This window comes from Bactrocera oleae, chromosome 4, assembly GCF_042242935.1.
Source record: "Bactrocera oleae isolate idBacOlea1 chromosome 4, idBacOlea1, whole genome shotgun sequence".
Taxonomy (NCBI): domain Eukaryota; kingdom Metazoa; phylum Arthropoda; class Insecta; order Diptera; family Tephritidae; genus Bactrocera; species Bactrocera oleae.
This window is the reverse complement of record NC_091538.1, coordinates 38,607,401-38,751,579: the sequence shown is the minus strand read 5'-3', so window position 1 is coordinate 38,751,579 and position 144,179 is coordinate 38,607,401. Positions and strand designations below refer to the sequence as shown.

The following is a 144,179-nucleotide window of genomic DNA, read 5'->3' as shown; positions in this document are numbered from 1 at the left end:
CTTTCTTGACCTCCAAGCCCGCGAAGTTCTTTTGGGATGGGATCCACAAACTGCCAGAAAGATTGGCAAACATAGTATCTTTCGTTGAGCAATACTTTGAACATTAAATGTATTACAGTTTTTTCACAATAAAGTCTTAATTTTCGAAAAAAAAACCGCACGAAATAATGCATACACCCAATACTAAGATTACTATAATTGTTTTTCAAATTGAAATGCGCGATTTTTCATATCAGTCTTCGTTCAGATCTTTACATACATTTACTTTTAAAGATTAACGTACTACCACTTGCGTTATATTCTTTTTGTATGTAACCAACACACAACGAATAGAAAATATAATATCAGCACAAAAACCATAGTTATAGAAATATTAAGACATGAAGAAATTGGCTTGCAAAGATTTTCGAATAATTCTATATTTAAATGGATTTAATCTTCTTCACCTTCTTTGGTAAATTACAGTTGATCCGAAGTTTCCGCTCCTCATTACAAAACCGACATTTCTCAAAGAGTCTATTACCATGTTATATCCCCGCAGCATGGTTTGCCAAGCGTATGACAGAACTTTGCTTCAGGTTCCAGCCTCTCCGCTCCATCGTCCTCTCGGAAAAGCTCTTTTATGGTATGGGGTTCCCTTGATTCTGGCCCCAATAGCTTGGTAGCTGCTGCAGAGCAAGCTTTTCCATCTATGCCCTTGTGCCGCGGTACTCAAATTAGGTTGTTGTTTGCTGTAGCGGTTATCTAATCCCCGCTTGGGTGGTAAGGTTCGGGTTGGTTGTCATTGAAGTCATCTAACGGTAGGCCCAGGAAACGTGCCATAGGGAGAAGGGTGTTAGATGAGTAGAATTCGTTGGTCATGCAAAGAGGTAGTTAGTGTCATGCAAGGACTCATTGCTTGCTGGACATATATTTGGTATGTCGAGGTCGATTCTGGATAAGTTGAGTTTAACCTGCTGCAGTATCCAGAACGAATTTGCGCAAGGTCACTCTAGATTCTCATGGGAAACCAAGCTCTTCGCTTGCAATGGGTGGTGGTATGACTCCTAGTACGCTATTCACTGAGAGGGAGTCGGTGAAGGTGTTAATGACTCCACTGTAAATGGCGGTCAGTGCGTGTTTGAAGTTATTTGCGTCCGAAATTTGGTAGACGTTCTTTTCGATGTCGTCGACGTAATTAAGGAAGGACTTCTTGATGTTGCTAGGAGGCGGCTCCGCTTTAAGCAGACGACCGCAAGGATGGTTTCTGTAAAAAAAATCCCAGCGGAAACTGCTTGGAGATAAGCTCGTTATGTTCCTTATCGGTGCGGCGTAGTTTATGACCGGCCGGCCGATTGAATTGTATATTACCAACAACGTTTATTTGCTTTACTCCATTAGCTGCCGCATAGCGACATGAGGATTTTGTTGCAGATCTGTACTTTGGCAGTGATCGCGGTCGTATGAGGAGTAAAGGGACACAGGCTGTCGAATGTTATAAAATTTTAGGATTATTGACAGCCGGAATTTCGACACCATCAACTGTATTGTTAAGATCAAATCTGTACTCCAGTTCGTGAATACGGCCGCTATGGATTTAATGGGGAAGAGTGTCAACCTCCTAGCCGAGAAGCGAGAAAAGTAGGAAAAATAGCAGTTTACTTTTCAGCACATGCCATCAATTCCATTACCCGCCGTCAATATCGTGAAATCATCAGCGTACGAAGTGATGGAAATTCCCTGTGGTGATTGAGGGAGTTTCGAAATGCAGAAGGCAACAGTAACGGGGAGAGGACACCACCCTGCCGGACCCTCTCTTTAATTCTTCTTAATTTGGAAGTTTTGAACGCGATACAGTACGGATGATTGCCGATCGCTCAGGTAGTACATAGTCCACCGCTTCAGCCCTGGAGGGAGCGTTGATTTTACTATGCCCTCAAGTAGCGTTGTGTGATTGACTGTGTCAAAAGCTTTGGACAAGTCCAGCGCTACGAGGATAGTCCTCTCACAGGGTGGCTTTTTATTTAAGCCACGCACTATCTGGGATTTTATAACGCTAAGTGCGGTGGTGGTGCTGTGACCTTTCGGAAGCCATGCTGACGGTCTGCTAAAGTCATGTGGTGAGTGAACGTCGGAAGTATCAAGACCTCAAGTGTCTTCACTATTGGAGAAAGGAGAGTTATCGGACGATAAGACTCCCCTTTGTTGGCGGGTTTCCCTGGTTTCAGTAGTGGGACCACTCTTCCGACTTTTCACCTGCCTGGTATTTGAAGAGCGGTCAACAACAGGACGAGGACCTTGGTTAGGAACCTTACTCCCGTCTAGCCTAGGTGCTTTAGCATCAGCATGTTTATTCCATTTTGTCTTTGTCAGACTGGTCATGCTGCCTGTTTGAGGTCCTTTGAACAGTAGAGGTCCTTTGTTGGTCACTCAACTGGACAGACACAACTTGTGGCCCACTTTCTATATGTCTTAAGGCCTGAGCAGGTGTTAAGATGGCTCCATCCAACAATTCCCACAACAGCCGGTTCTGCGATACCGGAATTGACCCGGATTTTATCCGGCCAAGGGCTGTTATTTCGACGATCTTACCATGTTTGGATCGGTAAGTTTTAGATTAAGTTTGTCGTCACTGGAGCAACGCCTAGCAGCAGGGTTGCTCCGTATCCTCTTGACCCGTGCTGGCATCGAGTCCAACCCGGGCCCCGAGGTATTCTACTGCTGCGTATGCGCAAAAAGGCTCCATCCAAATTCCACCTCGTTTAGGTGCAATACATGCAATGGATGGAGCCATCTTAAGACCTGCTCGGGCCTTAAGACACACAGGGAGTGGACCACGAGTTACGTGGCCCCATGCTGTCAACGCAATAATGCGACATCTGCCTCAACGGCCGTGCAACCTGCACCATGTTCGCGCACTGCGCTGCCACTCCAGTCGAGTGGCCAAGATAGGACCTCCACGGTCCCAAGGAGCTCACATAGACAGCATAACTCCCAATCTGACCAACCAATTTAACGCGCATCACGATCTTTGGCATTCCTGCCTGTCAAACGATCGTAGGGGGATGGAGCTGGCGGAACAGATAGACGATTCGACATTCTGCACAATGAACGACGAAGCCCCCACCAGAATTATGGGCACCTGTAATAGCTCGCCAGATATTACCATCGCTAGCGGTGGTATGATAAATAGTATAACCTGGCGACCTATGCTAACTCTTGCATCAGACCATCTGCCCATAATTATCTCGATCGAGAAACCTCCTGACTTTATTTCTGTGGATAACCGCACCTATGTTAACTTTAACAAAGCTAACTGGGTCGGCTTCACAGAATTTACTGAGAGCACCTTCAACGCACTATCCATTCCTACGGACGTCATCGTTGGCGAGCGTCAATTCCGCAAGGTGCTCGCTGCTGCTACAGCTCGCTTCATACCGGCTGGAAGAATAGCGGAACTCCGCCCTAATTTCCCAGCCGAAGCAGCTGTATTAGCAAATGAGCGCGACATCTTACGCCATGCCGATCCCTGTGATCCCCGAATAAGGGATCTCAATTTGGAGATTCGGCAAATGGTAAACCATCATAAGCGGACAAAATGGATAGAGCACCTGAAGTCCTGCAACCTCTCCACCGGTGTGAGTAAGCTTTGGACTACTGTCAAGGCCCTGTCAAATCCGAGGAAACATGACGATCGGGTTGAAATCCAATTCGATGGCCATGCCTCCTCGGACCCGAAGAAGTGCGCGAGCTACTTTAGCCGGCAGTTTATACTGCACCCTTCGACCGACAAGGCCAAACGATATGTTACCCGACGGCTGCAAAATGCCAAAAGACTGCGCACCACTTACTTTCACCGATGGGGAGGTTCAGAGTGTCATCAAAAAGGCGAAATCGTCAAAATCCATCGGCCCTGACGGAATAAACATGCTGATGTTAAAACATCTAGGCCCAACGGGAGTAAACTACCTCACCAAGGTCCTCAACCTGTCGATATCCACTCTTCAAATACCCGATGTGTGGAAAGTCGGAAGAGTGGTCCCACTGCTGAAACCTGGGAAACCCGCCAACAAAGGGGAGTCTTATCGCCCGATAACTCTCCTTTCCCCAGTAGTGAAGACACTTGAGGCCTTGTTACTCCCGTCATTCACCCACCACCTGAGCCTAGCAGACCATCAGCATGGCTTCCGTAAAGTGCACAGTACCACCACAGCACTTAGCGTCATAAACGCCCAGATAGTTCATGGCCTGAACCAGAAGCCACCCTGCGAGAGGACGATCCTCGTAGCGTTGGACTTGTCAAAAGCTTTTGACACAGTCAATCACGCAACGCCACTTGAGGACCTGGAACAATCAACGCTCCCTCCAGGGCTGAAGCGGTGGACCATGAACTACCTGAGCGGTCGACACTCATCCGTACTATTTCGAGGTCAAAACTCCAAACTCAGGAAAATTAAACAGGGGGTTCCGCAGGGCGGTGTCCTCTCCCCGCTACGGTTTAATTTCTACATTTCGAAACTCCCCCAGCCACCAGCGGGAATTTCAATGACCTCGTACGCAGATGACTGTACGATATTGACGTCGGGCAATGGAATCGATGGCATGTGCTCAAAAGTAAACGGCTACCTCTCCGATCTTTCTCGCTTCTTTTCTGCAAGGAACCTAACACTCTCTCCCACTAAATCCACAGCGACCATCTTCACCAATTAGACGAAGGAGTACAGACTGGACCTGAACATTTCAGTCGATGGCACAAAAATTCCGACAGTAAATAACCCTAAAATTTTAGGCGTCACTTTGGACAGTCTGTGCTCTTTCACTCCTCATACGACCGCGATAACTGCCAAAGTACAGAGCCGCAACAAAATCCTCAAATCGCTTGCCGGCAGCTCATGGGGAAAGGACAAAGAAACGTTGTTGGCAACATACAAGGCAATCGGCCGGCCGGTCCTCAATTATGCAGCCGCAATATGGACTATCAAGGGGTGCCTCTTGATGTCCCCAATCGAACACCTACATAGCGAGGCCCGTATGCTTCCGGTTAAGGAACATAACGAGCTCCTCTCCAAGCAGTTTCTGCTGGGATGTTTTTGCAGAAACCACCCCTGCAGACGCCTGCTTGCAGCGGAGCAGCCTCCTAGGAACATCAAGAGGTCCTTCCTTGACTACGTCGACGACATCAGACAGCACGCCGACCAGACTTCGGACGCAACTAACTTCAGACAAGCACTGACCGCCATTCACAGTGGAGCCATTAACACCTTCACCGACTCCCTTTCAGTGAATGGCGTAGTACGAGTCAAACCACCACCCATTGCAGACACAGAGCTCGAGTTGCCTCGCGAATCTAGAGTGACCCTCGCGCAACTTCGTTCTGGATACTGTAGCAGGTTAAACTCCTACCTATCCAGAATAGACCCTGACATACCAAACACATGTCCTGCATGCAATGAGTCTCCGCATGACACTAACCACCTCTTTGCATGCCCAACAAACCCCACTCATCTAACACCCCTTTCCCTATGGTCCGACCCCGTCGAAACAGCTCGTTTCCTGGGCCTTCCGTTAGATGACCTCGACGACAACGAATCTAGAATTTATCACCCAAACGGGGATTAGATAATCGTTATAACAACAACAACATGGCTCCATCCATTGCATGTGTTACACCTTACCAAGATGGAGTTTGGATGGAGCCTTTTAGCGCAAACGCAACAGAAAAATTCCTCCGGGCCCGGGTTACACTCAATGTCAGCACGTGTCAGGAGGATACGGAGCAACCCTGCTGCTACGAGTGCACAAAAATGGAAAAATAAGCACGAATTATGGAGAAAAGTCCAGGAAGCATGGTATTCAATAACGGTCACGACTTGGACTAACATTGTCAGCTCCATGTCGCGAAGAAGGCAAGAGGTGGTTCAAATAAAAGGAGTAACAACAAAATATTTGATTTCAATGGAAGAAAAGTAATAATTAAATAAAATAACACACAAAAAAGTAATATTTGTATTTCCATGCTGAAATACAAAATGGATCCGTTTTCACTTTGTAAACTCAAATAAACTTAAAATAACTTTTGAAATGTTAAATAATTGTCTAAAAATAATATTTAAATTATTTTATTGTATATCCTTTAATTTTAAATATTTTTTTGAAAATTTAAAATTTATCCCTTTGTCCCTATTATTTTTTCAAACACCATATATTCAAAAGCATATTTGAGTTTCCGTTGCGCCTGGTAGATGACGCAGATATCAGATTCTAAGATAGCATAAGTATAGTTTAAACCATGAAGACTATAAACATATGCATGGTGTATAGTGTCTAAACAATCATACTGTTATGCTACTATAGATAGTTAGTGTTATGCTAGTATAGCAGTATCCGGCTAGTCGTAAGTCGTCGACTATTCGATTAACCTAATTTTCGACTATACGGTTAACCGTTCGTTGTCGACTATTCGAATAATAACTGTTTTTTCAAAAAAAAAACCAAGAGGCAAAAATCAAAGGCTGCTTGGATTTCAAACAACTTTAATTTATTCAAATACTCGCAGCACAACAACTAATCGAATAGTCGAAGTAGAACGACTATACATATATGGTATATTCAAGATACGGACTTATAGTGCGTTTTTTAAGAAAAACAGTATATTTTAAAAATTACTTTGCGCACCCATACTGCACTAGCGGCCTTTGGTTGCGCTTCAAAAAAATAACCCTGTTCGCTCCAACACCGGGGTCTCCATAGTTCTTTTGCGTGCATTAGGGAGTTGGAAGCGAAAGAACCATGAACACGACCAGGGTTATTTATTTAAAGCGCAGCCAGTGCAGAAAGGAGATCGACGCGAAATAACATGTACAAAGTGTGTTAAGTTTTTGAATTGAACGCAATTCAACTTCAGATCAACCGAACCCTTATTTGGTATCACGATTTTCAACTATTTTCAGTCGAAGTTTAATTGGTGTTGTCAACTTATAAAATGAATATTTGACAGATAATTAAACAACTGAAAATTTTTAAACGAAAAATTAAAACAACTGAATTTAGTTATTGCTCACAAAAAGATGAATAATTATTAAAATGGGCATTAGTTGTAATTTATATTACGATGATAAAAATGTTGGGGACAAACCTGATGTGCCTCCCATGAGAAAAAGCATTTGTGATCACCTCGAGCTTAACACATTTTTCTCGGGTCGGCTTTAGAACGCGGGGATAAAATGGGTATGGGCGGATAGAGGAGGTCCTCCAGATCAAGAATAAATATAGATATTTACGTTTAATGTTAAAAATTTTAACTATTTAAAGGACGTATTTTTTCGATTTAAAATGAATTGTATACATATATTTTTCACTTTTATGTCCACAAACACTTCACTAAATCGTTTTTGGACAATTATTTTATATTATATGATTCAAAAATTGCTTTATTTCAATATTTAAATTATTCTTAAATTCTATAATTTTGACAGTAACAAAAGGGTTGTAAATATCAAATAAACCGTGTTGTCATACTAATATATTTCGCAAATGAAGAAAAACAAAATAAAAAGGGAGATTATACCCCAAATACAGGAAGCATAATCGTTGATGGACACTAACAAATCTTTTAGTTTCCCCGGTGTTGGATTGACAAAGGTTATTTTCAACACAAATAGAAATTCTGCGCGAAAAAACCTTGATACACCCCGGTATTGGACCGACCAGGGTTATTTTTTTGAGGCCGAAGTCCGACAACGCAAAAAGGAGTTTTACAAAAAAAAGTAACATTGTCATAGAGGGTATAACATAATAATATGTTATATTTCATTTTTCTAGGTTTTGGATTCCTGTATTTGGGTTATTATCTGTTTTAATTTCTTTCAGTTCGTTTACAAAAGATGTCGATAAGGTAACAATGGTTATTTGACATTTTGCAACCCTTTTGTTATTGTCATAATTAAATGAATTTAACAATAATTAAATTTCAAGTTAAACTATTTTTGCACTGTATAATGTAGAATAAATGTGTACAAACGAATTATTGAATTGTTAGTGGATATAAAAGTGAAAAATATAAGTGTATAATTCATTTTAAAGTAATTGAAATTTTCAACTTTGAACGTAAATATCTCGAAAACTGTAAAATGACTATATACTTTAATATATATATTCTTTATCTGAAGAATCTACTATATCCAACTATACCCCTCTTAACCCTGAAATTGTAGGATGGTATACTAAAGTTTCCCCTTTTTTTGGCAAACATTCAAATTTCTAACAAAAGGGGCAAATCTAGAAACACCACCTCGCCGGCAAAACGTCAGCCTAAAAGATGTAGCCCGCCCAGGCATCAGGCTGTTCTCAATAGTATTTTTGGCTATTTACTTTTTTGTAAAAAAGATGTTTAACCAGCAACGAAGAACGAAGATTTCTAAAAAAAAATTTATATATGAAGTTCACTCAATATGCACTTACAAATCTTCTTATCGTATAATGATGAATAATCGCTGCATACAAATTTATTTGCACTTTTATATTTATGTATTAAGGCATTCCATGATTTACTCGTACAAATAAAGGAAATTAAATAGCACAAATGCTGTGCTATGTATAATTTTCACACTTGCTAAAGATGCGGAGGTGGTTGTTATTTTTAGGTCCTCCTGCTGCCGAAATTTACACAATAATCAACTCGCACAAATTTAAATTCTTTATTCCACTACATCCTTAAAATTTACATTTCTTTATACTTCAGTAAATTCATTTGAGAATTAATAATCACACCCAGGCTAGATTGCATAAATATTTTCTTTTGACGCAGCAGCAGCTATACAAAGGAATGCAGCTCCGCATTTACATTTTTTTTTTATTTGTACAAACTACAAATAATGTGATTAAAAGAAATCTAAACGTTTTTAAATTCACTCGAAAACTATAAATATTTAATTAAGACTTTGAAATATTTTCTTTATAAACACTTTTGTTGTTTCGCGACCAATGCATAAATGTACAAGTAACAAATCCTAAGATTTTCACTAACACATACCCAAAAAATTGACATTTGGCATGGGTTGCCCCTAAATATTTTAGTACTAAAAGGGAACCCATTACAGTTCTACTACGAAAAGAGCAATTGGTACGGGTTGCCTAGAGCCAGTTCATACACTGATTCTTTTGTAACCCAAAACGGTTTATTGTGAGCTAGGGGACGACGAAGAAAAACGAAGGGACCGTGCAACTCGTGCTCGGATGGCACGCTTTTTGTTCTTGTTCGTAACAGCTCGCTGCTACCATTTATAACATTCCTTTTCACTTTCAAATTTTTTGAATGGTTGCAGGAGCGCTCGGTTTCAAATGAATATAAACCATTCGTTCAGAAATTTGAATTCTGTTATCTATTTTATGTATGTAATATGCAAGTATGTAAGCATAAAATAATAGAAATATTTAACGATGACACATGTAGAAAGTGCAAGGAAGTAGGCCTGAGAGAGCCGCTGGAACACCTCCTATATTTACAAGTATGTCCGACCTTATCTAGAATTCGGCTTAGATATTTACGAGCTTCGCACTTCAAGCGACTGGAGTAAATATTAGAAATAGATATCAAGCCCCTATTAAACGAGTTGACGTCCTGCGCGACGTAAATTTAAGCTCGTATTAATAAACTCCATCTGGCATTACAAAGGTCCTGAAGGTCTATGGCGTGACAGTCAGCCAGTATAACCTAACTTAAGCCATTAATTGAGAATTTTAGGCAACGTGCTAGGCTACTACGACGCTACCTGCATTCGGTGCACATATGGACATTCATAATTATATCGTCCTATATACTTAAATACATATACATTAACATCTTTTAATCAACTACAAAAATATAATTTTTACTTAATTCTTTCATCTTAATTTTAGTTTTCAATATTTCGGTTAGATAATTAAACGTCTTATATAAAGTATGTATTGAATGGAATAAATAATAGGTTGACTTTTCATTCGGTTACTGTACGAATAATTATTATTTATTTATCCGTTACCGTACGAATAATTTGTAATTATATAACCGATTACAATAATTCATAATTCAATCGCGTCAAACTCCTTTCTGCACTGGTGGCCTTCGGCCGAGCTTCAAAAAAATAACCCTGTATTTTTGTAAGTAGTGTAATCATAACCTTAAAAAAAAATTACCGGACTAGTAAACACAGAAAAATACCAGCTAATTATCCGGTTCATTCTGTGTTAAAAAAAAAAAACGAATTTGACCGGATGACTTATTATAAATTATTCGTACATTACCCGGACAAATAGTCACTGCGTAAATAATAACATTTACAAATGAATAATTACGAATTAATATCATACTTGTTATGTATGCAGCGGGTCTTTTAAATTCGTTTATTCCTGAATGCATATCTGTATTTTTGTTTTTATGTTGTCAAAATTTTACCTAGCTCGGGAGCTGGCTTAATTCTGACACTCTGATTCGGTATGAAAAACATCAAAATTACACTTTTATCTGTCAGAAATTGAAATGTGTACGTTCATATTGTAACGGATTTCTCGATAAATCGTCTACCTGTAACTCACTCTTGAGTTCGATCACTGGATTGTTAAATAAAAGTCCCAATTTAATGGCTTTTATCTCTATTTCTAATTCCAACAACTTAACACTTATTGCTCGTTATTCGAGCTTACAACTTCTTGCTTATAGCTTAATTGCTCTTATCACGACAACACTCTAACTAGAACTGTGTTTGCTGCACAATCTGACAGCCCTTATATAGTAAATCTGTAACAAAACATTGCTTCTAGAACATTCTGGCAACTACGAATTCGCTAACTAGTTGCTTCTGGCAGTTTATCGTTGATTCGATTTTGTTCTATCATCCGTGTTCGTCACAATATCTTTCTTAAGCGGCCTTTACACGGTCATTCATGTTTGCAAGCATATGCGGCGTGAAGAGAAGAATGAGCGTGTAAACATCATAAATTCGTGTTCGTCATACATGTGCGATGGTTTTTAAAAACATGATGTCATGAACATGTTTTATGGTGTAAACGCTTGCATCATGCACGCAGTATATTTTTTCAGTCGTAAGTGCCGTTTCACATTGGGACGCAAAAGAGTCTCATACCAGTTTATTGTGGGTGAGGGGACGACGAGGAAAGACGAAGGGACCGTGCCACTCGTGTTCGGGTGGCACGCTTTGTGTTCTTGTTCGTAACAGCTCGCTGCTACCCTTTTCAGCATTCCTTTTCACTTTCAAATCCTTTGAATGGTTGCAAGAGCGCTCGGTTTCAAATGAATTCGATCGCAAATTTGAGTTCTGTTATCTATTTTTGTATGTAATATGCAAATACGTATGCATAGAATAATAGAAATATTATGACAAATTGTAAATAAGGAGAAAATTAAGATATAGATTATGGAGTAAAGAAATTATGAATTTTTAATACGGAGTAAAGAAATTATGAGTTTTTAATACTTAAAGATTAGGAAATTCCTATTATAAATTTGGCCTTGAAAATATTAGTAGCGGATATTCAATACATTCTTGTGGATTAGGGAATTCCCGTCTTTAGTATTTTTTTGAAACTATTTAGCGGGTAGGTACTTGTATTATGCATATTGTTCTACCATATTCATGGTAATTCATTGCAAGCAAAATGTGTGACCATCATCTCAACATACAAATGAAAGTGTTGCGCGGTGTTGCGCAGTCGAACCGCACAAATATTTACGAACATTTTGTGAAAAGGAATGCAGAAAAACTATACTCGAGTTGCTGGACTCTTTTGCATCCCAATGTGAAACGGCACTAAGCAAACATTGATGCGTAATGACGTCACGGATAAACGAAGAACTGTGGAAGGACTTCTTTGAAATTTATCTAAGCGTTCTGGATGGCTGGATTATAAATTTAAAAAAAAATCATATAATATATAAAAAACATATAAATAAAAAAAAATTATAACAAAGAAACAATACAAGTCATAATAAAATATCATGGTTTTATGATGAACGTTTTAAATTAAATTAGCAAATAAAATTTAGTTGCACGTTGGTCAAAAATATTTGTGTCGTTCCCTGAAATTTCGTTTCGCACTGCTTTTATTAGCTATTTTTAGCGGGTTTATTTCTGGCATCCCACCTTTTTTGACATCAGCTGTTAGAAATTCCCTGATTTTAATAATCAGGGAAAGAGATTAACAGAAAAATCAGCGAAAATGAGAGAGTTTGCTTGTGCACTTTTACACAGGGATTCAAAAGAGTCTGATGTTTTTCAAATTTTCTTTTGGTGTCGCAACTCGAGTCTAGTTTTTCTGCATTCCTTTTCACAAAATTTTCGTAAATATTTGTGCGGTTCGATGCGCAACACTGCGTGCTGCGTATTTCATTTGTATGTTGAGATGATGGTTACACATTTTGCTTGCAATGAATTACCATGAATATGGTAGAACAATATGCATAATACAAGTACCTACCCGCTAAATAGTTTCAAAGAAATACTAAAGACGGGAATTCCCTAATCCACAAGAGTGTATTGAATATCCGCTACTAATATTTTCAAGGCCAAATTTATAATAGGAATTTCCTAATTTAAAAGTATTAAAAACTCATAATTTCTTTACTCCGTATTAAAAATTCATAATTTCTTTACTCCATAATCTATATCTTAATTTTCTCCTTATTTACAATTTGTCATAATATTTCTATTATTCTATGCATACGTATTTGCATATTACATACAAAAATAGATAACAGAACTCAAATTTGCGATCGAATTCATTTGAAACCGAGCGCTTTAACAGACAAAGAATTTTCACTCACAAAAACTTAGACATGTAAGTTAAAAAATAAAATTGGGAACATTTAATAATATTTCAATACAATAAATAATAATTTAAATAATACTATGTAAATTTAATCTTTAGGAATTAAAACAATCGAAAAATATTTGAATATTGAATAAAAACATTCTTAAAGTTATTAATTTTAAAACATAACACGGCAACACATTATAGCAGATTTCTGTCATTTGAACGTTTTAGTAGTAGAATATTGGTTGGCAACCCGTACAAAGTGTGATTTTAGTAGCAGAATACTGGTTGGCAACCCGTACCAAGTGTGATTTTAGTTGTAGAATTTTCGAGGCAACCCGTCCCAAGTGGGATATTTTTGCTTGTGTATTAGTGAAAATCTTAGGATTGGCTACTTGTAGATTTATACAATGGTAGCTTACTCATGTTCATTGTAGGCTTATACAATGCTCATGTTTTAGTAGTAGTATTAGAATATTTTGTATTTTGAGCCTAATATTTTCTATCACTACTGATTAAAAAAGTTCAATTGCACTTTTTATTAAAAATATCTGGTTGGCAGTGCTGCATCGTCAATAAAACAGATAATTGATGTGACGATATCATCCTTGGTTTTGAACCACATTGGTTTTTATTCGAATTTGGTGTTATTTAACAGTTAGATTAATTTAAAAAGGGTTGACATATATAAATTGTATTGGATATGAATGATATAGACTTGGGTTTTGCGGAGCAGCGCGAGAGCGCATGGTTGACGAACCGCTACTTTCCTAGCAAAGTAGGTGGGAAACCAGCGTGGTTGGAGCTGGAAAAATTGCCAAGTAACAAAGAGCTATTGTGCGAAAAATGTCAACAATCTAAAGCATTTCTATGCCAGGTAAAAACATCACGCTTGGATATATGTAGATATGTTCAATTAAAATTAATTGATTACTATAGATTTATGCACCATTTGAAGATGAGTATAATTTTCATCGAACTATTTACGTCTTTGTGTGCCGAACGCCCGATTGTCAGGAGATAAATTCAGCAAAGTAGGCATTGATTTTCGCATTGATTTTCTTCTCTTTAATAAACACCCTAAATGTTCTTTATTATTTTAACAAAATAGGTATTTGAGTGTTTATAGAAGTCAACTGCCAAGGAAAACTTCTTTTTACTCGGAAGAACCACCAATAGAAGAAGGAAAGCCATTGGTAATTAATTGTTTTACTTTGATATATGTGTAGTATAATGTAATATTTGTTCATGAACAGCCAGAAATTAACACAGCAAAGAAATTCTGTTTTGCTTGTGGTTGCTTGGGGTCTTTAACATGTGGGCGTTGCCGGAAAATAAATTACTGTTCTGCAACCCATCAACGTGCTCACTGGCAAGAGCACAAAAAAGTTTGTACGACTGAAAGCAATAGTGAGTGTGAAAATGTCAATGTGCTGTTGCCTAATATAAGATTTCCGGAATGGGAAATTGTTGTTGAAGCGAATAATCCAGATGAGGAATATAATACAAAGGACGATGAAAGCGTAGAAATGTCACGCTGGAAGGAATATCAGGATTTATTGGCAACTGGAAACACAGGTACACTGAAGGACGTACCAGATACTGAACTGGATAAATATATTACCGAATCTGAAGCAGCTGATGACAAATTTTTTAGGAAGTTCAAAAAAGAAGTGAGCAGAGACCCAGATCAAATTTTGAGATATAAACGGGGAGGACACCCTCTTTGGATAGCAAATGTTAAACAAACTTTTGGCCAAAATCCTCAAATTCCCGATTGTGAGCTATGTGGTAGTGTGCGTCAGTTCGAGTTTCAGATAATGCCACAGATGCTTAATTTGCTGAAGGATCACCATCTTGATTGGGGAGTATTGGCTGTATATACATGTGCAAAAAGTTGCAACATACCAGCTGACATAGGATATGTTGCCGAATATATTATAAAGCAGGATATAATTGAAAATAAAACATAAAGTTATAATGTTCTGATATATAGTTTTTCGTATTGAATAATGCGCCAGATCAGCAGGCATTTTAAGCGACTTATAAATTTTGTTAATTCAACTTAATAATAGGAAAATGGCGGTGTTTTGAAAAGTCAAACTCAGGTTGCGTTTTAGAGTCTTTCTGATGGCCTTTTGCTAAAACATTCATGACAACAGAATTTACCTTTGCGATGTGAAGCATATCCAAAATCTATTAAATAAAGAAAGAAAGATAATTTATTTGCCACTTATATATATTTTTGATATGTGTACTGTAACTAGCCTACCTCTTGGTCTGGATTTTGTATGGATTCCAAAACGATTCGTGTTTGATCAAAATGTTTCGCGGCGATTGCATAAATTTCCGACGATGACCGTCGCATCATATGCTCTCTTATACTCTTAAATTCGGCGTAAGAAACAGGTGGCGGGCTTGTTAAAGTAGCAAAAGGTGCGAATCTTCTGTTGAAACGAATTTCTTCATTATCGAACTTAGGCATAGGTTGCCGAATTCGACCGTCTTTTGTTAATGCCCCCAGAGCTTTATAATACCCACCACACATGCTTGACATGGCGTGATAATAAACGATTTCTTGTCTATAGGGTTTTTGCTGTTTCTTGTTCTTTTTAGGCTTAGGCTTACGATTCTTTGAATTGCTGCTCCCTTGTAATCTACTTTGATGTTCGGCATATTCCTCCTGTACAAGGAGATTATTTTCTGTGCGTGTTAAGGCAGACACAATGAACCCTATTAACAATTCATATGGATACCTACAATTTACCAAGCAAAATAAATAAAAAAAATAACATACATTAAATATTAACTTTACCAGTAAATATACAGGAACTCATGTACCGAATACAGCTCTAATTCAAAACCAGACATCAAATAAAGCATCATTGCACGAAAACAGTTGTACAAAACCCATGTCGCAAACTGACAGCTATGTTTTAGAGCAGTAGCGTGCGCTTCATTTCCTTCCGACGCTTTTTCGTTAGCTAAAATTGTTAAATGAGAGTCCAATCTGGCTGCCTCCACTTGAATAGTATCAAAACCGTCAATAAACCGAGCCAACTTGTCACGCTGGCGAGCTCGATTGAAGCCGCAAATGCGAATAAATTGTGTGAATGTATTTAAGCTAATACAGTAACGGAAGAAAGTATCTAAATACATTTGAATCTTTAGATCCGTTGCCAGGGGATGCTTTGGATTTAGTACAGGCGGAGAATTAAAAGCACGAACTGAGTCCCATAGAAAATCCTTGATTGGAATTGTACCAAAAATAAGTCGACGGTTAGATATAAACAAACCCTGAAGTACACTACGCGAGAGTACACATTGTCCAGACTTCTTGCTAAACTCAATAAAGAAATTCTATTGAAGACCAAGATTATTTTTGGGTGAATCAGTTAATCATAAACTAGTTACCAAAGCTGAGTAGTAGTCACGCATTCGTATTATTTTACAAGCATACTTCAATCGATGTACTAAATCTTCTAAAAACAGTAAACTGGATTGGCGATCACGAATCTTAACGTTCCGGGGGAAAGTAGGTGGTTGACTACGGTCATGAATTCGAGGAGAGAATCCAATTGGATTTGGAGAATCAGCTGGGATTAAGATTACATTGTAACAATTTAAAAATAATTATTAATATTTTGACTTTATACTTACAGTTAGGGATAGGTTGAATACCCTTTTCAATGGTGCGTTTTATTTGTGGTATTAATTCGAGTGATGCGTTTAGGTTTTTGTAAATTTCGTTCATATTCGACTCTTGAGGTGCAGTTCCCATCACAAAATCGAATAAGAAAATCGATTGATAAAAGTGACGCATAAAACGAAGACGATGAACAACGGCCATAGTGTACTCCGGTTGTTGCTCTGTCTTGCTAAGACGCACTAAATCATCTTCTGCTTCTTTTAATTGTGATGCTACTGCCGTCGGCTGGCAATCTTCAACAGCCAATAAAGACGAATTTCCATAGAGTTGAAAGTCTTCTTCTTCATTTACACTACTGATAATAATTATATTCTTTATAATGACGATTAAAATTCTTATAGCATGACAAAAGTATCGAAGTGCTTTATCTTTGATACCACTTGGCTGGTGTAAATAAAGACAGGTAAACAAAACCTGATCCATAGAATTTCCTTCCAACCATGATACAAGACATGCGAATAGTGCGTCAAATGTTCCGATAAGTTCCTCGTTACTGAAATTGTCAAGTTTCAAAGCACCCGACTAGATACACATACATATATGTATTTTAAGTTGGTTAAAGCGACGGGAAATTATATTCAAATAGCACAAGTACCTCAACGGCAGATTCAAAAGTATGAGGAGGTGCGTCATGTTTATTGTATCCCATTCCTACGTCCATTTTAGGATCCATCATTTCAATTGCAGACATTGCTTCGAATAAGCCAAAAAGCATATCTTGGGCTAATTCTCCTAAATTTAACTCTGAGCACGAACCAAAAAACTCTTTTGTGATATCAACCCAACCGAAACGCGGGTATTCGCCAGTGTCTTCATTGGACCGAACAGTACGTTGAATATCACCATCTATAAAGCCGCCTTCTTCCATTGCCCATTGGTTGGCATCATATAATTCTGGCATTACAAAATCATCTGATTTATTTTGTAAAGCTGCCGCAGCTGCTGCAGCTGCTGTAGCTGCTTGGAATACAGCATTACCACTACAAAAAATATATATTTATTGATTTACATATGTGTGCAATCTTATATTTTCTTACAGATGGTCCATAATGTTTGGTTAGTCTACGTATCCCCTTGTATATTTGTCATTCGCTTATAACAAAAGAAATTCCGAAAACTTTGGTCTCAATATCTATAAAAACAAATTTTATATTGTACACATCGTTTTATAAAAATAAATTAATGCATGAAATATTTCAAATGATGCCGTCTAATATTTAATTGTGATAGCAAATTTTGTTCCGATAATAATGATAACGAAAGCGATATTTGATTAATTAATATCGGTATAACCCAGCAGCCACGGCTACCGAAACTCCAATACATTGAAAGAATTACCGCGGAAACTAATGCATATTCACCATGCGTCTCATAAGGAATTGCGTAATTTAGTCGAGCAGACTAAATATTAAAAACATATCATTAAAACTTCACTATATACCATATGTACATAAATGTATGTATAAACCTCCCATATTCGGTTCCTTGTACGTTGTGATAATTCTTGTTCAGAATCTCACTTTGCTACATTACAATTTAATTAACAAAACAGTAAACAATCAAAAACCATCATCAGCTGATCAAAATGTAGCTAAAAAACTATTATATTGACGGGTTATTGCTTAAAATTTGTTTTATTTATTTGTGGTTTATTAATGGTAACTGTATCTTTCCAATTACGATATTTTAAAAGGTGATTATGATACATTTGCTTTGGCTTTTTTTCAAGGGAAATTTACGCTTATGCATAGATAGTATACATATGGGGCTTTGCCCTCTAGTACAAAGTAAACCATTAGCAGTTTTATATTTTCAACTCAAATAGTGATAATAAATAAAATTCGGAAAATAATAATAAGTTAAACTTTACAGGACTCAGTATAATACGTGATGAAGGTCAAACACCAAACCAATCATTGGCCCATTCAAATTGTATCCTTAAGATTGAAAAATTATAAAAATAATGAAATATTTGTCATTGTTAGGCGAGCTCCCATATCAAAACCAAAGTAAATTAAGTAAGGAAGGGCTAAGGATGTAACCGAACATTTTATACCCTCGCAAAGTCAAATGGTATACTCGTTTGAGATTTCTTTGTGGATGGACTGATATTTTCGGTAGAAGGTCAACTATAGGCATTGGGGTCCACATATTTAGTACTTAGGGGCTTGAACAGTTTTGGTTCGATTTAGACAATTTTTGGTCACAAGGTGGCATACTTTAAACGTATTATTCACGTAAGGTTTTACCCCGATATAATCATTGTTGCTTGATATGCATAGTGGAAAGTGAAAGAATCCGATTTCGCCTATTTTTGCACTATAACATAGAAATATGAAAAGAACGTTATGCACCGAATTTGGTTGAAATCGGTTAAGCAGATCCCAAGATATGGATCTTCACCTAAAAGTGGGCGGTGCCACGCCCACTGCCTAATTTTGAACGCGGTTCCTATAAAGTCATTTCATACCATCCCATAGATAAAATTTAATGTCTCTGGCTTGTTTAGTGCTTGATTTGTCGCGCTTTTAGTAGTTTTTAACAGTACCGTTATATGGGGAGTAGGCGGCGTTGCCACCCGATTTCAATTATTTTCACACTGTGGGTAGAGGTTCTAAAAACATTTGCTTCCAGTGAATTTTGTTATTTTAGCATTAGCGGCTTAGGAGATATGCACATTAAACCTATTAGGGACGGGACCACGCCCACTTAAAAAAAAATGTTAACTGCAGATGCCCCTCCCTAATGTGATCCTGTGTACCAAATAACAGTCTTGTATCTTATTGCGGAGCTTAGTTATGGAAATTTATTTGTTTTTGATTAATGGCGTTTTGTGGGTGTGGCAGTGGTCTGATTACGCCCATCTGCAATACCAACCGTCTCACGGTATCAAGAAACATGTCTACCAAGTTTCATAAAGAAATCTCAATTTTTACTCAAGTTAGAGCTTGCACGGACGGACGGACGGATTCCCGGATTTCAACTCGTCTCTTCATCCTGATCATTTATATATGTATAACCCTATATCTAACTCGATTAGTTTTAGGTGATACAAACAACCGTTAGGTGAACAAAACTATTATACTCTGTAGCAACAGGTTGCGAGAGTATAAAAACACAGAATGTAACTGTAAATTTCGAAAGTTGTCCATAATTTCCGAGCGTTCGCCAACTCTGTGTCTTGTTTAGCACGAATATGTGTTGTCTAGTCGATTTATGTGCTTTTGTATTTAAATATGCAGTATAATAGAAATATTTTGGAAAATAGTGAATAAGAATGCAATAAATGGAAAAAATAGATACATAGATTGGGAAACTCCTGTCATAAACTTGACCTTGAAAATAATAATAGCGGATATTTAATATGTACATTCTAATGGAGTAGGAAATTTGTCCATGTGAACGCCGTTTTGTCAACTGACCGTCATTGTTTTTGCTAAAAGAGAACTTATACGACTTATAATTCATACTACTGTTTATCTATGTAAGAAAGAAATAGCTGAATTCTTTATTACTGTTTCCACTGACGATCAAATGAACAATAAACTGACTGTCAATCTTTACGTTTTTTTCAAAAACATATTTTCTACACGTCAAAAAGAGACAGCACACATAGCAGTGTCGAGACGTTATGATCCTACAAGACAGGTAAAAGTTAGCTAACTGGTTACCATCATTTTATCAGTAATTAATGCATAGGTTACTTTTGTTCTAGCCTCAGGAAAGAGTAACTATTTCTCCTTTTTCCCTACACGTCGGTGTGATTATCTTACTCGCTTTCTCTCATTGCCTTTGCGCAAATGCTATATATATTTTACTGCTCTAACTTGCAACTATTTTGGAAAACCATCAGTTACTCTTTGGTTGACAGCGTCCTTCTCATTGGCTATTTGTTTGGTTAGTCATCTGTTACTGAAAGTTGTTTGTTTGTTAGTGCTATGGTTACCTCTAAGATACGAAAATTGGTTCATAGGTTATTTGTTTGGTTGTTCATTGGTTACCACAGCTTAACGTATTGGTTACCTTTCTCCTTATAAATAAAACAATTGAAATTCTAATTTTATTAATGTTGCTACTCTTACAACAGAATTTCGAATTTAACAACAAAAAACTAGCTTTGTATATGTAGTGATGCAAGAGGTGAAACTTTACAAGTGTAATAGTGTATTGGTTATCTCCATCTTGTAGGGGAAATACCGAGAATGGCCTTCCTTGCGAAAAATCAAACAAGTTGCAGGTTTTCAAGTTGGAATAAATTTTTGCCGCTTTACATTAAAAAAGATGAATTAAAATGAAAAGAAAGTATATATAAGTTATATAAATTGTAAAAAGTAATAAAAACCCATTTCAAATTAAATTTCCTTTTAATTTAGACGTTAAGATAAATTTGTGAAAATAAGAGATTTAGCTGAGACACCACAGAATAAAAAATGCTTTTATTTGAATTATTAATAAATTTTTCGATGATAATTTTTTTAAATTTTATGTGCATTGTTTTTAGTTGTTTATATAATATATGTATGAATATATGAATTTAAAATTTAGAGAGAATTTAGTCATTAAAGAAATCACAATTGTATTTTTAACTGCGCAAAGGAATTTTGTCATTTGTGATCGATTTTCAGAGTGCAGACAATTTTCAGCTTTGATAGATTTAGAGCCAAAACTGAGAATTTTCATTGTTGATGGATTTATGGTCAGGAATGTTCAGAAAAAGGCATGGGAGTGATCCGTCTAGGTATATAGTGAATCAGTTCCGAATACTCATGTGCTAAAGAGAGATGCAAAATCACACTCATAGGTGTGTTTACATCAGTTTTTACACAAGACCCTTGTTAAATAATTAATTTACCAGAGGGTAGAGTTCTCAATGCTTTATTGGGATTTGTACGATTGTGAACGGTTTGCTTGACACCAAACCAGAGATGAGTACAATCAGCACCGAGTTACAATCAGAGAAGTGTTCGTACACACATATCCTTCGACATTTATAGGAGTTCAGGGAAATTTAAAATACCGTAACTTTAAATATGCATAAACAAAGATAATTGTAAAGGGAATGAATGATAAACGAGAGATGACAAGTATAAAACTTAGATAAGACAGTATTGCTAGATCAAAACTTGACATTTTTAGAAAATAAACTCTAACTAATGTAAATAATCCTAAACATCCTGCCCGGTCGAGTCGGTTGACTCGAAATCCATCTTCTCTATCTGGATGGCTCGTTTCATGTATCCTCTAGCGGTTCTCAACGTGACATTGCGGACCACTCCATCAGTTCCGGGGTGAAGTTTTATCACTCGACCCAGGCACCAGTGAGTGGGAGGCAGGTTCTCTTGTTTGACTAGAACGATATCCTTCACCTTTATATTCCTCGTGCGTTGAAACCATTTTTTCCGTCTTTGCAGACTGGTTGGATACTCCTCACTCCATCGCTCCCATAATCCTTGCTGAATTTGGCGTATCCATTGCCATTGTTTCAGCTGGTTGCTAGAAATATGTTTGATATCTGGTTCAGGGACCGCTAGAAGTGGTGATCCAATCAGGAAATCACCTGGCGTTAATGCAAGTTTCTCTTCAGGATCGTTATAGAGTGGTGTAATAGGACGGGAATTGAGACAGGCCTCTATTCTTACGGCCAGTGCATATGACCTGCGCACCCACACAGCGTGTCAAATGATGCTTAGCGGACTTCACAGCAGCGTCCCAGAGGCCTCCTTGATGTGGCTGCGAGATTTTCCTTCAAGAGTCGGTTGGCACCAACAATGGCTGTACCATTGTCACTATATAAATCTCGACAGGGACCACGTCGGCTGATGAAACCACCTCAATGTGTACAGCCTTGGTGACCATGCATATGAATATTGCGAGATACGTCTTGATGAGCGTTCGAGAGCGTTTCGTTCCGATACGTAGGGTAAAAGGTCCACAGTAATCGACACCAGATGATATGAACGGCCTTGCTGCTCTGATCTTCTGCCCGGGTAACGAAGCCATTTGTTGCTTCAGGACTTCCCCTCTATGACGGCGGCATACAGCGCAGTTATGGATGAACTCTTTACTGCTTGCCTGGCACTCAGATTCCAGAAGCGTTGACGAAGAGTATGCAGCATGAGTTGCGTGCCTCCATGCAGTGTATCCTCATGCGTCTGAGTTAGTAAAAGCTTGACCAATGACGTTGATTGAGGCAGAGTAATCGGGAATCGTTTATCATGCCCTAGTTCAGCCTGGTGGATGCGTCTCCCGACACGCAGGATTTGGTTCTTGTCTGTAAATGGACTTAAAGGTATTATCAGACTGGAAGATGACAAACCTCAACTAGACTTCAATTATCGAATTTCATCTGCAAAATGCTCCTCTTGCTCTAAACGGTCACCTGTTGACGAAAGTGTCGACGCCTTCTTAACTAGCGCAGGATAATGGCCAATGTACACAACAATCGATACTACTGAACCGTTCAGTCTCTGCTTCCTTAGGTCCATGCCACCAAAGGGGATGGATTAATAGATCAGCAGGTGTGATGCCTCTACTGGCAAAATCAGCTGGGTTCAGCTCAGAACGAATGTGATGCCATTAGCTCCTGTATTCTACGAACCCGATTTGATATGAATGGTTTAAGTGTTGCTGGGTCCTTCCTAAGCCAACACAATACGATCGCTGAGTGCGACCATAGATAGTAGGGAACGTCAACTAATCGCAAAGAATCTCACACGTTCTGGAATATCTCGAGAAGAAGGAGCGCTGCCGCAAGCTCTAGGCGTGGAATGGTAGCATATTTGAGTGGTGCCACCTTGGTGCGTGCCTTCAGAAGTGTGAAACGCACCGAACAGTTTGTGTTCGACGTCTACGCATAAATAACTGCGGCATAAGCATGTGAGCTAGCATCGCAAAACCCGTAAAATGATGTCTGAACGCGTGGAATCATTCCCATCCACCGTTCGATGCGAATTAGATTGAGCTCCGAAAGCTGTGACCGATAGTTTAGCCAATCGCGACAAAGATCTTTAGGCAATGGGGAGTCCCAGTATAGACCCGCAGACCACAGTCGCTGAATGAATATTTTCCCAGTTACGATAACAGGCGATAATAATCCTGTAGGATCGAAGAGTCGTGCCACCTCGCTGAGTATAAGGCGCTTCGTTGGAATTTCTACTCTTTAACATAGATCGACGCGAAAAAGTAACTGATCTTTTAGTGTGTCCCATCTTAAGCCCAAGACGGAAGCTTCACCAGAATGTAAAATATAACTAGAAAGTCTTCAGGCGATACACCCGGATCTCATCTTCAAGAGACTCTCGCCATATAATTCGATGATAGTCGCGATGTTCAGATGCAACCAACACTTGCCTGAACATCTTCTCTATGTCCGCAGTTATCGCCACTCGATAGCGACGAAAACGTAAAAGTATACTACTCAGTGAATCCTGAAGTATTGGGCCTACCAGTTGAACATCGTTCAGTGATATTCCAGTGCTTTTAGGGGCCGAAGCGTTGAACACCACGTGGAACTTCGTTGTGACCGCATGATGAGGAATGTATTAGCAATTAGTATGATCGTAAGGAATTTGTACTAGTTCCATATGTCCGAGTGCTGCATACTTCCTCATAAATGAAATGTAGTTTTTCTTAAGGACTGGATCCGCAACCATGCGACGCTCTAGTCTATGAAATTGCCGTAATGCCAGTGCATAAGAGTTACCTAATTCCGTTGCCTTTCGTCGCAAGGGTAAGTGTACGATATAACGGCCGCCTTAGGTACGGCTATGAGTGGTCTCGAAGATCTGCCCACATTCATTCTCTGGCAGATCGTCAACAACTGCAATTGCCTCTATTTGTTGGACACCAGTTCCTCCAACCGGTGCTCCTCCCTGTCTAGCGAATTGGTGGGTGAGAGCAATGAGGGTACGCTGGGCAAAAGGTTCGTCTGTTGCTCCACCGATGACTTCACATTCTATGAGTCGCCCCCACACGCCCGCGCCGATAAGAACGTCGATAGCTCCAGGCGTACCGAACTGGTTGTCCGCCAAATCTATGTCTCTTAAATATGGCCATTGGTTCATGTCAATCTTCACTGCTGGAGTCGGAAAAGTAATGGACGATAAAACCAAGGCATCAATTCGCATTTCAAAGTTAGTTTTTGTTGATCTAAGAGTGGACGCTGCCTTTCACTCGAGTATTGAAGGTAGCACCTACACCTTCTACCCTCACATCACATTTTCGTTGATACAGCTGCAAACAGTTTGCTAGACGATCCATCACAAAGCTAACCTGTGATCCGGGATCGCATAGAACTCGTGCCACTCGCTGCACTGACGCTTCTTCAAAGGCATACGCACGCGCGGTTGCTAAAAGGGTTATCGGCTTTGGGTTGGCAGCGAGGAGCCTTGCAGGTGCGGCTAGTCATGCTGTTGTGGTTGTTGGGACCTTTGCAGGTACCCATTGCATACGGTCGGCGTCGTTGTAGATGCAAGCGTTGACGTGTTGTTGAACTTGCCTCGGCATAGGATTGTGTTGTGATTACTACCACAACTTCGACAGCTACCAGATGAACACTGTCGATAAGAATGACCCGTACGTAAGCAGTTGTAACACATCTTCAGTCTCTTTAGGGCTTCAAACCGTTGCTCGATACTAAGAGTTAATAATGTAGGTCACCTGGCGATAACCCGCAATGACCACACAGAGCTGCATCCGTGGTAGCCACATGCGTTCTCACTGGTCGTTGCTGACGGCAAACCATTAATGAGATCGATGGTTCAAGAGCAAGGCTATGAGCACGTCTCTCCAGAAATTTCAAAAGGTCTTCTAACTGTGGTATTTCTGTACTGGAGCACCTCATACACCAATCTCGCTTAGTTATCGCTGGAAGCTTTGCCACCAATATTGGTACGGCTAACGCATCCCACGACATTTATATGAGTTCAGCGAAATTTAAAATACCGTAACTTTAAATATGTACTATACGTAAAAATAAATTATAAACGAAGAAACTTGTAAAGGGAATTGAATGATAAACGAGAGATGACAAATATAAAACTTAGATAAGACAGTATTGCCATATCAAAACTTGACATTATTAGAAAATAAAATTTCGATTAGTAGTTTGTTTTTGGCAACAGAAAAGGTTAGTCACGTTATTATGTGCTGTTCGATTTTTGACTTATGAAAGAAATGGTTCAAAGAATATGAATTAAATTTTGCGTTAAAAATGGAATAAAGTGCTCCAAGGCACTTGAAATGGCATTCGGTGAGTCCACTTTGTTATGGTACAATCGCTTTACACAAGGCCGAGAAGCTGTTGATGACGATGAGCATCCTGAAGGTGCGACCACGTCAACAATCGAAAAAAACATCGAAACAGTGAAAAAAATTGTGCTTGAAAATCGTTGAATCACTATTAGGAAAGTTGCAGAGGATGTTGGCATATCAATCGGCTCACGCCATTAAATTTTCTCGAATGTTTTGGACATAAAACGTGTGTCAGCGTAGTTTGTTCCGAAATTGCTAATGCATCAGCTCACACATAAATGCTTATTCGTGATTTTTTGGACAAAAATAAAACCGTATTCACCAGATTTGGCTCTCTGCGACTTTTTCGTATTCCCAAAACTGAAGAAACCCAGGAAGGGAAAGCGTTTTGTGACAGTTGATGAAATCAAATCAGAATCGAAGAAAGAGCTGATGACCGTACCGAAAAGCGCATTTCAGAAGTGCTTCGAGGATTGGAAAAAGCGTTGGCACAAGTGTATTATATCCGAGGGGCATTACTTTGAAGGAGACAAAATAGATATTGATGAATAAATAAGTACTTTCAAAAAAATTCAAAATTCGTCTTTTCCTTTATACACACTTCGTATGCTGTAAAGTAAAATAATCAGATGGAATCTAAAATTGTGTTACATGGGAAGTAGGCGTAGATGTATGCCGATTTTCACAAAATATCATAAGAATCCAAAAGCGGCGGAACCATGCCAACTTTAAAATATTTTCAAACCAAAAATGCTCAACCTTAGTACAATTCGTTTCCCCAATAACAGTGTTGTATTCTAATGTGGAGCTTAATAAAATCCCAATTTTTACTCAAATTATCGCTTTCACAGACGTACGGATAGACAGACAAACATCCGGATTTTAACTCACCTCGCCATCCTGATCATTTATATAGGGTCCAACAAAAACGATGTGATGTGAAAATCAAATCAACATTCAAATTTGGTCAAAATGGGTTCTGAATTTTTTTATGTAGACCCACCCATTTTCGCCAATTATCGCTGACACGGTGCAGCATTATAGCGGCTATAGTGCGCTGAATGTTGTCTTCGAGCTCCTCGATCGTTGCTGGTTGATGGGCGTAAGCTTTTGATTTAACATCCCCCTGAGAAAATATCGCATGATCTTAACCTCCATTTGATGGGATTTCTCGATTTTAACGAGTCATTAAACTTTGCACGCATTGTGTCCATGTATAGACGTGAAATATGAGGAGGCACACCCTCTTGTTGGAAATTGAGATCATTCATGTCCGATGATGCCGCCATACCACAATTCGCACCAAACGGTCAAGTTTTGCTTCTTAACATCAGCACCATCCAAAATATCTTCACCAATAAACATACATGTGTACTCGTATGTATGTTTTCAATTGCTTTGCAGAGCTACCAACTGCTGCTTATCACAAATGCTGTGAACTATGTATTTTTATACTCTCGCAACCTGTTGCTACAGAGTATAATAGTTTTGTTCACCTAACGGTTGTTTGTATCACCTAAAACTAATCGAGTTAGATATAGGGTTATGTATATATAAATGATTAGGATGAAGAGACGAGTTGAAATCCGGGTGGCTGTCTCTCCGTCCGTCCGTGCAAGCTGTAACTTGAGTAAAAATTGAGATATCTTTATGAAACTTGGGAGACATGTTTCTTGGTACCATGAGACGGTTGGTATTGCATATCAAGCAACAATGATTATATCGGGGTAAAACTTTGCGTGAATAATACGTTTAAAGTATGCCACCTTGTGACCAAAAATTGTCTAAATCGAACCAAAACTGTTCAAGCCCCTAAGTACTAAATATGTGGACCCCAATGCCTATAGTTGACCTTCTACCGAAAATATCAGCCAATCCACAAAGAAATCTCAAACGAGTATACCATTTGACTTTGCGAGAGTATAAAATCTTCGGTTACATCCGAACTTAGTCCTTCCTTACTTGTTTTAACGAAAGTTTGTTGTGCAATTAACCGAAGGATTAAATGTACATTTTTTCAATAACCCATATTTTTAACCAATTAAGCGGTAAAATTTACACGTATTTTGTATGCACTGTTTTCTTTATATGTTTTTTTTGTCATTATTATGGCATAGTCCATTTGCCGGTCCATCCGCATGTACGCGAACTAGTCTTTGAGTTTTTGAGATATCAGTTTTAAGTTTTCACACATCATTTTCTCCCCAAAATACTACCTGTTGTCGGAACCGCTGATATTAGACCACTATAACATATAGCTGCCAACAAGTTGGTCAGATCGAACCACTATAGCATATAACTGCCATTCAAACTGACCAGTCAAAATCAAGATAAAAATCTTCATAAAAAATCTAACCTTAATTCGACTTAAAGGTTGTTTATACCAAACAACTTAGCTAAAAAGAGCTAGCAAAACGTTTTCTGTTAGTTTTAAACCGTTGGCAGCCGGAGTTGTTTTCTTCTTTAAATGGCTTGACGCAGATAGAACGAACCAGTCAATGAAAGCTGCAAAGGGAATATGAGGTATGTGAATTAAAATGAAAACTGAAATCAGTTGAAAAAGTTTTCAAAGATACACTTCTTTATTCGAAAAATTTCATATGAATACTTACTAATTTTAGTTAAAGACAGCTATATTTTCTTGTGCTGTTTACAAGTTTTGATTATCTTCGTGAAGTATACATATGTACTACATACTTGTACATATACTAAGGAGTGTATCTTAGCTATTAATATTTCTGCATTTTGCAAATCTAATATATTTTCCCGAATTTAATTGATATATGTAAATATATAGTTTTTTAATTGCGCGGAATTTGTAATAACACAAACAAAGGGAAATGATAAAAACCTTCTTCGTTAAAAATGTTTCAGTAAAAATTTAATTTGCGTTACTTTATACTTTTACTTTGTAATGTACTGGATATTGTAAGATGGATACTCTTTGCACCAGATTTAATGAAACCAATATTATTCTAATCAGAAATAAAATTCGTGAAATCTCAGACGTTGCAAATGGAGATCATACTTTTTGTAGTATCATGCAAGTAGCGAATACGGAAACAGTTAACGAGGGTGGAATTGAAGATAGAAGTCCATAAAGTTAGTACCAGTTCTTAGAACGAATTGCAACACAATAGTACTGGACAATAGTACTGTCCACCAGACGTAAAAAAATCGTCCCTTAAAAGAGGGACTTTTCGTAGATCAAAATGCTCAAAATATGAATATTTTTTTTTTTAATTGACAGTTATTTCTCCCAAACACCAAATTGCACGAACCTTTTTTTCCTATCACAAAGCACCTATGTTAACAGAATGTGCGTTGAAGTTAAACTGAATAGACACATACATACACACATATGTATGTAGAAAAAATAATTGCCTTAGCCATTTTTCTTTCATATCCATGTGTAGTTATTACTAGAATGAATAAATTTATTGATATCCAGAAAACCAAAAGTAAAAAAAAGTTGTTCAATAATTCAAACACTTAATTTCAAACATATTTGTTAGCCGTTAAATTAACTTTACAATAAATGTCAAAAGTATAACTTACAGCTTAACTTATTGGCAAAAGGTATGTAAATGAAAAATAAATATGTTTAATAGAATGTTTAAGAGGACCACAACAGAAGGGTGGGAAAAGAATATTTCTGTTATGTCTTTATTTCTTTTCGGACAACAATGGTCAAAACTAATAGTGCCCTATTTCTCCTTCCCCATAGCTGTATGTATGTACATCAGTTATTTCTAAATATACTCGCATACCTCTTTTACTAAATTTTTTAATTAGATTATTTCCTGCGAACCCAATTCCCTTCTGACGATTTCCGTTTCCTCTTAGCAAATGCGCATGTCCGTTTTGCACATCCAATCGCACAAGTAATTTGAGTGAATACAACTGAGTGAAATTTTTAACTGTCGGCATTTAGAAGGCAATAGTAGTTTAAAGAATATATATAATGGTACACACATATTCATGTAATTTATATATATTATTATAATTTATAAAATAATATATTCTGAACTAAATAAAAAATTTGATTTCAAAGTTGTAACCGACTATTTTATATTCTCGCAATTTGCAGGAGTTAAAGACGGTGATGACATAACTTTATTTAAACAAATTTTGCAAATGAATTCAGTAATCGTTATTCGACGAATAAGTGATTGGTGGCATCATATAAATTTAAGCAATAGGTGATATACTCACTTTTTAAGTACATTTTTTTTGCTCAAAAAAGAAATTAATTTTTACAAACGAATGATATTGCTAACTGAAATATTTTCGCTTAAATTAATTGAAATATCAACCAAAGAGCTGGATACAATGTGTATATAAGGGAAATGTTGGCAGATTGTCTAAATCAGGGCATATAGTTTATATTTCATTAAAATATCACAGATATTGCCCAATAAAAAATGTAAAAGAATAAAGTCAATCGCTTTGCTTTGTTTAGCAAGTTAACACTCTTTAATTAGTTTCGAACATAGAACAAAAAAATATAACTACAAAATAAATTAGGAAAATAAATTTTCACTTAATTCCATGCTTGTTCCTCTCAAAAGCTGCTGTACGTATTTCGTAATTTAAAAATGCCTGAATAAAAGTGAAAACTAACCAAAAATATACTTTTATTTTAAACTTAATAATAATTTAAGTATATTCTATTTTAAAACTAATTCGTTATTTATTTATTTTTAATAAAACAAAAAGTGATATTGCACAGAAGCATGCACATTTGTGGTTTGTCGCACGAAATAACAGCTACATAAGTATTTCACAACTTCTCGAAACTTCTATGGAAATCTATGCTGACGTATGCAGAATTTGCTTTTGGAAAAATCGTAAACATTGACAGTCATTTGACTGTCAGTACTGACATAATAAATGTGAGTGGCTTGGTGAACCCATCAGCAGTTTCTTGTAGGGTTACTATTTGTAAGAGTTTTTAAATTGTCATAATTTAACAGCTGTATTAATTGGAGGTGTGTGATTTTCAAATTTTTAGAAAAATTTTGAAACAAAGAAAAGTATAATTTAAGTAAAAATTAAAAGATTTTCTAAACATATCAAGTTTACTCCAATTTACTAGTTAAACATCAGGACAAAAAATGGGCTTCACATGTGTTATGTAACTCTTGCATATATATTCTGGATGGTGAGTTTATTTCCTTTTTTTTATAATAATATTTAACTATTTTGATAACATTAATTAGGTAATAATATGTATGTATCATTGGAGGCTGGTACAATGGTGAAAAAAGAGCAAAGAAGTTTGCAGTGCCGAGAATTTCGAGGGAATCAGGGTATCATCTCTTAAAAACTTGATGAGTGAAGAGAGTAGTCCATGGTAACCATAAAGCTTACAATTTCACGAGCTGATTACTGATATGATTACGAATCATCGGATGTAAAATATCTTTCAAGATGCACATGTTTGATACTCATTTAGATAAATTTAAAGATAATATGCGAGTTTATTCGGAAGAACAAGGAGAACGCTTCCATTAAGATATAATGGAATTTGAGAGACGTTACCAAGGTCAGTATACTAAAAGCATGATTGGGGACTATATTTGGCGGTTAATAAGATTAATCTACGGAACATAACAGGAAAAGCAAAAACATTTCAATTTTAACAAATGAAGAACTTTTTTTTATTCTTATTATTAGTTTGAAGTATAAAAACAACAAAAATAAAGTACATATGTATAACGCGCGCAAAAATGCTGTTGACCGGTGTTATCAAACTAGTCACGAAAGCATTATGGCTGATTAATATAGAACTATAGCTTAGCTTTGGTTTAGAAATTTGCTTTGAGAGAAAAGTTAGTTGAATGCTTTTGTATGAGTACTATGTGCACGTGAAGTGAAACGTTGCAAAGCGAAGCAAAATGTTGAGCAACTCTCATCTTTTTAGGCTTAGAAAAGCAATAGTCGCCATTTTTATAAACGACTGGCATGGAAAGCAAAGCGTTCATTTTTACATACCCTTTGCTTTCTTCGCTTTCTTGTTGAAGAAATATATATCCGCAATATATCCGTTATGCCCGAGGGCATAAATATATACCAAAAAATATCAAATTTTTTTCAATGGAAAATGACACTAGTCCGATTAGTTGGCAGAGCTACTTTATAACTAGTTGAGCGTAAGCTTCTTTGATTAATGACACGTACAACTATATTTAGGTTATCTAAGCAGTACAATTATTTTAAAGGTGTTACAACCTTGTACTTCAATAAGTTGAATATACCTATGTTTGAACATACATATCAAAGTTGGTTTACGATTCTCTTATTCGATAACGTACAGCGCTGAGCTAATTTTAAATTCTTATCAGAAGAAATATATATATATATATATATATATGTATATATATATAAAGCTATGGACAGAGATTTAGCGCACTTTCTTATTGTGAAATACAATACCTAATAAAGTTACATTTAAAGAAAGTAAAAGCGTTATATTATGCAAAAACCATTTATTACTGCACTAACAACTACAAGAATTCAAAATACTTAGTTTCTTATAATAAAAATCCAACGTTTGTTTCACTTTACATTATTAAGTCAAAATTGATTTGGACATGTATTTAGCGCATTTTCAAAGATCTGTAAAGCTAAATAAATATTTTTAACAAGTGGCGTGAAATTCTTTGATATTATTTTTAACCTGGTTAATACTTTGTGGAAAACCGTTATTGTTAATCACCGCTTTACGTCTGCGTGGCAAGCTCTCTATTAAGCTTTGGCATCTGTGCAAAGGAATAGAGTTTTATGCTTCTTGTACTCCTGCCCAAAACTCGGCCAATTTTTAAAATTTCTTTACCTAACTTTTCCTTTGACATCATTCCACAAGTTCTCGATCGGGTTTAGATCTGGACTTTGCGCTGGCGAATCGAGAAGTGAAATTTTTTCTTGTGTAAGCCAATTTTTTACCACTTTTGCTTGTTTTTTTTTTGCATAAAGATCCAATTTACTGACATAACATCATAGGTGTATGGCTCCATTGTATTCCTTAGTTTATCAAAATATGCAAATTTATCCATATTCCCTTCGATCATTACTAGTGGTTCAACTCTATGCCATGAAAACGACACCCAAAACTTTAAATTTCCTCCAAGGTGCTTTACGGTCTTTTTGGTATATCTTGGGTTGATTTCTTGGTTTTTCTCTCGATACCAAAATGTTTTTCCATCAGGACCAATGCGGTTTATTTTAGTTTCGTCAGTAAAAAGTATCCTTTCCAAAAATTAAAATCGTTTGATCTGTTACTGTGAGCGAATGGCAAATGCGCTTTAATATTCTTTTTCGACAATAGCGGGGTTTTTCTGCTCACACGCCCAAACAAATTATTTTCATTTAAACGTCTCCGCATTAATCTACTTGACACGTTTAAGCCCAATTCTGCATTGACTTCGACCATTTTTGCGCGTGAGGATTTCAAAGGATCAGCTTTACTTTTCTGATAATTATTTTATCTTCGCGGGGGGTTGTAAATACAACTTCACAACCGAGAGTAGTTGTTTGTTAGACCAAACACAACTAATGGCCGAAAACTATAACTGCGCTAAATCATTGTCCAATGAATTTATGACAAAATTCTGACAACATCTGAATGAATATGATAACAGTTATTTGCCTATGCATTTAAAGATGAAGATAAAGATAATAAATTCATGAAAATATCGCTCTCTTACAAGTAACAGTACAATAATATTTCTAATTATCAATGCAAGTGCGCTAAATCTCTGTCCATAGCTGTATATACATACATATAGATATATAAATATATACATACATTTTTATAAATATTTATTGAAAGCACACGAAATGTCCAGGCTCCAGATCCTGTGGCATACATACATATATACAAATACATGTATGTATATACCAATCTACATTACTTCTCGAATCACTTAACGTTAAATTACCTAACATTGTGAATTATCTTGATATATGTACACAACGCTTGAGCTTATCTACCATAATGTTTACATTCGCGATGCTGATAAAATCATTTCGGTACACATGTTAAGCATATACGAGTATGTATGTGTGCATTCTCATGCACAGTACTTGTATCAGTACAAATCGTCGATGGCTTTCTTATCACTTACTGGGGAATGCAAATTGAGTGAAGTCTGCGCCGGCTGAGGAGCGTTCGAGCATTTCGGGAGAGCACTTGAGTTCTGCTCAATGCAGCTTGGGTGGTGAAATGAAAACTATGCATTAAATGCGACCATTTCGTGCCTAACTTTGCTATCAACGCGATAATCAGACATCCCTTGTTCTAATGGAGAATGCCAACTGCTGTGCTAAAGCTTATCACCCAGCCCGGCACTGCTTTATTTTCGTGAGGTTGAATTGGTTTGTTTACTTCAACTAAATTTTAGTATCAAACTCGGCGCCTTCTTGGTGGAACATCGCATCGGTAGATTTTCCGAAATCAAATTGTGTGTTTTAAAGCTTTTTGACTTGATTCGAAATATTTCATTGCAATTTGACGAAAACCGCTACCACTTCATTTTCATTTAAAGGGTTATGTAAGTATTAGCAACTGCATACGGAATATTCTACGGGTGTTGACAATTTTGAAAGTTTTAAATGTTGACTTAAGCGCTACATATTGACATATTGTGTATGAGAAAAGTGACAATTCATCATTCGCCCATCCGCCAAACAGCGGTAATGTTTTCTAGTATATAAACAATACTGAATATTAACTGAAATCATTAAAATGCTTACGTATCAAACACAGTTTGCAGTTAAAAAATCTAAAATGCAGGTGCATAAACACACATTTTAAAGGAAAGTACGCAATTTAAAAGTGTTACTTTACTGATATATAACTCACTGATATTGCTGATAATATACATATATCTGTACGTAGCTATTGTTTATCTATTTCACATAACTATATATTATATATATAGTATAGCCAAATTTATATATTGTATATATATTTTTATAAAATGTTCAGAGAATTAAAAACAAGTAAAAAGTCGCAAATTTTCAAAGCAGCTGTTCGACCTGTATTGTCTAAGGTGCTCACTATTTGCATAATTAATTTGTTGATATTGGTTTCCCCAATTAAAGCGAATTTTTCGCTGCCAACTTTTCAATTAACCGGTGAACATTTATTGCTAGCAAGTCTTGAAGACAAATATTTGTTGTAGCAGAAGCTTTAACTTCTTATCAATGTTAAATCTCAAGTTGCGCTCTCAATTTCTTTTACTTTGCTGATTATTTTAAATATCATTTAGCCGATGGCACTAGGTCTCTACTGTCTGATCAGCCATTAATTGCGAATGGTTCTCAAAGTATATTCAAGACCAAACCGAATTTGTGACACTGCTCTAAAGCAATGTGTTTATCGGCTTTATTATGTCGAACTGATTTGTTTTCAAACTGTAAGCTATATCAGCGACATCTTTTTAATATTTTTTATTTTGTGAATTAAAGTAAAAATTAATAAATTGAAAAAATACTGCCGCTATTACGATTAACAACTGGACTCAGTTGAGTTGAAGTTGAGGCAATTGAAATTGAGTAAATTTTTTTTGAATTTACGAACTAGAACTAAGTTTAGTTGAATTTTCATTGATATTGCCAACATAAAAAAATTAAGATTTAACTGATAATTAAACAGCTGAAAACTTTTAAACGAAAAATTAAAACAATTCAATTATTGCTCACGAAAAGCTGAATAAATATTAAAATGGGAATGAGTTTTGATTTATATTGCAATGACGAAAATGTTAAGCCAAAACTGCGTATGCCGTGCATACGAAAAAGCAGGGATAATGGTATGCCCAACTCTTTCCAGTGCGCCTCAAAATTAGCGTTTTTTATAACAATTTCCTTTGTAGTCAGATCGGACGAAATATTAATTTTTGGGCATTTATTAAAATACCCAGCATTTATTAAGATCAAATATTATTATATATGTATCCGTTAAACATATGGAAAAACTATTTAATCCATTTTAGTGATTTTGTGATATAGTAAGACAACTAATTTTTGAATTTTCAATACTTAAAAAGTGAAAAATTAACTCTCAATTAGTAAATGTTTTTTTATCATTTTCAATTGAAAATTAACGCTACGAAGCAAGTCACCATAAAAGTTTCCTTTCGTTTTCATTGTTTTCCATTTTTTTTTTAGTGATCTTCAACAGCAGCAACAAATCTCTCTGTTCACATATTTTTCTGTAGGATTTCAATCCGGCCGTTGACGTTTAGCAATTGCGCTCTCATTTCCAGTGAGAGATGAATTGGGCATCTCTTTATCTCTGTCTTCGTGATCACCCAACTTCATTGGAGCTACCTAAAACGATGTAGCCAAAGCTTTATTGAGCTTCTTAAGTTATTTTATATAAGGAAGCATTTTGATTTTTGCCAAATGAGATGAAGGAATATCTCGCCAAATGTGTGGGATAAGCGGAAGTATCTCCTAGGTATTAGTTTATCAAAATTATACGCAACTTTCTTGTTGACGGTAGTTATCGATAATGCAGGGGAAATGATTTTATGGTGGACTGGCGCAACCCAAGATAACTATAATTAACTGAAGAGGGGCAACATTTTTGGTTGTAAAATTATTTTTATGTATTTTTACAAAATAACTTAAAAAAAAAAGTTGAAAATTGTTTGAAATGGTTTATTTGCACAATTTCAATTTTCTATTAACATTCTGCCGAAATAAAGTGCAAGATATTAGTCATCCTGGCATTGTGTTGTAAACGGTAATAGTATGTGCCACAAAAAAGTTGAAGATCGATAATACTTCGATTTATTATTTAAAGCAACAATGTATTTTCCGCAGAAATTGTTCAGATCAGACCACTATATCATATAGATGCCATACAAATTGAACGATTAGAATCAACTTCTTGTAAGGAGTCTTTGTATTTGTGAAGGGTATTATAGCTTCGGTGTAACCGAAGTTAACATTTTTTCTTGTTATTACGTACATGTATTTATGTATTATTGAAAGGATCTTTTTACTTGACTAAACTTGAACTGAATCAAGAGTAATGAGTTCGCAGGCAAAGTAGTGGTGGGCAATTCTAACTAATGAAACCACTAACAACCAACGCGGCCACAACAAATATAATACTTATACGACCCCATACACCCTATTGCTATGTCCAATTCTGGTGATATACTGTCCACTCTACACGTCAATTTAAGTATGATATAAAGCAAGAGTAGGTAGTGACGGTCAACCCTTTTAATATTTTTATTGAAAATAAAATTTACTGTATTATTGTAGTAAATTTTTAGAGAAATATGGAAAGCTTTTTCCTGATTTTGAATTGAGAGAACACTGGAATGTTTCGAACGGGGTGGTTGCTTATACCCCAAAGTATCGACTCTTGTGGATACAATACTTTAGCTGCCTTGTGTACTATATTTAAGGAATGGTGTGTCTGTGTATTTTAAAAGATTTCTCTGACTGTAATACCAACACGTGTATTCGATTTCACTAATATTTAACTATATGCACATATGTATTTCAACAAATCAATGAATAAAAAATATTCATGTTCTTAATTTTTTAAATTTCCCCTTTAATTCGTAAAAGGTGTAGTTGTCGTGTGTATTTGGACAAAATTATGTGCGAAAGTTAAGTATGAAGGTCAATTTATATTGGACACCATTCATGATGCATGGTTTTCTTTATAAAAATACATACATACACCCAATTAAAGCAAAAAAATCTGTAGTGATAGTTTATTAATAGTTTTTTATTAATTTACCGACTTATTGCAAGCACTTTAAATTCCATGTCCTTATACAGATTCAATCAATGTTTTTGTATTTATTCATTTCTTTTTCACTCCGTCTTCCTCATCAATCTGCTACATTTCGATCAGCTATGTACGTGATTGCTGACCACATCACACTCTCACATACTCACACCCATACACATGCAATGGTCATACGAGTGTTAACGCCCCTATAAGAATAGTGAACATCATTTTACCGGCCATTTGGCAGCCACAGCTGACAAAATTTTGTCACCACGCAGAACAAAGCTTTTATCATTTTCTTAAGGCAGGGTGCCAAAACTGATGTAAACTAAAATACATATGTATATATATGAACGTGTAAGTTTGCATCTCTTTTGAACAAATCGGTATTTGGAATGAAATTAACTATATGAAAAATTATTTTAGTAGATAATTTAATCTGGATTTCTTTAATATATGTATATAAAACGTTGATTAAAATAATTTAGAATAATATATAAAAATATAAGAAAAGGAAAGCAACAAAAAATATAATGAAATAATTAATTATGAAACAAGTTAGCGCTGTGTGCGTAATTCTCCAATTCATGTATATTTCATAATTGAAAAATGCCTAAATAAAAACGAAAATTGACGAAATATGTAGTTGTATTTGAAACTGTTTTAACTGCCGTATGTTTTGTTTAAAAACTATTATCTTTCAATTAAACAAGTCAATTGATCGTCACGACTCACATAACAAATACGAGTACAATGGTGAACCTATCAGCAGTTTCTAGGTGGGGCTCGACTGACCACGATATTTATATTTTCAAATCCATACATATGTACTGGCTTGTTTGTGTATAATCGTGTCCTAGTAAAGAAATGTATACATTAGGATTTTCTCCAACCCAAAAACACGATTTTCCTATATTAACCTTTATTTTGTATAAATAAAAGTATTTATCGTTAATGAGTATGGATCCTTAGCCTATATTTGTCATATAATCTGGTAGAAGGAGAAAGCTTAGATTATATTAGATTTTTCACATCACTTCATCCTTACTTTTAAATGTAATTTTTTCCACACTTACACTTTTCGAGGATCTTCTTTGACAATGAGTAGACCCTTTGCTCTGCTCGACCTCCAATGGCTAGACAATCCGACATCTAAATTTCTTTAAGTAAAATTGTACTGATATTTATAAAATTAGGATACCACTATAAAACTAGCCTGAAAAATATCTGACACGGAATACCAATTATAGAACTGTTTATAATGAGTTATATTGTTAGACCAATGCTTTTGCTGTAGAAATTTTATTTGCATGTACTTTGAAGCGGTATGGGACTTGTGAAGTGTATTCCTACTAATTGTAAAGTAATCTATAACTAGTTGATTTGACTGCGGGATATGTATAAATGTACATACTAATGTATGTAATGCCCGTCATTTGATGTGCCCATCCCAGGATTATAACGTTATTTCAATTATTTCACTTGGATTAATATTGTATCGATTAAACTGGATTGATCCTGTGGAATGTGAGCTGCCATATGTTGAAGCTTTGTATGGGAATGGATACATACGTGGGCGTGTATTTTTATGTACATACGGTACTTATGTATATATGTGTAAATAAATGGTTGTTTGTACACTTTCACCACGGTTGGTTGCTTCCGACATACTCGTTTTTGTGTGTTTGCAAGTTCACGGATGTTTACAGAAATAACCAGGGTCAACGGGAACCAGAAGCCTAATGCACATATTTTTTATTAGATTGACAACAAACGTTTAAACATTGTACCTATAGCACCAACATGATTTAAATCTCCATGGAGAACATTTGTTTGAAAAAATATTTAAAGATATGTAGATTTTAAAATTAAAATAATAGTAACTAAGACGAGTATTATCACGTAGAACAAAATATTGTTTATTACTATTACAGAGGAGCTTACATTCTAGCTTAAAATTCAAGGATATAATTGGGCTTTCCTAAATGAAAGATATTTCTACTTACTTACATTTATAAATTAAGGAATTAAGGACCTAAAACTAATAACAGAGCAAAAGGTGCCAAATATTGTAAAAAGTGGGCAGCTAGAACGTATGTATATTAAAAGGGATAATTTGATTATTTGGATAATTTAATCCATTTCTTTCTTTAAAATTTTCTGAATGCATTCATCTTAAATATAGATGTATCTCATATGATATACAAAAGCTTGTCATAAGGGCTAAGTTCAAGTGTAACCGAACATTTTATGCTCTTGCAACTTGCAAGGATTAAAGCTAGCGAAATACTATAGGTGTTTTTTATATTAAAAAATGTTGCAAAACAATTCAGCATTCATTTTTCGACGAAATCTATACGGATAACAATCAAATTTGGTATCTTATTATATTTAAGGTCATGTACCATACTCACTCAATTTTAATAATAATTTTTAATCGCGTCAACGAAAATTATATTAATATCATCTTTAAATGAGAAATATATGATATATGTGAAGTCAACCGAAGAGGTTAAAATTAATATATTCCATTCATATTCCGTGGTAAGCCCAAAATATTTCAAGGAAACTTGTCCATATAATTTTATAAAAATATCACACATTTTGACCAGCCTGTACGGTTTAAAGTCAGGTGGAAAGTCGGAAATCATTATTGTCATATGTGTTATATTCGGGGCAGAGAAAGGGAATATTTAAGAACATATTTCAAGCAATTTTATAAATATATAACTCACACACTGATCGACATATTTATCATTAGGCTTGTTAGAAAAACGAAAATCATTATATGCAGTACATGGGAGTTTAAGGCCAACCGGAAGTTTGAAAATTGATATGCCATCAATCTTGACGTATACAGGTGTTTTCATCAATTCCTTCTACAAGTTTACAAGTACTTTGACCGATGTTCTTTACCGATTTGTGTTGCCAAGTTTTAAGTCGGAGAAGATTAGAAGCGCCTGATGGAAATTGACCTAGTCAGAATATACTAATGGAAGGACTCACATAGTGAATTGACTGACCGGTTGGCTTACAATTCATGCCGTTCAAATAGTTACTTACGGCTACTGTGCCTATGTATCATATATTCTATTTTACAATTTATATTTGTGATTATATACATAGGTATATTATATGTAAGTCTATTTGTTTGTAACTCACCAAAATGAGAATACTCCTGAAGTGTATTTATTATATAAATGTATAGACATATATTAACTTAATTAATTTTTCCTTGAAGATCAGTTAAATAATTTTCAAACGTGACAAGTTTCACTTTCTAAAAGGAAGTACTATGTGCTAAGAAATTCTTCAACTGAATAATTCAATTAGTAATATGAAAATTTCAAATTAGTTAACAATATTTGTTATTTTATTTATTGTGTTTTATTATATTTCTTTACTTATTAACATGCGTAGAGGCTTAACTATTATTAGTAACGAAAGATTGTTTTTTTGACATACTCATGGACATACGAGTACATACATATGTATACCGAGGTGTGTACGTATAAAAAGACCTGTATGTATGGATGTATATTGCTGGAGCAAAGGAATAACATATTTGTATGTGCTATTTTCCTTTCATTGCAATTTGAATTCCAGAATATTAATTTGCAATTTGTTCTAAATAAATATTTATACCCTGAACAGGGTATATTAAATTTGCCACGATTTTGTAAAACCCAGAAGGAAACGTCGGAGACCCTATAAAATATATACGATGTATGTACATATAAACATAATCAGCATGATGAGCTAAGTCGATTTAGCCATATCCATTTGTCCGTATAATTGAACTAGTCCCTCAGTTTTTGAGATATCGTTCTGGAATTTTGCACACGTCCTTTTCTCGCCAAGAAACTGCTCATACCACCGACATCCGACCACTATAGTATATAGCTGTCATACAAACTGATCGATCAAAATCATGTTCTTGTATGAAAAACTTATTTGACGAGATATCTTCACGAAATTTGACACGAATTATGGTATCTGGTAGCGACACAGTCACCGAAGAAATTATTCAGATCGGACCACTATAGTATATATGTATCTGGAATACAAACTGATCGATCACAACTCAGACCTTGTTTGGAACATTTTTTCATTTGTGAAGGGTTAACTTCGGTGGCACCGAAGCTATAATATTTCTTATTTTTTACTAGCTTTTCAAGTACTGATAAGATTTCAAGAAAAAACTGATAGATTACGAAGAAATTTGGTTCCTTGCCCTAATATTGATTAGTTTCACTAATCTTATCTCTTTTTAGATTCTCGAACTTGAAGTCAACGGTTCTCGTTCGGGAAGAAAGATATACGTTTTATTTATTGAAATTGATAAAAAACAATAAAATGTGTAAAACAAGTAAGGAAGGGATAAGTATGGGTGTAACCGAACACTTCATACTCTTGCAACTTGTAAGGATCAAAGACCGTAAAATTACTTCAGGTGTTGGCAAAATTTTATATTTAAGGAAGTATTGATCCGATTCTACCCATTTTTGGCACAAAGACATACTATTATCGAGAGTTTCATTTATTATTTTTATTATATGAATTTCAATTATATATTTTACACATTGTACATTGAAATGGGTGGAGTTGGTTCGGAGATATGTGATTTCACCTAAATGTGAGCGGTGCGGTATTGATTTATCGCAGTTTTAGTAGTTTTTAACAAAACCGTTATATGAGGAGTAGGCGTGGCTATGAACCGATTTCATGTACCATATATGTATATACTCTTGGAATATGTTGCAACAGAGTATAACAGTTTTTTTACTTAACGGCTGTTTGTATCACCTGAAAATAATCGAGTTAGATATAGGGTAAATATATAATATACAAATAATCAGGATGATGAGACGAGTTGAAATCCAAGTGACTGTCTGTCTGTCGGTCCGTCTGTGCAATCGATAACTTGAGGAAAAATTTATATAATATATCGTAATGATGTAACTTTGTATGCGTGTTCCATGGCAAAAAATAAAAGACGAGTTCATGATGGGCGTAATCGAACCACTGCCACACCTAAAAACGTCATTTAAAAAAAACTTATAAAATGACATAACTAAACATAAAACCAGGGCGTGGCACCGGCCACACCTTGGTGACATTGCCATAACTAAGCTCCGCAATAAGATACAAGACTGTTATTTGGTACAAAGGATCACATTAGAGAGGGGCATTTGCAGGTAAAATTTTTTTTTAAAGTGGGCGGGGTCCCGCCCCTAATAAGTTTAATGTGCATATCTCCTAAATCGCTAAAGCTATAATAACCAAATTCACTGGGAGCAAATGTTTTTAGCACCTCTATTACTGTCAAAAAATACTAAAAGCGCGATAAACCAAGCACTAAACACGCCAGAGACATTAAATTTTATTTCTGGGATGGTATGAGATGACTTTATAGGAACCGCGTTCAAAATTAGACAGTGGGCGTGGCACCGCCCACTTTATGGTGAAAACCCATATCTTGGGATCTGCTTAACCGATTTCCAAATTCGGTGCATTACGTTCTTTTCATATTTCTATGTTATAGTGCGAAAATGGGCGAAATCGGACTACAACCACGCCTATTTCCAATATAAAACCACTTTCATTCCATCTGATTCTTTCACTTTCCACTATGCAAATCAAGCGGAAATGATTATATCGGCGTAAAACTTTGCGTGAATAATACGTTTAAAGTATGCCACCTTGTGACCAAAAATTGTCTAAATTGAACCAAAACTGTTCAAGCCCCTAAGTACTAAATATGTGGACCCCAGTGCCTATACTTGACCTTCTACCGAAAATATCAGACAATCCACAAAGAAATCTCAAACGAGTATACCATTTGACTTTGCGCGAGTATAAAATGTTCGGTTACATCCGAATTTAGCCCTTCCTTATTTGTTAAATGTAGTTTTGCCAACACCTGAAGGTATTTTCTCGGCTTTGATCCTGGTAAGTTCATTACTTGTTTTTCTTTGTCTTTTTAGTTTACTTTTATGTTTTTTGGTATTCGATAGAAAAATATTTTTTGTAAGCATGTTTAATTCTCGTTTTATATTAGGATAATGGGAAACTTTCGAGCAAAGTTTTCTACTAAACTTTGCGTTTTCGGCAATTCGATGGAAGAATAAATCCTTTCTTCTTGAGTCACTAAGGTTTGCTTGTGTTTATTTTGCCATTAAGCTAATGAATTTATATGTTCATATATATCAAATAGGTTTGAAAAACAAGTAAGGAAGGGCTTAGTCGGGGGGTACCCAAACAATTTATACTCTCGCATGGTAAAGTGATATATGAGATTTTCGTATATATTTTAATTGAAAGAAGGAAGTATTGCATTCATTATTTGCAATCACAGTCAAGAAGATACACTGTTGTTGGAAAGAAATTCTTTCTGAATTTCATTACGATTTTTTACATACAGAATTTAACCGGAATTTCTATTTTAGTAATTATCCGAGTTTACCAATTTTTGACAAAAGGGTGCTCAGGAATATATATAGCAAGTTTCATCAAGATATATCAAATTTTATTCAAGTTATCGCTTGCACATACGAACGGACAGACAGATTGACGGGCGGACAGACAGTCACCCGGATTTCAACTCGTTTCGGCAAGCTGATGATTTATATAGACATAACTCTATATCTATCTCGATTAGTTTTAGGTGATACAAACAACGTTAAGTGAACAAAACTATTATACTTTATAGCAACATATGTAAATGGTAGACACATCCATATGTATATAGTATATACATTAGGGTGTCCCCAAAAAAATTAAAGTTTGTTTTGTGACGCATACCCTTTTAATTTGTTTGAATTATGTTGAAATAATTGGAAACTAAGTTTGGTGTAGATAGGATTACGAAAGACCGTGCCGATTTCCATCGGAACTTATAAATACTAGCTTACTACAGCCGACACCGGGAACTATCGATATTTATGTTATAATTTGTGTTTCTTATACATTAAACACATATTTTTCATTCAATCAACATGTCAGTAAAACTACGTAGTTTTAAGAAAAATATACTTTAACGAAACACAAATGGATCTAAACGTCCTTCTAATAAACAAGTTTTAGCAGTGTAAATGTCAGTACTCGTGAGTGCATTATACTCGTATATGGGGAAAAGCTCGTTTACTTACAAAATCTTTTCCTAATTGTGTGAAGAAACCTTTTAATTTATATTGAATTTGGAGGGATATGCAAAAAAAAAAAGCAAAGAAAGCCCCAGTAGTATTTCAACCGCGTGGACAAGAGATTTTCAAGAACTAAGACAAATGGTTTGATATTGCCCACGCCGATACGTTTTAATTAGTGAAAACAAATTAAGGTCCCAGGTCGACCGGGTCACATAGGTGGACTGGACAAAATATGAATCCGTAAAGAGGCAGCCCTGAGAACTATTGAGGAAGAGAAATGGCGATCTAAATATATTAGGATTACAAGAATTAAAGCCCGGGAAATTATTCAGATGTTGGCAAATTTTTATATTTAAGGAAGTATTGATCCGATTCAACCCATTTTTGACACAAAAACATACTATTATCGTGAGTTTCATTTATTTATTTTATTTTATGAATTGCATATATATATATTACACATTGACCGATATTTTCGGTAAAAAGTCAACTATAGGCACTGGGGTCCACATATTTAGTACTTAGGGGCTTGAACAGTTTTGGTTCGATTTAGCCAATTTTTGATCACTAGGTGGCATACTTTGAAGGCATTATTCACGCAGTTTTACCTCGGTACAATCATTGTTGCTTGATTTGCATAGTGGAAGGTGAATGAATCAGATGGAATTTAAAATGGGGTTATATGGGAAATAGGCGTGGTTGTAATCCGATTTCGTCCATTTTCGCACCGTAAGATAGAAATGTATGAAGAAGGTCACATATAGAATTTGATAGAAATCGATTGAGCGATTGACCCGAGATATAAGTTTTCCCCTATATGTGTGCGGTGCCACGCCCATTGTCCAACTTTTATTTTGGCTCCTATAAAGCTTAATTGTACCAATCTATGTGTAAAATTCAACGTCTCTAACTGGTTTATTTAATGAGTTATCGCACTTTTCGTGGTTTTTAGCAAAACCGTTATATAGGTTTTTGATTGATGGTGATTTGTGGGCGTGACAATGGTCCGATTTCGCCTATCTACAGTACCAACCATCTTACGGCGCCCAGAAACATGTGTACCAAGTTTCATCAACTTATCTAAATTTTTACTAAAGTTATTGCTTGCACAGACAGACCGACGGACAGACAGTCACCCGTCGCAGTCACAGTCACGACTCGTCTTTTCATCCTGATTATTTATATACTTTATATAACGCCACATCTCTCTCGGTTAGTTTGAGGTAATAAAACCAACCGTTAAGTGAACAAAACAAAAGTTAGGTGAACTCCTGATGAATCCATTAAAATTGATTATCAAAATTAGATGCAAGGGCTTGTGACTGTTAAATTTGATGCAAAATTAATGCCTGCCTTAGCTGTGCCATAATTAGAAAACTCATCTGAAATAGAACACACAAAGGCGGTTTGGAACGCGCTTGCAGACTAGAACCTAAAAATAAAGTATTTGCTTGTGTACTTCTTGAACAGAAACTTGATAGAGAATTGCTATTCGAACCAAAAATCAGTCAAATGACAAGTCCGGATATTCCGCTGGAAGAGTGTTGACCCAAATAACATACAGTGCTACATAGATACAATCGGTTTACAACTGACTGTTTCCGAAATAGAAAATATTTAAAAATTTTACCAGTCTGAATTTCTAAAAGATATAATATTTTTAGGTGGAAATAAAAGTCGAAAATTTAAAATTTGACCATGCAGGTAGATGGCGCGGGCGATTTATGAAGTTGAAAATAGCACTTCTTAGGGGTCAACTAAATATGATGAACAAGGTAAAGCGGCACTGTTTGATATTTGCTTGTTCATCGTGACATCCTACGTTAAGCCATGTTCTCAATGTATTTTGGCCCTAAAAGAAAGAAATTAAAACAAGAATGGTTAAAAATTTAACCAAAGAGAATCCGTCAACCCATGGTAAACAGAAGAACTCTGTGATTCATTGTTTAGCAAGTTTCATTAATAAATATAGTGGCTTTCATATTGCCTTGTTCTAATAAATTAAAAATTTTCATTCAAACAAAAATATAATATCTACTTCTTTGTATCAGTCAAGAAATAAGCGTTGTTCATTCGACTTTAAATTAATGATTGTTTTCAAATATGCTGCGTACAAGAATACCGGAAATTTTATCCTGAAGAATATTGTTTGTTATGTATAATATTAAATAATAATATGTTTTGGGTAAATAAGTGTTTTATTAACTAAATAAGCGCGAACTTTAAAAATCTTCTATATTTATCCAGTACAAAAATTTATATTTTATGTTCGTCATCAAGTCGGCACGGGTTGTCATGATTAAATCGCAATAATAATTTTTATTTATGTTATTAAGCTCATTTAGAAAAAAATAGAAAATAGAGGGGATGGCATTTAATTTTTGAGAAAAAAAATCTTGCCTTATACCTTGTGATACCCTAATATACATATGTGTGTACTAGTTGGTTTTTAGAAGTTTCCCTTTAAAGAACATATTTTGATTTGAGTGAATTAAATGAATCATGCACCCAAACTATTTAAGTAAAATTGTTGGATATTTGCAAAAGGAGTGAAATTTGACCCTGCAAAAAAAAAATTGCAAATTTACATAGAAATAAGCTCTTTGTAATACTTGGGCTCATCGGATAAGCATCAGCAAAGTCATTACAAAATCGTATAATAAATGGTAACGAAAGCAACAACGGCGAGAATATAAAAAGTAATCAGTGCAATAATGTTATATTATATAAGATATATATTATATTTACGTATGTATATGTAAGCATGTACTATCCCTACAAGAACAGTGACAGTCATCTGACAGGTCATATGACAGTCACAGCTGAAAAAATTTTGTCAGCGCGGAGAACAAAGATTCTATCATTTTCTTAAGAGCCTTGTGCAAAAACTGATGTAAACAAACGTATGTGTGTGAGTTTGAATCTTGCTTTAACACATGGGTATTCGAAATTGATTCACTATATATCTATACTGCTTACTCTCATGTCTTTTTCTAAGTCATTGCTGACCATAAATCCAGTATAGCTGAAAATTGTCAGTTATGACTGAAACTCTATTATAGCTGCAATTTGTCAGTCATGTCTGTAAATCTATCACAATTGAAAATTTCCGCAGTAGATAACATAATTTTAATTTCTTTAATAAATTTTAAACTTTTAATCAAAATTATTTATAATAATATACATAAATATAAAAAGGATTGCAACAAAATATATAATCAAATTGATACCATCTCCTCCTCTCAATAGCTCTGCGTACGTCTTTCCTAACACAGTGGATATTTCTGAATTTAAAAATACAAACGGGAATTTACTAAATACAATATATAGTTTTATTTGAAACTTATTTAACTTAATCATGTACAAGTATGTACATATATCATATTCGAAAACTTCTCTCTTTCATAAAAATGTATATTTTTAACACCCAACCCAAAAGAAGCGTGCAACACTTTTCGTTTGTAGCAAGAAGAACACTAAAAATTGTTTTGCGCAGTTGTTGAGTAAAGGATTCAGCAATTTCATTCTTACACATGTAAGCAATATGATTCGAAGATGTTTCTGTTTAACAATAACAGGGACAGTCAGTTAATTAGTAAACTGTCCGTCAGTACTGACATAATAAATGTGAGTGTATTGGTGAACCCATCAGTAGTTTCTTGTAGGAATGTAGCTATGTCTATGCCTATGATAATATAATATTATCTTAGTTCGATTTGTAGAAATTCTGAAATTCTTACTTTAAATATTCATGTAGTTGCCTAGAATTATGTACCGTTACTTTAAAATTTTACTGTTATTTAGGTTCCTGAATCATACATATGTAATATTGTACAATATTAAATCGCTAAAAGGTAAAACTGATTCTCTATAAGCTTGAAATAAAGTTACAAAAATAACTTACTTGAAATCGGCTTTAGCGGTTTTCTTGTCAGCACCGACACGTGTACAAACATATTAATATGTGTAAGTATGTATGTATGTACATGGAATGCCTCACAGAAGCAGTCTACCGTGGCAAAGGAAAAACATCAGATGCGCAATCTGACAGCATTTTTTGCGTTTATTCCGCACATCTGTCGTTTTCCTCTTTGCCTTTTGTGTGAAAATTTGCATAGCGATTTGTTGTTGGTAGAGAAGGCCCGCTTCCAACCGGTGCACCTTTGGAATGAGTTGGTTGAATGTAAAAAATCGATCTGTCAACAAGTTTACAAAATACTTCCTTTCCGAAATTATAAACATCATAATGGTCCCCCTCCAGCCACTTTTTAAGCTTTTGTTGTTTTTGCTGGTTGCTCGTCTCGTTGCTGTCGGTTTATTTGATGATGACAGTTTATTTCGCCGGTACGAGGGCAAAATGCTATTGCTCTGTAGTAAAATACAGTATGCTCTCCTAGTAGAGCTAGCTTTAAATGGACCACTCACAACTGCTAGTACAAAGTGGAAGCAGAAAGATGAGAGATTTACAAAATAATTTATTCATAAATGCTAAACGTAAGCGTGAAATTGTTAATAATTCTTTTAATTAATAATTTTCACGCCTTCACAATCGCACGAAGGGCAAAACGACAGCGAATTGCCTTGGCAGTAAGTCCAGAGTTCTGTAAAGGTGCAGGTTCCACAGCGAATTTTTGAAAAATTTCAACCGGAGAATTTACCTCACGACGAGGGAATTCAACTCGTGATATTTTGCTTTTGCACGAAATTAATAATTTATTGGAAAGATGGAATGGTAAAAAATAAGATGAGTAAGGCAATCTCAAAATCCAGACTTTTTACCTTTTTCAACTTTACTTGTTCTGCACTATAAGTTATTCGACACAGACATTATAATTTCTGCAGAAATTCGTTAATATACTTATATTTTGATATCAATTCATAAATATAACGAAATATTCATATTTCAGACAGTCCCTGGCATTTTTCCTTCGCAAAGCTATGTGATCAGCTATTTTAACTTGATTGTTAAGTTTACCCACGACTTGAATGAAAAAATTGATATCAAGACGGCGTTTAAGTACGAAAAGAGAGAGTGTGGCAGTAGAAAAGTGGATGTACTGCAGTTTGAAAGCAATTTCTTGATCGTGTAACGTTCATGTTACTTGGCGATAGAATATGTTTTACACGAATAAATTCACTGTGGGGTATTTCTTACCTTCGAACGCACGAATGTTTGAGTAAGTGTTCAACACATTGCCAACAGTTTTTCACAATAATGTTACCATTACGAGAAAGGCCATTTAAATAGAATTTCAGATGGGGTAAAGCTCACTGGAAGTAAAAAATTGCCTTATACGACTTCGTTTGTGCTTTTTCTGCGTTCGATTCTTAAACAAACTCCCACAACCAAGGCGAGGCCTTATATTTAAGTTGAAATTTAAAATAACTGACTTTTTGTTACTTAACGGGTTGAACTTGTAGTTTTATTATCGGTATGAATTTAGACATTTATTTTTATTTTAAATAAAACTAGTAGATCCGATCATGGTATGGCATACACTAAATACAATACTATTATTATAAATACGAAAACGTTGTTGCTGGTATAAGAATTCAAGGGATTGTGGATTGTACTTAAGGTTTAATTTTGAAAAGGATTAATGGGATTTCAAAATCTTAATAAATGGAGATTTTTGGCCTTAATACTTATTTATAGACATGGCGAAAGTTAAACCAATGGGGACCTGTAACCTTCTGAAGACTGGTCTGCTGCATATAAAAAAATGGTCCTCTCCATTAAACTTCCCAGGCAAAATAGAGGCTTGAAAAATTTGAAAAAAAAGTGTCATGTCTGTCTCTTACTCTGGACTATGGCCGTTAAGTAAAAAGATAGGTATCTTGAAATGTACCCTTGAGCAAATTTAACTCTAACTGGTCTATTTATTTGCGCACACAAACCGAATCGATAAATAATTTTTTCCTAGATTTGCACAACTTTTTTATGTTCGTACGAAGCTTGATCTCTATGTGTAAATTGGTGTGTGTTTACGACACGAAAAGTTTGTCTGGCGATTTTTAACATGGAAAAAAATTGAACAACAAGTTTGCTTTAAATTGTGTGTTTCCAACAGAATCACGGCGACGAAATCGTTGAAAATGTTACAAAAGTTTGAGGAGTCTATTTTATAACCAACACAAGTCTTATGGATCGACTTAACCCGAAATGTGTTTAACGTTTTGGATGAGAAGCGTGTCAACGCAAGGCTCGTACCAAAAGTACAAAAAGTCACAAAAGAGATAATTGACAAAGTAGCTGAAGATTATTAGTGATGACGAGACGTGGGTTTATGAACGTGACGTCGAAACTGTTCAACAATAATGAGCCGAAACCGAAAAAGACAAAATTCGTTGAAGACACTGAAGGCCCGGGCTTAATACAAGTTTATGGAAAATTGGATTAAGCGTTTCCATGAATTGGCTAAGAGGCGTATTTTGAAGACGATTAAAAAGACTTGTATTTAAATACGTGAACGTTTACTTTTTGTAAGTCCAGGTCAAATTCGTATATTTCAAGTTCATTCTGTTAAATTACTGTCTGAACGTACATATCTTAAGCTATAAATATATTTAGTAGATATTCAGAATAAGGTGAATATTTTGATAAAAATTTGCGTATATAGGTATCTGATACGCTTATGTTGCAAAACTTCTTCATATTGGCTTATTCTTATCAACCAAAATGTATTTAGGTAATTAACTACGGAAAAGCTCTCTTGTTTGTTGCAACATACCATGTACCTGAAATTTGAATCCGGAATGTTAGCCAGGGAAATTATCAGAAACTGAAATTGTCACTTAAAGTCTATTCTGTTCTTCCGAAAGCTTATAACTGATTTCAAGAAAGCAGCGAAATAAGTGAAACTGATATCAAATTATTATGTTGTATTTTCGAAAACACTACTATTTGACTCCTAATAATCTTTATTTACAAGAGGCACATCTAACCATTTTTTGTTCAGTACCTTTGTAGAATTGTATCATAGTTAAAAGCATATATAAACTTGTAATCTCAATTAATTCAAACATAATTCAATATTTTTAAAATATCATAAGCTGTAATAGGTATTTTATCACAGTTATCCTGCTCAAAATTTATCTTATTGCTTTGATGGCCAAATGGCAACAATGAAACTTTGCGATAAAAATTTATATCATACCTATTAATATTAGGCACAAAGTGGGAGAGGGGGGGCAGCTTGTAACTGTTACGTACATGTACTATATTAGGTATATACCTACTTCTTATATACAAATAAACTAAATAAAGGGGGACTTGTAATATTGACTAAATGTGAAACGATTATATCGGTTTGAGGCAAAGCCATGAGCAGTATTAATTTCAAGTACAACAATAACATGAAACTCAATGTGTTGACTATCGTGTCCTCCAAACAAAGTGCACAAACAAGCGTTCTACAAACTTCCTTCCCGGCAATCTGGTGCAATTTTGCTAGCAGGCAACAAGCAACAATAAACTTGGGTTGGCTAATCTGTGAGTAGAAAAGATGCTAAAACCAACAATGACGATGAACTCACCGTAGGCACTGACTAGCTCATATATACTGTGTGCACATGCATGTACAAGTACATATACTTACGAATACATACTATGTATGTATCACCGACTATCAATGTGCATTACCAATGCTAACTTCTAAGTGGGTATTGGGATGATTGAACGCGCAATGGCAGTTTCAATTTAGGGTATCTGAAATACTTTGCAGAACAGGTTCTGAAAAAGGCATATAATAAAGCATGCATATCAACGTAAGTAGGGTTTCTGATTTGGTATAACATGTCTGTAAACCGATGACATTTTTTGAGTAAATCTAACTCGACTTAAGCGGTTATATTGACTCACTACGGAAATGCTTATCAAAGTATCCATACAAAGAAATATAATATTTTAACTAAATTTACAACGTTTAATCGTATCTTGCAGCCGCCAACCAGGCTTAAGGTTCAAATAGAAATATTGAGCAGTTATTTTACCCAGTATTCATAGTTCACATAAAAATGAGTCAGACTAAGCCACAATTCCACTACTTGTTCCACCCTGCAGAAAATGTTAATGCCATTTAATTATATCCTAAACAGGGTATTAGTTTGTCACGCAGTTTTTACCACCCAGAAGGAAACTTCAGAGACTTTATATTTATATATAAATGATCAAAGTGATTAGATGAGTTGATTTAGTCATGTCCATTTATCTGTCCGTATATACACGAACTAGTCTTTTAGTTTTTGAGATATCGATCCAAAATTTTGCCCACGTCCTTTTTACCCCAATCCTCTTTATTTGTTGGAACCGCCGATGTGGGACCACTATAAGATACAACTACCATACAAATTGATAGATCAAAGTCAAGTTCTTGTATGGAAAAATTTATCCGCACCGTTTCGTGATCCTTATTCTCGGGCTCCGTACTGAAAATATGCGGAAAATTTTTTCCGTTTTAAGGTTTTACAAAAAATCAAACATCTAGATATCTAGAACTACAGTATACAAAATGTCCTGTTATACTATATGGAAATTTCGCTTTCGTTTCAAAAGTTATTCGGATGAACTATCGGTACAAGTTATTTTCCTAAAATGAACTAAGTGATTTAATTCGTGATCAAATTAGAAATTATAAAACAGCTTGTCAAAGAGCTGGAGGGGGAAGGATATTGTTTTAGTGATATTTGTAGAAAATTTCCGAACTTAGCAATTACTTAAAGATACAGATGTTATCAAAATTATGACTGTTCTGGAAAGTTTTGTTGATAGTCGAAAATTTCCTAGGTAACCATAAAGCATCAAATTATGAACAAATTGTGCAAAATATGCTGGCAAACTGTTAGACTCTAGAAACAAATTTGAGTATCGAGATAGGCTATCTACCTAAACATCTGTATAAATTTAAAGGAACAGAGAGAGAGGTTTCACCAGGATCTAATAGGTTGGGTTAGTATGTTAAGACGTCGATCCTATGAAGGATCTTACTTGAACAGCTTAGAACGCCGGACATATCTGATACCTAAAACTACTAAAAAGCTGAATTATAATACCCTTACAGATGGACAAAACGCTTTGAACCTATCACAAATTTGTTAAGACGGCTAATATCAGTTTCGGCTATGTCTTCCGATCGTCTATCAGCGCCTGCTAAGTCAACGCGAGGTCCATTGGTCTAGTGCTACAACGCAAGACGCCAATGGAGATCCCTCTCCGATTTGAGCGGGTCAAGGGTGCCTGCTAGCTCATCGGCTTTGTAATTGCGAGGGAATCAGGAGCCAGCCAAACGCATGACACCTTGACCGTACGCTGCAGTTTAGCTGGTGTGATGCCATCAGGACCCGGGCACTTGAAGAGTTTGAATGAATGCAGCCCCCAAGTAAGGTGACGTTCATATCAAAGGTCTAAGAAGGCTGTACAGCTCTCCCGAATCTTCCCCAGCTGCACTTCTTCAGCAGAGCGATTAAACGGCAAATTCAAAATGAGCATCCAGGAGTAGCTTAAACGACTATCCGCATTTCTCATTCTATTTCCCAGAGGAGTAGGCTTTTCCTCAAGAATGCGCGTCGCAGAAGGCTCTCCACGAGGCTTTTTGGCTTTCCTCAACTCGAACTTGTATATAGCCAGTCTGAAATTATACAGCTCTCAGTCGTCACCAGAGCCACCTTTACGGACTTTGTTGAAGAGACCTCAGCTCTAAGATCTGATCTCTGTTAGCTCCAATGCCCACCAGAGAAGTTTTGAGGTGAGCTTTCAAGAGTAGTCCTACTCACAGAGCTGAAAACTTCGACGGATCAATCACGCCCGCAGAAATCCATGCCGGGCGTGGTTGGAAGAGCTGATCGAAGCTTTCTGCAGTACAGGTCCTAATTGGTATTTCTAAAGTTTCTATAGGTTTTGTACTTAAGGTGCAAGTCGTCCAAGCTGAAACTAATGTTTTTATTATCAGAGATCCGAGATCAATAAAGCAATTTCTCTAAAGGCTAGCGTAATGTCAAAGACTTCCGCCCAACTAGTATTAACAAAAGTGGGGAAATTCCCCTATTACAAAAAGAATAAAAGAAAGCTTTTCACCTCATACAAAAACAAAAAGTGACTCACCTCTTGCGTTTATATCCGAGCTTCCCCAGACGGTATTCCTAGCCTAGCAGGTCCGGAGGTGGCGACATCCTCGTTGCGAAAATTAGTAAAAGAAAAACCTTAAGTTTGTTTCTGACCAACAAAGAGGCTCTGGTTCTACCTGTGTTGCTTGCCACTAGGAACTTATGGCCCTTTGCTCTTAGTCCAGAGATGCCATTCCTACTTAGCCTTAGTTCTTGGATAAGGACAACGTCGGCTTCGTCTCTTCCTAGGCGAAATAATATGGTAAAGTGGACCCCCTTCATAAAAACAGCAGAAATAGCAGCCGCTACCCGCATCCATTCTTCACGGGAGATTATAAATATAACTCTTCTTTTGTTTCATGTTTTCAGATTTTTGTAGCGTACAATGGAGATAATGACTTAAAAATAAAAGAAAGCAAATCTTACAAAACCATTGATAGTTTCATGAACTGTGGGATCATATATATACCAACTTAATCTTATATCTTGGACAACAAAACCACTGTAGACCAGTGTTAATATTGCTGCCATTCAAACAGACCCATCAAAATGAATATAAAGATCTTTATAAACATTTTCTTCCTTATTAAGGAAATTCGTTAAATCAAGCAAGGTGGCTAGAAAGAATTTCAACACGTTTTTCGTTTGAGGCAAACCGTTGGTCGGTTCCGTTTTTAGTTGCTATAGGAAAAGCACCTGTGAAGGGTATTATTGCTTCCTTGGAGCGGAAGTTAGCGTTTTTAACACGTTTTTATTAGCTTGGGTTGTATGTCAGTATGTACATATGTAATGGAATCTTAGAGCTTAATTTTCACCGGTTTCCAGAAGTATGATTAACTTGAAATTTTGCAGACGTGTCAAGGACCGATAACAATGCAATAACTTGGTAACAGTTTCCTATTATCGTTATTAGCACCGTCAGGATTCATAAATTTATTTATAGATCCTTTGTGTGGGAGTAAGACAGATACCGCTAGCGCACGATCTGCGCATGTCTGCAGTTTCGGAATTACTCTTTCGCTCTGGCACTCGGCACAGCACAACGGAGAACTGCAAGGAATTGCAGTAAAGTTGTCGGAAGAAGTTGTCGAGAACAAAATCGTATAAAATTCGGCGGTAAATTTCTTACCATTTGAGGAAAATCTAACTCCAAAACGTTGTGTGGAAGTTATTGTTGGTAAATTGTACGCAACATTTGACCACAAGTGTTGTTGACAATTTCGATGAAATTTTCAGTGGTAGATTTACAAAAAAAAATAAAAATAAATAATAGTTTAAAAAAACTAAAAAACCACGCTTTTATAGCTATTCGAACTAAAACGTAGAAAATAATTTTTAATTCCGAAAAGTTTATATTACAGTAGTAGCAAATCAAACAAACAATCATAATTTTATACTCTCGCCAAATCAAATGGTATACTCGTTTTAGGTTTCTTTGTGGATCTTGCCGCCTTGTTTTATATTGACCGATATTTTCGGTAAAAAGTCATCTATAGGCACTGGGGGTCTACATATTCAGTACCTAGGGGCTTGAAGAATTTTGATTCAATTTAGATCATTTTTGGTCACAAGGTGGCATACTATAAACGTATTATTCTCGCAAAGTTTTACGCCGATATAATCATTGCTGCTTGATTTGCATACTGGAAAGCGAAAAAATCAGATGGAATTTATGAAATGATGTTATATGCGAAATAGGCGTGGTTGTAATTCGATTTCACCCATTTTCGTACTGTAACATAGAAATATGAGAAGAATATTATGTACCGAATTAGGTTGAAATCGGTTAAGCAGATCCCAAGATATGGGGTTTCACCTAAAAGTGGGCGGTGCCACGCCCACTGACTAATTTTGAACGCGGTTCCTATAAAGTCATCTCATACCATCCCAGAGATAAAATTTAATGTCTCTGGCTTGTTTAGTGCTTGATTTATCGCGCTTTTATTAGTTTTTAACAGCACCGTCGAAAGATATGCTAAAAACATTTGTTCCCAGTGAATTTTGTTATTAAAGCTTCAGTGGTAAAGGAGATATGAACTTTAAACATATAAGGGGGCGGAACCACGCCCACTTAAAAAAAATTAAAACTGCAGATGCCCCTCCCTAATGTGATCCTGTAAACCAAATAAGAATCTTGTATCTTGTTGTGGAGCTTAGTTAAGGCAATTTTGTTGTTGATTAATGACGTTTTGTGGGCGTGGCAATGGTCCGATTACGCCCATCTGCAATACCAACCGTCTTACGGTACCAAGAAATATGTGTACCAAGTTTCAAAAATATATCTCAATTTTTATTCAAGTTACAGCTTGCACAGACGGACGGACGGACAGACAGTCATCCGGATTTCAACTCGTCTCTTCAAACTGATCATTTATATATTATATATATAACCCTATATCTAACTCGATTAGTTTTAGGTGATACAAACAGCCGTTAGTTTAACAAAACTATTATACTCTGTAGCAACAAGTTGCGAGAGTATAATTGAAGTTACTAAGATAATAATTCAATTCAGAGTAAGAGCAATACAATTCAATACAATGGTATACAAGTATATGTTTGAAATATTTAATGTGATAAACATTCTATCTGCAACTAGGAGGAGAGTTATAAAAATCTAGTAAAAAGTAATGAAAATATAATAAAAGGCATCCTCTGTTTTTTACAATGAATTGAATTATTCTTTTAATAATTTTAATTTTATTATAATTTTATTTTAACGTAATTAATTATGATTTTTTTTTTTGATCTGCTACTACTATAAAATAAACTCTTTGTAATTAAAAATTAAAAATTTTCTACGTTTTAGTTCGATTAGCTATAAAAGCGTGGTTTTTTTTACTTTTTTTAAACTAATAATTATTTATTTTTATCAAACATATAAACAAGTACATATTACACAGATACAAATGCACATAATATATTATACTTGTATAATTGCTCATTGCACATTTATTACGTGCGGGGACTAAAAACTTTGCGACGGCATTTTGTAATAAACTTATTGTACATTTCTTATGTATACATATCGAAGGCTTTCGGCTTGTATGTATGTACATATGTACTATAAAAGAATGAAATCGTATTTATCGAATAACTGTAACTACATACCTATTCATATGCAGATACTGCCATCAGTTAATTCTTTTAGCAACTGAAGCATATCGTTGTTATTAAATTAATGGCGTGTTTGGATCGAATTTTTAAGCAAAGTATAAGAATGAAAGATAACACTTATGCTCATTGAAGCTTTGCGGAAAGAACAGAGATTGGGTTCAGCGCCTTGAAGTAGATGAAAATTGGTTGTTATTGTGTGGCTATTTGGAATATGAGGTCATGTGGTAGTGAAGTTTCTCGGCGTAGAAGCAGCAAAGCAAGAAAAGATACTTTATATTTGATATTTGAACTAAAATATTAACGCTCTTAAGGGGTTATGTGGGTTTGAGAGGATCTAAAAAAAAGATGATTTTTACTATTTTTGTTTTAATATATATAAACATATATTTTAATTAAACAATTCAGTATCTCGAAGTTACATATTTATACCGTATTAAGTGAATTATTTTTTTAATAAAACATCAAAAACATTTCGTTAGTATGTTATTAAATTTCTTTATTGACCGAAGAAAAAAACTTTTGACAGACTTTGAACAAACAAAAAATTAATTTTTTGGAGAAATTTTATAAATTGTATCGACAAAATCTGTATTGTACCATATTACAATTAGTTATCCTTCATTAAATGACTAGATAATGTTCTTTCAAAGATGTGTGGTAAATTTGAATAAAATAGAGAAATCGTGTCCACGAACTTAAAAAAATGAGTTTTGAGATAAACGCGCTGAACTGACGTGTCCTGACGGGCGGAACTTAAGAAAGGTCTCTTAGAATTTTACTGGGATCGATTTGAAATTTTAGGTGAATATTTGAAACCAATTTTCTATTTAATAAGACATAATTAACAAGTAAGGAAGGGCTAAGTTCGAAAGTAACCGAACATTTTATACTCTCGCAAAGTCAAATGGTATACTCGTTTGAGATTTCTTTGTGGATTGACTGATATTTTCGGTAGAAGGTCAACTATAGGCACTGGGGTCCACATATTTAGTACTTAGAGGCTTGAACAGTTTTGGTTCGATTTAGACAATTTTTGGCCGCAAGGTGGCATACTTTAATTGCATTATTCGCACAAAGTTTTACCCCGATATAATCATTGTTACCTGATTTGCATAGTGGAAAGTGAAAGAATCAGATGGAATTGAAAATGGTGTTACATGGGAAGTAGGCGTGGTTGTAGTCCGATTTCGCCCATTTTCGCACTATGACATAGAAACATGAAAAGAACGTTATGCACCGAATTTGGTTGAAATCGGTTGAGCAGATCTCAAGATATGGGTTTTCACCTAAAAGTGGGCTGTGCCACGCCCACTGACTAATTTTTAACGCGGTTCCTATAAAGCCAATTTATACCATCTCAGAGATAAAAGTTAATGTCTCTGGCGTGTTTAGTGCTTGATTTATCGCGCTTATAGTAGTTTTTAACAGTACCGTTATATGGGGAGTGGGCGGAGTTGCCACCCGATTTCAACTATTTTCAAACCGTCAATAGAAGTGCTAAAAACATTTGCTTCCAGTGAATTTTGTTATTATAGCATTAGCGGTTTAGGAGATATGCACATTAAACCTATTAGAGGCGGGACCACGCCCACTTTTAAAAAAACCTAACGGTTGTTTGTATCACCTAAAACTAATCGAGTTAGATATAGGGTTATATATATATAAATGATCAGGATGAAGAGACGAGTTGAAATCCGGGTGACTGTCTGTCCGTCCGTCCGTCCGTCCGTCCGTCCGTGCAAGCTCTAACTTGAGTAAAAATTGAGATATCTTTATGAAACTTGGTAGACATGTTTCTTGGTACCGTAAGATGGTTGGTATTGCAGATGGGCGTAATCGGACTACTGCCACGCCCACAAAACGCCATTAATCAAAAACAAATAACTTGCCATAACTAAGCTCCGCAAAAAGATACAAGACTGTTATTTGGTACACAGGATCACATTAGGGAGGGGCATCTGCGGTTAAAACTTTTTTTAAAAAGTGGGCGTGGTCCCGCCTCTAATAGGTTTAATGTGCATATCTCCTAAACCGCTTATGCTATAATAACAAAATTCACTAGAAGCAAATGTTTTTAGCACTTCTATTGACGGTGTGAAAATAGTTGAAATCGGGTGGCAACTCCGCCCACTCCCCATATAACGGTAAATTTAAATTTTATCTCTGAGATGGTATAAGATGACTTTATAGGAACCGCGTTCAAAATTAGACAGTGGGCGTGGCACAGCCCACCTTTAGGTGAAAACCCATATCTTGAGATCTGCTCAACCGATTTCAACCAAATTCGGTGCATAACGTTCTTCTCATGTTTCTATGTCATAGTGCGAAAATGGGCGAAATCGGACTACAATCACGCCTACTTCCCATATAACACCATTTTCAATTCCATCTGATTCTTTCACTTTCCACTATGCAAATCAGGTAACAATGATTATATCGGGGTAAAACTTTGCGTGAATAATGCAATTAAAGTATGCCACCTTGCGGCCAAAAATTGTCTAAATCGAACCAAAACTGTTCAAGCCTCTAAGTACTAAATATGTGGGCCCCAGTGCCTATAGTTGACCTTCTACCGAAAATATCAGTCAATCCACAAAGAAATCTCAAACGAGTATACCATTTGACTTTGCGAGAGTATAAAATGTTCGGTTACATCCGAACTTAGCCCTTCCTTACTTGTTATGTAAAGTATTATTTTAATTACAAGTATATTTGTTGAAAGCTAGTAAATATGGGTTTACATATGTAGATGATGTAAGTGAGTTAATATTAATCAGGGATGTTGTGGAATCCAATACAGATTTGCGTAGTTGTCAGAATTGCAAACCAATTCCTATTTTCAATGGTGTCACAGAATCTGATTGGATTTTCGTCTTTTAAACATACGCAAAAAAAATATTCGAATCAGTTGTTTACTAATGTGACAAAACTTGCAGCTGAATAAATTTGGAAGTAATTCTATTAAAGTATTTAATAAGTTCCGCTATTAATCACGTTTTGTAAATTTTCTCAAAATATCTGTATTTTTGCCATAAACACAACAAATATGTTTTATTCTTATGTTTTGATCTACAGAATTAAAGATAATTTAATTCGTTACAACATCTGGCTTTGTTTCTGATAACAAACTGATAAAATTGGTTTCCGTGACACCCAAAACCGATACAATTTCTGTTTGGAACGTCAATCAATAATACGTGAATTCATGACACCTACTACATTTTGTTTATCAGTTTCAATTTTGATTCCGACAACTAGCAGATTCTACAACACCCCACATTCGCAAATTTTCCACATGACACTTTACATTTAAAGCCAAGCCAAGCTGGTTCGCAACTTCCATTGCTAGCTCTGCAAATACCTCAGCCACGATATCCGAGAATTTCGCATTGTGCTGGCTCTACTGCTGCTTCATTATGCGGCCTATGTGATATCATACGCGCATGCTTTTCACTTTACCCGCGTATCCACACATTTATACACTCTCATTTATGGGTGTGTGCGCACAGTTTTCACTTCACTAACTTTAAAGCGTATATGGTGCACTGCAGCTAATGCCTTGGTGGACGGACGGTATGGAAGAGCGGAAATTCCAATTTAGCCATTGGCGATTGCAAATTCAACTGTAACAATAGCAAAAACCACTAAGGCAACAATGGCAGATGCTGCTGTTTCGGTTTTGTTGACACTATTGTTGTTGTTGTGCATGAATTATTGTAGCCCATGTACGTACACGTACATATGTGCATAAATGGTAGACCATCGTGTGGTTCGCACTCTCTTGGTGTGATATTACGATTTTGCTGCAATATGGACTGAATGAACGTTGTTGAATTAGGGCCCTGCTGCTCGCCGATGTATGGGTGGATGAGTGTGTGGCTGTGGGACTACATGTTGCGATGTAAAGATTTTAATTGGTGACCGTATTCACATTTCCATTGCAACTTGCAAATGCAATTTATACGACCGTCGGCTATTTCAATCCATCTGAGTACTTTATGGGACGATGAAATGATATTTGAGCGTACATATCCATGTACAGATGTGAGAAAAACAAGTTCATACATATAAAACATATATAAATACGCTGTTTGAATATGAACTTACCTGCCCGTGCAATATTGATACCAGAAATATAACTTTTGGAATCTTAGTGGGCTATAGTCTACTTGCGAATAAATTTCAAAATAAAAAAAAATGAAATGATTGTGTTTGATATTTTGTTTGCTTTCGGTTTGAGGACTGATAATTTGTTTCTAGTGGAAAAGTTGCTACAGTTTACAAGAAACCATTCAGGTTCCAATTCCAGGAATGTCTAGGCATAGGTGGTTATCGAAATTAGGAATCTATTTTGTGCAGCTTAAGGGAATGCAAGTAAGTAGATATATTGAGCATATCCTTATAAAAAACTATAAGCGAACAAAACTTCGATAGTTTGGTGAAACTCAGTGTAAATGTTTTCCTGACCTCCAAGAAGGTTGATATTGAAAATATTGTAGATAAATAGAACTAGAAGAGACACAACATTCTTGCGGTTTTGGAAATTTAAGGGAAATAACGATAAAAGCCTCCATTTTTAGTTATGAAGGAAAGAGGTCGATGCAAGTCTGTATCGAACAAAAACGGACTAACAACAGATTTTACAAAAACAAATTCTAAAATATTTTCTATTTCAGTAACAAACTTTTTTTTCTCGCAACACAGATGTAAATATTCAAAAAACTCAAACTTACTCATGTATATATTAATGCTACTCATATATTCTATGTCGAGTTAATGCCAAAATGCTGTACGTCGAAAAGAAAGTACTCATAAGTCCAAACATTTTGGTAAAACTTTTTACTAGCACTTATTTGATTTTTCTTCTAGAAGAACCGAAAGTCAGATACCTTTCCACAAGTTGTCTAATAAAAATTTCATCCTCCCCAGAACTTAACTGCTATGGCTATGTTTTCGTTTTTTACAACGCTACCCATTTATACAGCCAGAGTATCCGAATTTTTTATTTGGAATCTATATATTCGAAAATGGTTTGAAATTCCAGATTTCAGATAAAAATTTAACCCTTATCTGATACATTTACCTGGGTTTTGCAACTTAAATTGAATACTATAAATAATTTGATTTTACAATTGATTATATATAGACAACGAAACTGTTTTTTGTTTTCATTCCAAACTAGTTTCTCATATATATAGGATATTTGATTTGTTCTATGTTTTAAAAAAACTGGAAATAAATTTGACGTTATTTTTGCGGAATAAATCGGAAAATCTCCCTTCTGGACAAAAATTTTGATGTTTGCGATTACAAAAATTGTATAAGCACTATTTTGACACATAAAAACACTGGCGTATATACTTTTTAATAACATAATTTAGCTTGAATCTGTGATAGATATTGTCACTCTGGTTCTCGAATTGTAATATTCGCTAACATTGGGTAATTAAATATTCCATTATGGTAAACCTTTATTTTTTTTTTACTTCATCTTCAGTTTCGAACAAGAGGCCAAGTTTTATAGAAAAACGTAGTTAGAAGAAAATAAGTAAGTCGTGCTATATTTGGTGCTCCTGAAAATTCAAAAGGCAATATTCTACTTACATATGCAAATATGAGTAAGTGGTGTTTTTTGGTAGCAAATTCCCTTAAGTGGAAATCAAAAGGAGAGCACCTACATATGATTCTGTAAAGCAAACAACTAACATAGTAGCCGATGATGTTGCAGAACTCTATTTAAATCAATATCTAAAGTTATTCGACATTTCTATTAGCAAATGTCTCGACACGGATTATTGTAAATGTATCCCGAAGATACCAACAATCGAGAAAGCCTTTCTACGCGATCAAAAAGGTGAATATAAACTATACAGTGAGACAATTAATATCCATCTTAAATTAGTTAGGATGAAGCAAGAGAAGACGAAATGAATTTTTAAAATTTATTTGTACGAAATTGGTCAAAACCTTTCAAATGGAGATATGACGCCTGTTTTGGCTAAAAGGCACCCAAGAAATCTACCACACGTACGTCGTGATTAACAATCCTTGTCAATATCTAGTTGACCTAGAGGGATTTGTTATCAAAAGTTATGCGTCAAATGTGAATTAATATTTACCCTAGCTTCTTCCTCGTGCTAAACGTCTAATGAGTTGCTTGTGTGGCTTATTCCTAAATTTTCCAGTTCCTAACCTGGACTAAACTACTTTTATACCACATGGACTGAAAAATTCTGGCTCTAACAATGAAAAAAATTAATGATAATTTTGCTTTATAGATCGATTTTATATAAAGTAATGCATTTATTGTAACTGTTAACAATATATCAATACCAGTTCGATAGTGTCTTCAAAATATGTGTTTTATCAATATTGGCCTAATCATTTTCAGCGATCCACTTTTTGAGTCTGGGAAAGAGGAAATAATCAATAAGGGCAAATTCTGGCAATACAGGGGATGGGTATCTAGTTCATAAAGCGCTGAAAGCGCCGGAGTGTTGTGTTGATGAAAGAGCTACGAAAAACTTTTTAATTTGTAAAAGTTCATGAATAATATGACCCACAGGTTCTTTGAGATACCAATGACATTAACTAACGCATAACATTTTTTTTTACGGTAACCTAGGAAAATTTTATGAATTTTGGCGATGTTTCCTAGCGTTAACGATTCTTGCGACTACATCATTTGTGATGATAATGTTACTCAGCAAACCAGTACCTGTCTGTCGAATATCCTGGGGCAAATTTCCCGTAACGCTTAATAAGGCTTGCTTTCCATAAACGGTATTTTTTCCCATGAGCTAACAATGTTTTTATTAAAAGATGAAACTCACTATTTTCCGTTTAAAACAAAAATAGAGAAGATAGTTAAGTTGAGCCACTAGCCTGGGAACGATGGGGTGAAATGTAATGAAGCTTTTACCGATATTTCAGTTAAGGTTAGTACTCTAAGCCAAGGATAGAAATTTTTTGTTAATGGCGTGCTCTCACTAGAGACTAAAGATTTGTCAGCCCATTTGTTTTTAAATAGATTATGGGTGTGCTTTATTTCTGACAAATGTCTTCTAGTACAAACGGTGAATACCGAATACTTATCGATTATTCATAAATTTACTAGCCTACACCCATATACACATATGTATATAAAAGCGAGTAAGCACTTAAAGTATAAGTATTAAGTATTCAATTCATATTTGGATTAGTGGGATTCAGTGTGCATACACAAACATTCTAAATATAATATATTAATTTCAGCTGTTGTGCGCTTGCAAATGCTTTTGATTTAAGTTATGTACCATAATTGAATGCAATTCAAATTACGGCGCGTTTGCTTTTTAATTACCACTTTAATTCCATATTCAAATACAATTAAATATTAAATGTGCAAATATCGCCTTTCACTAAAATAGAATATACTTAATAAATATGTTCACTTAACGGTAATAATCTGAGCTATAAGACGAATTCAAGATACCATCTATCTGCCCGCCCATCCACGCCTCCGAAACGATATTCCTGAAATTATTACTTATTTGAGGACTATAAAAATACTACTAGATGCTATAGAAAGACCCACGATCCTTCAAATAATATTTTTTATAATATGAGAGTGGCTAAAATTAATCCATCCCTTAACATAGGAATATCTTATGCTAGGTACCAAATTTTGCTCAAATTGTTCAAGTCATTATTTAGATATGAAATTTCGGGTGGTGCCACACACATTGTCTAATTTGGATAACGATTCACATGCATTCCTGCTGTACTGTAGGGAGGAGCATCTGCTAATGTTAAACTTTTTTAAGAGTGGATATGGCCCCGCCCCCTTATGGTGTAATGTACATATCTCACAAACCTCTACGGCTTAATCCAGCAAATTTGCTGAGAACGAGTTTTTCTAGCACCTTCTCATATGGTGTGGAAATGGGTTCAGTTTGGTAATAAACACGCCGAACCCCATAGGTTAGGTCGTAGGGTATATCCAAAATTGAAGAAATTCACTTGGACAAGTATTCGTCGTTTCAGTTACTCATAAATTCGCTCGCTCGGCTATCAGAGTGAATGCACACCTCTCTGAAGGAAGCTGCGCTTCGCAGCAGTACAATTGTACATATACTGCTGCCTTGGTGGCAGCCACCGACTTTCCCTCTTAACTTCGACCCATCCGTGAGAAAGCTCACCATACCACATCTTCAACGGCTTTGCCACACCCACACCCATATAACGTCGAAGGCATTAATTTTTCACTGGCAGGAGATATCTTATATCTCAGGAACTAATGGACAAATTTCAACCACATCGTTATCCATATTTATATTACAGTGTAAACGAATAGATTTCGGACTACAACCACATACTACCCATACAACATAATTTAAAATTTCGTCTGATCCATCGACTTTAAATAATATAAAAAAAACTTTGCAAAAAATAGTGACGCAAGTATGCAATCTCATATCCAAAACTGGACGCAATCGAACCATACTACTATTTAAACCTCCATATATTGAATAAATTCAAAGAAGTTTTTTCCTGACAACAATAAGTACTTGTGCAAGAATAGGTTCATACTTCCTCTATACATAGCAGACTAGATAAGAAATATAGATTTTGGCAACCGGTATGCACGTGCATATCATTAATAATGCTGAGGTCGTACAAATTGTACATATTGACATAAACAAACATAAAACTATATGTATTTATATTGCAATACACATGCATACATAAATAAATGTATGCACTCATAAAATACAGTTTCTGAAAATAAATACATTTATAAACTATAGTTCTGTGCACTTGAAAACTAAATATAATATGTACATACAAATACGAAACCCATATCACATAAAATAGTTGACATACGAACACACGCACATGGATTGAGTTGGACAATTAACAAGTAAGGAAGGGCTAAGTTCGGATGTAACCGAATATTTTATACTCTCGCAAAGTCAAATGGTATATTCGTTTGAGATTTCTTTGTGGATTGACTAATATTTTCGGCAGACGGTCAACTATAGGCACTGGGGTCCACATATTTAGTACTTAGGGGCTTGAACAGTTTTGGTTCGATTTAGACAATTTTTGGCCACAAGGTGGCATACTTTAAACGCATTATTCACGCAAAGTTTTACCCCGATAAAATCATTGTTGCTTGATTTGCATACTGGAAAGTGAAAGAATCAAATAGAATTTAAAATGGTGTTATATGGGAAATAGGCGTGATTGTAATCCGATTTCGCCCATTTTCGCACTATAACATAGAGATATGAGAAGAATATTATGTACCGAATTTGGTTGAAATCGGTTAAGCAGATCCCAAGATATGGGGTTTCACCTAAAAGTGGGCTGTGCCACTCCCACTGTCTAATTTTGAACCTATAAAGTCGTCTAATGCCATCCCAGAGATAAAATTTAATGTCTCTGGCGTGTTTAGTCCTTGATTTATCGCGCTTTTAGTAGTTTTTAACAGTACCGTTATATGGGGAGTGGCCGGAGTTGCCACCCGATTTCAACTGTAGGTAGAGGTTCTAAAAACATTTGATTTCAGTGAATTTTGTTATTATAGCTTGAGCGGCTTAGGAGATATGCACAATAAACCTATTAGGGGGCGGGACCACGCCTACTTAAAAAAAAATTTAAACTGCAGATGGCTCTTCTTAATGTGATCCTGTATACCAAATAACAGTCTTGTATCTTTTTGTGGAGCATAGTTATGGCAATTTATTCGTTTTTGATTAATGGCGTTTTGGAGGCGTGGCAGTAGTCCGATTACGCCCATCTGCAATACCAACCGTCTCACGGTACCAAGAAACATGTCTCCCAAGTTTCATAAAGATGTTCAAATTTTTAGAGCTTGCACGGACGGACGGACGGACGGACAGACAGTCACCCGGATTTCAACTCGTCTCTTTATCCTGATCATTTATATATATATAACCCTATATCTAACTCGATTAGCTTTAGGTGATACAAGCAACCGTTAGATGAACAAAACTATTATACTCTGTAGCAACAGGTTGCGAGAGTATTATTAGAATGAAAATGTTATCAGCTTAGATAAAGTATTTTCTGTCTCCCACCAGCGGTAAGACATTTAGGATAGTTTTTTGGGTTATAGCTTAAACACAATACGGCCAACGACGAATATTCGTCGTACTCGACGACGCCGTCGGTGACAAGAAGACACGATTATATATGAAGATAAACACAATAAGCGACGGCGGCGAATTTCGCCCACCATGACGATTTTTGAGTTAAAGCTATTTCTAATTTTATCGCCAACAGCGGCGGCAAAAACGGCATCACCATATCAAATAAAGATTATTTTCAGTAAAAATCTTAATCTCCATCCGACGACGTCGCCGAGTTCGACGAATATTCGTCGTCGCCCGTATTGTGTTTAAGCTATTATAAACACTTTCAGTATTCTTTGACTAAGCATAAAAAGATGAGAATTACCTAACATTCGCATTTCAGTGTTTCGCTTCGATGTGAACGTACTCATACAAAAGCATACATCGAACTTATTTGTCAAAACAAATGTCTGACGCAAAGCGAAGCAAAAGTTCTATGTGAATCAGCCATTAGCAATTCTTACCTAATTACAAATATTTCCTCAACATTCCATCTAACGCATCCAACACCTAATTAAAGTGTAAAAAATAGTTAAATTTATTTTGTATATTATTTTAAACATTTTCTGCACTTACCAATTTGAAATCACATGCGTGCAACCAAGCCAAGAATGAAAGGATGATTTTGAGACTACCATCCCTGTAAACCACTTATAGGTTAAGTCACCGGTTAATTACGCAACATCGCCATCAGAGATTTTTGTTAAAGTCTCTATGAGTTTCTTAAGGCCCAATTGTCAATTCTAACTGAAACTCTTGTGTACGTGAGATCGTTCATCTCTTTCTTCCACATTGGACTTGTGAGTTGCATGGTGTGTATGTGTTAGTTTCCGCGCTAGTTTCTTCAATGTTTTGGAGTTTCCGTTGCCGTGACTTGCTGGGAAGTTATCCAAAATTAGATGGCAACTACTCCCCCTATTTACCTGATTTGGCACCGTGCGACTTCTACCTTTTCGGAAAAGTGCATTTGCCGATGAAAAGAAAGCGTTATGCAGACGTGGAGGTACGTCAGCATGACAGATAGTCTAGGTTGAATGTTGCCATATCTGCTTTATAAATAACTCTTGCAGAGTTGCATTTGTGATTGCCACATCACTCCCCCCTATGCGGGAAAGCGGATACGTACTCGTCGTCCCGGTTTTGTCTGGTACTCTTTTGGCTGAGTTGTTTGATTCGACGGATTTTGGCTATCCTCGGCGACGAAGGCTGATTATTGCAATGGCTTATGGTCAATGAGGATGATAAATTATCTGCCTACCAGCATAAGTGGAAAATATTTGACCACCGTACACTAATTGCAGATGTTGACGATGTTGGTTCATATCCTTCGACGATATCAAAATGTCATCGGGGATATGGCCAGGCGAAATCGTATTCGCGCAAGACGTGATCCATGAATCTTTGGAACGTTTGACTGGCATTTCTTAAACCAAAGCACATGAATGGGAATTCAAACATGCCAAATGGTGTGGTGATTGCTGTTTTTGGTATATCGGTGGATTCCACAGGAATCTGGTGGTATGCCCGGCGCAGATCGAGTGTGCAAAAAATTCTGCAACCATGCAGTAAGTGCGCGAAGTCGTGCAAGTGTGGAAGGGGGTACCTGTCAGATTCGGTGACAACGTTTAGTCGCCTGAAATCCTCGCATGGCCTCCACTCGCCGTTTTTCTTTTGCGCGATGTGTAATGGGCTGGCCCATGGGCTGCGAGATGGACGACAAATGCCTGCATCTAGCATGAATTATATCTCGGCTTTAGCTGCTTTTAGTTTCTCAGGTGATAAGCGTCTCGGTTTGGAGAAAACTGGTGGCCCTTTGGTTGTGGTTTATTGGTCGTGAATTTTTCTACCGTGATGTATTTGAATTTTCTCAGCAAATCCTGAAACGGTTGATTTTTGTTAATGCATGATAAATTCAATACTACTTCATTATTAGCTGACACTGAACAATGTTTGCTAACGCTTGTGATGAGTTCGATGAGTTTTCGTTGTCGTAGGTTGAACGATAAGTTAAAATGCGATAAAAAATCCGCTCCGATGATGGTTTGTGATACGCCGGCAACTATGAAATTCCATTAAAATTGGCGGCGTAGACCCAAATTAACATGCATGACTTTTTCCCAATAAGTTTTTATGGTCGACCTGTTTGCTGCGTAGAGGTAGTTACTTTTGTCAGGATGTCTACGTTGTTGTTGCGTAGGTGGAATTACGCTGACTTCGGCTCCCGTGTCGATGAGAAATTTCATAGCAGATACCTTATCTCGAACTATTAAGCAGCGGTTTGCGTTGTTGAGCCTGTCGTCGACCGCCATTGACGACAGACTAATTAGTTTAACTTTCTTGTGCAGGGGCTGCGACATTTTTTAGCTTCGTTACCAAATTTTAGGTGGTACCAGCACAAATTGCTCAAGTTGTTGTTTTGCGTGCTGGAGCGTGACGGAGCACGGTTCCTGCTTCGACTTCTAGATCGACGATTTATGTTTGATTTTATCGAGGCGATTTCTTGTGTGATCTCAGCCAGTTGTTGCTCGATGCTGAATTGCGCGTGTGTGGCTGTGTGTTGGGCTTCAACAGCGTGTACATGTGGTGTGTCGCTAACCTCACTTATTTTATCTGCGAGCAGAGCTACTTTGTCCAGGGGATCGTTGCTGATTGAAATTATTAGTCGCATGTTAGATGGTAACCGACTCATCCAAATAGACTTGAGTATGTTGTCGTTTATTTCGCTGCCTGCTTAACTACGCATCTCGCGCAAGAGTTGTGATGGGCGCATGTCACCAAGCTCTTGTTCTAGTAGTAGCTTCTTTACACTTTATTGCTCGGAAATGCGTAATTATGCGTTTTTTTTAGTGCTGGGTACATGTCGCTGTTCGGTGGATTGAGAATAATGTTTGCTTTCTATTGCGGGCACGACAGCGTGATACTTGGTCTTGCCGCTTGTTATCCCTGCGGCAATAAATTGTGACTCCACTTGTGCGATCCACAGTTCTGGATTTGCGTGCCAGAATGATGGAATTTTGATGGAGGCTAACTTCCACTCTGCGAGGCTGCAAATTTACTGCCAACTGAATTAACTTCGGCTATTTTTGCTTGCGTCGGGGTCACCAATATGTGCGATGTCCACAATAATGTTTGATTTATTTACTTTCCATAAAATGATATAATGTGATTATATACAACAAGTAAGGAAGAGCTAAGTTCGGATGTAACCGAACATTTTATACTCTTGCAAAGTCAAATAGTATACTCGTTTGAGATTTCTTTGTGGATTGACTGATATTTTCGGTAGAAGGTCAACTATAGGCACTGGGCTCCACATATTTAGTACTTAGGGGCTTGAAAAGTTTTGGTTCGATTTAGACAATTTTTGGCCACAAGGTGGCATACTTTAATCGCATTATCCACGCAAATCTTTATCCCGATACAGTCATTGTTGCGTGATTTGCATAGTGGAAAGTGAAAGAATCAAATGGAATTGAAAATGGTGTTATATGGGAAGTAGACGTGATTGTAGTCCGATTTCGCCCATTTTCGCACTATGACATAGGAATATGAAAAGAACGTTATGCACCGAATTTGGTAGAAATCGGTTAAGCAGATCTCAAGATATGGGTTTTCACCTAAAAGTGGGCTGTGCCACGCCCACTGTCTAATTTTGAACGCGGTTCCTATAAAGTCATCTCATACCATTCCATAGATAAAATTTAATGTCTCTGGCGTGTTTAGTGCTTGCAATACCAACCGTCTCACGGTATCAAGAAACATGTCTACCAACTTTAATAAAGATATCTAAATTTTTACTCAAGTTAGAGCTTGCACGGACGGACGGACAGACGGACAGGCGGACATACAGTCACCCGGATTTCAACTCGTCTCTTCATCCTGATCATTTATATATACATAACCCTATATCTAACTCGATTAGTTTTAGGTGATACAAACAACCGTTAGGTGAACAAAACTATTATACTCTGTAGCAACAGGTTGCGAGAGTATAAAAATAGTGACGACGTGCTTACAGCTGGGCGATGCGTGATAAAAAGGGAAGATGGAGGTACGTCAGCATGACAGATAGTCTAGGTTGAATGTAGCATATCTGCTTTATAAATAACTTGATAGTCAAAATAAACTATTGATAGTGAGACGAAAATAAAATTATCGATAGTCCCATCGATTGTTTTGCAGCTCCAGCAATGAGTCCATGCCTTCCCTCGTCCCCAATAAACCCGATTTGGTCAATTCCGAATTTACACCTTTAAACCGTATATTGAAATTAAGTGGAAGTGTAAATAAATATAATATGTATGATTGCGGTTTACCGCTAAAAATTAGTGAAACTGATCTAGGCCTCTGTCTAAACCTCATATCTCTACCTCTTAGCCTCTTTGGTAGAATTTATAACATATAAGTTCATACAAACATACCATATACATTATATATCCTTCCATATTTCATACACGAAGCAAAATAGGTATAGTAATAAAACTAGTGTGTCTATCACCTAAATTAGTTAATTAGATACCAAATATGATTTTAAACAACTAACGGCTTGGTCGAATATTTAATGTGGAATCCATTTGCTATCTGTAATACATCACAATTAACACGACAGCTGTGTAGAAAGGTTTGTTTTATTCTGCGGCCGTCTACAGGCCTACATACTAGTAGAATATTAGTAACAAGGTTGCAGTGCATTACATGGTGCTTATTTGTTACTGTTAATTATTCACGTGTATATTTGCGCAACATAAATTTTAATGCCGAAATTTAGCACGAGAAAAAAATTAGTCATAAGCTTGCTCCTAACCCATTTAACGGCGCTCGTTCGAATATCTACAACTCGCTAAATTTACGACTTTCGAAATAAATAATGACAGTCAAGCGAAAACAAATAAAAAGTGCCTTTCCAAGCAAGACCAATTTAGATTGTCATGCATTTGACTTTGTTAGATTAGTGTAGTCCGGTGGTCATGCCATTTTAATGCGTTTCCAAATGTCACGACTATTTACTGCAAAAACTCGCATGTGCCTACCCGTTTTCAAGAAAAGTTGCAAAACTATTCCTTCCGAGAGCGGCAACGCAAACGGTCCGCAATATATAATATGTATATATGCATGTACAAGTATAATATGCCCTGTATTGTTAGAATTCGAATTCGGATGCATATGTTCATGTGTATATGATCTATGTATTACTCTACACTCTCAGGATCTCACTGAACATGTGTATACATATGCATAGTTACGAACTTTTAAATTTCTAAAAGTACCAAAATTTTTTGTATCATAATTTAAATTTTGTAAATACAAACAAGTAAAAGAGGGCTTCAAGAATTCATAAAAAAAAAATATATAAAAAGAATTCAGCAATCATTATTCGATGAAATCGTGAATGAATTACGGTCACATTTGGTATCTTATGAAGTTATATTATATTATAGGTCATAGACCCAGTTATTTTTATAACTATATGTTACTTGCCGTCAGCGAAAATTATATTAAAATCATTCTCAAATGAGATATATCTCACATAAACTTAACCGAAGAGGCTAAATTTAATATATTGAGTTGATGTACAAAACGTCAACCAGAAGATCAAAGTGGATGATATTAGGGTTATGAGATTAAGACCACGGTCTAGCCCAAGTCCAATCATGTTCAACGGTTTGTAAGAATAATGGACATTATTATACAGTGCATCACAAAAATAAGTATGCAGGGAAAAAAAGACTTAAAACCAGCCAATTTTTTTAAATTTTCAATTATTTCATATAAATATTTATTTTTCTCCAATAACAAAAAACCCAAACTTAAAGTAATAATTTTTCAAATTACAAAAAAGAATGTTACAATAGCTTAAAATTACGTCACTATAGTATGTATGCACTAAAAATAAATTGCGAAAAAAAGTTCTAACGGTTTATTTTTGAGCTTTGAAGGACGGTTAATATTTCGTTGGATAGTCTTTGGATTTTTTAATTGCACTCAACCTGGATGGCATGAACTTTACCAGCTTTTGGGTCACTGAAGGTGGAATTTTGCTCCATTCTTCGATTAACCATGTTTTGCCGTGGCAGTCATATTCCATGGTTCAAGCTCAGTATTCACTTTTCTCCAAACTTTTTCATGTCCATCCGAGCCAAAAATATTGTATTTACTTTCGTCCGAGAAAATAACAGAATTTCAGAAATGTTCGTCTTTATTTTGTGCTCTTTCACAAACTTCAATCTTTTTTGTCTGTTAGTGTTGCTTATGAATGGCTTTTTACGGACATTACGACCATGGTAGCCAGCATCATACAATACTCGGCGAATAGTTTGGGGATTGCAGGATTTACCAGTCTCGTTTTCAATCTCTGTACTCACTTTTGGTGCACTCTTCTTTGGGTTCACCTGTATCTTGCGTGTTATAATACGCCGCTCGTTTGCATCAAATAGTTTTAGCCGCCCAGATCTTTCCTTATTTTTTGTATTTCCCTCTTTTTTATATTTTTTTATTATTTTTTGAATTTGTTACATCTTTTAAATCTTGTGATAGTTCTCTTTCGGGCGGCGCCATGATCAAAATTTAAATTAAATTACGGCAAAAATGTTATTTAAACTTGTAAATCTTTATATCTTAAACAAAAAATAACTATTTAAAGATTTTTAAGCGAACAAATACTGTGTGCCAATCGAAAACATACTGAAATGGTAAATTGCATACATATTTATGTGACGTGAATTTTGGTTTTTACTGAGAAAATCAAACGGTTGACGGGAAATGTGAATGGCATTGATCTATCATACTCAGGAAGGCGATGTTATGTATAATTGTTATTGTAAAAACACAAAAAGTTTTATTTTTATTTTGCAATTAATATGACTTTTTACGCATATACATGGTGCATACTTATTTTTGTGATACACTGTATGTAACGTAATTTCACATATTTTTGGCATTAAACTAATGTAAATCCAATATTATATATCCATATAACCAGAAGTTTCAACATTTTTTATTAGATATTTGGGAGATTGACCCGATTTTATCTATATTTGGCATTACTTCATATTATTAATGGAAACGGATGCCCTCTGAGCTTCATAAAGGTACCTCTCCTATCGTCGACAATATAATAAGAGTAAAGTCAATCGGATGTTTGAAATGAAGGGAAATATTGACTCGATTCAACCAATTTTTGACATACATAGATATTATTATGATGAAAGGCCTTGCTGTGGCTAAGGTATAATTAAACCAGAAAAAAACGTTAATTTTGGTTGCACCGAAGCTATAATACTCTTCACAGATACAAATATATCTTACAATAACTTGATTCCGATCCAATTTCGTGAAGATGCCTCGTCAAATAAAAAAGTTTTCCATGTAGGCACTTTACTCCGATCGTTCATTTAATATGACAGCTATGTGTTATAGCCATCCGCTCTGTACAATTTCTTCGGAGATTTTACTATTACCTTAAAAAATAATACATGCTAAATTTCGTGAAGATATTACGTCAAATAAAAAAGTTTCCTATACAATGACTTGCTTCCGATTGTTCAGTTTGTATGGCAGCTATATGCTATAGTGGTCCGATATCGGCCGTTCCGGCAAATGAGCAGCTTCTTAAAAATAGCTTAAAAACTGAGGGACTAGTTTGCATATATACAGACGGACGGACAGACCGGCTAAATCAACTCAGCTCATCATACTGATCATTTATGTATATAGAGTAAGCTGTTTAGTTAAGTAAAATGTTATTATCAAAATTAATTTTGGCATTTTTGCTGTCTATATAGCTCGATTACCTAGCCAGTTCTGATTTAAGTAATTATTTAGGAAGCGTTTCTTTTATGTTCATAAATCCACCAAGACCTCATAAGTCAAAATCAAGTTTTAGGTGGTGGGTTGCGGCAATGGGGATAACATAATCGTCTTCTCCATAAAACAATACATATACATACTAATTTTCATAATGATCGGTTAAATAGTTTCTGAGTCTATCAATTTCATAATATACAATACATATCTTTCTTTATATATAATATATAGACTTGCGGCTTAGTTTGGCAATTTATAGGATTAATTGCGTTTTGTTTTTTTGTACCAAGTTTTATCAAGATATCTCACTTTTTATTCAAGTTACAGCTTGCAGTTACGGATGAACAGAGAAACATCCGGGTTATAACTCGCCTAGTTATCCAGATCATTTATATATAAATAACTCTATATCTATCACAATTAGCTTTAGGTATCACAAACGGCCGTTAGGTGACCACAACAATTACACTTTGTAGCAACATGTTACGAGAGTATAAAAACGAAATGCTAAAGTGTTTTAGTTGTATGTAGCCTTCATAAACACATTTCTTCCAACTTCCATTTTATTTTTAGCAATGACTATGTTTAGATCTTTGTGTATTTCCAAATTAAATTTTCGCATATGTTTAACACTATTCAGCTCGATTTTTTACTAAAAAACTAAATATTCGAATCAGTAGTAGGGAATTTTATTACTGCATTTTTTATATTTGGTGCGACGTACTGTTCGGTAATGATAAACTCCACATACATAAGTAGGTATCTATGTATATGTATGGTATATATGTATGTATGTACATAAGTTAATACCTCTGGTTTGAACAAATCTATGGTATATATCCATATATGTACATATGTATTCAGTACCTTGGTGTACATACTTAGAACAATTAAAATCAGCAAAAGCAATGATGAATATGCTCGACTTTCGATATGCAAAGATCGAACGATTGAGTGGTAATGGGAGCATGTTTTGAGATTGAAGTTCCGGTTAAGCGGTTGACAGTTGCATTGTTGCTGGGAGATTAGACATTAGCACTGCCAACATTTTATTGCATTAGTCGGAACAGTCGGCTGGTTATTGGGATGCTTTGTTGTTTTCGTTGGAGCTGTGTGGAGTCAGATGCAGTATAACACCCTCTACAAGTCGTGTACCTGCTTATTCGTTCATTTTCTGGTCACGAACTTTTAGTTGTCTTGGTAAATCGGCAGCACTGGCAAGGCAAACGGCACGTCATTACGGACTTTGATTCTATTCTAAACGTTTTACCTTCGATTTCATACTGTACTCGAAGGCAGACCGTGGAAGGCCAGTGGACAATGTTAATCTAATGTGACAATACTGCACTAAACGAAGCAGATATTTTTAAAGTTTCAGTGATGTATGACATGTCATAAATTTATCGATAGAGTCGCCAAAGAGCCATTTGGAAGTACATAAATTCATATGAAAAAGTATATTTGCATTTCCTACAGCTTTGGCATAAATTCCGAGTTACCTTTTATATATATGTATAAGCGTCGGCGTAACTATCCATAATTGGAGTTTTGCTTTACCGAATCTACATATGCATAGATGCTTGCATATGCACACACGCTCGTTGTAATTTTAATGATAGAAGAAGTAAAGGAAGTATCTTCCATAGAGTTATCAAGAAATCTCTACGAAAATTTCAGTTTTTCAGTGCAGGATATTTCTGTGTGAAAAATAAGTAGACGCGTAAATAAATTCGTCGAGCAGAAAATTTAAGTCCAAACAAATAAGTCAAATTGGAAATACATATTATTTATATTTCTTTCTACAAACACGTGCACTCCAAAATTTCGTTGTACATTTTGTGGTCAAATTTATCAATAATAATTTACTTTGTGTTGCTAAGTCAACAAATTACTTTTATTGAAGAATTTTACTTCAATTTCTCTTTCATTTCATTTCCTTTGTACTTGTCGGGTCTTTAACCAAAAGGGATTTGTATCAAATTCAATTAAATATAATAGGTAAAAAATGTATGCAGATAGCCAAATAAGTCATATCATGGTTGTTGAATTGGCATGTAAAATATTTATGCGCATCTTGAGCATTGCCCAGCGGAATACAGCCAATTATATGCAAATTTGTGCTGTCAAACAATGGAAAATATTACTTTTGAAAATTGTACTGTATTTTGTAGGTACTTTTTCAGTTTTCACTAAACCGCTAAGGTATATAAAATCGAAGTTTACATGATCGATCTCTACATATCGTACATATACTTATATTTGATTTAAAATAAATTGTTACAACAATAATTAAATCTTGAACTTTCTGTTATTTATTATATATTATTTTTGTCTTTTGCATTCTATATATAAAATTCAAAATATTTTGATGACATTTAGTAAATTAATGAATTACTTTAACGATAAAATGATCCTTATATACATACATAAGTTATGCTACAAGTTCAGGCCGTTATAAAAATGAAATGAATGAAAATAAATTTTTTATGAAAGTTAATTTTATATTGCATATATTAAAAGAGCAATTTATAAAATTTTACTCGAATTTGTCACCTTTTGCTTTCACACAAGCCCTCAAACGATTCGACCATTGATCAATAGCAGCACGCATAGATTCTATTGGTATTGGCAACGTTGCTCTAACCAAAGATTTTTTTAGACTCTTCAAATTTCTGTGGAGTATTCGACAGGCCATGTTCTACAACTCCGTTCACAAACTGTAGTTCAATGAATTTAAATCTGGACTAACAGACGACCAATCATCTGCTATGAAACCAGGAATATTGCTTTTAAGCCACTACTGGGTGGTTTTTGCCTTGTGTGCTGGAGCTGGATGATCCAACGCTTTCCATCGAAAAGAGTATTGTTTAACTGATTTACCACGCCTTCTAAAACACCCCTTCTTTTGCCCCAGTTTTAACAACATGACAGGAGATTCCCCACCAAACCATTACAGCAGCGGGATGGTGACCACGTTAAATCCTTGGAATGAAACTTTTTGCGTCTTTGGAAGTTTTTGCGTAGATGTTGTCATTTTGATTATTAAAACTTCTTTAACAGTGAAACTTTTTTCATCTGCAGAAAGAATACATTCATTTCCGTTGATCGCGTATCACAAATGTGGCCGCTTGCATCTGTTGAGCCATTTTTGCTTCAAGCGGCTTGTCATGAGGATGACTGGTTGACCGACGGTAGGCTTTCATATGGAGATCATCTAGAATTAGTCTTGACATTGATCTTGTCGATATATACATTTCTGCGAATGCGTTTGCGAACAGTTTTTATGACGTAAGACCTTTGGGTAGAACGATCAATAGTACGGTAAACAAAAAATTTCGAAATATTAATGATTATTTTATGAGAAGCACATAAATTTCACTTGCGTTTTTTCTAAAGCAATTGTCGCAATATGATCTTCCTCAGCTCCCCATTCCATTGTTAATAAGCGAAAAAAACATTGAACTGATTATAACTTGTATATTATACACGTAATTGAGTAGACACTGCATACAAATTATAAAAAAGAAGCAAGGAAGGGCTAAGTTCGGATATAACCGAACATTTTATACTCTTGCAAAGTCAAATAGTATACTCGTTTGAGATTTCTTTGTGGATTGACTGATATTTTCGGTAGAAGGTCAACTATAGGCACTGGGGTCCACATATTTAGTACTTAGGGGCTTGAACAGTTTTGGTTCGATTTAGACAAATTTTGGTCACAAGGTGGCATACTTTAAACGTATTATTCACGCAAAGTTTTACCCCGATATAATCATTGTTGCATAGTGGAAAGTGAAAGAATCAGATGGAATTGAAAATGGTGTTATATGGGAAATAGGCGTGGTTGTAGTCCGATTCCAAGATATGGGTTTTCACCTAAAAGTGGGCCGTGCCACGCCCACTGTCTAATTTTGAACGCGGTTCCTATAAAGTCATCTCATACCATCCCAGAAATAAAATTTAATGTCTCTGGCGTGTTTAGTGCTTGATTTATCGCGGTTTTAGTAGTTTTTAACAGTACCGTTATGTGGGGAGTGGGCGGAGTTGCCACCCGATTTCATCTATTTTCACACCGTCAATAGAAGTTCTAAAAACATTTGCTTCCAGTGAATTTTGTTATTATAGCATTAGCGGTTTATGAGATATGCACATTAAACCTATAAGAGGCGGGACCACGCTCACTTTTAAAAAAAATTTTAACTGCAGATGCCCCTCCCTAATGTGATCCTGTGTACCAAATAACAGTCTTGTATCTTATTGCGAAGCTTAGTTATGGCAATTTATTTGTTTTTGATTAATGGCGTTTTGTGGGCATGGCAGTGGTCCGATTACGCCCATCCCATACCAACCGTCTCACGGTACCAAGAAACATGTCTACCAAATTTTAATAAAGATATCTCAATTTTTACTCAAGTTAGAGCTTGCACGGACGGACGGACGGACAGACAGTCACCCGAATTTCAACTCGTCTCTTCATCCTGATCATTTATATATATATAACCCTATATCTAACTCGATTAGTTTTAGGTGATACAAACAACCGTTAGGTGAACAAAACTATTATACTCTGTAGCAACAGGTTGCGAGAGTATAAAAATTAATACACTTTTTTCTGCGAGTTTGTCCTCTCTGTATGCATTGCAAACTTTGTAACATAATTTATGGCAAGACTAAGTATAAAATAATATAATAGTAGAAATCAAAATAAATATAGGTACAATGTAAAGCTTGCCTAAAATATAAAGATGTTCACGTACTCCTTTTTTTATAAATGTTGTTATGGTTGTTATCTAAAGTTTTGCCTAATATTGGCGTAGCGGTTTTTCAATATGTGAATGATATGCATTCGAACTATTTGCATACCTGCCTTGAATTTTTCATAAGTCTGTACAAAGAACTCTGTTTGTAAAATTGCGGAACTCGGTCTGTATAAAAATATTACCCTGAAGTGGTTAAAAAGTGGTGGTCGATTTGTCATACCCACACAAACATATGAAGATCCTTATTGTAAAGCTGCTTTATTTATAATATATTTATGTAATAGCTTTGCTAAATATTAAATCTCGGTGCACAAGTGTGTTTGTTTGTATACCCAGGCGATTAAGATTATATTTATAAAATTCTACAACTTGCAACACCTTTCATTTTATTGAATTTAAAATTACATTTTATTAAATGGATTTGCCGCACCTTACTCGAACCACCTGTTTTGACTTTGAATATGAGTTAGAATTTTTACATGTGTGTGTACTAATAACGAAAAAGAAAATAATAACAATAAAATAAAATAACAAATTAATGTTCAGAAAATAATATTCATTACATACATCTTGACGACAAACACCTGGCGTTTTAACTGCCGTTTAAATACTAGTCACCAAACACAGTGTTGCCAACAACAGCTATAATGACATACAGTTTAAAATTTATATTTCAATAAACAGAACATAGGTATGGTATATGTAAATTTATAATATACACATATGATAATTGCCTTTTCCATTTAATATTAGTAAATGCTTAATGCTCTCTAAATTTGATTAAAATATTCCACACATTGAACGATACATATGGATATATGGAGTAATGGGAATCAGTGGACCTATTTCCATAATTTTCCGATGATATTTGCCAAATATTATATGAAGTGTTAGTTCTAAGTTTTCTGTAGATATTTTCTTCCATGTATTTATTGTAATATAGCTTTTTATACCCTGAACAGGGTATATTAAGTTTGCCACGAAGTTTGTAACACCCAGAAGGAAGCATCGGAGGCGGTATAAGAAATATATATAAATGGTCAGAATGACGAGCTGAGTCAATTTAGCAATGTCAGTCTGTCCGTTCGTCTTTACATCTGTCGCTCCCTCAGTTTTTGATAGATCGACCTGATTTTGTACAAGTCCTTTTTTCCCCAAGTATCTGCTCAGTTTTTTCATTATTATAGTTTAATTTTACTTTCGTGAAAATATTACCCATATACACATAGAGCTTTATGAATGATGTGGAACTATTCGCCCAACCACTTTGGCAAGTTCGTTAGATTTTTTTTTTGAAATTTTGGTTTGCATTTCGGCTCGAACATTTGTCTTTTGCAGTTTGCATTTGTTTATCTTTCTAGATACGTTGGAAGCATCTTTTAAGAGCATCTTTTCAATGTTTCAATAGTTAAATTGATATTCAGTGGAGAAGAATTAAACAAATCAAAGGTCATCAAAATCGACTCAGTCATTATTGAGTTATAAATGGTATAACCAAACCGAGATTGTGTTATGTATGTTGATTTACAAATATACCATAGATGTATGTATGTACAAATCTATACATATACTTACATTATATTTACAATATTTACAGTTATATCCTTTAATTAGCTTGATAGTATTAACTTCTAAAAACAGAAATAAAAAAATATAATAATGGGTTTTATTTCGTTTTGCTACTTTTAAGACTTGATCTAGCCTCATGACACTTCTCTATGCATTTTTCATTAAATTACAATTTATTATAAGAAAATTTTTTTAATTACACTCTTTCCTAATCTGTCAACAACAAAATATGGCAATTGTTAACACCATAAAATTGTATTTGTGATTTACCACCAGTCGCTCACAAATTTCACACTCTAAATCATTTCTCAAACGAAAGCATATCAACAAAATTGAAAACTATTCAGTAAATGATGCAAAATCGGTCTGTAACAGGACTTTTTCTCATATAAGAAGTACTTTCTGCCCAATGAAGGTTTTAATGCCATGTATGATATTCTTTCAACAGAGTAAAGTCAACCAGGAAGTGATATTTTACTACTCATATGCATATTTTCACTATTTCCAAAGACATTTCAGACAGTCACTGCTATATTCATGGTTACCCTGCAATCGAATTGACCAACGAGCTCACCATTGATCACAGTCGAAGCGTTTCTTTTATGTTCATAAATCCACCAAGACCTCATAAGTCAAAATCAAGTTTTAGGTGGTGGGTTGCGGCAATGGGGATAACATAATCGTCTTCTCCATAAAACAATACATATACATACTAATTTTCATAATGATCGGTTAAATAGTTTCTGAGTCTATCAATTTCATAATATACAATACATATCTTTCTTTATATATAATATATAGACTTGCGGCTTAGTTTGGCAATTTATAGGATTAATTGCGTTTTGTTTTTTTGTACCAAGTTTTATCAAGATATCTCACTTTTTATTCAAGTTACAGCTTGCAGTTACGGATGAACAGAGAAACATCCGGGTTATAACTCGCCTAGTTATCCAGATCATTTATATATAAATAACTCTATATCTATCACAATTAGCTTTAGGTATCACAAACGGCCGTTAGGTGACCACAACAATTACACTTTGTAGCAACATGTTACGAGAGTATAAAAACGAAATGCTAAAGTGTTTTAGTTGTATGTAGCCTTCATAAACACATTTCTTCCAACTTCCATTTTATTTTTAGCAATGACTATGTTTAGATCTTTGTGTATTTCCAAATTAAATTTTCGCATATGTTTAACACTATTCAGCTCGATTTTTTACTAAAAAACTAAATATTCGAATCAGTAGTAGGGAATTTTATTACTGCATTTTTTATATTTGGTGCGACGTACTGTTCGGTAATGATAAACTCCACATACATAAGTAGGTATCTATGTATATGTATGGTATATATGTATGTATGTACATAAGTTAATACCTCTGGTTTGAACAAATCTATGGTATATATCCATATATGTACATATGTATTCAGTACCTTGGTGTACATACTTAGAACAATTAAAATCAGCAAAAGCAATGATGAATATGCTCGACTTTCGATATGCAAAGATCGAACGATTGAGTGGTAATGGGAGCATGTTTTGAGATTGAAGTTCCGGTTAAGCGGTTGACAGTTGCATTGTTGCTGGGAGATTAGACATTAGCACTGCCAACATTTTATTGCATTAGTCGGAACAGTCGGCTGGTTATTGGGATGCTTTGTTGTTTTCGTTGGAGCTGTGTGGAGTCAGATGCAGTATAACACCCTCTACAAGTCGTGTACCTGCTTATTCGTTCATTTTCTGGTCACGAACTTTTAGTTGTCTTGGTAAATCGGCAGCACTGGCAAGGCAAACGGCACGTCATTACGGACTTTGATTCTATTCTAAACGTTTTACCTTCGATTTCATACTGTACTCGAAGGCAGACCGTGGAAGGCCAGTGGACAATGTTAATCTAATGTGACAATACTGCACTAAACGAAGCAGATATTTTTAAAGTTTCAGTGATGTATGACATGTCATAAATTTATCGATAGAGTCGCCAAAGAGCCATTTGGAAGTACATAAATTCATATGAAAAAGTATATTTGCATTTCCTACAGCTTTGGCATAAATTCCGAGTTACCTTTTATATATATGTATAAGCGTCGGCGTAACTATCCATAATTGGAGTTTTGCTTTACCGAATCTACATATGCATAGATGCTTGCATATGCACACACGCTCGTTGTAATTTTAATGATAGAAGAAGTAAAGGAAGTATCTTCCATAGAGTTATCAAGAAATCTCTACGAAAATTTCAGTTTTTCAGTGCAGGATATTTCTGTGTGAAAAATAAGTAGACGCGTAAATAAATTCGTCGAGCAGAAAATTTAAGTCCAAACAAATAAGTCAAATTGGAAATACATATTATTTATATTTCTTTCTACAAACACGTGCACTCCAAAATTTCGTTGTACATTTTGTGGTCAAATTTATCAATAATAATTTACTTTGTGTTGCTAAGTCAACAAATTACTTTTATTGAAGAATTTTACTTCAATTTCTCTTTCATTTCATTTCCTTTGTACTTGTCGGGTCTTTAACCAAAAGGGATTTGTATCAAATTCAATTAAATATAATAGGTAAAAAATGTATGCAGATAGCCAAATAAGTCATATCATGGTTGTTGAATTGGCATGTAAAATATTTATGCGCATCTTGAGCATTGCCCAGCGGAATACAGCCAATTATATGCAAATTTGTGCTGTCAAACAATGGAAAATATTACTTTTGAAAATTGTACTGTATTTTGTAGGTACTTTTTCAGTTTTCACTAAACCGCTAAGGTATATAAAATCGAAGTTTACATGATCGATCTCTACATATCGTACATATACTTATATTTGATTTAAAATAAATTGTTACAACAATAATTAAATCTTGAACTTTCTGTTATTTATTATATATTATTTTTGTCTTTTGCATTCTATATATAAAATTCAAAATATTTTGATGACATTTAGTAAATTAATGAATTACTTTAACGATAAAATGATCCTTATATACATACATAAGTTATGCTACAAGTTCAGGCCGTTATAAAAATGAAATGAATGAAAATAAATTTTTTATGAAAGTTAATTTTATATTGCATATATTAAAAGAGCAATTTATAAAATTTTACTCGAATTTGTCACCTTTTGCTTTCACACAAGCCCTCAAACGATTCGACCATTGATCAATAGCAGCACGCATAGATTCTATTGGTATTGGCAACGTTGCTCTAACCAAAGATTTTTTTAGACTCTTCAAATTTCTGTGGAGTATTCGACAGGCCATGTTCTACAACTCCGTTCACAAACTGTAGTTCAATGAATTTAAATCTGGACTAACAGACGACCAATCATCTGCTATGAAACCAGGAATATTGCTTTTAAGCCACTACTGGGTGGTTTTTGCCTTGTGTGCTGGAGCTGGATGATCCAACGCTTTCCATCGAAAAGAGTATTGTTTAACTGATTTACCACGCCTTCTAAAACACCCCTTCTTTTGCCCCAGTTTTAACAACATGACAGGAGATTCCCCACCAAACCATTACAGCAGCGGGATGGTGACCACGTTAAATCCTTGGAATGAAACTTTTTGCGTCTTTGGAAGTTTTTGCGTAGATGTTGTCATTTTGATTATTAAAACTTCTTTAACAGTGAAACTTTTTTCATCTGCAGAAAGAATACATTCATTTCCGTTGATCGCGTATCACAAATGTGGCCGCTTGCATCTGTTGAGCCATTTTTGCTTCAAGCGGCTTGTCATGAGGATGACTGGTTGACCGACGGTAGGCTTTCATATGGAGATCATCTAGAATTAGTCTTGACATTGATCTTGTCGATATATACATTTCTGCGAATGCGTTTGCGAACAGTTTTTATGACGTAAGACCTTTGGGTAGAACGATCAATAGTACGGTAAACAAAAAATTTCGAAATATTAATGATTATTTTATGAGAAGCACATAAATTTCACTTGCGTTTTTTCTAAAGCAATTGTCGCAATATGATCTTCCTCAGCTCCCCATTCCATTGTTAATAAGCGAAAAAAACATTGAACTGATTATAACTTGTATATTATACACGTAATTGAGTAGACACTGCATACAAATTATAAAAAAGAAGCAAGGAAGGGCTAAGTTCGGATATAACCGAACATTTTATACTCTTGCAAAGTCAAATAGTATACTCGTTTGAGATTTCTTTGTGGATTGACTGATATTTTCGGTAGAAGGTCAACTATAGGCACTGGGGTCCACATATTTAGTACTTAGGGGCTTGAACAGTTTTGGTTCGATTTAGACAAATTTTGGTCACAAGGTGGCATACTTTAAACGTATTATTCACGCAAAGTTTTACCCCGATATAATCATTGTTGCATAGTGGAAAGTGAAAGAATCAGATGGAATTGAAAATGGTGTTATATGGGAAATAGGCGTGGTTGTAGTCCGATTCCAAGATATGGGTTTTCACCTAAAAGTGGGCCGTGCCACGCCCACTGTCTAATTTTGAACGCGGTTCCTATAAAGTCATCTCATACCATCCCAGAAATAAAATTTAATGTCTCTGGCGTGTTTAGTGCTTGATTTATCGCGGTTTTAGTAGTTTTTAACAGTACCGTTATGTGGGGAGTGGGCGGAGTTGCCACCCGATTTCATCTATTTTCACACCGTCAATAGAAGTTCTAAAAACATTTGCTTCCAGTGAATTTTGTTATTATAGCATTAGCGGTTTATGAGATATGCACATTAAACCTATAAGAGGCGGGACCACGCTCACTTTTAAAAAAAATTTTAACTGCAGATGCCCCTCCCTAATGTGATCCTGTGTACCAAATAACAGTCTTGTATCTTATTGCGGAGCTTAGTTATGGCAATTTATTTGTTTTTGATTAATGGCGTTTTGTGGGCATGGCAGTGGTCCGATTACGCCCATCCCATACCAACCGTCTCACGGTACCAAGAAACATGTCTACCAAATTTTAATAAAGATATCTCAATTTTTACTCAAGTTAGAGCTTGCACGGACGGACGGACGGACAGACAGTCACCCGAATTTCAACTCGTCTCTTCATCCTGATCATTTATATATATATAACCCTATATCTAACTCGATTAGTTTTAGGTGATACAAACAACCGTTAGGTGAACAAAACTATTATACTCTGTAGCAACAGGTTGCGAGAGTATAAAAATTAATACACTTTTTTCTGCGAGTTTGTCCTCTCTGTATGCATTGCAAACTTTGTAACATAATTTATGGCAAGACTAAGTATAAAATAATATAATAGTAGAAATCAAAATAAATATAGGTACAATGTAAAGCTTGCCTAAAATATAAAGATGTTCACGTACTCCTTTTTTTATAAATGTTGTTATGGTTGTTATCTAAAGTTTTGCCTAATATTGGCGTAGCGGTTTTTCAATATGTGAATGATATGCATTCGAACTATTTGCATACCTGCCTTGAATTTTTCATAAGTCTGTACAAAGAACTCTGTTTGTAAAATTGCGGAACTCGGTCTGTATAAAAATATTACCCTGAAGTGGTTAAAAAGTGGTGGTCGATTTGTCATACCCACACAAACATATGAAGATCCTTATTGTAAAGCTGCTTTATTTATAATATATTTATGTAATAGCTTTGCTAAATATTAAATCTCGGTGCACAAGTGTGTTTGTTTGTATACCCAGGCGATTAAGATTATATTTATAAAATTCTACAACTTGCAACACCTTTCATTTTATTGAATTTAAAATTACATTTTATTAAATGGATTTGCCGCACCTTACTCGAACCACCTGTTTTGACTTTGAATATGAGTTAGAATTTTTACATGTGTGTGTACTAATAACGAAAAAGAAAATAATAACAATAAAATAAAATAACAAATTAATGTTCAGAAAATAATATTCATTACATACATCTTGACGACAAACACCTGGCGTTTTAACTGCCGTTTAAATACTAGTCACCAAACACAGTGTTGCCAACAACAGCTATAATGACATACAGTTTAAAATTTATATTTCAATAAACAGAACATAGGTATGGTATATGTAAATTTATAATATACACATATGATAATTGCCTTTTCCATTTAATATTAGTAAATGCTTAATGCTCTCTAAATTTGATTAAAATATTCCACACATTGAACGATACATATGGATATATGGAGTAATGGGAATCAGTGGACCTATTTCCATAATTTTCCGATGATATTTGCCAAATATTATATGAAGTGTTAGTTCTAAGTTTTCTGTAGATATTTTCTTCCATGTATTTATTGTAATATAGCTTTTTATACCCTGAACAGGGTATATTAAGTTTGCCACGAAGTTTGTAACACCCAGAAGGAAGCATCGGAGGCGGTATAAGAAATATATATAAATGGTCAGAATGACGAGCTGAGTCAATTTAGCAATGTCAGTCTGTCCGTTCGTCTTTACATCTGTCGCTCCCTCAGTTTTTGATAGATCGACCTGATTTTGTACAAGTCCTTTTTTCCCCAAGTATCTGCTCAGTTTTTTCATTATTATAGTTTAATTTTACTTTCGTGAAAATATTACCCATATACACATAGAGCTTTATGAATGATGTGGAACTATTCGCCCAACCACTTTGGCAAGTTCGTTAGATTTTTTTTTTGAAATTTTGGTTTGCATTTCGGCTCGAACATTTGTCTTTTGCAGTTTGCATTTGTTTATCTTTCTAGATACGTTGGAAGCATCTTTTAAGAGCATCTTTTCAATGTTTCAATAGTTAAATTGATATTCAGTGGAGAAGAATTAAACAAATCAAAGGTCATCAAAATCGACTCAGTCATTATTGAGTTATAAATGGTATAACCAAACCGAGATTGTGTTATGTATGTTGATTTACAAATATACCATAGATGTATGTATGTACAAATCTATACATATACTTACATTATATTTACAATATTTACAGTTATATCCTTTAATTAGCTTGATAGTATTAACTTCTAAAAACAGAAATAAAAAAATATAATAATGGGTTTTATTTCGTTTTGCTACTTTTAAGACTTGATCTAGCCTCATGACACTTCTCTATGCATTTTTCATTAAATTACAATTTATTATAAGAAAATTTTTTTAATTACACTCTTTCCTAATCTGTCAACAACAAAATATGGCAATTGTTAACACCATAAAATTGTATTTGTGATTTACCACCAGTCGCTCACAAATTTCACACTCTAAATCATTTCTCAAACGAAAGCATATCAACAAAATTGAAAACTATTCAGTAAATGATGCAAAATCGGTCTGTAACAGGACTTTTTCTCATATAAGAAGTACTTTCTGCCCAATGAAGGTTTTAATGCCATGTATGATATTCTTTCAACAGAGTAAAGTCAACCAGGAAGTGATATTTTACTACTCATATGCATATTTTCACTATTTCCAAAGACATTTCAGACAGTCACTGCTATATTCATGGTTACCCTGCAATCGAATTGACCAACGAGCTCACCATTGATCACACGACTTTTTATATTATTAATATTAATATATGCAATATATGTACATTTTTATACATGTATAATATTGTCATGACCCGGCTGCTGTTATTTAAAATTATGATAGATATACAAATACGTTTATTAAATAAATATGCAAAAGTGACTTTGCTACAATTATATTGACATTTTTTGCCACTTAAACTAGTAATTAATTTTGTAGTATTTTTACGGCAATTAGTACCACTTTCCGACTTAAGTTTTTTACAATTTTGAAACTTATACTTTGCAACAACATTGAGTGAGGGCTTCTAAATATTTTACAATACATGTACCATATGTGAGAGGGAGGCCTGTCATGTAGTCTGAAATGTTGTTTTAAATTTTTTGTTTGGTTTTTAATTGAAAATATATTTTCATACGGGAGATGCACACTGTCCGTAACAGATATGTAGCTCAAACAAAAATTCACGGACGCATTGCAAGAATTACCTTATCTAATTGAGGCAAAAAAAAAGAATATGAAGAGCACTTATTAAAACCTCCAAATGTTTGTCATAAAGTGCTCTGGACTGATGAGTCGAAGACTAGACTTCGTTATTCTCATGACATGATTTTCATTTGGCGTTTGGATGATAAAGATGCGTATAGTTAAAGGGTAGCCCAAATCCTGGCTGGATATAGGACTGCTGTATCTATATCATTTGGAAACATTTTCTTCAAAGTTATTTTTTCTACATGGAATTTGCTGTTGTGTTTATGTTTTCCTTTTTATAAAATCAATGAATTTCTATTTTGTTTTAAAAATAAAAAAAATTTAATTAAAAATAATTCCTGAAAGCATTGTGTAAAAATTGGTTACACCACATTTCTTCTCACAACTGACGGTTTTGCTTTGAATAATGATCAAATTGCTACCATGTTGTTCTTATATTAAATTGTATTGATTCTATTCTAGTGCCATGCCGAATGTATATATACCTTCTGCTCAACGCAAAACGAGACTTTATCCATAACTCGACAAGGACATGACATATGGCCATATTTTTTTTTTGCTTAGGTTGACAGGACTGTTATATGTTTACATGTCGAATTTGAACGCGATCTGTCACATAGTTTTTTTTTTAAGGCACTATAAACAAATCAACCTCGAGTGTGTTTTTCGAATTTTACTATGGAAATTAACGTTGAGCAAAAAGTGTTTGTTTGAAATTTTGTTATTCCAATGGAATAAGTGAAACGTCGAAAAAGTAAAGAAAATTGTGTTGGAAAATCGTCGTGTGACTGAAAGAGAGATAGCTAGTGAGGTCAACATATCAAATGGATCCGCTCATAGCATTACTCACGATGTTTTGGGCATGAGACGTGTGTCTGCTCGACTTGTTCCAAAATCCAGCTCATACGTCTCGTCTTGTACGCGATTATTTGACCAAAAACAACGTAAATATTGTTCCGCAAGCACCGTATTCCCCCGACATGGCACCGTGTGACTTTTTTCTTTTCCCTAAACTCAAATTGCCGCTTCGTGGAAAGCATTTTCAGTCGATTGAAGTCATAAAAGAGAATTCGAAGAAGGAACTGAAAGCCATACCTAAAGCGGCCTACCAGAAGTGTTAGGAAGATTGGAAAAAAAGGTGGCTACACATATCGCCTCTAATGGTGACTATTTTGAAGGGGATAAAATAAATATTGAAGAATAATTAACCGTTTTTGTTGTTTGAGCCAGTCTCGTTTATATTTAAGCAGAAGGTATTGCAAGACTTTTAATAATTAAAATTATTTAACATATTATTATATTTATTTAATTTATATTTAAACTAATTTCGCACGCTTTCTGCCAATAATAGTTTTGAAAATCAACTTTTCAAAAGTCTCTCAAGAAGACTCGTATAACCTAATTTTTATTCAAATATCTTTTCATTTAAAAATATTTATTATAGTAGAATTTACTATATATCGTATTAAAGCTATTAGGTTACTACAAAAAACTATAATTCGCTATTATTAGTCTAACTAATATATAGAAAAATAACAACTGTGTGCTGAATTAAATGAAGTTGTAATAATAATAAAATTCTGAAAGCTGTGCTGGAGAGCCGTAGAACAAGTGATAAACTATTAATGCTTCCTTCTATTCCGAACAAATAATCGCGACGAATTTACTGGCTAGTAGCTGTCTATTGTCTGTGATAAGCGTGAAATATACAAATTATTTTTAGAAACAAATAAACAGGTGTTGATAGTTCCAAAATAAATTAAAAATTTGCATGCTTTGATTGTATACAGAAATGTATGAACATATATATATACCTATACATATATGTATGTACATATATATAAAGTGAGTCAATATGGCAGTTGGAAAATATGTATATTGGAATAGTAAGCTATATATGCATGTATGTATATATTTTTGTATATAGCGTCCTACCAATGAAAAAAAATGTGGATAGGTTCAAAACAAACTTGATAAAATAATAATTGAAACTTATACAATGGGTAAAACAGCAACATGAGCAGGTTTCTTCTGCAATAATCACAGAAAGAAGCTTCAAACTAAACGACTACAATTCAGTCTTTCCGGCGGACACTGTTAAACTAACAGAAGACGGCAAGTGCCAATAAAGGCTATCCGCTGATCCAACTGTAATGTTATGTTATAAGGCAATAAATAGTGTCAAACATGGTAGCTAGTTATGTAGCTATAGAGCACTAAATCGTTCTGCTATTAATACGCTAGAGAATCAACAAACAAACCCTGTGAAATAATTTCAGATTGTAGCAAAATGGATTACAATCAAATTTGGTATCTTATTAATTAATGTATATATATTATAGGTCGTAGACTTAAGTTGTCTTCGATTCTACATTTCTCTACTTAATATCTTTACGCAAAAAATTACATGTAAAAGCAACAACAAAGTTATCGAATTGAACTCGTACAAGAGAGTATGCAAATATCTTCAAAGCTACCAAGTTTTGTTTTGCATATTTATACCAGTTTTACCATTATGAATGGATCGAATGACAAATTGTTCACAAAAATTAATATACAAAGATTTTTTTTGATTTTTAAAAACTTAATACTAAATATACATATGTAGAACGAGCGAGTATGTTTGAGTTCTCTTGGACCGATTTCACACATTTTCGGAACTAAGCTGTAGTATATCCAATATTAAACGTTCACTAAATGTCATCTTACATATTGAACATGAGATGGCACCCCGTAAATGCACTATTTGCGTATGATTTTATTTATTGGTGTTTGTAATAAATCAAACATTTAATAAAATCATATATCTTATGTAAAGTGAATATACAATTTACAAATTTTATATATAATATAACTAGAAGATCCGTCCGCGCATTAATGTGGTTGTACAGGAGAGACAGGGGAAGATTGGGGCCCAGAATTCTCAGGGGAGCCCAGTGCTTTACACCAATTTTATTGTTCAAAAATTCACTACCATGGTTCTAATGTATAATGTATATTTGTTATAATTTAAAATTATGCTTCTCAGCGATCATCATCAACTGAAAAATTTAATTTTTTTAAATCAGCATCAATGTTACTTGAGGATGCTATATCCGAGGCCCTGTTCTCTCCAGCATCCCTGGGTATACCATACATTAAATATGATTATTATATACCTATATACTTATGTATTTAATAAGTTAGTCTGGTAGGCTAATATGCCACACGTGGTCCTTAATACATGAAAATATTATATACAAATAAAAACGAAAATGTTATTTCCGGTATAAAAATCCAAAGGATTGATTTCGATGTCTTGCCGGTTCCACATAGTGTGTCTAAGAAATAAGACCGCATTGTTCATCAGCAACAATCAATATGTGTAATCTATATATGTATGTACATATAGTAGATTCGGTCATGCGATGCGAGTTTAGGAGATAGTCCGGAGAAAACGTAACACGTAATTTTTATATGTCTTGCAACTAATTTTATATTTCTTGCAACTAGTTTTTGATATGTAGAATTTCACCTGCAATACCAACCTTATGACGGTACCAAGAGTAGTTGTGTACAGAGTCTCATTAAAACATTCAAATTTTTACTCAAGCTAGTGCTTGCACAAATGGACGGATGGAAAGACACACCCGGTTTCAACTGGTCTCGTCATCCTGATCATATATATACATTACTCTAATTTATCTCGACTTATTTTAGGTGATACAAACAACCGTTAGATGAACTAAACTATTATGCTCTGTAGTAACATGTCGCGTACACAAATAAGTAAATTACAGGAATTTGATAATTATATGAACTAACACAGTTTTACTAAATCCTAAATTAGAAAAATAATTTCGACGTATATTCTTTAATAAGAATCAGATTTATAGGTTGCTGAAAATTATTTAAAATTCAGCCTTTTATTAATGAAAAAATGATACTATAACAACTTACTTAGAATAAAAGTTAATTCTGCGAAATTAATATCATTTAATGTTTTAATAAAAAGTTCAATTTTATAAAAATGTAGGATCATGAATAGTGTTCTCACTGACAGTTTAAAATGATTAAATATCTTTGACGATTTAAACATAACTTATTAATTATACTCATATATAATTACGATGGTGCGAAAAAATATCATTCATATAAATTTAGCGAACGCCTCAATAATAAATTTTAAAAACAATCCAAATGTTGCACTTAAGAAGAAGTAGAATTCAATCAAACTGCGGATTAAATGCAACATGCTTAGCACAATTATTTTACTAGTTCAATATTAAACACATACTCATGCTAATCACTGAGGCGTAGAAAGCAATTTGCTACAGCAGCAATAATTTGACGTTTGGCGATTTTATATTGACGAGTCAATTAATCTTTGGCTGTCAAATTATGAAACATTCATGTGTTTATTTACAGGCAGCTACTAGCTCCCATACATTTTTACTTACATATATGTAAAATTGTCGAATTCGAAAACAGTAGTAGGTATTATTAAGTAGCGTAGCTGTCCACAGCCTCATGGGCCATAACCACTATAATGCGCGTTATGACGTGATTTAATTGACGACAGGTGTTGAACACGCCATAAACAAATCACGAGTCATATATACAAATACAATCGTAATTATTATATTAATGACTGTTCCGTGCGGTAATAAGTTGTACACGCAGAGTTTGGTTTTTGAAAACATCCGTAAATTACAGTAACAATATTCTTAGTATTGCTGAAACAGATGTTAAACAAGAAATAACGTTAACTTCGGTTGCACCGAAACTATAATACCTTTTACAAACGCAAAAGAGATTTCTAACAAGAACTTGTTTCTGATTGTTCAGTTGACAGCTACATGATATAGTTATCCGATCTGACCAATTTCTTTGGACAATGCATTATTGTCTTAGATAGTAACCCTTGCCGAATATCGTGAAGATATGTATGAATTTTCCATGCAAACACTTAATTCCGATCGTTCAGCTATGGCTCTGGCAGCTATATGCTATAGTAATCCGATCTGAACAATTTCTTGTTGATAATTTTATCATTTGTTTCGAAAAATTATGGAGACTTTACCGTCACAAGTAAATACCTTCAGAAACCTTAACTTCGGTTTCGCCGAAGCTATAATACCCTTCACAAATACAAAGGCCCCTTACAAGAACTTGATTCCGAACGTACAATTTGTATGACAGCTATATGATATAGTGATCTGATCTGACCAATTTCTGTGCCTAATTTCGAGAAGATACCTCGTCAAATAAAAAAAATTTCCATGCAAGCACTTTACTCCGATCGTTCAGTTAATATGGCAGCTATATGCTATAGTCGTCCGATCTATACAATTTCTTCGGAGATTAGATTAATGCCTTAAATAATAATACATGCCAAATTTCGTGAAGATAGCTCGTCAAATGAAAGAGTTTTCCATGCAAGCACTTTACTCCGATCGTTCAGTTAATATGGCAGCTATATGCTATAGTCGTCCGATCTATACAATTTCTTCGGAGATTAGATTAATGCCTTAAATAATAATACATGCAAAATTTCGTGAAGATAGCTCGTCAAATGAAAGAGTTTTCCATACAAGCACTTCATTCCGATTGTTCAGTTTGTATGGCAGCTATATGCTATAGTTATCCGATCTGAATAATTTCTTCGGAGATTACATTGTTGCTTCAAATAATAATCCATACTTTGTGAAGATACCTCGTCAAATAAAAAAAATTTCCATGCAAGCACTTTACTCCGATCGTTCAGTTAATATGGCAGCTATATGCTATAGTCGTCCGATCTATACAATTTCTTCGGAGATTAGATTAATGCCTTAAATAATAATACATGCCAAATTTCGTGAAGATAGCTCGTCAAATGAAAGAGTTTTCCATACAAGCACTTCATTCCGATTGTTCAGTTTGTATGGCAGCTATATGCTATAGTTATCCGATCTGAATAATTTTTTCGGAGATTACATTGTTGCTTCAAATAATAATCCATACCAAATTTCGTGAAGATACCTCGTCAAATAAAAGAGTTTCCCATACAAACACTTGATTCCGATTGTTCAGTTTGTATGGCAGCTATATGTTATAGTAGTCCGATATCTGCTGTTCCGACAAATGAGCAGCTTCTTTGTTGGAAAAGGACAGGTGCAAAATTTCAGATCGATATCTCAAAAACTGAGGGACTAGTTCGCGTATATACAGACGGACAGACGGACGGACAGACAGACGGACATGGCTAAATCAACTCAGCTCGTCACGGTGATCATTTATATATATACTTTATATGATTTCCGACGTTTCCTTCTGGGTGTTACAAACTTCGTGGCAAAATTAATATACCCTGTTCAGGGTATAAAAAATTTGCAAGAATAGTGCCTATAAGAGGTACTACCTTATGACCAAAAATTGTACAAATCGAACTAAAACTTCAAAGTGCAGTTATCAATAAAAAGTAAAATTTACCTGTTTTGAGTATGGTACTTTTTGTTCAACTTCAAGAGCCTTTTTAAGTAAATGAAATGAAAATGAAATTTTTTGGCCTGCAGCATAGTCGATTTTTCCGATTTCCCAATAACAAGTAATTCGAGCTTCTCCGACCCTGTCATATTACAAGCCACCATGACAGTTGTTGTTGCAACGATGAGATTGAAACTCGGTTTTCGAACTATGGACGTAGAAAAAATTTGTAGTATCGAACAATTTGCTATATGGACTTCGTTATAAGGAGAGCAAAAAATTCTGAAAATTAATTCGTTATAAAGAAAACTTCGTTGAATAGAAGTTCATAATAGAGAAGTTCGACTGTATTAACGATTTTAAAATTTATAATTCGCTAAGAGGTCGAAGAGAAGCTGTGGTTTTCACATTCCTATTGAAAAAGTTACGCGAAACAAAACAAAAATTGAAAATAACAGCCTTCCTGTTCGAAACATAACAAATTGACAACTTGTTCGACCAACTTTTAATCTGCTTCACCCAAATGAGAAGGCATGCTAAATGGTGACCGAGAATTGTATTCAATGTTGCTTTTAGCACTCTTTACGTACGCCCTGCGATAGCGATATTAAAAAATAATTTTAATAGGTATTAATAAATCGTATCTCACCGTACGTAACTTTATTTAACAGAAGTTGATCATGGACATTTCTAATCCCAAACCTTTCAACTATTACAATTCAATTATTCAAATTATCAATCGCGAAATTCAACAATGGGTAATATTTCTTTCATTATCGCGGTGTCCCATCGAAATTAGTGCTGTACATATGTATGTATTTATGTCTCAGTTTTAGTCTTCTCGACAAATTAAATCTATTATATGTACCTACAGATATTTATTTAAATGTGTACATAAGTACATATGTATATATTTTTAGATATGTCTATAAGTACAATCGCATTTTCAAATAATGAGATATTCAAGTACAACTGCAAAGGGTATTCAATATACTTTTTATACCCTTAACAGGGTATATTAAGTTTGCCACGAAGTTTGTAACACCCAGAAGGAAACGTCTGAGATCCTATAAAATATATACGTAAATGATCAGCATGATGAGCTGAGTTGATTTAGCCATGTCCGTCTGTCTCTCTGTGTCCGTCTGTCTGTATATATACAAACTAGTCCCTCAGTTTTTAAGCTATCGATCTGAAATTTTGTACCTGGCCTTTCCTCTCTAATAAGCTGCTTATTTGTCGGAATAGCATATATATAGCATATAGCTGCCATACAAACTGAACAATCAAGTACTTATATGGAAAACTTTTTTATTTTACGTAATATCTTCAAGAAATTTGGCATGGAATATTATTTAAGGCAATAATCCTATGTCCGAACAAATTTTATAGATCGGATGACTATAGCATATAGCTGGCATATTAACTGAACGATCGGAATAAAATGTTTAGATGGAAAACTTTTTTATTTGACGAGGTATCTTCACGAAATTAGGCACGAGTTAGATCACTATAGCATATAGCTCTCATACTTACAGTAACATACGTAAAGAGTCTTTGTATTTGTGAAGGGTATTATAGCTTCGGTGCAACCGAAGTTAAGTTTTTTCTTGTTTTCGTCAATCTATGTACATATGTACATTTATAATTCCGTTAATGTTATTATGATTACTGCCTTTGTCACCCGCAATAGTTTGTAGTGTTTGTCTATTAATTATTAATTTGATGTGTGGCATACCGTTGACTAATTATTTTGCTTTGTTATCTAAGCATACGCACATGAATTTGTATGCACATATGTAGACACATTGGGTGCCGTTAACTTTATAGATGACAGGTGGCAGAATTTTGCTTGCAAAAGCAGCCGCTCCACAAAGGCGGCTAAAAGTAGTTAAACGAGGCGGGGAAACCGCAAAATATGACAAGATATCTGTGTGCGAGTGCATTCATTTGTATTTGGTATTTAAATTTCGTTAATGCCCAAATGAGCAAATTGAAGCAAATCTCTTACATATGTGCATATGTATGCATGTACGAGTATGCGGCTGTCAATCGTGCCTACGCTGGTAATGTCTCGTAAATAATCAAAATTTGAAAGTCGTCGTGTCTGCACTCACCGAGCCTACCGACACCTACGCACTCTGCAACTAAATATATTAATAGAAAGAAACAACCAAAAGTATAGGGACATTGATTCGTATACATTATCCTTGTACTTGTTTTTACAAGTTTGAGGTTGTGTTATGCAAATTCAACTTAAACAGGTTTAATTCTAATAAACTGCAACTAAAAAAACTGATGTTATTAAAAGAAATAAAAATCTGAAAATAAAATCTTTTCATTCTTTTGAAGTAGAAATTTAACTGGAAAGCGGGTAAAACATGGAGACTCTTGAAAGCAAGACACTTCCATATATACATAGATAGATAGATTAATTTTGAGGTATGCACCGCGACCTATGGTCTATTGTGCCCTCCCCTAAGTCATATCGTATCATCTAGGCCCAGCATGTTGATAAATTCCAAAATTCTGCTGGGTGCTAGTGAGGCGATACAATCCCTGTGTGGAAACATGGATCACAGGGCCTTGATTCTGTGTCTGCAGACTGATGTGCAGTTCATCAGCAGATGTTCAGGGGTTTCCGGCTCTATGTCGCAGAACCGGCAGTTTGCAGAAGAGGCTATGCCCATGTTGAAGAGGTGCTTCTTAAGCCTGCAGTGGCCGGTGTAGAACGCGACAAGTAGCCGGAATTTGTTCCTCGGGAAATTAATTGTGGTTTTGATCCGTTTGAGGTCGTAACCCCCCATTAGCAGTCTGGCATGGTGCATGCCCTGAAGTTGTTGCCAATGTGTCTCCCTACCTACTCTTTCCTCCCTACGGAGGAGCTCTTTAATTGTATGTGGACCAACCGCTACGAATGGTTTCGGTCCTATCATTTTTGTAGAGGCCGCAGAGCGGGCCTGCTCGTCAGCCAGTTCGTTTCCGGCTATACCCCTGTGGCCAGGCACCCAAATAAGGTGCACTCGGTTGTGTTCTGATAGGCTGTTCAGCCGTTCTATACACTCCAGCACTAGAAGAGATCTGACCTCATAGGCAGAGATCGCTCTTAGTGCCGCCTGACTATCGCTAAGTATAGCAATACTTTTATTGCGATAGTTGCGTTGGAGGTTTATCCCTGCACACCGACTTATAGCATAGACCTCGGCTTGGAAGATGCTCGGGAAACTTCCCATGGGAATGGAGAGTTTGGTGCTTGGCCCAGCGACCCCTGCACCAATCTGCTCCTCCGTTTTCGACCCGTCGGTGTACCACTTGATAGTGCTTTCCCTTAGCAGCAGGTCCAGTGATGAATTATTCCATTCAGACTTGCTGCCAAGGGTAACTTTGAACTTCCTGTTGAAGTTTACTACTTTGGTAATGCTATCCCTTGGAAGAAGGGCTAGTGGTATTTCCTCACTTAGCGCCTTCATCTGCTGGGATGAGATTACCTTCCCTTTGCCAACTCCCTCTGATGTCATTTGGAGCAGAGTTCGTTTGGCTGTCGGTTTGATTACCAGATGTAGCGGTGAAAGTTCTAGCATGACTTCCAGTGCTGCGGTCGGACACGTTCGCATTGCTCCCGACGCGCAGATGCAGGCAAGTCTTTGCAGCTTCGACAGTTTGTATCCTACCGAAGTCTGCATTGCTTTAGCAAACCACGATACCGCTCCATACGTGATAATCGGTCTCACAATCATGGTGTACATCCACCTGATTGTCCTTGGGGTGCACCCCCAGGATTTTCCAGCAAGTCGATTGCACACCATGATTGCTTTTGTGGCTTTGGTTAGGGTCTGGTCCACGTGCTGCTTCCATTGTAGAGTGGAATCCAGCGTGAGGCCCAGGTATTTGACCGTGTATAGTATTGGAAACATGAAATGGATTAATTAAGCCTGATGTTAAATTTTTTTATGTAGAAGGTGGATTCAATTATATTGCTGTCGCAATATATTAAAATAAACACAAAAGCATAATTATGTAACTTAGGAAACTAGAAACATAAGTCTTCGCATGACATTTCAATTCGTTTTAATGTCATAAAAGTTATTTATTGTATAGATAACCAGAAGGGTCGGACAGGAAAATTGTTTTCCTTGTTTTTTAATGTTACGTCAAAGCAGCTTACTAATGCTGCTCTTCCAAGAGCCGTGGGAGAAAGGAAACATTGAATATTTATCTATCTTAAATTAAATAATTAGTAAATTTTAAAATAATTTACAAAAACTAGTAGAGCTTTGCAAGAATCAAGTGTCATGTGTCTAGAGCATATGACTCAATGAACTTGATAAGTACAAGTATTCCTGGCAACAAAAGTCAGTATCGTCGTTTGTACATACGTATGTAAGTTTTAAAGAACTAGTCAGGAATTTTACCAGTTCCCTGACTTAGTTACAGACACAAACTCTTCAGACTAGACTAGACTCTTTTGAGATAATTTTTGTGACCTCTATCACAGTTCACAAAATTGTCGATTACATTTCAGAAAATCAAAGATGTGTTAATGTACCGCTCAAAAGAGTTTGTGAGACACCGAGCATGATTTAAGGAAAAGAACATATAGCACCATTGTTTACTGTTACATTAAACTTTTTTTGGTTTATTTACTACGGTTGAGTTTTTTATTTTTAAAAGACAAAGAAAAAGATATTTAAGAACATAGTTATTAACTCTTAGTTTCAGGTATTAGGTATTAAGGCATATTCTGTACAACATTTTTATACTCTCGCAACCTGTTGCTACAGAGTATAATAGTTTTGTTCACCTAACGGTTGTTTGTATCACCTTAAACTAATCGAGTTAGATTTAAAGTTATGTATATATAAATGATCAGGATGAAGAGACGAGTTGAAATCCGGGTGACTGTCTGTACGTCCGTCCGTCCATGCAAGCTGTAACTTGAGTAAAAATTGAGATATCTTTATCAAAATGCCATAACTAAGCTCCACAATAAGATACAAGACTGTTATTTGGTACACAGGATCACATTAAGGAGGGGCATCTGTAGTTAAAATTTTTTTTAAAGTGGGCGTTGTCCCGCCCCTAATATGTTTAATAACGTAAAACTTTGCGTGAATAATACGTTTAAAGTATGCCACCTTGTGACCAAAAATTATCTAAGTCGAACCAAAACTGTTCAAGCCTGTATATGTGGACCCCAGTGACTATAGTTGACTTTTTACCGAAAATATTGGTCAACATAGAAATCTAAAACGAGTATATCATTTGACTTTGCGAGAGTATAAAATGTTCGGTTACATTCGAACTTAGCCCTTCCTTACTTGTTTCTTTTACATTCATTAGAAATTTTTTTACACATACATGTGTATATGGGAACATTTTCTAGCCTTAGCTACGTTTGAATTTGATGATCAATGCATTCATGGTCTTCGTTATTATCTTCCCTTAATTGCTTCTCATGCGTCTTGTCTATATCATCTTCAGAAGCTACTTTTGTCACAGCATATTCTTCATCTGACGTAAAATCATTGCATACCTTTAACATTTTCATCATCTAGAGACTGATCATCCGATTCAGCTTCAAGAGCTTGGCGAATCTCATTATCAGTAATTATGTTAATTCATTTTGAGGCCATTTCACATCGTTTATTCACTCAAATCACTTTTATATTGTATATACAGTGTAAAGCAGCCACTTTGTAACTAAACTCTTAAATCGTCTTTATTCGTAAACCAAATGAAATTGTCATAACTGTGGCATCATCCTCTATAAACTGCCTTCAAAGTGAGTTGGAATTCTCATAATTATTTGCATCATATAAATAAGTATATTACATACAAGCATGTATGTTAATAAGCAAGAATCTTTAAAAAAGAGTTCTAGAAACTATTCCAAGCTTTTGTGTCGCAGTTTAAAATTTAGTTTCTATTTTTAGAGATTTAATTTATATTATAAGCCTTATATATTATATATTAATAACCTAATTCATGTTCATTATACTTTATTTCAGAGATCTGTTATGAAATCTCTAAAAATATATAATGCCATTCCGAACTTTTGTTTATCCTTAAAAAAATCTTCAAAAGACTCTTCTTCTTACATATATATATTATTGCTCAAAGCTAAAGCTATACAAAATACAAGTAAGGAAGATCTAAATTCGGGTGGGTAGTATTACATCCATTATTTACAATCGCAGGCAAAAAGATACACTATTATTAAAAAGAGTTTCTTTCGGAATTTCATTAATATTTCTAACATATCAATATTAGGTATTTGGGTTAAGGGAAGTATTGACACAATTTTATCCATTTTTAGCATAAGGTCACACAAATATTCTCCCTGAATTTCAATACTAGAACTCATAGACTAACCGAAATGTTCGATAAAAAAAATCAGCCATATGCACTGTTGTCTGCATATTTGATGTCTGGGTCCTTTATATAGGTTATAGTCCGATTTTGACAATTTTTGGGCGTTAGCTTAAAACATTAAGGGCACTGTTTGTGCAAAGTTTTCCCCTATTTACTGCATTGATGTTTGAATTGTATACTGTAAAGTGAAAAAATCAGATAGAATTTAAAATTTTGTGATATGGGAAGTAGGCGTGGTTGTCAATCTATTTCGCCCGTTTTCACAATGTATAATAAAAACAAGAAAAAACGTTAACTTCGGTTACCCTTCACAAAAACAAAGGCCCCTTACAAGAACTTGATTCCGAACGTTCAATTTGTATGGCAGTTATATGATATAGTGATCTGATCTGACCAATTTCTGTGGAGAATAATTTGTTGCCTTAAGCAATAACTCGTGCCTAATTTCGTGAAGATACCTCGTCAAATAAAAAAATGTTCCATGCAAGCACTTTACTCCGATCGTTCAGTTAATATGGCAGCTATATGCTATAGTCATCCGATCCATACAATTTCTTCGGAGATTAGATTAATGCTTTAAATAATAATACATGCCAAATTTCGTGAAGATACCTCGTCAAATGAAAGAGTTTTCCATACAAAAACTTCATTCCGATTGTTCAGTTTGTATGGCAGCTATATGCTATAGTCATCCGATCTGAATAATTTCTTCGGAGATTACATTGTTGCCATAGTTAATAATCCGTACCAAATTTCGTGAAGATACCTCGTCAAATAAAAGAGTTTCCCATACAAACACTTGATTCCGATTGTTCAGTTTGTATGGCAGCTATATGATATAGTGGTCCGATATCGGCCGTTCCGACAAATGAGTAGCTTCTTGGGGAGAACAAGAAGTGTTTAAAATTTCAGATCGATATCTCAAAAACTGAGGGACTAGTTCGCGTATATACAGACGGACAGACGGACGGACGGACGAAGAGACAGACGGACATGCCTAATCAACTCAGCTCGTCACGGTGATCATTTATATTTATACTTTATATGGTCTCCGACGTTTCCTTCTGGGTGTTACAAACTTCGTGGCAAAATTAATATACCCTGTTCAGGGTATAATTATTGGATAGCCACACACACCAAATTTAGTTGGAAATGGTTCCTAAGATATAGGATTTTTGGTTGAGATAGCTTCAGTAGTTTGAGAGATATGTACATTTAAATATTTAGAGGGCGCCCACTATATACAAATTTGTAGCCCACAAGTGCCTCATACCATTGCAATCCTTTGCACCAAATTCCAATGTTGTATTTTAATTTAAGGCTTAGTTATGACACTCTATAGGTTTTCGTTTAATAGCGTTTGTAGGCGGCGCAGTGGTCCGATTAAGCCCATCTGCAATACCAACCCCTCTTGGGTGCCAAGGAACACGTGTACCAAGTTTTATCAAGATATCTGAATACAGTCTCCCGGATTTCAACTCATCTCGTTACCCTGATCATTTATATATATATAACCCTATATCTATCTCGATTAGTTTTAGGTGATACAAAGAACCGTTAGGTGAACAAAACTATTATACTCTGTGCAACATGTTGCGGGAGTATAAAAAAATAGTAATACTCACTGGCCGACATATTTGACATAAAACTGGTTAGAATAACGAAAAGCTAGTATATGGAAGTTGAGGATAGTATTAACCCGATTTTGTAAATTTTTCCCAATACCACGTACTACTAACATGCCAAAGACTAATAAAAGGTTTTTAGGGTTTCATTTACATACCATCACCAATCATATGGAGTAAAGTCAGACGAATGTTTGAAAATCCTCATATTAGTTACAAGTTCAAAAATCTTTATATTAGGTATATGAGGGCTATAGGAAGTATTGATCCGATTCAACCCAATTTTGACAGAAAAACATACTATTATCGAGAGTTTCATTTATTTACTTTATGTGAATTTCAATTATTTATCTTACACATTGACCGATATTTTCGGTAATAAATCAACTAAAGGCACTGGGGTCAACATATTCCGTATAGCCCATAGGGGCTTGAACAGTTTTGGTTCGATTTAGCCAATTATTGGTCACTAGGTGGCATACTCTAAACGCATTATTCACGCAAAGTTTTTCCCCGGTACAATCATTGTTGCTTGATTTGCATAGTGGAAAGTGAAAGAATCAGATGGAGTTATATGGGAAATAGGCGTAGTTATAATCCGATTTCGCCCATTTTCGCACCATAGCATAGAAATATGAGAAGAATGCAATGTACCGAAGTTGGTTGAAATCGATTAAGCAGATCCCAAGGTATGGGATTTCACGTAAAAGTGGGTGGTGCCACGCCCAATGTCAAATTTTTAACGCGGTTCCTATAAAGGCATCTCGTACCATCCCAGAGATACAATTTAACGTCTCTGGCGTGTTTAGTGCTTGAATTATCGCGCTTTTAGTAGTTTTTAACAGTACCGCTATGTGATCGAGTGGGTAGGGTTGTCACACGATTTCACCGATTTTCACACTGTAGATAGAGGAGCTAAAAACATTTGTTCCCAGTGTGTTATTTTGTTATTATAGCTTTAGCGGTTTAGGAGATATGCATACTAAACCTATTAGGGGCGGGACCACGCCCACTTTAAAAAAAAAAATTTATGTGTGGATGTCCCTTCCTAATGTGATCCTGCATGACAAATAACAGTCTAGTATCTTATTGTGTAGCTTGCACAGACGGACGGACGGACAGACAGTCACCCAGATTTCAACTCGTCTCTTCATCCTGATCATTTATATATATATAACCCTATATTTAACTCGATTAGTTTTAGGTGATACAAACAACCGTTAGGTGAACAAAACTATTATACTCTGTAGCAACAACAGGTTCTACTATACTTGTAGGTGCATTTATGATCATTATATACCGTTGGCATCTCGATATAAATGACATTAATAATTTGATGTAATAATGTTATATTTTATAACATATCAGTGCACCGAAAGCAGTGAATATTTATTCAGTGTATTGGACCGATCCCTTGAAAGGAAAAAAATTACACACCATTATAGGAGATCGCAGACAATTTCTCTCGGTGCTAGACAACAATGTTTTCAGATATTTTCTTCAACAATTTTTTCTTTCTACGACCCTGTTTTTAGCTGTAATGGAAAAGTACACAAAACCAATCGAGCTGGTGTACGAGTATGAATACGTACACATATGTATGTACATTCACCGCTGATTCTTCTCCACACACTTATACACTGCTTATAAAAAACATTAAAACTATAAATTTCCTTCTTTATGCTTTCCTATGTGTATAAGAAATAAATGAAATAATATACCACAACCATTAAATATTCAGAAATGAATTTTTACAATTACCCCGCCACAAGCAACCTTGTCCCATATGTGGTTATTGTGACAATCGACTCTTGGACATTTTATTAACAGCCGCACTGTCAAAAACCGCAACAGTAAAATTAAAGTCCCATCACATGACAGGCCAGTGCTCTTCTATTTTGTTTTGATTTAGCAGCTTCGCTGTTACCACATTTAATTATTCGTATTATTCTTAAAAATATTGCTGAACAAACTTGGTACATACACATGAAGATACATCTTTAGTAGAAGCATAAGTCAAAATATAAAATCGGAATAAGATAATATAAACTAGTGTAAATTTATATGTAGCTCTGACATAATATAAACCAAACCCGGAATCTATTTTTTCCTTTGTAAAAGGGCATCGACTTTTTGTTTATAATTATGTACATAAATAAGCGCCTATTTAAAAACCATAGTAGTCGTCTTCGATTAGTCACTCTCTTTCCAAAATGTTTCAAGAGGAAGAAACATAAAAGTTATATAGTTCAATTCAATATAAGATAAAACACAAATTTATTAAACTAAACAGTGGAAACTTTTATAACCTTCTCTTCCACCTTTGTGTGAATTACGCCAGTTGTTCGTTCGGTGAATTGAGTGACATTTTGTCTATATTTTGTTAATCAATACGATCAAAGGGGATTTTGTATTACTTTTTGAATAAAGTTTAGACACTAATGTTTCTAAACATTTATAGATATGAATGAGTAATATTAATAACGAGGAAACTTCCCAAATGAAAGAAACAAAAGGGAAATACAATTGTATGTAAGTATATTTATTTAATGTATCATTCATTCAGTCTTGATACTTATGCAAATTGCTTTTTTATTGTTATCATCATTTTATTTGCATAATAAACTTGTTCAAAGCAATACCAACAGTGTTAGCCATTTAAATCCCACGTTCAATCAATTTACAGTCCCATGACTGATAACGCATTAGTGCAAAGAAACATTGACTTTAGGGATTCCTTACTGGTATTTTGATTTTTAATGCATTAAATATGTATTGAATTTACTTGCTTCGCAAATGAACCCATCACTTGTACTTATCAACAAGTTTTACCCGTAAATTGCTTTATATCCATAAACTTTCAAATTCGTTTTATTCAGATTTCACAAAATTATATTTTTGACCTATCAAAATTTCTTAACTCGTTATGCACCCCTTCTTGATTTTACATTTTTTCAACAATATTTATTGCCACGAATTCAATATGTTAATAATTTTGTGGAAGTGCAGTACTACTTGTATAAGTGTAAGTGCAGCAAGGCGTGGTCGGTGTCTTCTAGTTTTATAATTCTGAGGTTTCCAGATAACATATTATATACATATTTGATCAAATCAGAGAATCGTTTCTTGGGTTACATCATTATTTATTAGTGTTATTTACTGAAAGGGAATCAAAAAATAATAATAATAGTAAAGATAAAAGAAGTGTTAGGTTTTGATAAATGGCAAACAGCAAAGAACAAAAAAATATATATTTTATTTCCCTCTGTGGTAACAGATTAAAAATTAAAATAAACAATTGTTTAGATTGGTAAATAAACAAAATTCAATAATTGAGGAGTAGCACGCGTTCGTGGTCAACGTACATATTGTACAATATGTATGTGTGTGTTTGTGTACCTGATTCCCATTTTATTTTATTAGCAAACCCACAACTGCGCTGGTTATTTTCCACGTCGAGCAGCTAAATTTAAAATTATTAGAGGACTGAAACATTAAATATTTATATAGATACACACACAAATACATACATACACCTTTAAAATAATTAATCTTCCTTGAGTAAACACCTGTGGTGGATTGGAATAGCTCGCACCATTTTGATGGCGCTATTAGTACACTCGGGAGAAAAAGCAATAATACATATGTACCTATTAATTTAAACCATTAATTATTGTTAATGCTATTCTACATATACTATATACTAACACCTAACTAAAAATGAATGAGTACGGAAGAACCGAGTTCGGGTGTCACCGAACATTTTATACTCTAGCAATTTTCCAGATTACAGGCGGGAAAATAAAGTACTTTCAGGTGTTGCAAAACTTTATTGAAAACAAGTAAGGCAATTATTTCAAGTGTTGGCAAAATTTTATATTAAATGAAGTATTGATCCGATTCGACCCATTTTTGACACAAAGAAATACTACTTGTATTATCGAGAGTTTCATTTATTTCTGTTATTATATGAGTTTCAATTATATATCTTACACATTGAACGATATTTTCGGTAAAAAGTCAACTATAGGCAGGAACAGAGTTGGTTCTATCTTATAATTCGTCTAATTTTGAACGCGATTACTTTAGTCATCTCATACCATCCCAGAGATAAAATTTAATGCCTCTGGCGTGTTTAGTGCTTGATCTATCGCGCTTTTAGTAGTTTTTAACAGTACCGTTATATGGGGAGTGGGCAGAGTTGCCACCCGATTTGACCTATTTTCACACTGTCGATAGAAGTGGAAAAACATTAGTTTCCAGTGAATTTTGTTATTATAGCTGGAGCGGTTTAGGAGATATGCACAATAAACCTATTAGGAGGCGGGACCACGCCTACTTTAAAAAAAATTTAAACTGCAGATGGCTCTTCTTAATGTGATCCTGTATACCAAATAACAGTCTTGTATCTTATTGTGGAGCATAGTTATGGCAATTTATTCGTTTTTGATTAATGGCGTTTTGGGGGCGTGACAGTGGTCCGATTACGCCCATCTGCAAAACCAACTGTCTTACGGTAACAAGAAATATTTGTACCAAGTTTCATAAAGATAGCTTCAATTTTTACTCAAGTTACAGCTTGCACGGACGGACGGACAGACAGTCACCCGGATTTCAACTCGTCTCTTCATACTGATCATTTATACATGTACATGTTGTACATAAACCTATATCTTACTCGATTAGTTTTAGGTGATACAAACAACTGTTAGGTGAACAAAACTATTATACTCTGTAGCAACATCTTACGAGAGTATAAAAATGTAGCGTAAGATTCGAAATTCGGTATTCGACGAAATTATCAATGGATAACAATCAAGTTTGTTACATTATTAACTTATGCATATTATAGGTCGTTCTACGTTTACTTCGTGCCCGAAATATTTACATTAAAATCCACCTAATTAACTCCAATGAGATATACTTGTACATATGTGATATTATTCAAGGCTAAGCTCCATTACTTTTAGAAAAATTGTCCACCTAATTTTATTAAAATACCACAAATTTTGACCAGCATAAACGGTTTAAAGTCTGATGGAAACTCTAAATGGGGAAGGGGGAAGATCTGAACCCCTTTGCATTAGCTTTAGCCATTACTCAAGTACAGACATACACATATACCTATACCTGAGAACATATTTCTAAGCAATATTATGTAGTACGTATATTTGGGAGTTGGGGTAATTCGAGATCAATTTTACACTTTTTTCAAATAAAGCTGCAGTGTATCCAATATTATACGGACAGTTATTTTTGCAAGACATCTTTCATAATTTCAGGTATATTCGTAAACGGGACCGATTTTATCCATTTTGCACAGGGCACACTATTATCAGGAAAAGATTCTCTCTGAACTTCAGTAATATATTACAGTTTTACCAACATTTTCATTAAAAAATAGTTATGGTCTAATTTCGACTATTTTAGAAAATTCAATCACAAATTTGATCAGTAGCATTTGATATTAGTACCAAATTCTTCGGTTTCAACGCTTTTACAACGGTTTTAAGTTAGATACAATCATTAAACTACAAGAATGTCAAGGTATACAAAGTGAATATATTTTTCTTTGGCCGCATTATAAAGACTACACTTGATCATCAAAGGTTGTTAATCGAATCGATACCACGATGTCTATCAATCCGTCCTTCGGCTATTTTCATCGTATTTAATTTCATATTACTTATTACGAAGAATTCCTTAAGCACAGTTTTATGCACCTACCTACAAATTGTTTGTAGTTTATACAGCCAATATCATCTAAGCTTATATACCGAAAGTGAAATGCTAATCTCTCAGTCGAGGCAATTCTCACTGACTTAGCTGATTCGTCACAAAGATGTTATACTCTATTAGCATTTCGTATAAACGTATACCTGTATAATATATGTATATCTACATATGTATTTACATATTCAGTTGGAGCAGTGCAAGTGTGCTTGTATGGAAAACATTTGAAAACCAAAACAAAGTGGCATAAAATTGAAAACAAAAAATTTACAGTGAGAAATTGTGTTAAGATTTCCTCAAATGTTAGCATTATACGCAGCAAGCATTTACATACCTACATACATATGTATATACATTCCGAAATTCTTTAAATCCAAAAAATGAGATATATTGTAACTGAGCGCATATATTCTTCTGTCTGTGTATTCTATAAATATCATATAGAAATATGGAAAGCACTTTATAACAACTAGTTTTATAATATTTGGACACATTATTTCCAGAGCGGTCCAGTTCAAACAATTGTTTTTCGCACAAACTATTGTTCAAATATCAAGTCCAATGTCAAAGCTCTTTCAAGAGCACGAAATTTCGCAGTTTTGTATATTATTTGCCGTGTTTTAACATTCAGATTTGTTCGCCAAAGCCGTTTCTGTCTTAAAACCGGGGATATTTAAAGTTATAATGTATTATTTACCGAGTCATCGCAATACATAGGGAAAAATGCTAATGCAGCGATTTTTGAATTTTAATTTTTATAAAAAATAAAGAAAATACATATATATACTCAATGCAACTTGATCAAATTAAATAGATAATTTCGGTTTCCCGATCAAAACAACTGATAGAAAGTAAACAAATTCTGAGAGAATCCAGCATTAGTTATTCTCGCATGTAATACATATAGCTTTTAAGGAAGTTGCATACCTCGAGATGTCAGTTAAATGTAAGACGTTGATTTGGCCACAACAAATCATGACATTTAAAGTTTTGGGCCTATTTTTCGCCTTTTACTGCAATAATCCCAGGTACGCTGTACTCCGTTTATGTGCGAAATTTTTACATTGTTCAAGTTTCAATAATCCAAAGTGAACAGTGACCCGACCTTAGTTTAACGTTAGAAATGTCTACTTTATATGACAGTTACTCGCATTAATTTACCATAACATGTATGGAAGTTTAGAATCATTGAAGATTGCCGCAGTTTCTTTATACATATATATCGTACCCTAAAAATTGCATCTTACTTAATTACAAGCATACTCTTTTCATGTTCGACTTCGATATTAAGATTTCTCGGTCACACTTGCAACTTTACTGCTAACGGCACCGCTAAGTAGCGTGCACAGCTTATTCGTGCTCACTTGCCGTTGTTGAGTAGAGTTCGTAGATAAGAGAGGTTCTGATGTGCTTTGTAAAATGACTATGTTAACAACCAGCAGGGACCGGTAACAGAGCTGGATCTGCGCGAATTTTCGCTAAACGAATATAAAACGAGCGGTCGCAAATATTTACCCAGTATTCGATCGTTTTCAGTGAACCGAGTGCGCAAAGCGATTGCCAATCGAGCGAAATCAATTTACTATAAAAATTTCTGTTGAATAAATATACTTTAGGCAAACACGCATAAGCATAATTAAGTTAATTTGCTAAATTAAAAGGACATTCAAAAGCTTTTACGCTGCTATCCACTTTATTAAAAGGTTTTAAAGATCAAAGTGTATTCAAATGCCGGTATAGTCGTGGGTGCGTTCGCGCATAAATTTGTGTGCCAGACAAAAGTATCGACTTGTGCGAATGCTAATCGTTTGAATTTAAAATAAACAAACAAAAATCTTAAGAAATTAAATTTTCGAAATTTTTTCGTTTCCATTAACGTTGATGTGTGTGCTACAGTGATTTAGTGTTTTGGCTCTTTGACGCATCAGCACATATTGGAATCACCAAAAGTCAGCGATAACGCGAGAAAAACAAATAAGAAAAACGTAAGCAAAACAAATCGTGCTGACATCGAATTTGAATAAAGCACAGCCGCAGAATAAAAAAATCAACACAATAAAATGGAAATACAAAATTTGCACGAGCCAACAATGTTGGGAAAGAAACGGGATTTTGCGAAAAAAGACGCGATTATCCTTGACGCGCGGTACACGGTAAGTGCTGTAAACGACTGCATATCTGAAAAATGAAACAAAATTAACCGAATGCACTTAAATATTCAAGTGCATAGAAATCTTCTATATATGTACATATGTACAAGCAAATGTGTTGGTAAATATACAGAAAAAAATATGTAACATTTGAGGTTTCTTCACACTCCCCTTGGTTCGGTGTGCAGAGCGCTTTGACTGCGGCGAAATGTGTTTATTATTTCATTTCGTCGACAAAATGTAAACAATTCAAATTAATTAGAGTATGCGGCACGCGGCACCTGTCGGCGATCAATTCAAGATCAAAAAATTAGTTTATATTGAAGACGATGTGAACATTATTTTTTGTATATGTGATTGAAAATCGAAAGTTTTCGAAACCAATTTTTTCATGTGGCATTAGAAATTTAATTTTTATATATTAAATCTTATATACTATATACTTTTTATTTTGTGTCAAAAAACACATGAAGAAAATAGCTGCTTGTGATGTATTAAAAACATAGCGGAAATTTAAAAATTAAAATTTCGCTTCTTTGGAGTGTCCACTTATCAATTTTTTTATTATCTTGATATATATGCCCTTGAACTACGATACAATTTTAAGCAGTATTAATTTCTTACTTTGTCTGTAACAGCCTCTAAGATTAGACTTTTTTTATGAGTTTGGGGATTTTCGTTTGTTAAAAAAAAAATGGATCAAAGAATTTGTTAGTGAATTCTTAGCCAAAACAATTCTGTAACGGTGCTCCGGCCTCCATATTCGCTAGACAAGCCTCCGTGGGACTTTTTCCTGTTTCCAAAAATATAGAGAACTTTAGAAGGCCGTCAATTTACAACAATTGGGAAGTGGAAGAAGCGCTGGCATAGGTGTATCATATCAAATGGAATATTTTCTAGGCGACAAAATGAATGTAGACAAATTAATAAGTTTTTTTAAAAAACGAAAATTATTTTTTGAACACGCGTCGTATGTATGTACATTTCATTATTGCACAGCAAAAACAATAAGTTTTCTACGATTGAAACAAAATTGCGGCAGGTTCTTATTTAACTGAGTATCCCAACCACACAGTTAATATTCGGAACTGACATTGCTGTATTCGTAAGGGAGACGCTTCCAAAACACAAAAGATAATTGAAGTTGAAATTAGATTAGGAGGCCTTAAGTTTACATATAAACCCATACAAAATTAAATTCTGTGCGTCTAATCCCGGCACTTTTTGTTGAAATCTGAACTATTATATTTACATATATAATGTATCCATGACGTTGGTGAGAACAAAACTGTAAGAAATAACGCTAAATGTTTAACCCTTTTCGTTAAAAATGGGCGAAAATAAAATTTAGTTCGAATATGTTCATACGAAATTTACCATAGTTGTGAATAAATTAAAACATGAATATAATACTTAAAGATAGACATGCCTGCAGATGTGTGCATCATATTGATACTTTTGTAGCAGGAACACTGTATCTTTATTTCACGATATAAATAAACTAAAACAATAAAAAACGTTTACTTCGGTTGCACGGAAGCTTAATTTTGATCGTTTAGTTTGTATCGCAGCTATATGCTATAGTTGTCCGATATCGATGGTACCGACAAATGAGTAGCTTCTTAGGTAGAAACGAACAGGTTTCAAATTTTAGAGCGATATCTCAGAAACTGGAGTTACAAACTTTGTGGCAAACTTAATGCGCCTTGTGCAGGGTATTAAACTTGATAAACTGGAATTGATTTTTGAACGGAATGAGGCGTGTTTAAATCTGATGTTGCATTTTTATACTCTTGCAACATGTTGCAACAGAGTATAATAGTTTTGTTCACCTAACGGTTGTTTGTATCACCTCAAACAATTCGAGTTAGATATAAATTTATGTCAGGATGAACAGACGATCACTGGCTCCCGCACAAGACGCCATTAATCGAAAACCAATTAACAATTAAAAATACAAAATTTCTATTTGGTACAACGAAATGCATTAGGAAAGGGCATCTTCAGTTTAAAAATTTTGTTTAAAGTGGGCTTGATCCGGCCCTGCAATAGGTTTAATGTGCCAATCTCCTGAACAACCAAATTCACTCAAGACAAATCCCTTTAGCACCTCTATTGGCAGTGTGACTCCCAATATAACGGTTTTGATTAAAACTACTAAAAGTGCGATAACTCATTAAATAAACAAGTCAGAGACTTTTAATTTCACACATGGGCCGGTACGTATAAGCTTTATAGGAGCCAATACAAAAATTGGACAACGAGCGTTGCACCGCCCACATTTATCGGAAAACCCATATCTGGAGGTATACTTGACCGCTTTCTACCAAATTCTGTATATAACATACAACATTGCTAACATTCCTATGTGACAGTGCGAAGGCAAAATCGTACTGGCACCTAAGGACCGAAAATTGTGCAAATCGAACCAAAACTGTTCAAGTCTCTAGGTACCAAATATGTGGACTTTAGTACCCATAGTTAATTTTTTAATGAAAATATCAGTCAATCTGTGAGATATATAACTGAACTTCGACGGGAATCCTTTCCTGATATCAGTATGTCTGTGTGTTAAAAATGGGTTGTATCGAATCAACACTTCTCTTAGCCCCCATATACCTAATATACAGATTTTCGAACTTCCGGATGACTTTTTACCGCATATATCGGTCAATATGTGAGTTCTCTCTCAATAAAAATGAGAGAGCGTGTTTTACTCAACAGTGTATCTTTGTGCCACAAATGTATAAAATTTGGTGAAAACTTGACCTAGCCCCATATAACTTATATCAAGATTTTCAAACATCCAGCTGACCTTTCTCCATATGATGGCATGTGAGGTACCAAATCCCTGGGAGCATTTTCACAGTCTGTGCCATGTTAGTAATATATGGTATTGGCAAAAATAGATAAAATATGGTCAATACTACCCTCAACTCCCATTTATTACATATAATAGGGGTATTCAGACAAACATGTTTATCTGGTAATTCGTTAGTTGACACTTAGCTGTGAACATACTTTTTCCGTAACCTCAGTATTGTAGTATATTTTGTTCCAAAACGGCTGATTCAATTATATGTAATACTTACTTTTGAAAAATTTGTCTAAAATTATTTTGTAGCGAGCAGAATATGTATTTCTTCACAATGAATCAAAATAAAAAGTAAAATTGATGTTAAAAAGTAATGAAAATATTATCAAGCTCGTCAGGCTAGTATTTCGTTACGCGGTAGAACGACAGTCCGTTAATTTTACAAAAATAAAATTCACAAATTACCGGATAACGACTAACGAATTAACAAAGCTGGTCTGAATACCCCTACTGATTTTCGTTTCTCTAACAAGTTTTATGCCAAATATGTCGTTCAATGTCCCTAATATACCATACCCCATATAATGAGTTGCGTCTTTCCACCTGAGGTTGGTCAAAAGGTGATATTTTCATGAAATTAAATGGACAAGTTTTCTTAAATATTACGTGGTTTGGCGCTGAATTAGAATATTATATACCTTGGCCTAAACCTCATATCAATAATACAATGAATTCCGATCCTCTGGTTGACGTTTTCCACATCAACTCAATATATATTAAATTTTGCCTTTTCGGTCGAGTTAATTTCACACTATATACAATAAAACTGAGTCTAAGTTTATGGCCTTCAATGTAAGTCAAGAAGATACCAAATTGGATTGTAATTTATTCACGTTTCACCTGAAGAAATTTCCCGGGCTTTAATTCTTACAAGTTGCAAGAGTATTAAATGTTCGGTTACAAACGAACTTAGCCCCTCCTTACTTGTTTCTAATTGCATTCAAAGTTTCGATCACTGTACTTTACTTCATTAGTAATCTGTGTGATACCAGGTATATTGTTATATAATATGTGATCGTTTTGCATATCAAAGGATAATATATATACCTGACATATAGAGACGAGCGTGTTTTTATAAAATTTCTTTACTTTATTTCAATGGTAGCTTCTACTTTGTTATAGCTTTTGGTTAAGTTAGATAACGTAATTTACGAGCTATACATACATATTTAAAATGAAATTACGATAGTTTTATTTACTTCCTTTTCAATATAACAAGTATTGAATACTCATCTAACTCTATTTATTGAAATTTATAAGTTTTTGTGTGTTGTGAATAAGAAAACTTGTTAGCTCTTTATTATCTCAAGTATATGGATGAAAGGACGGACTGACAGTCAGCCGTAACTACATTGCAGTTTAAATTGCTGACTAACCCAAATATTTTGTAACGTCATCAACAACCGTTAAGAGGACAAAACAAGTGACAGATTTATTCCCAACCATAATTAAGTCTTATAAATGACGTTATAAAAAGGTGATGATTCACTGATTTCGTCGGTTTGTGAAGTCTCATTTAAGTACAAATAGATGCCGACTTGTTTACCGTGACAAATTAATTAATTTACCCACCAACAAGTGTGTTGGGAAAGTATCTATAAATTATGTTAGCTTTTGTCATTAAATTAACCAAGTAAAAACGTAGTTTCATAATTTGTTACTTCGCATGAAAATGAAAATTGCTTGTCCTAAAGTAGAAATTTTGTTTATTGTATTGAAATATATATTTTGTATACGACGATATCTAACGTATTCCGTATTTAATGAAAAGCAATTTCTATTCTGTATATTTAAGATACATATACCATACACCTATGATTTATTTAGCACGTGTGGGCATAAATTTAATATTTATAATGACATTTATGTGTATAGTAACGAAAAAAATAATAAGCTCACGAGATTTAGGTATGTATGTATGTATGTATATAAAATTAAGAGCAACTGATATTTTCCTGAACTTAAAATAGTTATTTACGACTTGCGGTGTATTAAGGCCATTTGTCGAGCATTTGAAGAATTCAGTGGCATACCTTAGTGCGAATGAAATTATGCGTGAAATTCTCAATTTAGGCACATTTTTGAATTGAGCTTTTCGCTAAAATTATCCGTAAATTAGATTTCATATATAGACGTATGCAGAGGTAAATTAATTTTAAAATAAATTCTGGATGTGGGAAACTAAAATGTATATATGTACATATATACTAACACAAACAAAATACAATAATAAATAAACCGTAAAATACCACATTTCAAAATTTCTTTTAATTCATTTAGTTGTCTGATCTTTACCCAATACGAAGGCTAACGCAAAAGATGGATAATGTACTGAATGTAGCCGGTGTAACACAGACCAAGCCTCCAGCTTCGACTCCATACACAGTGGAGCTAATTACCGATAAGGATAAAGAGGCGGTGCTGGCGATGCTTCGGAGATTTTTCTTCAAGGTAGGTTTTAGTGGAAACATTATAAATAATTTGTTAACATACCTATTATATTTATCAAATTATTTATACTTATTGCCCTAACTTCATATAAGTATTATTATATTTTAATTGCAATAGATTTAGCGACTCTCACTCTATAAAGAAAATACAACTTGCAGAGTTTTCCGTTAGCTTAAAGAAGAAGGAAGAAACATCTGCCGATTAGAAAGTACCTTGAAAATAGGAAAACATATTTTTTCTAGCGCACCCAAAGACATGAATGCATAAAGCAAAATAGTATATCCTAAAATATTACCTTTATTCATACATACATACATAGAAAAACACATGTATACAATAGTTTTCACGATGTGAATGCCCTCCAAGAAAACGGATCGGACTCGGTAGCAACTTCGACAACAAATGCTAAAATTTATTAATTGTTTACATAAATATAAAAACTTGGCTTATATCTCATGGGATCTATTTGTATGAGCACTTGCTTCTATATACATGTCAAATAAGGCGGATTAACTGTCCGTGCGCCTGAAAAGGTGTGAAGCTTTGTATGCAAACGTATGTTTATAGCCGATAAAATATTCGCGCCACATGCAAATGAAGAGGAGAATGAGAATATTAAGTATTCAATTACGTTGTACAACATACAATAACATCAGGCGTCAATGAGAATGCGGCAATATCAAAATTAATATGTAAGAGGTACACTTACATACATTCATACATATGTTCAAAGAATTTCGCGATCTGCCCCAAGTATATATGCATTTATTAAAGTTACAATTTCTTTTATTGTATTTGCGCACTCGTCGCGATCATTTCACAGTTCCAACTACAAGACGTGTTGCCAACCTAGTGCTTTTTGAAAAATAAAACGCAAAAAATACAATAGTTTAGTGCCTAATGTCCTATTTAGTGCCTTGACGTTGTTAACCGGACAATGCTTTTTTCCTCGACAAGCCCTTTGTGATAGTTACTAAAAATTTAAAAACATGGACATCATCAAAGTTTTCTTTTTGGACAATGAACATTCGCTTTAGAACCCGCTTTCATCAGGATATTCATATATTTACAACAAAATTGGTTTATTTTTACATTGTCTGAGAAAATGTACCACAATAACATATTAGTAGATGGTTGAAATTAATTCAAATCCACTAAACCTTACGATTTTAAATTTTAATAGACGTCAATATTTTCAATTTCTTTGTCACAAAGCTATTGTATTACAACATGAGGTGCGACTAATGTACAAATGGATCTACAGCATATCAAAAACTGTTAAACTTCAGATATTCATGAGATTATATAGTGTACTATTTATGTATATGCATATGCTTATACATATATTGTTTTTATATGACATTAAATACAAATTATCTTCTCTTCACTCTAGGATGAACCACTTAATAAATTTCTGGATTTGGGTGAATGTAAGGAGCTGGAAGAATACACACTCAAATGTGTTAAAGATAACTGTTCCTTCAAAGCGGTGCACAACAACGGTGATTTGATTGGCATTTTTCTTAATGGACTTTTGAAAAGACCAGTAAGTATCATAAATTATCGATCTGAACACTTTCTTCGGAGATTGCATCGTTGCCTTGGATAATAACCCATGCAAACTTTCGTGAAAATATCTCGTCAAATGAAAAAGTTTTCCATACAAGTACTTGATTCAGTACAGTTTGTATGCCAGCTATATACTGTAGTGATCCGATCCTACCAAATTTTTTTGAAATTCTCGTCTAATAAAAAAGCATCCTACAAGTATATAAGCACTTTATTCCGATCGTTCAGTTTGTATGCCAGCTATATGCTAAAGCGATCCGATCTAAGCAAGAACTTGATTCCGAGCAGCTTCTTATGGAAAAAAAGACGTGTTCAAAATTTCAGATCGATATCTCAAAAACGGAGGGAATAGTTCGCGTATATATAGACGGATGGTTAACGTCTATCACTAAACTTAAGAAAATAAACTTAATAAACTCATCGAATTAAAATAAATTCCAAAGAATAAGGTTTAAAAAAATACTAATACAAAAGTAATATGGTTCGGGTTAGTTTAATGTTGTTTAAGACAAATATATGGATTGTTTTTATGAATCAAGTTTTCTCCGATCTGACTATCCTTAAATCAAACACCATAAAAAGCTAATATAGAAAAATATTTACAGGTCCCAAGTACAGTTTAAATGGATAGTCCTAAAAACACAAAAACGCAAGATACATTTATAATTCAATATATATTTATGTATTTCTCAAAAGCAACGAATTCCAAATATGAAAATATTCCGGAACTGTCGATTTTTCGGAAAATATTTGTATTTAAAAATTGGGTAAACTAAAAAAAATTATATACATTTCTAATAATAATGTATAAATATGCTTTTATGTGAGCTGAGTAAGAATATAACATCATCGATCTTCTGTTTCAGCCGCCATCAGCAAAACCTTCTGAGAAAGCGGCCGATTCATGCCAGCACGAGAAATTTAAGAAGATACTGGCTCTTTTTGATAGAATTGAAGAGAACTTTAACGTTTTCGATTTGTACCCGGACATCGACGTTATAGTCGACGGTAAAATACTTTCAGTCAATACCGAATATCGTGGCCTCGGCATCGCTGGTTGCCTGACTGAGCGTACACTGGAATACATGAAGGATCATAATATTCCGGTCATGCAAGTACTATGTTCCAGCCACTATTCGGCTCGTGTTATGGAGAAACTTGGCTTCCATGAAGTATACAAACTCAATTATTCCGACTACAAAGTCAATGACGAAGTGGTGTTCACACCAGCAGAGCCCCACGTGGCCGCTCGTATTTTGGTCAAAGAGATTGCAGATGTCAATAGAAAAAGCACAATATAAGTATTTCCAGAGTGTTTGAGCAGTGTGGCCACTTTACTATGTCAATTGGTTGTAAACAAATTTTAAATGTGAAGAATAAATGTTATTTAGTATTAATATTAACCACTTGGTGAGGGTGTAATTCAATTAAAAAAGTACAATAAATAAATGTTACTAACCACACATACATACATACTGATGATAATGTACATCAATATCCTTGACTTTTCAATCTCATAATAAATGTACCTAAAGCCGTTCCGTTAAATATTTTAAAGCCAAGATTTAGTACCTTAAGGCATGTTTATAATTAATTAATTATAATTTTTTTTAGTTTTTAAGACGTTGAACTTATATTTGTACATATGTGTGTGCTTACATTATTAAATTCTCATTTAGATATTTTTGAAGTATTTACTGAGTACATTTGATTCCTGATGAATTTACAACATCGTGTGTTTACACCCAATTAAATTGAAATTGTTTATTTGATTTTTCGGCTTTGACATACTCCATAAAACATTTGTATTTTTTTATTAACATACACATATGTTTATATATACATATAACATATGTTTATATATACATAACACAATTGTTTTTTTATACTCTCGCAACCTGTTGCTACAGAGTATAATAGTTTTGTTCTTCTAACGGTTGTTTGTATCACCTAAAATTAATCGAGTTAGATATAGGGTTATATATATATAAATGATCAGGATGAAGAGACGAGTTGAAATCCGGGTGACTGTCTGTCCGTCCGTCCGTCTGTCCGTCCGTCTGTCCGTCTGTCCGTCCGTCCGTGCAAGCTCTAACTTGAGTAAAAATTGAGATATCTTTATGAAACTTGGTAGACATGTTTCATGGTACCGTGAGACGGTTGGTATTGCAGATGGGCGTAATCGGACCACTGCCACGCCCACAAAACGCCATTAATCAAAAACAAATAACTTGCCATAACTAAGCTCCGCAATAAGATACAAGACTGTTATTTGGTACACAGGATCACATTAGGGAGGGGCATCTGCAGTTAAAATTTTTTTTTTAAAAGTGGGCGTGGTCCCGCCTCTAATAGGTTTAATGTGCATATCTCCTAAACCGCTAATGCTATAATAACAAAATTCACTGGAAGCAAATGTTTTTAGCACTTCTATTGACGGTGTGAAAATAGTTGAAATCGGGTGGCAACTCCGCCCACTCCCCATATAACGGTACTGTTAAAAACTACTAAAAGCGCGATAAATCAAGCACTAAACACGCCAGAGACATTAAATTTTATCTCTGAGATGGTATAAGATGACTTTATAGGAACCGCGTTCAAAATTAGACAGTGGGCGTGGCACAGCCCACTTTTAGGTGAAAATCCATATCTTGAGATCTGCTTAACCGATTTCAACCAAATTCGGTGCATAACGTTGTTTTCATGTTTCTATGTCATAGTGCGAAAATGGGCGAAATCGGATTACAACCACGCCTATTTTCCATATGACACCATTTTAAATACCACTTGATTCTTTCACTTTCCACTATGCAAATCAAGCAACAATGATTATATCGGCGTAAAACTTTGCGTGAATAATACGTTTAAAGTATGCCACCTTGTGACCAAAAATTTTCTAAATCGAACCAAAACTGTTCAAGCCCCTAAGTACTAAATATGTGGACCCCAGTGCCTATAGTTGACCTTCTACCGAAAATATCAGTCAATCCACAAAGAAATCTCAAACGAGTATACCATTTGACTTTGCGAGAGTGTAAAATGTTCGGTTACATCCGAACTTAGCCCTTCCTTACTTGTTATTCTTATTTTTTAAATTCTGTTTAACAAAAACCAGTCGCCCGAAATAAATAGTTCAGCGAAAATTAATAAATGTGTTCTCAAGATTTTGTTTGGTAAGAGTTCAGAGCATGAATAAAATATTTTAATATATAATTTGCTTCGTCTAATAAGAAGAAACTAGGTATTCAACGATTTTCATGAGTACCTTTACGATAATGGATATAATGTAGTATTAGAGAGCAAACACTGCTTCCAGAAACATTTGCATAATGGGATCGTTACTAGTGATAATGAAATTTCAGGAAAATTTAAAATATCATCATGTCTAAAAGGGTTGTGTCAAATTTCGTGGCAAAATGCTTTCGACCATAGACATAATTCTTATTTTGACTACTCTTAGAAATTAAGGATTCTCTACCGCTATTATAACTGGCGAACCTGCTCCGAAAAAGGCGAACACTATCTTATTGGTCGTATAGGTCGTATGTGACCTCCATCGACGTGAAGAAGGGCATAACGATAACAACGCTCTACTGTACCGAATTGGCTCGCTTGCCAGTAGATAGAAGAAGCTTCAACAAAGATATCGAAACAAAATTTAGAACAGATATTGCTTCTTATATGTGAAAACTTTGATTCGAAATGTGTATGTATACCGAATATGAAGATCTGTCTTACATGGCATATTAGCCATATAATAAAAAAGTTTGATATCTATAATTGACAATTTTCCCCAATAAAGAATATTGATATAATACTCTCGTACTGCGTCAATATTAGGCTGATTCTCAAGAAAATCGGAATTGATGTCCTTAATGAATTTATAGTTTAAAAAAAGCAATTGAAAATATGATTCGAAATCTATCATTTCCTCACAATGTGATTGAAACAAAATTTAAAGACATATTAAGCTCCATTGCAATTTTTGTTTACCTTTACTTGAATATACACTATATCAGATGGTTGAACAAAAGGTGTTTTGCTAAAACAAATCAATAACAATTTTTTTAAATATTATATGTTTTGATGTCATTCCTTCATGTAATGTAATCAACCCTTTTATTAAATAGTTCGTAAGAAAAATATGAATTACTGTGTATTTAATTAAAACTCAAAATATTTGACCTCTATAATATTTTTAACAAGATTTAAACTAAGAATTGAGTAAAATAAATTAGTTTAAAAAAATATTGACGTGATTGTTCTCTCACAACTTGTATTATGGGTTCAATAGGTCTAACAACTTTACTTTCCATTAACTCAACGATAGCAAATGATGTAACACGATTAATAATTGCATTGTATAAGTAATTGTTCGTCTAACAATGCAATTTGTAGGAACGATATTTAAATCAGCAATTTTACTGTTTGTTGATTGACTTTGTAAAGCTAAAACCTGAAAGAATGTAATTTTATTAATTTGTTGTGAATTATAGCTCGTAATGCGGTGGAGAAACCACGTTGAATTTATTTTCGTAAGTGAATAATGGAGTTATCTTGCTCTTGCAAGGTCTAACTATTGTACGAAATACAAAAGTTTTTACTAAAATAGGCAAGAACACGGAACATCCAATTACAGAAACAGAAATATAAACTAAATGTATGTGTGTATATGTAATATGACAGCTGGCACATGGTTGCAATTATTTTGCTACTCCTCATTGCACGGAAATTTACATAGGTTTTGTTGCAGCATCCGTGCAATGTTTGAACTGTAAAAGGGTTTTACAAGACCCAGAGGATCCCCCTAATGTGTCGGAAAATTAGAACCACCCTGTCGAAAAACAGAAAAATTGGTTTAACACATTCTACACTTTTCATACTCTTTGACAATCCCGTAGCCAGGATTTAGTTTCGGAAGGGCGCGGAAATTTTAAAGCGATATAGGTTATCAGCGCTTTCTCTGTATAAGGTGAACGTCCTATTTATTGATCAGCCGAAGAAAACTAAATGTTGACATGTGTTTGAATATTTATATTTTTAGAATTTTATTAATTACTAACTCTTCATCTATCACTAAATCTTCCACGCAAATCTAAAACCAAAGTCAAATGATAGCATATTAAAGGATAATAAAACTGTAGTTACATACTTGTATATCAAAAAATAGTACATAACGTAACTGTATCATAGGAAATCATTAATGTTCTAATTATTGATTGTACATACTTAACTCATAAGTAAACTAGTATTTACTTATGGAGAGCTACAGAGCCCGTCCATATAGTCAACCTAGGCAATTGCCTTAAGAGAGAGTGAGATACATATTTTATTTATTTTTATACTCTTCCAACATGTTTATACAGAAGACCTGTAACGTGCCATAACTAAGCAATCAATACGAAATTATAATTTGGTACAGAAGATCGCAGTAGGGACATCCGTGAACTTAATATTTGGTCCAGCTCCGAAATAGTTAAATATATATGAATATCTTTCAAACCGCTGAAGCTAACACAACCAAACTCGCTGAGATAACAGCCACCTGATGATACTAGGCTTGCAGCCTCAGGATCTGACGGCCAGGCGTCTGCACACCATGAGTGCCTTTGTGGCTTTAGATAGCGTTAACTTCACATGGCTATTCCACCGCAAGGTGTAGTCCAGTGTGATACCTAAGTATTTTACTTCTCTAGACACTTCTAACTCTCTGCCCCCAATGGATAGTATTCTAAAGCCTGGAAGAGACCTTCTTTTTGTGAAAGGGATGACGGTTGTTTTTTGCGGGTTAATGCTCAATCCTAGCGTATCGCACCATCCCTTTGCTAGGCTTAGGCCCCTTTGGACTATGTCGCAGAGAGTGTTCTCAAATTTCCTTTTTGCCATTATAACAATGTCGTCGGCGTACCCCTGGCACCGAATTCCATTGTTCGTCAGCAGCTCAAGGAGTTCATCTACTACGAGGCTCCATAGAAGAGGTGACAATACCCCACCCTGAGGGCAGCCTCTCGTAGTAACAAGACGTATCTTGCTTTCCCCCACCGTAGTTTCTGCAATCCTAGTATGCAGTACGGCCTTAATCCATCTGCATAAAGGAGCTTCCACGTTCCTTTTCTCCAGTGCTCTGATCACTCTTGCGTGGGACGCTATATCAAAAGCACCTTCAATGTCTAGGAAAGCACATATCGCAACCTAATTGTTCTCCAGCGAGTTCTTTCAGCAGTTAGTTGGTACAGAGCAGTATTAGTAGACCTGCCTGCTCTGTACGCGTGCTGATTTGCATGCAGAGGTGTTACTTTTAGTGCATTCGATCTTATATGGTTGTCTATAATCTTTTCCATACCTTTTAGTATGAAGAAGGTGAGACTAATAGGCCTGAAGGACTTGGCCAGTGAATAGGCCTTCCTTCCTCTTGGGTATGACGATTACCTTTGCTACTCTCCACGGTGATGGGATGTACACCAACGCAAGGCTATCTCTCATCTGCCCTACCAGGTGCGGCAATAGAGCTTGCTCACCTTGCTGTAGAAGTGCTGGGAAGATGCCGTCAGCCCCTGGTGACTTATATTTCGAGAAGGAAGCCAGTGCCCACTTGATTGAGTCTGCATTGAATAAATTCTTGATGTGGTTGTCTCCCCTGGGAAATAGGCCGATGCAAGGACGAAGTCTGCACCCCTGACTTCCCCTCTTAGGACCCACGGCTCCTGGATCAGTAGGATACCCAGGTTATCCGAAAGGAACCTACTCGCGATAACAGCCGAGGCTGCTGTCGCGTGGTGTAGGTTCACCTGGGCCACTTCAATATGGGCACTGACGGTCACAGGATTGGTTCCAGGAGGGACAGATCGTCGTCGCTGTCCTCGTTACTCCCCTGCTGTACCTGCCCCTTCAGCCCCTCTAAGAGCTCTTGTGTGGAGGGTAGCTCCCCTTCACACTCTTTTGTACCCATGGTTACTGCTCCTTCCGCGACTGCTGTAGCACCATGCACCATCGTAGCAGTAGCCTGCTCGAGTGTGCCGGTAACGGACTGAGTGGGCGTCTCATCCAACAGCATTGCTTCCTCCGCCGTTCCTTCCGCCGGTGTGGTTTTAGGCCTCCATGGCCTCATTACCACACTGCTGAATCTAAAATTCAGCCTGAACCCCTCCTTTCGGATCAATTTGTAGGACTCATCATCGATGGTGATGTTGAGCCTCCATCCGGCGTCCTCAATACTGCTGTCTACTACCCTCCAAGCCGATGTACTAAGTCCATCGTTTTGGTTTCGTATGAGACCAATAGCAAACTGGTAGGGTTTTCCTGCGCTCCTGGGAAGAAACACCGTCATGCTGTGCATAGACGGTATGTCTTCGCCCCTCCTCGCGCATAGGACCGGACCTTTCCATCCGTTCAGCTTTGGAGCGATCTCCGCAAGCCAAGTGGTCGTATTTTCGTCCTTACAGTCGACTAGCAGCATTCCTGACCTGAAGTATACACCATGGAATGAGCCGGTGTACCCACACCCATTGTATACCTCATCCATGATGCTATCTTGCAGCACTGTAAGTTCTTCTGACCCCAGGACCTCCGCCGGGTAGTTTCGTGGCAGCACCGCCATCCGGTTGCCTTTAAGCATTCCCCCCCCCCTCTTCCTCTTGCGCACACCTTCTGTCCCATCCCGTTTTGGTTCATCCTCCTCTGAGCAGCTGAGCCTGCTTGAAGAGGTTTCTGTGGGATCCCCTTATCTGCACTCGTCGCAGTAGCTGCCTTACGATTGCCACTGCACGAGGGCACGTCGTCATCATCACGCGCGTGCTCCTCAAACAGTGCGCGCTCTTCTGGCGAAAGAGCGTCCAGGAAGCTGAACTTGCGCCTAGCTCCTGGACCACTCTTACCTGCAACGGAAGCATTGCAGTCTGATGTTGTTGTCGTTGCCGTTTTAGGTGGTTGCTGTTGTTGTCGTCGTTGTTGCTACGTTTTTTGGGTTTTTTGTGTTTGTTTGTTGTTGTTTTCGTTCATACTGGTTCTTACGACCCTTGGCTCAACCAGGTGAGCTTCCGGGTCTATTCTGTTTAAGGGGGTACGGTATTTTCCGCCGCGCCAGAGCCCCTTGACGCGGTAAGGCCACAGTTACTTCCCAAGGCGGCCCGGTGTTGGGAAGGCTCCGTTATAATACAGCCAAATTTACCTCCTGGCTGCAAATCATCTAATGGGCACGGGAGTCGCGTAACACCCTGGATTAGGAGGTGGCAGCTCTTGGTTGTCGCACGCATGCGGCTCCTGACAACCCGCGTGAGAGGTACTAGACAGCACTTCTCACCCTGGTTGGGAGATGCCGAGAATGCCTTGCGACCTAAGCCTCTGCACCACGGCAAGGTGCCTGCCATTACTCGGCTTACTTGAATTAAAATTGAAAATTACGGAAAAAACTAAATCTGGTATTTTTGACGGTCCTCAAATCAGGGAACTAATAAAGGACCAACATTTTACTGATTGTATGACAGATAAGGAGAAATCTGCATGGATTGAATTTATTTGGGTTGTGCAAAATTTCTTAGGAAATAAAAAGTCTCCAGACTACATTCAACACATTGAGCAGCTCATGTTGCACTGCGAAGAACAAAGAGAACGCTTTCATCAGGATATTCGCACTATGGAAAAACGAAGAGTCATTTGAATGCAAATATGGTGGGTCATTACTGCTGGAACATTCTAAACAAGACTGATGTTTCTACTCATGCAAGAAAATCCCATAAAAGAAAGTTTTCTCCATGTTAAGTAAGAGCAATATATTTTTTAATTCTAAAATTTTAGTATTGTTGGCTAAAAATGTAATATGTTCATATTTCGAAAACAAGAGCTGCTAGAAAAAAACTGACTACAGATTTGGAATCAGCGACCATATATACAATGATATACAAATATCATATTTTCATATTTTCGCATTCTAATATAAATTATAAACAACAGTGTTGTTGTTGTATGTTGTACATTGCTATGCTTGTTTACGAGTATTCCATTGATTTGCACTCAAAATATCACATATATATGTATACATATATATATATATATATACATATGTATTTTCATTCGAATCACAGTTTTGAGTTCACAGTGAGCTAATTAGCGATGCTAAGCAAAATTTGAAAACTAATTTCTATTTTGCCATGGTTGATACTGCATTGCCTTCACTCGATGAAAGATTTCTATTTAATATTGATTGCTTGCAAACTTTTACCTGTCATTAACTCAAGGTGGATTGACGGATATACTCATAGATGCAGAAGTACAAGCTATTGGCAAAAAAATTGCTCATAAAAGTACACCAGCGGATGTTTTAAATTATATTTGTTCAAACGAATCGTTCTAAATTTATTTTAGGCAATACGGCTGTCATGAAAGACTGGCAGGCTTGGCAAGGCTTGATGCTGTTGCAAGTGTTGCCAGAAATTCACGCAGAACGCAACACTTTGACAAATTTGCAACACGTGATTGCCATCTCGAACGCATCCTATATCAAACAAACGTGCTGAGAACAAATTTTCCTAACATCTTAATTAAATCCCGTCTGATTCTTTCACTTTGCGGTATATAAATAAGCACTGGAATAGAACTTTGCCCAAACCTTTTCCGTCAAGTTATATCATCTTTTATCCAAAATCGGCCCATAACTTTTCCGGCCCCCAGATACATCACTGCCTATGTCTGCCTTTTTCCGAATATATCAGTCAATTGTTAGGTATCTTTATAAAATTGAGAAAAAATATTTTCCTTGTAATAATCTCTCTTGATGCTGAAAATTGAAGAAATACTTCTCCTAGCTCTGTATACCCAATATGAGGATTTTCAAACTTCCGACTGAAGAAAATTAAGACTATTCTAAAATATAATTTGGTAGTGAATATACGATAGGTGATCCACAAATTACCTCTGATCCCTTATATAATATTATATATAATTATCTGTTATTCTAGCATACTCTATGCGTAATTTGCCAGCCAGTAGGTGAGTTATGTTCTGAAATTGCGTGGAAACATGTTTTTTTGCTAGAGTAAATGCAGTCAGTCCCGGCGTTCCTCTATCCTCAATATACCGAATATAATGATTTCCGGCTTTCCAACTTACTCTATGCCAATATTATAATTTCCGACTTTATACCGTTAACAGTTAAATATGATATACTTTAGCGCTGAATATGAAGAATTCGGTCTAAACCTTGGCAAAACACTCATGATATCCGCGCCTCCGTTAACTGTTCCCTCATATAACGAATATCAAGGCAGCGCATGAACGTGCTATAAAAATAACCCGTGATAACTTTTTTTTGTGTTGGTAATCGACTTACTTTTTTTTTATTTGGCACGTTATTATTTTAATTTTTAAGAGATGAATGCTTGGGATACTGAAAAGAAGGTTTGGGTAGTGCAGCGGTACCATGCTTTGCAGTTCGTCATTTCCGTCCAAAGGGAGTTCAGACGGGATTTTGGCAGCACTCTCCCGAGTAAATAGATCATGTTTGCCGAATCTGGAAGTATCGCAAGAAGACCGTACCATCGAGATCCGTATGTTCGTGTTCAAGAAATAATCGGGGCTGTTGTATTGTCAATTCAGGCAAATCCAAGAGTTTCGACTCGCATTTTATGGGCGCAACTTGGAGTTAATAGACGGCATTACAACGGATAATTCATGATGAGTTAAACCTGTTCCGTACAAAATTCAAATAACAAACCGGTTAAACCCTCTAGATTTGCGAATTCACCTGGAATTTTGCCAAAGGATGATTAAAATGGCCGATGAAGACAATAACTTGATAAATTGCCTGTTTATGTTGATGAGGCCCACTTTGATCTAAACGGAAATGTAAACAAGCAAAATTTCCGTATATGGGGTGAATCAAATCCAGAAATAGTCCGCAAGACGGAACTTTACTCAGAACGAGTCACTGTGTAGTGCGCAGTTTTATCAAGGTGTATTGTCGGGCCATACTACTTTGAAGAAAACGGTGTAACAGTAACTGTCAATGGGCACCGTTATTTACCATAAAGATGTTCAATGAGTTTTTTTACCCAGAACTACGCCTAAGACGTATCCTTTTCAATAGCTTTTGGTTCCAGTAAGAAAAAATTAAAAAAATGTAATACATTGATTAAAATTATTATTATATATATATGTATTACGGTTTGTTTTATATAAAGTTGTACCAAACCCGAAAATATACCCCCGGCTTTAATCTTTGAAAATAGCGAGAGTATTAAGTGTTACAACCGGACTTAGTACTTCCCTCATCTTTAGTTTTTAATTTCTCCCCGTTTTGCGTACCACTTTGTTATAGAAATTATTTTCAATTGATTTAGTAAGTTTCTGACACCTTACAATATTAACAAATCTCACTTATAAGTGAAACAAACCCCTTCCTCTTAATTTTTGATACTAAAGATTAAACTTTTTAAATTATTTTACTGTTAGGAGGGCTGATACATACTTCTTATTAAGTATACATTTTCATTAATTAGCACAATAAATATAATTGAATAATAATACTGAAGTGTCACAGTGTCAGCAGTTAAATTGAGCAAATACAGAGTTATTGACCGATTGTCTTAATTGTGCTAACTGGCCGAAGCCGATGTTGATCCCTTAAACAACACTACCTGTGCATTTATTCAATCATGGACAAACGTACAATATTTAATAAACTTTAATAACAAATGAAAATCACATATCATTACAAAATAAATAAAATTTTAATAATATATTTATTCACTTATGTACACATACACATACATACATACACATGTATGCATATACCCAAACTTAAATGTTAATTAAAACTGTTTTTCATTATTTAAGGGCTCTGATCTTTGCGCCATCCCAGGGAATTTTGGCATCGGCGAGAGTAAGTCGGTACACTCCATATTATTTTTGGTCGGTCGCGCCTTCTGTTTCTGAGGTCTGCGGTGTTCGTTAGAGTGTGGCCTATCCAGCGGCATTTTCTCCACTTTCTTTACTTCAGTACGGGATCTTCTTTTGTTAAACACCATAGCGCTTCATTATTTATAGTTTTGAACCAAAATATCCTGCATATGATACCTAAATACATAGTGATGAATTTTTGGCCTCTCAAGCATGCAAAAAATATTCTGAGCTTTGTGTTTCTGGCGCGAGCTTTCTCACACCGCTTACTGCCGTCTAAACGCCGCTAATCCTACAGCTATCATCCGTTTCTGCTTCTCCGTGAGTTGTCACAATGTTTCGAGGTGGCAGAAGCTGTCGACGAACTCGATATCATGATTGTTAAACTTTATTTGGCTTCAGCCCTTTCTTGCAAAAATCCAAATCATTGAGTTACCATCTGAAATTCATACGAAAAGAAGAGGAGAGAGTATAAGAGTTTTGTTCACCTAACGGTTGTTTGTATCACCTAAAAGTAATCGAGATAGATATAGGGCTATGTATATATAAACGATTAGGATGTCGAGACGAGTTCAAATCCATTCTTAAATAAAAATTTTGATATATTGGTGAAACTTTCTACATACATATGTATGTTCTTTAGCACCCAAGAGCGTCCGGTATTGCATATGGGCGTAATTGGCCACGCCATTAAACGAAAACATATAAAGTGGTATAACTAAGCACTAAAATAAGCTAAGCACTATAATAATAAACTGTAAATTGGTAAAAAGGATCGCATTAACACATGTTGGCTAATTTTCTGCAAGTGGTCGTGGCCTCGCCCCTAAATAGTTTAATGTACATAATTTCTAAATTGTTGTAGCTAAGTCAATCAAATTTGCTGGATAGAAGTCTTTTTAGCACTTCTTCGTGAAAATGGGTAAAATCATCTAACAACCACGCCCACTCTCTATATAACAGATATGTTAAAAACTGCTAACAATTCAAGCTCACTAAATAAATGCGCCAAAAGCATTAAGTTTCACAATTAAAGTGTAAGGTAGGGCTTTATAGGTGCCGTTGTAAAAATTGTATAATGGGGTTGGCACCGCCCACATTTAGGTGAAATCCTATATTTTAGGAACTACCGGACAAATTTCAACCAAATTTGGTATGTAAGGTTACCCAATTATTTCTATCACACACTGTGAAAATGGAAATCAGACAAAAACCACGCCTACTTCCCATATAACATAGCATTAAGTTCTATCTGATTCTTTCACTTCCAGTATAAAAGTAAAAACCAATGAATACTTCATCTTATGCCCACAAATTGTAGAAATTGGGCTATAACTTTTGAAGGAAATATCTTGATCCCAGTGCATCTGGCTGATGAAGTTCAGAAGGAATCTCCTTCTTATAACAGAGTATCTTCTTGCCTGTGATTGTAAATAATGAATGCCTTCTTTTAATTAAAATATATTCGAAAATCACCTATACCACTTTACCTTGTGGGAGTATAAAATGACCGAATTTGGCTCTTCCTTACTTGTTCAAGATTAAGTTTGAATCCACGTTCCGTGTAGTACATTGCAGATTTTTATATAGATTTTTCGATTCTCACAAGTTATGAAGGGCATAGCAACAGCTGGCTACACAACGACATGACCCAAGTATTTTGTAATATTTAATACAGAAAAACAAATTAAGTTGGGACCAGTACCAGCTAGATTTTCCTAAATTAATTTTATTAAAAAATAAATGTTTAAATATATCTACCTTATAAAACTAAAACAATACAAATTACCTTATACAATTAACCATATATGTAATTAATAATAATTTATTATTGACAACTTTTTGAGACTCTCCAAATGTTTAAGTAAACATATTTTTTAAATTACCCTTTTTCCTTTTAAAACTTCATTAGTGTTCAGAAAATCGCCAAGCTTATCAAAACACGTCTAACCTTAGCAGCTACTACAAACAAAATAAGCAATGAATACGCTGAAAATTGTATTGTTCTTCAGGGGCATGTATATTTACATAATAAAAGAAAAATAGACAAACTTCAAACGCCGAAATTTTTGAATCTAGTTGTAGGACTATTCTCATGATGTTCCAGGGATGAGGTTCCGCTTCAAGCAGGTGACTGCTATGATAGTTTTGTAGAAACCAAACTCGGTCGGTTGATTGCCTTGTGAGTGCCCACAATGTTTCCTTATCCCTCCCCAGGTGCTGCATGCTAAAGACTTGAGGACTTAGTGGAGGCTCTTTTTCCGAAGTGAGGGTGCCTAGCTATCAAATGTGAGACCTAAAATTTTAGGGTTATTTACAGAATTTTGATATCGATGACTGAAGTGTTGAGGGGAAGTCTGAAAAATATAAAAAACAACGGGGTATTGATTTCAGGTGATTAAGGACGAGCACTTCGCGTCATTCTCAACATACGATCAACGCTTATGTTGAAAAAATACAGCGAAAAGTAAACATGTGGCTTTAAATTCTTCAAGAACCATTTGATGGCACATTCCCAAACAATCATTAGATATCGGCATAAAATTGGCGACCGATAATTAATTCTATCTACTTATACTACCATTGACCGCATATTTCCCGATGTACGCACACAATACGTGAATCGTGAATGGCTAATAGGAAGATACATACGGAAGATACGGATCCCACGAATCTTCAACACAGTTTTCGGATTATCCAACACAACTTTTGAACTCATTTGGTTTGCCAGGAATGTCACCGCATCATCTACAACTTAAAGTTTAATTTCTAGTTATTTTTCTTCGGATTTTAAATCCACCACGAAAATCTATGAAATGTGTTGCATTTGCATTTATTTTTTGAAGATTCTCTCTTTTAATTGTTGACCGCGGCTACGTCTCAGATGGTCCATCCGTTGAGTCCAATTTTCGATGACTCGTTCGAGCATTTTGACAGGTCACTGGCGAATGAAAGGCGTGATATTTTGCGCCAAGATCTGAATCGGAGCGGGATTGCACGCATAGACTTTAGACTTTACATATCTACCTACAGGATAGGTCCGTACAGGACAGGTCTAACGGTGTAATATCACACGATCGTAGTGGCCGATCGCCCCGCCCAAAACGAGAAATTATCTGCTCATCGAAGCTCAAAAAATTCATTGATTGATGCGGTGTGTGGGAAGTGGTGCCGTCTTGTTGAAGCCAAATGTCAACCAGATACCAGCTTCAATTTCAGGCATTGAATAGTCGGTTATCATGGCGCGATAACGATCGCCATTGACGGTCACGTTCTCACCGGCATCAGTTTTGTAGAAATATGGACCGATGACTCCACCGGCCCACAATCCACACCAAACCGTTGTTTTTTCTGGATGAAATGTCAGCTCTTAAATTTCTTCAGGTTGCTGGCTCAATGGGCCTAATCGCTAAACAAAATTTGGCTCGAAAACGTCATATCTTCTTGGAACTTTTCAAGACCACATAGAGCTTGGAAAGGTCGAGCGGCCACTATCAAAAAAAGACTCATAGCTATTAGACCAATTTCCACCAAATTCATTATTTTGGCAATACATAGTATGTTAAGTTGTGAAAATGGGTGAAATTAGACAACAAACAAGCCTACTTCTTTTATATCACAATTTTAAATTCCTTTACAGTGTAGAAATCAAGTACCAAAGAATGTATCAGAATAAAACTGTATTTAAAGTGTGTCTTTGGAGCGTGGCATCTTACGTCTAAAAGTTATCTAAATCGGACCATATCTTTTCAAGCTCCCAAATACCGTATATGTTAAAATATAGATAAATATGTCGACCTTAGCGCCTGTAACTGATATTTTACTTAAAATATAGGTAAATTTCTGAGATATATTATTGAAGTTCAGAGAAAATCTTTTCCTGATAATAGTTTGCCCTTGTGCCAAAAAAGGATAAATCGTTTCAAAACTTCCCCTAGCCCCTATGTACCTAATTTAAATATTTTGGAACTTCAAGTTGACTTTATACTGTATATATCAGTCAATATGCGTGTTATGTATCTTAATGAAACTAAGAAACCAAATATTTCTAATAACAGTGTATCCTTTTGCCTAAAATGGGTAAAATCTGGTGAATACTTCTCCTAGCCCCAATTTCCAAACATTCGGTTGATTTTATGCCTTGTGTCTTGGTAGGTATTTGATGTATCTTATTGAAAGTTTGCGAGCATATTTTTCCGGTAATAGTATGTCGTGATGGCAAAGCTTGATAAAATCTGATCAATACTAAACCTAGCTATCCTTAATATAAGAATTTCAGTTTTCCAGTTCTATACCATTTGGAATATTGGATATACTATAGTTTAATGCAGAAATGTGTAAAATCGGTCCAAAAACTAGCCCAGCTGCAAGATAACTTGTAGATATAATGATTTTCGTAATTCTAACAGACTGCCGAATATGTCCTAATCGATCCTGATCGATGTGTGGGTTATCTTATAATATAATATAGGTTAGTAGGAAGCAAAAATAGTTGTAATCCAATTTTAATATAAAGTTTTGCTAACACCTGATAAATAAGCCATCGGATTTGATCATTGAAAATTGCAAGAAAATAAAATGTTCGATAACATCCGAACTTAGCTCCTGTTGTTGTAGTTGTAGCGGCAGAGTTCCTTGGTCGGGACTATCAACTCGGGAGAATTCTGCCCCTACTTAGCTACTCCTTATTTGTTGTTATTTAATCACAAGAATATTCACTAGAAATAATTTTTATGTGTTTTAGTGTTTATATATAATATTTGTTTATGTTAGAACGCCCTTTTAATACATTATACAAGAATTTAAAAAATACATTTTTATTAGTGATGCCAAAGTAAAAATAACAATTGGTTTACGGTTTTTTAAATACCTAAATATATAAACAAGTAATTCAAACCCCAAAATATGCACAATAAATATAAAATTGAAAGTATAAAATGTTTACGAATATTTAGTGTTTTACACTAGCATTTTTCGTTAAATATTGATTACAATATCACATGTATTTATATTTTATTAGTGGTCTTATATAAACAATTATATTAAAATATGTGTAGAATTATTTTCATATCTATGTCGTTAAACTTATCTTTCGTCCTTTGACATTCGATTCAGCATTCGCCGTAACTGTTCTTCATTGCCATATTTTTCAGCGTCTGCACGAATCGCCGCATGATAAATTCCCGCCTCCGCTGATTTAGCATCTAGTTTTTGTCGATTAAAAGTAAAGGAGTGACTGAAAAAATAATAAGTGCTATGTTATATATTATTGGTGGATTTAACTTGAATGAGGCATCTACATAAGTTCTTACTTTATAGATACAAATCCAAATATTGCCCCAGCAATTCCTAAAAGTGCAAGGGTGATCGCTATTTTTAAATTGGAAACTCGCTCTAAGCCTTTCACCCCATAGTAAGGCCCAGGATTTGGATCGTAATTTGGTTTTACTTCCCATGGCCTAAAAGGAATTCACTGATTGATGTCGTACAATATGGATTTGTATATATACTTATGTATCTCAGTGAAGTGCATATTTTTAACAGCTCCTGATCTCGATCTTTGACTGGGCCGTAGCACACCTGCGTTCCATAAACGTTGATCATATGCTGAACGTGATTTGGGTTTGCTGAGAATTTGGTAAGCTTCCGAAATCTTTACAAATTGCGCTGTTTGTTTAGGATCTGGGGTGATGCCTTTGACATCGGGGTGAAACTGATAAAAATCCAACAAAAGATATTTACATACATATATACATTTAATAGCCATATAATTTTAGAGATTTGTTTTATACTTTAGACATACCTTTTTTGAAAGTTGTACAAAAGCATTCCGTATTTCTTGGTTACTACAATTTTTCTGCACTTTAAGTATGTCATAATAAGTTTCCCCATTTTGCCCACTACTGTGCCGAATTCTATGTGACCAAAAAACACTTATTTGAATCTTCTGCCGAAATAGTAAATATATTTAATTCATCTTACGCAGTTTGTATGCACGTCCAATACGGGCTTTTATTGCAGATAATATTTTGCATTTTATTTTGAACAATTTCAAAACTACTTTAAATTTTATAAAATTTTGAAGGAATTCAAAAATAACACATCCGTAATGAAATACAAAATAAAAAATAAAATAACAATCAGCTGTTATATTCAACAGCCTGCTTTGCAATAAATGTAAACATTAGAGACATCTCTTGCAGTGATGCCAGAAACACAAAATTTATGTAGTTTTTAAACATAAACTACTGTAACGGATTTCTCGATAAATCGTCTACCTGTAACTCACTCTTGCGTCTATGCACTTATCTTTATTCCAACAACTTAACACTTTTTGCTCGATATTCGAGTTTTCAACTTATTGCTTAGCAATTAAGTTATTGCTTTTACCAGAGAACGTAAATGAATAGAGAAGGAGCAAATGTTAGCAGTACTAAAATGTTAATTACGATGGAGGAACATCGAAAACGCGCAAATTGGAAAATAAAATGTCACCACAGCTGTCAATTTACGCAACGAACTACACCACTCTATAAGCAAAATGTATATACATACATATGCGCAGATGTTCTTTGATATGCGCATAAACAAAAATTGAAATAATAAAAATGAAAGTAATTGACTTCCGACAAGAAAATATAAATAATGAGGGAAATAATATGAAAATAGAATTAAAATATCATTTAATAAAATAGGAATATAAAAATAAAAAAAGAGTATAAAAAAATATCTGATAGGATTTGAACTTAGGCAAAATATTTCACATTGCAATAAAGAAGTCTGCTATACAAGTAGCACCACAGACAATATTTAAGCTCTTGAGTCTAATCTGTGAATTCAAACAGCTATTATTGTTTACTTGCTTCAAATATTCATATGTCCATATGTGAATATTCTTGAAATTGCCTTCTTTCATTCGCATGTCCAAATATATTTGCATATATGTACACATATGTACATATGTATGTCCCTCAATATGTCTTTCGCAAAAAATCAAACATTCGCGCAAGTGACAAAAAAACGTAGACGCACCAGCATCGGCCAATAATATTCAAGCAAACTCGCGGCTTATTTTCTAAGTATTTCATATTACAACGACAACAAATTCATTCATAAGGAACGTGCGTCTGCTTCAAAGCAAAGTGCGCTCGTTCATAACTCTGCGCCGCGCTATTTTTTCTGTGCGCCTGGTAAGCCACATTTGGTTTTCATATAGAATTCCTACGCATATGCGAAATAAATGTGTGAAATTGAGTAAAACGAGAAAAATTCAATTTTACAATTTGACAGCCACCACTGAAAATCCTACCATCCCCCTCGCATTTGTATGTCCACAAGCTGCTTCCTCACAACATTTGCTAAAAATCAGAAATTGAAGAATTTGTCTGATGTTCACTTCAGAAAGGAGAATTGGCAACATGACCTATTCGAGTTTAAATAATATTTATATTTTTTCATATTATGCACTATTTATGGCATTAAATTATAAAATTTATATCAAATTGACATTCATATGAAATCATTAACTACTTCTATATATTCTAAGCACAGTCCATATAGTACTTTTATATGTTTACTTATTATCATTGTTTCATAGTTTTTCGATTTAGCCCATTTTATCTAAATACGACGCTATGAAAATGCAGCCCAATCGGTAATCACAATATTACAAAAGAGCATAAGTCAATTTTCAACAGCAAAGCCCTGCAAAATGGACAAACGAGACAACATAGCCGATCGACATTGTCGTAAAATTGTCGATTGAAACAAATTTTGTCAACTCCGCCACGATGCGCAAAATTCGGCGTCAATATGTATGCGAGCTCATATGTATATATGTATGTTTGTCGACAAAATCCTCATTTGGTTTTTTTCAACAACACAATGTCCGGGCGAACTCGCCGTTATTTCGTTGGCTTGCCACCATACACAAAGGCGTTTCAACTGAGGGCTCATAGTATATTAATATGCTGCTTAATTTGAATTGAAAAATACTGATGCATAAATTACTTATTTTCGAATTATAATATTAATATACGTAAAAATATAAATACACATATATTCATACTTATAATCGTTTTTAAAATAAATTCGATGAATAAAAATATATCTGAAATAATTATGTGGCGGTGTGCCCCAATCCCTCCTTGCCTGCGATCGTTCAACTCGCAAAAAGCAAAAAGCGTAGACAAAAGTCATTGCTTGTGCGGGGCAAGAAGAAGCAAGCATCAGCGTACGTGTATTTAAGAATGTATGTGTGATTATCACATTTGTGTAAATACGCATAAATAAAGGAATATGCAATAAACCCAAACATATGAACATATTTTCCTGAAATATTTTAATTATCTCAGGAAGTTAAATATGCTATTAAAGTAATTGAATTATGATATGCTTAGATTCCAATTAATAAAATAAAAATTAAATAAAATTTCAGTTTCATGAGTTTTAGGATTCGAACGTATAGGTTCGTATTCGGATTGTGCTTAACCCCTTCCCGCTTACGACCTCAGCCACCACAAAAGTGGAAATGTGGCCGCTTAGCCACCGTTTTATTGTTATTCTTTGTTTAATAAGCAATTGCTCACATAACGCACATACATAAGTTGGAAAAATAGCCTACTAAATGTTTATTTTATTATGAAATCTGGGGTTTTTACCGGTAATACAGATTTTTAATTCAGAAGGCTTTTCATAATTATAAATTTGTCATATCATAGAAATTGAAAACATAAATCTAAATAGGTATGCGCAACGTTTTTTCATATAGGAATATTCGTTGTGTCTATTTATAGCATTTCGCATATTGTGTGGTGTATTTTTCTTTTTCGAAGTTATATTTTTCGATGTTCCTTCATGTGGAATTACAAATTAGTACTCAAAAAGTTTTCATTTAACATTTGCTCCTTCTCTATTCATTTACGTTCTCTGGTTTCACACAGGGATTCAAAAGAGTCTCATACCAGTTTATTGTGCTCGAGGGGACGACGAGGAAAGACGAAGGGACCGTGCCACTCGTGTTCGGGTGACACGCTTTGTGTTCTTGTTCGTAACAGCTCGCTGCTACCCTTTTCAGCATTCCTTTTCACTTTCAAATTCTTTGAATGGTTGCAAGAGCGCTCGGTTTCAAATTTTCAAAAAATTCGATCGCAAATTTAAGTTCTGTTATCTATTTTTGTATGTAATATGCAAATACGTATGCATAGAATAATAGAAATATTATGAAAAATTGTAAATAAGGAGAAAATTAAGATATAGATTATGTAGTAAAGAAATTATGAATTTATAATACGGAGTAAAGAAATTATGAGTTTTTAATACTTAAAGATTAGGAAATTCCTATTATAAATTTGGCCTTGAAAATATTAGTTGCGGATATTCAATACATTCTTGTGGATTAGGGAATTCCCGTCTTTAGTATTTCTTTGAAACTATTTAGCGGTTAGGTACTTGTATTATGCATATTGTTCTACCATATTCATGGTAATTCATTGCAAGCAAAATGTGTGACCATCATCTCAACATACAAACGAAATACGCAGCACGCAGTGTTGCGCAGTCGAACCGCACAAATATTTACGAAAATTTTGTGAAAAGGAATGCAGAAAAACTAGACTCGAGTTGCTGGACTCTTTTTGACCGTGTGAATGCCCAGAGCGACACCAAAAGAAAATTTGAAAAACATCTCTCTCTCTTTTGAATCCCAATGTGAAACGGCACTTAGATGTAATTGTAATTGTGAAAAAAATACTGAAAAAATGTAATAAAAAATAACCCTGGTTGGTCCAACACCGGGGTGTTCATAATTCAATCGCTGGTCGGTCCATCACTGGGGTGTTCATAGTTCTTTTGTACCGAACTCCTTTCAGCAGCGGAAAAAATTAAAGAATTTTATTGTATCACAATTTTTTATTTTTAATGCATATTTATTAAAAAAAATTAAGAACAGTTTTTTTTTTAAATTAGGAAAAACTCCGCTCACGGAGTTGTAATATTTGCGTCAAAATAAGACGATTTAAGAAAAAGAATTTCATTTTTGAGGCCTCCTTAGCTGGGGGACCTAAACTATACATTTACCAATTTTGGTTTGTATATTACACTTTTCGACGAGAAATAGTTGATAAATCTGTAATATTTTGATCATTTAGAACGTTGTTGTTTTACAGAATGCCTAGACACAGTTTGAGAAAAAGCGTAAAATTTACTGTTATCGAAATCACTTATCACCTTGATAAGTTCAGGAAAAGGGGCTGTTTCGACGGCGTTGGACCATAGGGAAGGGAGTGTCAACTCTGGATTTACTAATTTACTACCATATGTAAAACGAATTTGCATGAGGATCACTCTGGTTTCCCGCGACAACTTGAGCCTACGGTCTGCACTGGGTAATACTTCCACTTTACGGATACCATTCACTGGGATGAAGTCACTGAAGGTGTTGATAGCGCAACGGTGAATGTACTTGTCTGAAGTTTGTTACGTCTGAAATTAAGTACGTCGATATGGTGCTGTATCACGACGCTCACTTATTATGGGAAAATCATCTTGAGAAAATGACTGCAAGTATGATTTTTGCGAAAGCATCGCAGCAGAAACTACTTAGGGAGGTGTTAGTTGTGCTCCTTAACCGGGATGAAAGTCTCACTGTACAGGGTGTTTATTAGGAGTCATCTATAAACATTCTGTAATTGTCCGGTATTCTGACAAGTTTGAACCATCTTCAACAGTGTGCTGCTGCACCAAGTAGTTTTTGGACGGCCGGCTGAATGTTTTATAAGTGACGATCAACATTTCTTTGTCCTTGTATCGGGTGATGCTAGCTGGTGACTTGAGGATCTTGTTGCGCCTCTGTACCTTGGATGTAACAAAATTTGTTGGGTTATTGGCTGTCGGAATTATAGAATCATTGACAAAATGTTGAGTTTTACCTATATTTCTCCTTTTAGGCTCCTTGCAGTGAATAAGCGAGAAAGTAAGCGAGTAGTGATATGCATTCAATAATCAGCATTTGAGATAATGGAATTTCCTCTAGTGGTTTGGGGGAGTTTCGAAATGTAGAAGTTAAGCAGAAGTGGAAAGAAATCACCGCTCTGCGGAACACCTGTTTAATTCTTCGTAATTTTACATTTTTACCTCGAAATAGTACTGATGACTGACGAACGAGGGTTGTCCTCTCACATAATGGTTTTTGATTGAGGGCTCAAGTTATCTGGTCTTTTATGACCTTAATTGTGGTGGTGCTGTACACTTTACAGAAACCATGTTTGTGATTCGCTTCAACAAAAAATAACGTTGAAACACCGAGGTGTTCAGAGTTCTTTCACGTCGAATTACTTTCGCGTAGAACTAATTTTTTGCGTTGGCGGCCCTCGGCTGCGCTTAAAAATGTAGTATGTTTTTTTCGCGTAGAACTAATTTTTTGCGTTGACGAGCTTAAAAAAATAACCCTGGTCGATCCAACACTGGGGCGTTTAGAGGTATTTCGAGTCTAACTACTTTCTGTATCGTTTTTGTTAACTACGCCTTTACTTTACCTTTTGCAAAGATATTAACCGTCAAAAAGCCTATCAACGATTTTGCAAACATTTTTAAAAAATTTTTATCGTGTATATTTGAATTTTGTCGGTATTTTGATGGGCCGGCATTTTGAACTTCGGCATTTTAAGTGTTTTCCTGCCCAGGTTTCAGTCAGGGACCTCTCTCAAGGAACTTGGACGATTTCGCCTTGTTGATGACACCTTGCAACCTTCGTTGGTGAAAGTAAGTGGCATGTAATCTTTAAGCATTTTGTGCAACTGTCGGGTAACACGTCTACCGTTCCCTCACAGTCGGGATAAACTAACCGGAGCGGACTCAGATCCGGTCAAGGACTTTCAACCCGACACCATTCCTCGAAATGACTTCAGGGATGTTTTCTGCCGCTACAATAACAACAACGTCTTTTAACCCAGTCCGTCGATTTTCCACTTGCGAAGCTCATTGATTTCTCTGATTAACGTGCACTTGTGTGCCTACATGAATCAAATAGTTTGCTAATAGGCGCTAATGGCCGCTAAAGGGTGACAGTAGGTAATAAGCAGGTCTGCATGTGTTACACCTAACCGAGTTGGATTTTGGATGGACCCTTTTGGCGCATAAGCAGCAGAAAAATTCCTCCCGGCTCAGGTTGGACTCAACACTAACACAGGAGGATATAGAGCAGCCCTGCTGACAGGAGATCCTCAAATAAGATCGAAATAACAGTTGTTGTACGAAAAAATCCAGTTCAATTTCGGTAATGTAGAACCGGCTGTTGTGAAAATTATTTAGAATCATATCACGTGGTTATTCTCATCACATATACATACATGTCGGTATGTCCATAGTTCAAGATTTATTTTATGTTTCTAGAGTTTTGGTTCAAAGATAAAAAATTGACATTTCTACCAAAAAATCTATTTTTAATAATAGAAAATGAAAAGTAGAATATACATATATTAATGGAATATACGTGTACATACTATGTGTGGTATCATTCGATTGGTATTGTGTATTACAATTGAATACCGTATAGTTTGGAAATTTCAAAAAAAAAAAGACTTTATAATTAAATAGCTCGTAATCATGGCATTATATTGTTTGTTATATAAATATTTTTGATAACATTATGAAAAAATGATTGTTTAATTGTATCATTTGCGAATATGAAATTATTTGTTATCCGAAGAATTGTATTTTAACTATTTAAACATGTTTTTGAGTGATAAAAATGTGTGAGTGATAACTGAAAACGAATAGATTATAAAAATTATCAAAATTTTTGTTCGAATTTACTAGAAAATTTGGTTGGAGAATAAAATATTGAAGTTTTCATTTTATAATTTTTTTTATTAGTAGCAAAGAAAATAATTAATTTGGTGCAATTGGAAATAAGTGTGTACAAAATGGCAATGCCTAACTTGATTTATGCAATTTTGTTT

General features: G+C 35.2%; 6 protein-coding genes across 10 annotated transcripts in view; 2 read left to right on the top strand and 4 right to left on the bottom strand.

Moving 5' to 3' along the window:
• tamo (PUB and ZnF_RBZ domain-containing protein tamozhennic) overlaps nucleotides 1-8,990 on the bottom strand; it is a 14,719-nt gene extending 5,729 nt beyond the window's left edge. For 2 of the 3 annotated variants that reach the window (XM_014236216.3, XM_036362200.2), the window contains exon 1: nucleotides 8,440-8,990. The gene's annotated coding sequence lies outside the window, so the exon portion shown is untranslated. Of the gene's footprint in view, nucleotides 1-446; nucleotides 907-8,439 lie in introns of those variants that run through there. The other variant, XM_014236217.3, reaches the window with a different exon arrangement.
• Nucleotides 8,991-13,140: 4,150 nt separating this feature from the next.
• On the top strand, nucleotides 13,141-14,775 carry Zfrp8 (Zinc finger protein RP-8). Its single transcript, XM_014236221.3, has 4 exons — nucleotides 13,141-13,663; nucleotides 13,726-13,820; nucleotides 13,898-13,982; nucleotides 14,043-14,775. Exons 1-4 carry the CDS (start codon nucleotides 13,490-13,492, stop codon nucleotides 14,757-14,759), a joined length of 1,071 nt encoding a protein of 356 aa, XP_014091696.1. The 5' UTR covers nucleotides 13,141-13,489; the 3' UTR covers nucleotides 14,760-14,775.
• On the bottom strand, nucleotides 14,762-17,704 carry Naa35 (N-alpha-acetyltransferase 35). Its single transcript, XM_014236220.3, has 7 exons — nucleotides 17,533-17,704; nucleotides 17,091-17,475; nucleotides 16,447-17,017; nucleotides 16,201-16,382; nucleotides 15,602-16,146; nucleotides 15,059-15,542; nucleotides 14,762-14,982 (listed from the first exon to the last, which is right to left on the bottom strand). Exons 1-7 carry the CDS (start codon nucleotides 17,541-17,543, stop codon nucleotides 14,842-14,844), a joined length of 2,319 nt encoding a protein of 772 aa, XP_014091695.1. The 5' UTR covers nucleotides 17,544-17,704; the 3' UTR covers nucleotides 14,762-14,841.
• A 16,437-nt stretch (nucleotides 17,705-34,141) lies between these two features.
• speck lies at nucleotides 34,142-121,021 on the top strand. 3 transcript variants are annotated; one of them, XM_014236203.3, is made up of 4 exons: nucleotides 34,142-34,302; nucleotides 117,589-117,759; nucleotides 119,153-119,305; nucleotides 120,195-121,021. In XM_014236203.3, the coding sequence occupies exons 2-4, from the start codon at nucleotides 117,628-117,630 to the stop codon at nucleotides 120,627-120,629; spliced, it is 720 nt and encodes a 239-aa protein (XP_014091678.1). In that variant the 5' UTR covers nucleotides 34,142-34,302; nucleotides 117,589-117,627; the 3' UTR covers nucleotides 120,630-121,021. The 3 variants fall into 3 exon arrangements, with proteins under 3 accessions (XP_014091678.1, XP_014091677.1, XP_014091676.1); XM_014236202.3 differs by lacking the exon at nucleotides 34,142-34,302 and adding an exon at nucleotides 62,131-62,254; XM_014236201.3 differs by lacking the exon at nucleotides 34,142-34,302 and adding an exon at nucleotides 111,808-112,436.
• A 5,124-nt stretch (nucleotides 121,022-126,145) lies between these two features.
• On the bottom strand, nucleotides 126,146-126,925 carry LOC118680809 (uncharacterized). The gene has a single exon (XM_036362272.2). It carries the CDS (start codon nucleotides 126,923-126,925, stop codon nucleotides 126,146-126,148), a length of 780 nt encoding a protein of 259 aa, XP_036218165.2.
• A 9,096-nt stretch (nucleotides 126,926-136,021) lies between these two features.
• Nucleotides 136,022-137,369, bottom strand: DnaJ-60 (DnaJ-like-60). Its single transcript, XM_014236211.3, has 5 exons — nucleotides 137,203-137,369; nucleotides 137,024-137,135; nucleotides 136,731-136,933; nucleotides 136,533-136,679; nucleotides 136,022-136,474 (listed from the first exon to the last, which is right to left on the bottom strand). The coding sequence occupies exons 1-5, from the start codon at nucleotides 137,253-137,255 to the stop codon at nucleotides 136,306-136,308; spliced, it is 684 nt and encodes a 227-aa protein (XP_014091686.1). The 5' UTR covers nucleotides 137,256-137,369; the 3' UTR covers nucleotides 136,022-136,305.
• Between the last annotated feature and the right edge of the window lie 6,810 nt (nucleotides 137,370-144,179).

Bases quoted from the DNA above. Each gene is read 5' to 3' on its own strand.
- Zfrp8 (XM_014236221.3), top strand. From the start codon at position 13,490: ATGAATGATATAGACTTGGGTTTTGCGGAGCAGCGCGAGAGCGCATGG. The intron at 13,664-13,725 runs GTAAAAACATCA...TGATTACTATAG, and splicing joins CTAAAGCATTTCTATGCCAG to ATTTATGCACCATTTGAAGA. The intron at 13,983-14,042 runs GTAATTAATTGT...GTTCATGAACAG, and splicing joins TAGAAGAAGGAAAGCCATTG to CCAGAAATTAACACAGCAAA.
- Naa35 (XM_014236220.3), bottom strand. The intron at 15,543-15,601 runs GTAAAGTTAATA...GGTAAATTGTAG, and splicing joins GAGTTCCTGTATATTTACTG to GTATCCATATGAATTGTTAA. The intron at 14,983-15,058 runs GTAGGCTAGTTA...TTTATTTAATAG, and splicing joins TACAAAATCCAGACCAAGAG to ATTTTGGATATGCTTCACAT.
- speck (XM_014236201.3), top strand. From the start codon at position 112,344: ATGGAAATACAAAATTTGCACGAGCCAACAATGTTGGGAAAGAAACGG. The intron at 112,437-117,588 runs GTAAGTGCTGTA...TAATTCATTTAG, and splicing joins TCCTTGACGCGCGGTACACG to TTGTCTGATCTTTACCCAAT. The intron at 117,760-119,152 runs GTAGGTTTTAGT...TCTTCACTCTAG, and splicing joins TTCGGAGATTTTTCTTCAAG to GATGAACCACTTAATAAATT.
- LOC118680809 (XM_036362272.2), bottom strand. From the start codon at position 126,925: ATGGCGGTGCTGCCACGAAACTACCCGGCGGAGGTCCTGGGGTCAGAA.
- DnaJ-60 (XM_014236211.3), bottom strand. From the start codon at position 137,255: ATGCAAAATATTATCTGCAATAAAAGCCCGTATTGGACGTGCATACAA. The intron at 136,680-136,730 runs GTATATATACAA...AATTCCTTTTAG, and splicing joins CACTTCACTGAGATACATAA to GCCATGGGAAGTAAAACCAA. The intron at 136,475-136,532 runs GTAAGAACTTAT...TATATAACATAG, and splicing joins TTTGGATTTGTATCTATAAA to CACTTATTATTTTTTCAGTC.